The 121,064-nt window shown below is 41.8% G+C and overlaps 10 protein-coding genes across 17 annotated transcripts; 7 read left to right on the top strand and 3 right to left on the bottom strand.

Moving 5' to 3' along the window:
- Positions 1 to 6,018: 6,018 nt before the first annotated feature.
- syn1 (synapsin I) lies at positions 6,019 to 15,520 on the bottom strand. Of its 2 annotated transcripts, none has more exons than XM_028415001.1 (14): positions 15,274 to 15,520; positions 14,597 to 14,922; positions 14,090 to 14,147; positions 13,416 to 13,507; positions 13,113 to 13,269; positions 12,928 to 13,017; positions 11,231 to 11,293; positions 10,987 to 11,129; positions 10,827 to 10,901; positions 10,643 to 10,745; positions 10,414 to 10,563; positions 10,077 to 10,146; positions 9,487 to 9,988; positions 6,019 to 8,744 (listed from the first exon to the last, which is right to left on the bottom strand). In XM_028415001.1, the coding sequence occupies exons 2-14, from the start codon at positions 14,908 to 14,910 to the stop codon at positions 8,609 to 8,611; spliced, it is 1,953 nt and encodes a 650-aa protein (XP_028270802.1). In that variant the 5' UTR covers positions 14,911 to 14,922; positions 15,274 to 15,520; the 3' UTR covers positions 6,019 to 8,608. The 2 variants fall into 2 exon arrangements, with proteins under 2 accessions (XP_028270802.1, XP_028270803.1); XM_028415002.1 differs by having other exon boundaries at positions 6,019 to 8,706.
- Positions 15,521 to 18,906: 3,386 nt separating this feature from the next.
- Positions 18,907 to 22,644, top strand: vgll4l (vestigial like 4 like). 2 transcript variants are annotated; one of them, XM_028415376.1, is made up of 5 exons: positions 18,907 to 19,094; positions 20,519 to 20,642; positions 20,917 to 21,172; positions 21,691 to 21,772; positions 21,884 to 22,644. In XM_028415376.1, exons 1-5 carry the CDS (start codon positions 19,028 to 19,030, stop codon positions 22,183 to 22,185), a joined length of 831 nt encoding a protein of 276 aa, XP_028271177.1. In that variant the 5' UTR covers positions 18,907 to 19,027; the 3' UTR covers positions 22,186 to 22,644. The 2 variants fall into 2 exon arrangements, with proteins under 2 accessions (XP_028271177.1, XP_028271178.1); XM_028415377.1 differs by lacking the exon at positions 18,907 to 19,094 and adding an exon at positions 20,022 to 20,442.
- A 2,811-nt stretch (positions 22,645 to 25,455) lies between these two features.
- On the top strand, positions 25,456 to 30,663 carry slc20a1a (solute carrier family 20 member 1a). The gene is made up of 11 exons (XM_028413737.1): positions 25,456 to 25,580; positions 26,349 to 26,951; positions 27,067 to 27,207; positions 27,309 to 27,394; positions 27,871 to 27,967; positions 28,749 to 28,868; positions 29,134 to 29,343; positions 29,428 to 29,902; positions 29,989 to 30,174; positions 30,259 to 30,343; positions 30,423 to 30,663. The coding sequence occupies exons 2-11, from the start codon at positions 26,600 to 26,602 to the stop codon at positions 30,576 to 30,578; spliced, it is 1,908 nt and encodes a 635-aa protein (XP_028269538.1). The 5' UTR covers positions 25,456 to 25,580; positions 26,349 to 26,599; the 3' UTR covers positions 30,579 to 30,663.
- A 1,500-nt stretch (positions 30,664 to 32,163) lies between these two features.
- dtx1 (deltex 1, E3 ubiquitin ligase) lies at positions 32,164 to 70,431 on the top strand. Of its 6 annotated transcripts, none has more exons than XM_028413733.1 (11): positions 32,164 to 32,237; positions 32,539 to 32,815; positions 33,300 to 33,908; positions 58,235 to 58,982; positions 63,380 to 63,441; positions 63,607 to 63,768; positions 64,871 to 64,932; positions 65,079 to 65,237; positions 65,779 to 65,940; positions 66,590 to 66,679; positions 66,786 to 70,431. In XM_028413733.1, exons 3-11 carry the CDS (start codon positions 33,650 to 33,652, stop codon positions 67,008 to 67,010), a joined length of 1,929 nt encoding a protein of 642 aa, XP_028269534.1. In that variant the 5' UTR covers positions 32,164 to 32,237; positions 32,539 to 32,815; positions 33,300 to 33,649; the 3' UTR covers positions 67,011 to 70,431. The 6 variants fall into 6 exon arrangements, 5 of the variants coding, with proteins under 5 accessions (XP_028269534.1, XP_028269535.1, XP_028269536.1 ...); XM_028413734.1 differs by having other exon boundaries at positions 32,212 to 32,237; positions 32,621 to 32,815; XR_003671237.1 differs by lacking the exon at positions 32,164 to 32,237 and having other exon boundaries at positions 32,514 to 32,815; positions 66,786 to 67,272; positions 68,468 to 70,431.
- Positions 70,432 to 72,142: 1,711 nt separating this feature from the next.
- On the bottom strand, positions 72,143 to 85,358 carry rasal1 (RAS protein activator like 1). Its single transcript, XM_028414387.1, has 21 exons — positions 85,257 to 85,358; positions 84,963 to 85,019; positions 83,741 to 83,854; positions 83,372 to 83,433; positions 82,767 to 82,896; positions 82,205 to 82,286; positions 81,940 to 82,080; positions 80,763 to 80,854; positions 79,972 to 80,089; positions 79,642 to 79,795; positions 77,585 to 77,649; positions 77,366 to 77,478; positions 76,840 to 77,032; positions 76,607 to 76,744; positions 75,550 to 75,694; positions 74,759 to 74,931; positions 73,812 to 73,949; positions 73,453 to 73,588; positions 73,021 to 73,141; positions 72,760 to 72,839; positions 72,143 to 72,620 (listed from the first exon to the last, which is right to left on the bottom strand). Exons 1-21 carry the CDS (start codon positions 85,319 to 85,321, stop codon positions 72,472 to 72,474), a joined length of 2,466 nt encoding a protein of 821 aa, XP_028270188.1. The 5' UTR covers positions 85,322 to 85,358; the 3' UTR covers positions 72,143 to 72,471.
- A 492-nt stretch (positions 85,359 to 85,850) lies between these two features.
- Positions 85,851 to 88,276, top strand: dgcr6 (DiGeorge syndrome critical region gene 6). Its single transcript, XM_028414539.1, has 5 exons — positions 85,851 to 86,213; positions 86,327 to 86,487; positions 87,278 to 87,378; positions 87,465 to 87,605; positions 87,732 to 88,276. Exons 1-5 carry the CDS (start codon positions 86,110 to 86,112, stop codon positions 87,798 to 87,800), a joined length of 576 nt encoding a protein of 191 aa, XP_028270340.1. The 5' UTR covers positions 85,851 to 86,109; the 3' UTR covers positions 87,801 to 88,276.
- Positions 88,277 to 88,676: 400 nt separating this feature from the next.
- Positions 88,677 to 95,529, top strand: slc7a4 (solute carrier family 7 member 4). Its single transcript, XM_028414072.1, has 5 exons — positions 88,677 to 88,764; positions 90,842 to 91,905; positions 92,032 to 92,738; positions 92,892 to 93,000; positions 93,546 to 95,529. The coding sequence occupies exons 2-5, from the start codon at positions 90,924 to 90,926 to the stop codon at positions 93,752 to 93,754; spliced, it is 2,007 nt and encodes a 668-aa protein (XP_028269873.1). The 5' UTR covers positions 88,677 to 88,764; positions 90,842 to 90,923; the 3' UTR covers positions 93,755 to 95,529.
- Positions 95,530 to 99,013: 3,484 nt separating this feature from the next.
- Positions 99,014 to 99,312, bottom strand: ccdc157 (coiled-coil domain containing 157). Its single transcript, XM_028414073.1, has one exon. It carries the CDS (start codon positions 99,263 to 99,265, stop codon positions 99,014 to 99,016), a length of 252 nt encoding a protein of 83 aa, XP_028269874.1. The 5' UTR covers positions 99,266 to 99,312.
- A 73-nt stretch (positions 99,313 to 99,385) lies between these two features.
- Positions 99,386 to 108,410, top strand: sf3a1 (splicing factor 3a, subunit 1). Its single transcript, XM_028415144.1, has 16 exons — positions 99,386 to 99,438; positions 99,553 to 99,637; positions 99,972 to 100,081; positions 100,173 to 100,377; positions 100,452 to 100,709; positions 100,798 to 100,872; positions 100,958 to 101,108; positions 101,185 to 101,378; positions 101,525 to 101,642; positions 101,729 to 102,036; positions 102,146 to 102,394; positions 102,468 to 102,675; positions 102,785 to 102,939; positions 107,696 to 107,797; positions 107,883 to 107,954; positions 108,053 to 108,410. The coding sequence occupies exons 2-16, from the start codon at positions 99,593 to 99,595 to the stop codon at positions 108,152 to 108,154; spliced, it is 2,352 nt and encodes a 783-aa protein (XP_028270945.1). The 5' UTR covers positions 99,386 to 99,438; positions 99,553 to 99,592; the 3' UTR covers positions 108,155 to 108,410.
- Positions 108,411 to 109,098: 688 nt separating this feature from the next.
- Positions 109,099 to 117,802, top strand: LOC114441351 (TBC1 domain family member 10A-like). Its single transcript, XM_028414239.1, has 9 exons — positions 109,099 to 109,280; positions 110,524 to 110,623; positions 112,825 to 112,932; positions 113,205 to 113,311; positions 113,595 to 113,709; positions 114,151 to 114,216; positions 114,969 to 115,158; positions 115,262 to 115,416; positions 116,604 to 117,802. The coding sequence occupies exons 1-9, from the start codon at positions 109,099 to 109,101 to the stop codon at positions 117,102 to 117,104; spliced, it is 1,524 nt and encodes a 507-aa protein (XP_028270040.1). The 3' UTR covers positions 117,105 to 117,802.
- The last annotated feature ends 3,262 nt before the right edge of the window (positions 117,803 to 121,064 follow it).

Here is a 121,064-nt window from a genome sequence, read left to right as displayed (position 1 = left end):
CATGTCACATGTGTGCACCCCCTATTTAAATGCTGATAAGTCTGCACAGAGTAGAGAAATCAAAATGAAATGGATACAACATTTGTGCCCAAGACTTTGTTCTTTCATGTAATAAGTGGGGCCTTCTAATGCGGAGGGTCCACCTCTTCCCAACTGGTCTTCTGCCCGGACCCTTGTGGGTCCACCTCCTTATCCCAGCTGACCTTCAGGGTTTGGGCTGTAGGCATTATCTGACACACAACACATTGCTAAATGAACCTTTGTACATGTTTATATATAATGATTGGACTGTGTGTTGGTTGGTGTGATAATGAATTGAATGTTCTAAGTGATGATGTGTGATGGTGTGAGCACTTATCTTTTGTTGTGGCCTGGGGTAACAGTCAAGAGAGTCCCTCTGGAAACAAGCGGGTATTTATAGTTCTGGGCCAGTCCATTCAGGAAATAGGTGCAGGGGAAGTGTATTGTTTGATTGAGGGGATAATTATAGTTATGAGTTTGAAACTAGTTTTTTAACTAATAAAGCATCTTCCAGTTATTTATTGTACATATGTATTTGGTTTAAAGTGTATGGTCTCCAATCACCTATTTGGTGATTGGAGAGGACTCCAGGTGTGGCAGCAGCTGTTTAAGGTGGCAATCTTATATTCATGGGGGTTCTTTTTTGTTGTGCTGTCAGGACCACATGCTGCCTGTGGTACGCAGCATGTGGGTAAATTTATTAATGTTTGTGCTGTGCGTACTGTAATGAATATCTATATGGACTGCACCTCCATCTCTGTCTCAAGCCGAAAGTCGAGCCGCTACAACCATCCTATCTAATCTGGTTCTGACATATGTGACAGAGTTCTTCATGAGCTTTCAAGAACACTTGGACCAATGTTAGAGGGCATCAAAGTTTATTTTGACCTTTTGACCTGAAATTTAAATGGCCATAACTCTGCAATACAATTGGCAAGCAACTTGGCTCCAAGTGTTCTTGAAAACTCTTAAAGAACCCTGTTAGAACCAGATTTGCAGCTCCCTGTTTTGGGGGATAAGGTAAGGCAGGTGTCCATGCTGACCGACTGGACCATGGAGCAACAGAAATAATGGCCTGGTCTGATGTGTTTTTTTGACATTCCCACTTACCTGTAGAACAGGGCCCCAAGCTTTACTATGGGAAGCAGGCTCCAACTTAATAAGCAACAGCTACTACAGATCACACATGACAGTTGTTGAACTGCCCCTATGCCTTGATACCAGACCACAATCAGTGTCAGTAAAACATAAACTCTGATGTAAAAAAGGGTTACATGGCATTAGTAAGGAAAGCATGTCATTGTGACCATTTGTATAATGTTGTTGATTTACTTATATAAGTCACTTCTAAAAAGGCCCATAGCAGCCAGTAGTTCCTCAAAAGAAACTGATTAGTCTAAACTGCTGCTAGCACAGTAGCTGGTACAGTAGCAGAGGCCTAACCTGGCTTAGATAAAAACAATAACCACATGACAATGGTTGCATTTCTTTGTGTAACTGTTGTATTTTATTACATCATCTGAAGTACCGTGTCAGTGCCATGTCCCATTAGGCAAGGAAATGGCATTTGTAGTCATTACATCATTGCTCAGTCTCTTTTATTTCCCCTGATAATCATGTTTAGTTCAGATTGTAAACTGCAAGAAAACTGATGATAACCATGATCATTTCCATTGCCCAAGGTGACATCTTCTGCCCCAACATCTCACCCCACCACATCCTTCTGCATTGTCTGAACTGATGATGGGGACAGCTGGCTGTGAGCCCTGCAGCCCTGAGCATGTGACTGCTGCAGAAGAACTGCTTACTGAAGCAGTCTCACAGCAGATAGAAATCACTACAAACTGTGCTGATCAGGCTGAAGATGGCAATGATACTTAGCTATGAGCTCATTTGTTACACAGCTTTCTACTGCAGGAGCACAGTATGGTGATTTTGTTCTTCTTTTTATGATAACCTCGACTTTTCCTGCCTGCACACTGGTTATAAAACACCACTGCGAGCTGAAACTCCATCTGTGACACCCCACGTGTTTGAGATATGATTCAGAATACAGAGGATCTCACTGTGTGGCATCCAGCATCCCTGAGAGTGGGATCTATCTGGGCATGTGTGACTCACTCTTTCCAGCACAGTGCACTGGCATCAGTTTGTGTCAGCTGTTGGTTAGCAGGCAAGTGTCTGTCAGCTGGCTGCTAGCAGGTGTCTTAGGCATCTTGTGACTCTGTGGAAAGGAAATCAATGGCTCTCTGTTGATTAGAGACCAAACTGACAGGAATCAATCAGGCTTATACCACTACAAAGTAACAGCATTACAGTAGAACACTGCCTCGAAGGCTCAAACTAGCTTTTATGCAACTTAGTAAACAACCTTCAGCTCTCCAGCTGTCTCCAATTAACTCCATGTAAGCTTACTCTGCAAGCTTTCCTCCTGATTTCAGTGTTACCATTTGTTGGAATTACATAACAGATATGAGCATGCACACTCAGCCAGGTTCCACTGCTTATAGTCCAGACCAAAATAGCCATCATTGCAGCTAATACAGAACATCTCTGAGCTTTTTCTGTTGGACAGTGATGATATGTCAGAGGAAACATGTTAGACAAAGATTAAATTAATTCAGCTTGACTATCACATGAAATCCCCAGAGAACCTCCTGCAGTGCTGAATAATTTACACAACCAGAATTAGACCTCTTGGATAGACATATGACTGAATGTACTTCCACCCACATTCATATGTAAACACTTTGATTCAGTGGACTCGGGAGCGGTGAATGTGCAGATTTAGTGGGTGATGCACCCAGTCTTCCCTTAAATCCAAATCAACCCTGATTAATTCTCCAACAAATTAAACCACTCAATCCTCTCTGTTCAATGTCCTTGCTCCAGACATGATTTACAGTCCATATAGGATGAGGCTACCAAGACCACGTGTTTTCATGAGGATTTGGAAGCAGCCACGTGAAGTACTTGGAAGCTTTTTTGGCTCAGTGTTGTCCCCTTGGCTCCATATTGGTATAGTTTTGATTACTAGTGGATCAGATTATATGCAAAAGGACTGTCAGGGCTTTTCAGAATAAAGTAAAATTGCCGAAGGCTGTCTTGGTGGCATGCTCATGTAGCTGCATGTAGGAAAAAGGATTTCAGGATCTCTTCCTGAGGAAGCCATCAGCATAAAATAGTACTGGGTTAGCCATTACATGTAATTTTCATGTAGTTAATTGAGGAACTGTGTTTATGTTGGCTACACAAAAAAGAACATTTCTATCCACTCCAAGTAACACTTATAAACAAATTCATGTACCAGCCAATCCATTTGGGAGCAGTATCCATGGCAACCCATAGTGAGTAGGAGCAAAAAAGACTCAATTGATTTCAAAGGGAATGATGTAAAGTGCTGATGGAATCCTACCACGGAGACCATAAAAAATCAGTGTCACAAAGAGAGGACGGAGGGAGGTGAAAATTGCTTGTAAATCTTCAGCAATCTGCAAATGCACCACAGGGAGGATTCAGCAGTTCAGCCTCATAACGTCTGTGCAATTAGTACAGGCATTCAGCGTAGATGTGTCCTCTGTTCCAGATTATCTCCAGCTGAGACTGACAGTTTAAAGTTAACATAAGGTTTAGCATAAGGAGATGCCCCTCTAGCAGCTTCAGAGTGAAAATAAAGATAAGACCTCATGCAGGCCTATTCCTGCATCCTCCTTTCAGTATGTATGTAGGTCAAAGCAGGAAAAGTGTATTATCCACAGCTGCACTAAGCAAACACAAACCCCTCTGTCCAGGTCTCCTGAGTCACAGCAAGACATCCTGTGGTGAGACTTAATTAAATCTTTATTACACACTCCTCTCTCATCCTTCATCATCTGCTATTTTGGCTAAGGAATCACTCAGTCATGTGTGGAGATTTATTAAAGAGGAAACACATTTGGAATGCAGAGATGGACCTCTTAGTGGGTGCCTCTTCAATCCTCGAGCTCCTGATGATGTGAACTATTTGTTGTCACTGAAATATTATTATGTAATAACACAGAAAAGGAATGCAGTTGTACATCGAGAGAAAGAGAGAAAGCACCTCTTTCTTTTAATTTTTTTGCATTTTTTAAATACACTGATTAAGGTCAACAAGAGGTTGGGAGGGATGTCATTAATGTCCCGCTATTCAACACTGGACAGACAACAGATCTTTTGTGCTTCAGTTGGAAAGAATCAATGAGGGCTCTCTAAATATGGATATCATTCACCCTCCAACACACAGCAGTACAATGCAAAGCTGTACTGGGTTGCACTAATGGTGCAAGGCCATGTACATAGCAGTAACAGTCACTGTTTCCCATCTCAGCATTGAATAAAACATCAGAATTGTAAACTGACTTTAGACTTTTGTTCATAAAAGAACCACTGAGAACCCTTGTTATGTGTATTGTGGAATTGTATTCGACCTGAATGAAACAAAATGATTTGACCCAATGCCTGGCATGTTTCCCATTCAAATCCTGCTTCAGCAATCCATCAAATTACATGTGCAAAACCATTTTGACACTTGCCTTAATTTGTGAATAAATAGCCTATTAATGTATGTAATTACACATTCTGGTTGGAACCATCCAGATGCACCTGTGCTTGCAGCGTCTCCAGGCAGTTTAAATGGGTCATCTCTAGAAATATCCTGGCTCAGACAAGAAGTAGTGAGGGCCCCTCCCCTTTTGTCTTCTCTCTTGTTCTGTATTAAAGCAAGAACATTGCGAGCAATACTGTTGAATCTCCTGTGACTAGCAACATCATGAAAGTTGTATCAGGATGATTACTCAAGAAGTGGAAAGTAATCACAATTTGTTCTGTGGAAAGGATTAACCTGGCGACCTTACAGCCAAAAGTCTTTAATAGTGATTTTAGTAGCATTCATTATGATATCCTAACTTCTTTACCTGCTTACTAACTGTGGAAGTGTTAAAAGACAACAGCATGGCCTGGTGGCCAGCCAGATAAGAAAACAAAACAATTAGACAGAACTTTAAAAAACTCGACAAAGCAGCTAAAACATCCATCCTGCATTTTATCCACACGGAAAACTCTCAAGGAACAAAAAAAATTGGTGATTTAAATTTAGCCCCTTCATTCACACATCCTTAAATGTACCTGCCAAAACATTCATGTTTTTTTCCAGCTGCAGATGGAATAATTGATTTGTACAAGACAAAGCAATGAAATGCATCCTCTTGACTTGAAGCCAGTGCATAATAACTATCAGCCTCTCAGCTGCAGCTGCTGCATTCAGCCCTGAGGCCATAATGAAAGTCCAGAACACACTGTGGGTACATAATACATGCATTTCTTAAACACCAAGAATCAGACCACTGTTCTACAAAGGCAGGATGGGATGCCTAGGAAGATTGTGGACACATGTGTTTTCTGTCTAATTGACACAAATTTGTTAAATTAAATAAAAATATGACAATTGCTTAAGAGTTAAAATTGTATGCACTTAAAAATGCAATGTACTAATAACATATGATGCGCCTGCTTCAAAGCAGTTCCAAACTGACATATACAGTACAAATGGTGTCGAAGTCTGTAAACTACTGTAGTCTTGCTGTACGCCACACCACCTTGTGGTCACAATAGCAAGGCTGTGATTATAAGCACTGTTTACCTCAACAAAGTGTGCCTAGTTTGAAACATGCAGTTAATCTGTTTTATAGCTCGTTGATTTAAAAACTGAGAAGGTGTAGCTGAAATCTTGCAACACTTACTGCTTGAAGAGTGGAAAACACTGAAGGAGCAGTAACCAAGGAGGAATCCCTCCGACATAATGGAGTCATGATTAAGGTCAACATGAGCCTTAAAGACAGGTAATCAAACAAAAACAAATGGAATCGTTGGTCATAGACTTTATTACACATGTGCATGTTTTTATATTTTCACATACTATAGCTACATTGCATATAACATCAATTTTTTGACATTTAATTCAATAATCCACCATGATTTGCATTATGCAGTATCTTATTTTTATTTAAGACCTCAGCTTTCTGATTTTTGCACATTTATGATATTTAAATCTGGCAGGCATTGACTGACAATCGGTTTCACTCATCTTGACAATGAACAACAGTGCATTTAGACAATAAATGCACAAAAAAAGAAGACAATGTACATTCACAGTCCAATATATCTAAATAATGTAAACTTTAAAAAAAATCTGTGACTATCAAAAACATAAATATAAAATTACTTGTTTGCAGTGGTATCAGTGGAAGGAGATGCTATGGCAAATAGTATGTCCTAATATGGCCAAGAACTATCATCTAACCAACTGTGCTAACTGTGACAGCTCATTTTAATAAATCCTACACCCATTCAATTACAGCTTTTATCTTGACAGTAGGCTGTGCCATGATAAATCTAACAATTGTGTAATGACAATGAATTACTGTTTAACATAAAAATGAAGCTCTGAATCACTAATGTGTTAGTTTGTTAACTCTACAAGACCCAGTTGGTAATAACTTGTAGAAAACAAATGATGCACATACAAAGCAATTGCAAAAAAAAAAGATTTTCAAAATAAGATCAGAGGCACACATAATATCAACGCGCACAAATAGCAGCAGAGGAGAAAGGTGAGAAGCTGCATCACTGCTCTGTACAACACATCTATTTGGTTTGACCAGTTACAGAACAATATTCACACACTTATGCACCACTGAGCACAAGGAGTCACTGTGGCTACAAAACAGACAGAGAAACACAGGCAGCATGGAGAATCTGCAGGGGAACCAGCACTGTATATGTTTTGGCTATTGGGTCTTCTCTAAAAATCATGATATTGCCGTACTACATCAACATCTTAAAGCACTCCTTCTGGAAGACATTTTTGGTGCCTGTAAACAGAACAGCTAGGATTTTCAGAGTAAAAAAAAACTTTGTCAAAGTCTAAATCTACTGCAGAGGAACATCTGCGGTTTGCAGAGTTTTCCCTGTCTTTATTGTATAGATGGACTAAATAAATATAACATTCCTTGGCTGAGTATGCTTTAAAGAATGGCCTCTTCTTACAGACTGTACACCTGTTAAAAATCCGACAAGAGTATATGGAAGCAGAAACTCTGCTACACTCAACAATACAGAGTCTAGAAACCTGGCACAATTTACTGTACAACCATTACATTCAAGAGCTGGTTTACCTTCTCATTACATTGCTTTAAAGTTAAGGGACCATGAAATAAAACTAAATCTATTTTTCACTAACTGTACCTGAACAGTTCACCCTGTCTACGCTGTATCCCACTGCACCACAACCTGTCACAGACACAGCAGCACCCCAGAGTAGGAAAAGTGATTGCTTTGTCAAGTGACAGATGAATAAACCTGATAATGCAGACATTATACATCAGCCCATATCACTGTATTCAAGTATCATTTTGCAGAGTGTGCAAACGTATGTAAAATAAAAATATGCTATGTCAATAAAATGCATGCTTTCCCTCACTATTTAAAACAACCACGGTAAGACTGTACTGGAAGACCCTCACCCACACACAAGTGTCACGATCAATTGGACATCCCTGAGACAGCTCCATTTGATTTGACTTTCTTGTCTGTGTAAGGCATGCTTTTAATGTAAAGAGCTCTTTTGGGCTCGTTTTTAATGCGACAAAAAGAAATTGGAAGAAAAAGTGGAAGCAACAATAAACTCACAACACCTAGGCTACTTCGCTAACTAATTTAACTACATGTGACACAGTTACAAGCGCCAAAGTCTGGGGTTGGAAAATGCAGCAATTGCCTCCTGTAGACATGCATCTAATACATCACCATGAGCACTCAGGAGCTCAAACAGATCTAACACTGGCTAACACTGAACATCCTGTGTGCAGCTGAGATGAAAGAGGCACTGTACAAAAACTATTAGGAAGGTGCAGGTCATTAAGAGAGAGACTTTTTTGAAAAAGGTTCTTCCAACCTATACTTGATACAGAAACGCTGTATTTGTGACATTTTTAGAACATCTCCCTAGATTTATTTCTTGTTCCATTTTGTTTGGATAATGAAAGCAGCTTAGAGTGTAACTGCATTTTCTTTATTGTTCATGCCATAATTCTACATTTCTGAAATGTCTTCAAACTATATCTGTGACGTGACCCTCTCTACTAACTTCTGTACAGTCCCCTTATTTTTTAACATGAAGACCACAATGACTTTACAGCACCAACAAACGAGTGTGAGCAGTGTTGTGTTGTTTCTCTTTTTTTGTTTACGTGTTCATGCAAATATAGGCTTTTGTGCAGTGCACACACTGTTTGAGTAGATGACTTACTTAAGCTTGAGGCAAGACAAGGAATGTTTTAGACATCAGTGCCTAACTGTGTTCTACCGTTGTGTTCATTTTAAACATTTTTAACTGTTTAGGCAGTGGGTGTTTTGTGTCTACATTTTTTTTTTATCAGGCTCAATTAATGATGGCATCGTGTTGGTCCTTGTTCATGGGGGAAGAAGGGATCTGTCCTTCAGTTAGGCTGTCCATTTTTCTGTCAGCAGGAGGGAGAGAGGAGGAGAGAGGGGAAGAACTGATGCTGTCTCAGTCAGAGAAGAGACTGGCAAAAGATTTGCGTAGATTGCGTATGGTTTCAGCTTTCACCTCGTCCTGGCTAAGGCTGGCTCGTGGAGTTGGGGTTTCTGGAATGTTGAAGGTATTGGTAAGAGACTGGGACTTGCTATAAAGAGAGGAAAATGGCAATAGAGGAGAAGGAAAGGCTATTAAAGTCATGCAGCAAACCCGGTGGAATGAAAAGACTGGAGCAAGGCAAGACAGAGGAAGAGAGGGTGACAGGTGGGAAACAGCTCAGTAAAAGATGATAAAAAGCACCATCCTCCTCCGGGGTCATTCAGTATCACCTTATCATCTCAAGGTGACATTGATATGACATGAATGACTTTTCTGGATGCAAAATGATGCATGTTTTCTTTCTGAGATGGATGAGTGCTGTGTTTCCTTAATGTGTGTCCTTCTTTATGTAGTAAAACGTAATGTATTGACCACTGACATACACGTTTTTGCAGTAAAAATTTCAAAATCATAACATGTTTTTCATTTGCCAGCAATTGTCACTACATATGACAATGATGCCATAAGTATAGCACAGTGCCAGTGAATACATTTGAGAGTAATCCCGTATTTCTTTTATACAATTTGGAAACCTATGTTTCAGAACACTGTCAGTATGCTTCTGCTTGTTGTCTGTATCTCAGTCTCTCTGAAATGTTATGTGTGAACCTGCTGCTGAAAGACTAAAAAATGCAAGATTCAATAAACATAAGCATTCAGGGGGATTATTTGTTGATGAAGAGGTCTTCCATGTGGCATGCATATCTTGGTGCAAGCAAAAAGTAAGACAGGCTCTTGTGTTCCCATCAGCCCACACATGAGATGATGCAAAACTGTTTGCAGTTACTTACTTTAGTTGTGGAGAGCCGCTAACAGCCGGGCTGTCCTGACTGGGCTTCTGTGGGGGCTGAGGTTTTTGTTGCAGAGGAGGTCGTCCTCCTGGGCCACCCTGGCCTTGAGCAGCAGGTCGCGGCTGCTGGGTGGTGGGTCCTCCAGGACGACCTTGCTGGCTGGGGGGCCTCTGTTGCTGTGACCCGCCTTGTGACTGCTGTCTTGGGGGGGGCGGCCTCTGCTGCGGTGGTTGTACACCAGGAGTCTTCTGGCCTGAGCTGCTTGCAGAGGCTTTTTGCTGCTGTGTTACAGACTGCTGCCTCTGAGCTTGAGGGGATCCCCCCTGGCTTCGTTGAGGAGAGCCCTGACCTGGTGGCCTTGGTTGGGCTGCAGGTCCTTGGTTAGCCTTAGCCTGGGTGCTAGGGTCACCAGAAGCAGGGTTGCCCACAGATTGCTGGGGCTGTGCAGGAGGTTGGCCTTGAGGTTGTGGGCGCTGAGATGGAGGGCTTTGCTGAGGACCGCCTATATGAAATAAATAAAGCAAATAAATAAATTGTGTAGAAAGCCTAACAAATAGCTTGTTTAACTTATATATAACATATATTCTTACCTTGAGGGGAGGGGCGCTGTTGAGCCTGTGGTACTCGGGGCTGTGAGACAGGCTGAGGAGACACTGCTTTCTACGAAACATTTAGTTAGAATGGCAAAAATCATCCTTTAAGTATATCTAATGTTAAAAAACATTATCAAAAAAGAACACATTACAATAGTAATTGCCTTTGTTCAGTGAAATCTTTATAACACCATCCAGTTCAGGTTTTATTAAAACTTATGGAAGGTAAGTTGGATAGAAATGTGTTCAGTGAGCTCACAGAGACCATTATGCATTTATCCTTGAACACTGTGTAAAGAAAGCCTGTAGTTTAGTCTGTCTGTGATGTGGGCACCTGTGCTGGCTGTCCTGCTGTGGCACGGACATGGGAAGAACTTGAAGTTTGTGGGACAGTCTGGTTTATCTTGTAAACCACCAGATCAGCAATCTGAACACGATCCTCATCCTGCTGGTCCCCGATCAATGGCATTGAGCAGTCATCCACCTATCACAACAACAGGACAGAATTAGTGGGTTCTACTTCACAAACATTAATGTCATTATACTGTCTGTTGTCTTATTACCTCTATAATGTAGTCCTTCCCATCTTTACCATGTAGAGCCTCCACAGCACAGATATCCAGCCCTCCAAAGATTTCAGCACAAGAATCCACCCACAGTCTGTACCTGCAATGACACATTAAATGGAGATATTACAGCACAATGAGGCATTTGCAATTTGAATTACATTGAAGGATATGCTCTTACTTGTCTGACATGGCCACCTGCTCAAGCATAGATGAGCCAGTGTTAGTTTTCCAGTTGCCAGAAATTGATGTTCTCCTGTAGATTAGTATAGAAAAATGTACTGTACACATTTCACATGATGTGGTGGAATGGAATGCTTAGGACAGCTAGTTTCACTCACATGTAAGCCTTGTAGTTGTCACCAATCTTCTGGATGCGGACGTCATACTTAGCATCAATGAAGGGCTCAGATGTGGCATAAGTTTTGGTCAGTGCCACAACACTAGCAATATCTTGAAAATCATACTGATTGTCCACTTTCACCTGGAGGAGGGAGAGTCCAAATATGAATGTGATTTTTAGGGTCATACTGTAATTTAGAAAAAAACAATAAATATAGAAATAAGTAAATATCTGAGCAGTACCTTTCCCATTCCTGAGTGAGCATGGCCCATCTTTACCACTACAGGAAACCGTGGGGAGGTAATCTGTAACAAGGACATTGTCATATACACAGATGTCTACTATTGTTGCAGTTTTAGGCAGTTTCAATAAAAAGGGCCAGATTTATTTATTTCTCCAGAAACTGGAGAATATATACTTGTATATTGCTGAAAGCTAGCTAAGTACTGTAAGTCTGTGCCAGCAGGAAGATAACTGCTCTGCTGCAACATCCATCCATCACCTGAACCTGCTTTGTCCTGCAGTGTGGGGTCACAGGGGGCTGGAATTCCAGCTATCTACAGGTGGTGGACAGGTCACCAGTCCATCACATGGCAACATACACTTACATACAAACAACCATTCACACACTCACACCTACAGGCAAGTTAGAGTCACCACTTGACCTAACAAGCACGTCCTTAGAACGTGAGGAAGCCGGAGTACCTGGAGAAAACCCACGCAGAAAGGCCCCAGTCAGAATCGAACCTGTGAGGCAACAGTGCTAACCACTGCACCACCATCCACCCTTCTGCACAGTGCTAACCACTGCACCACCATCCACCCTTCTGCACAGTGCTAACCACTGCACCGCCATCCACCCTTCTGCACAGTGCTAACCACTGCACCGCCATCCACCACCATCCACCCTTCTGCACAGTGCTAACCACTGCACCACCATCCACCCTTCTGCACAGTGCTAACCACTGCACCGCCATCCACCACCATCCACCCTTCTGCACAGTGCTAACCACTGCACCACCATCCACCCTTCTGCACAGTGCTAACCACTGCACCGCCATCCACCCTTCTGCACAGTGCTAACCACTGCACCGCCATCCACCACCATCCACCCTTCTGCACAGTGCTAACCACTGCACCACCATCCACCCTTCTGCACAGTGCTAACCACTGCACCGCCATCCACCCTTCTGCACAGTGCTAACCACTGCACCACCATCCACCCTTCTGCAACGTGGTAACCACTGCACCACCATCCACCCTTCTGCACAGTGCTAACCACTGCACCGCCATCCACCCTTCTGCAACGTGGTAACCACTGCACCACCATCCACCCTTCTGCACAGTGCTAACCACTGCACCGCCATCCACCCTTCTGCACAGTGCTAACCACTGCACCGCCATCCACCCTTCTGCACAGTGCTAACCACTGCACCACCATCCACCCTTCTGCAACGTGGTAACCACTGCACCACCATCCACCCTTCTGCACAGTGCTAACCACTGCACCGCCATCCACCCTTCTGCACAGTGCTAACCACTGCACCGCCATCCACCCTTCTGCACAGTGCTAACCACTGCACCACCATCCACCCTTCTGCAACGTGGTAACCACTGCACCACCATCCACCCTTCTGCACAGTGCTAACCACTGCACCGCCATCCACCCTTCTGCACAGTGCTAACCACTGCACCACCTTCTGCTGTGACAGTCTCAGTCCTGGCACTGGTATGCACCTAATTAGAAACACACCAGTATAACACATAAGACGAGACAGATTAGTATGGCCTCAGCTGCTACATAAGATGGAATATTGACATGGAAGTAAATTACACTGCAAACATTGCTTGTGATGAGGGTTGACCTGTGAGTGGGGTTGTTGAGCACATTCATCAGCACAAATGAAACTAGGGTGGGAGGGAAAGGAAGGGAGCTCACCATTTCTTTGTGGTTTGGATAGTAAACTTGCTCGATCAGTGGGAACTCCTCTGGGCCAAGCTGCTTGTGGAGTCTGGACATCTGAGCAAACTGAGGCCAGACATAGTTTGCTCATAGTTTTAGTATGTTTAAGAAACAGCTCTGCTTTCTGGTTTTATATGACGTCATTGATATAGGATTCTTACCACCCATGGCTTGTCACAGAAATTGTACACAGAGTGCAAGGAGTTCACACTCGGCAGTCCTGCGTACTGCAGTCCAATCACTATGTTCCGGTGGTCTCCATTCTTGTCCATGCTGAAAGCATGCTGTCTGATCAGCACAAAGTCTGGTCTAACAGATCTAGTGCAGAGGAAAGATGCAAAATAATAAACTGCATTGTAAAACAAGCGAAACCAGTTCTGATTCATGCCCAATCAGGCCAGTGAAATTTCAGCAGAATCTCAAATGTGGAGCAGCATTATGAAAAATCTTAGCTATTTACTTACTTAACAACCTTATGCCCATTTCTGATTGCATCGATGTCCACGCTGTATGTGCCTGTGGCGTTGGCAACCAGGTTGATTTCAGAGAACTCTGCCTGAAAGGACAGTACCAAGGTCAAACACCCAAAGCACCACAGTGATCACAATCAGGGCAGGAATGCATGAATGACTATTTCTAGCAGCCAGGCACAACAAAATGTCAGATTTGTCTGAACCATCATAAGCAATAGTTTTATCTGTATGATCCCTACAAGTTTGCGTCACACAGTATGACTTTGTGCAAACTAAAATATCCATCTATCCATCTTCTGAACCCGCTTTGTCCTGCAGTGCGTGGTCACAGGGGGCTGGAGCCTATCCCAGCTATCCAAGGGTACACCCTGGACAGGTCCAAACTAAAATATATTTTCTGTTAATCAGGTGGCGAAAGAAGGCTCACTCCAGTGCAGCAGTCCCAGTTCCTATCCATTCTCATTCAGTATTGAACTGGGCATTCATCATTTCAAGGGCACCAGCAATTAATACAATTACCTTATTCAACTACAAATGCGATGCTTTAATCAATAGAGAAAAACATTATTAAATCACAGGCTGTGAAAAACCTTTATCTCCCTTTGCACCTGTGGTAAAAAGGAACAAACTGAAATAAAGCAAGCAGTCCCAAATGTTACACCCACCTGTTCTACCTTGATGTCAAATTCACCATGGACCTTCCTTCCTCTGAAGACCTTCCCCCTGAATGTAAGACAAGCAGCTGAATTGTGACTGTATTGAGGCACAAACATGTTTTCTTTCACTGCAACTGGGAGGTGCTACCAAGTTAAATCCAAAAACCTAATCTAATAATGATGCATAGTGTGGGCCGGTAATAAAGCTTGGATCAGAAAGTACCTGCATCATCATACCCAGTGTACAGATTTGCAAACATTTTAATGTCAGGCTGCAACAGACTACATGATCGTCAAATGAAAATGGCTTCTCTGCGCTGGTGTCATGGCACTCTCGGCGTACAAACACAGCTGCAAGGTGTCTCTGATCTGAGCAAGAAGCCCACGGCAGTGACACCTGACAGTCTGCCTCTCGGCACCGGCGGAATCATATGACCTTCCAGTCGTTACAGGCCTGTGGCGCCCACGGATCGGCACACATTTCTGTCTAGACAGGGCAATGCGCACTGCTCTTACCAGTCGGTCTGCTGGTCGTCAATAACCAGGAGGAGCTTAGCACTGCTGGAGACTCCTGCCCGGTCCGCTGCCTCCGATAAGGTCGCAGCCGCAGCAGCTGTCGTCTGTTTGACAGCGTTGGACAGTGACGAGAAGAACCCGGAGCTTCCGCCTGCAGCCTGGGGCTGGCTGGTGGACTGGCGCCTTTCTGTCGGCCCGGGCGACACTGCGGGGCTCTGCTGCGGCGGGTCTGGGCGTTGGAGGTCGGTCATGTAGCCATTCGGGAGGTTGGACATGAAGTTGCTGTCCGAGAGTCGTCGACGCAGGTAGTTCATGATGGAGATTTACTGAAAAGGCGGAAAGAAGGTCCAAATATCGTCCAACTGACTGCGGGTGTTGATGTTCACTAATAGATGAATGACAAGACGAAACATGGAGCAACGTTCCCTACAGAGAAACAAGCCCTGTGTTGGTACAGCTTTTAACACTAGATTACAGTCGTAAGGAATCGTGACTGTAGCTTAAAGAAAAGGAAAGCCCCACAACCTGCTGACAAAAGCTGAAATAATTATTTATAATAATAAACCGACTGGCAGAAATGACATTTTGGACATTTCACGACGCGGGTTCAGTTAGTAAAGGCACATTTCACTGTAGAATGTGCAGAATGTGCCATAACAGAGCATGATGGAGCCTACCTGAGGGTGTCCAACTGCTCCGCCCAGCGATGCGCTGATGGTGTCAGATCTCAGAGTAAAGGCTGTCTGCAGGGGACTGTCATGTCCTGCAGACCGGCGCGTCGTGCATCGGGTTCCAATCGGTAAAATAAGGAAAACTACTGCTGTCCTTCCTGCATCACCGCCGTTCTTCCCCTCCTCAAGCCACGGGTTTCTCAGTCTGCCCTGCGTCACTCCCAGTCACTCCCAGTCGTCCTGACAGCCAGCCTGCGAGTCCCTGCGGTCAATCTGCTGAGCAAAGCAACATTTCCGGGGGCTGCTTTTCAAAAGAAGAGCCTGTTGCAGGATGCAGCGTGCAACAAATCACAAGGAACAACGTTATTAAATTGGTTTTCTTTGCTAATGTTATATGACACAGGGTTTTGGTGATTAGTCTTTCAGTTTAACCCATGGGCTACTTGGTATTAGTAGTTCCAACTGCGTGGAGCAGCTTCATGTGCAAAGTACTAAAGTACTTTATTTGCAGTGCAGTAACAGCAGTTTTCTCTTGTCTCATCTGGACCATGGTTATAAAGGTAGAACTTGATTAACCACTTACACAGACTGTGTATAATATGTATAATAATTTGTCTTGTAAACACTTTTCTTATTCAACATGACATCTAAGAACACTCTGCATCTGAGATAACCAAAAGAATGCATGGGATATAATTAGTCTAATGGCTTATTCTCCTTTTTTATTTTTCTTAATATATTGTCTGTTCAGTGGCTACATTGCTTGCAGGTCTTCTCAGTGCTTCTTAAAGGGGATACTACCTGACTTCCTGTGTGCTCTGCCTGGATTTGTCTGACTTGATGCAGCTCTGGGATGGACTTTGAGGGTGGTGCTGATGAGAGCAGAGTGACAGGGGCAGTGCTCTCTGTCAGACATGAGCCAGCTGTTGACTCAATGGAATACACATGGGTGTTGTATATGGGATCCTGCTGGCTCAAATAAAGAAGCAAGGTCACACATACTGCATCATGGGATTTAAGCTGCTCACACAGTAATAAAGTTACTGCTGATTTGATGTTGATGAAGATTCTCAGTCATCCAGGTCATCATACGTAGAGAAGATTGAAGCAAGGCGTCTGGACTTGTAGAGTTTTCTAGAAGACGTTTCGCTGCTCATCCAAGCAGCTTCATCAGTTCTAACTGTTTGGTGGGAAACATGGTTTATATGTGGTTACAGACCTATGTGGGTGGGTCTGGGTAAAACTTAAAAAAAAAAACTTAAAAACAATAGCACTAAATGTTTACATACTTACCTGTGATGTTCTGGCTGACTGGGCCAGGTGTGTCTAACAACTGGCTAACGACTATGAAACTGCATGTTTGTATGTGCAAACTTCCTGGAATGGATGGAATCACTGCATTGTATGTGGTAGAAAGATGATGTCTGAGGCCACCACCTCTGTTAAGGGAAGGTTTTTCCAGCTTAACATAGATGGCTTCCTTGACTCCTCTTTCATACCACCTTTCCTCCCTGTCTAAAATGTGAACATTGTTGTCCTCAAAGGAGTGTCCTTTGTCTTTGAGGTGGAGGTGAACAGCTGAGTCTTGTCCTGAGGAGGTGGCTCTCCTGTGCTGAGCCATTCTTCTGTGGAGTGGTTGTTTAGTTTCTCCAATGTACAGATCAGAGCATTCCTCACTGCACTGGACTGCATATATCACATTGCTGTGTTTCTCCCTGGGAATCTTATCCTTCGGGTGAACCAGTCTCTGTCTCAGTGTTGTCATAGGTTTGAAATGGACCGGGATGTCATGGCAACACAGTTAGATTATATACAGACTGTATATATACTATATATACAGCTGGGTGAAATCATTCATGCTTAATAACCTATCACTTTGGAAAATGCTGCTGTTCAGATTAGATTCGTTCAGTTTGCCGAATTGTTTTAAGGTGATTTATTGATTGATGGTCATGTTTATTTCTTCCTGAATACACATCACTTGTGACTATGGTGCAGGTGGAAATCGTTATGATTCTGTCCTTGATTTGTTTTCTGTTTAGTTTTCATTCCTGCCCTGCCCTCCTGTGATCTGTGTTGGTAATTGTCTCATGTTTCCTGTTTTATTTAAAAAAACCTGTGTTCCCTTGTATTTCCCTGTGAGTTTACTTCCTCTTGTTTCCCTCCCTAGTGATTACATGCCCCACCCTAATGTGTCTCACCTGTGTCTTGTTACCCTGCTGTATTTAAATCCTGTCCTCCCCTTTGTTCTTGTTGGATTGTTTGTCCACCCTGTGTCGTCTCTGGCATGTTCCTCCTAGTCCCTGAGTCCACCTGTGTATTCCTGCCCTGCTGTCCTCCCTTTGGCTTTCCCTGTTTGAGTTTGGTTGGTTTTTGCTTCTTTTCCCTTTGTCCTAATTTTTGTACTTTGTGGATTTGGTTTGTATTTTGGCTTTTTCATTATTAAAAGTAAACTTTTAGTTGAACCTCAGACTGTTCTTGTGTCTACATTTGGGTCCTGTTAAAAACTACCTCACACCTGACAGAAATAACTCAAAATATATTGATTATGGATATTATAAATAACACATTGGGTTGCTTTTTGTTGAAAATCTTGTATTTTTTCAGCTTAAGAGCAATGTAAATTCTGTAAGTACAGTAAAATGGAAAAGTGATTTCTTGGATCTCACAAGCATGTGTGTCACTTATATTATATATTTATACTACCATGGAGTCCTTGCAATTTTATTTTTTTCTTTGCACATTGACTTCCATCCTTGCCATCCCAGTGTATAACTGAAGGGGGCAATGTTGAGCCTAAATAAATTTCAACATAATACTTTCATGCATGTAAAAAATGAAATACCTTCATATGATTGGCTGGCTGTTATTTCACTTCAAACATTATTACTAGTGCAGTATTGGGGACATTAAACAGTCGATATATCAACAAAACCTGGATTACTTAAAGGATGTTTGTCATTCTCATTCCGTTATTGTGCAAATACATTATAAAACATATTAATTGCAGCTTAGTTGATTTTTTTTCCCAGCTGGACCAGCATCATAGTATCTGAATGAGTGGCCTTCACAGATGTGGCAAAACTCCTCAGTATGCCAAGATGAGATTGTTCTCATGGCAGCAGCATTTTCAGGACTTAGGAGTCTTTGTCTGGCCATCAACAAAAGCCTTTGGATTACTAGTGAAGCAGGCTCAGAGTACAGCTGCATGCGTGTATGGGCAGGTCAGTGGAATGACTGGAGCCTCGGTGGGCTAAGTACTCAGAAAAATGCAGTTTGGTGAGATTGCAGATTAGGCGGGGGGGGGTCAGGTGCTGACACTTTACAGGGTAACAAAAGACACACTTCACTTAGGGCACTCTTTGGAAGACGTCTAATAAAATGTGAACATGTGAACAGCCAAAAATGATTTTCTGGTCAATTGTGAATAATGTGGCATGATGACATTTAGCAGCTTCCCTTTCTGCTTTTAGAACAGGCCTACCTGTGAGCACATTCCTCCTACAACAATAACAATGCTCAGATAATGGTGGCTTCCTATTGGCTTATGTGGCAGCCAATCTGAATGCGGGAATGAGTCACACGGAGGCCACTGTGCCTATCTACACTCACCTGATACTTTACCTGGCTGAGCTCAGACCCAGCATTGCATTGCCTTTCCAATACAATCTATAACTGAGTCTCATTGTGTGCTGTAAACTCTGGCAGTCACGGTGCTCCTCTGTGTTTGACTTCTCTCAGAGACAATCAAGTCAGAGTCATGGCTGTGGCTAATTTCCAATACATTACTCGGATGAGCAGTGGCTTCAAGGTTTACATTTTAGAAGGTAAGCTGGTTTCATGCTTTTACTTTTATTTCCTGTTGCTTGATGACAGGGAATGCTTGTGTTACCCTGTTTGATATCAGCTATAGCTACCATTTGCTATCTGTAACATATTTTCTAATATAGATGTACGTTTGTGATCCTGACCTGATACATGATCTATGTTTTTGTATTTATTGAGTCCATCATATTTATGCAAATACAGCCTCAAAGGGCAGATCCAGATAATGACCAAATTAAAGATAAATAGCAACAGGCAGAAACATATACTCTGGTTTTTACTAATCTATTTAGGAAATCTGCTTAAATGAAGAACAAAGAACATCTTAATAATGCTTATGGCCTTCCAACGTCCTAAAGCCTGAGCTGGGATTGTGTAGACTGTGTCCCTTTTGGATCTCACAATTGTTTTATTAAATATAGCGACCCAAAAGGTCAGGCAGCATATTCTCTTTGCTAATAAGGAAGAAATATCCATGCCCGAGGCATTAGAAAATCAGCATAGGTGTGGTTATACCTGCCCCCTCCACAATAGCACTAGAGTGTTTAGGCAGTAGGAAATGCAAAACTGGAGTGAGCAGAGTGTGAAAGCACATACGTTATTTGTTTTTGTCTCAATGCAAAAGACACAATTACCCATTGTTGATACAGTAACACAACACACCTTGTTGTTTCCTTTAAGGCACAAAATGGTTGATTTGAATACAGTCTAAAAGTCCTGTCGTCCAAATGCAACTAAGCATCGAGTGAGACAATGGCGTGCTTACATTTTCACACAATGCTGTTGTTTTGACTGTATGTGTGACACAACTGCCAGATTCAGATAAATATATGTTTAAATTAAGTTAAGTTAATGAAAAAGCAGTTTTTATAAAAAACACTAGGATGCCCAAATTATCTTATTTTAACACTGCAATGACATCATCAGCTTCTTCTTGATGTGTTTTAACTTGTGTAATTGCAAAAATCCAGTATGCATATGTGTGAGTGTGTAGTCACCTTGATGGCCTTTTCCCACATGGGTGCCACACAAAGCTGGGTCCTCAAAATCTTTATAGATTGGATGTTTGTCACCCTTGTTCCCTTCTAAGCGTGATAGGGCTGAATGCCAACATTATGCAGAAAAACAACATTTACCGTTAACATTGAATCAGCTGTGTCATGTTCTAACCCTCACTCATCAGGTAAATCAAGTTCTGCAGCTTAACGGAGTTTACGATTAACGGTGACAAAAAACATTTTCCCACGAATAGTAGTCATGCAAGTTGATGACATGGATCAAAACAAGCTCTTACTCATCACCAGTGCTACAACAACGTCAATCGTGTAAAATCATCATTGAGAGAATAGGGTAATTGACCTTCTAGATGGGTTTGTTTTAGCAAATGAAGTTTGTTTGGGCCTTAATATTTATTTTTCTTTCATAGGTCAACCCCACCAAAGAAGTGAGGACAGATACAGGCATATGACAAATGACCGCGCTCGAGCCCCAGCCGTCTATCCAATCAAACGCAAGCACAGCCACGAGAAGGGTCTAACTTTGGAAGAAAGGTTAGTGACACAAGTTATTCATATTCACAATGTTTGCAATCAAAGTTCACATTTTACATGAATCTAACATAGTCTAATCTCATCTAATCATTATCTATGTCAACTGCACTATTAACATCTCACTGCACTGTGCCTTGTATTTTGTGTGTGCCTCATTGTTGGTACATTTTTTACACCTTATATTTATTCTTTATGTTTAAGTTCTTAGTTGTTCTCTGTATGTCCAGCACATATAGCAGTTTTGACAATAAATCTGACTAAATTCATGCTGCAGGCGGGAACGGGCCATAAGCAGGAGCAATGTTAAACTGGCCCAGAGAACAGCACCAGCTCCAGCCCCAGCGGTGTTCACCAGCATAAAGACTTCCACAGCTTCCCAGAGTCCAACACCTAGCCCCACCAGCCCTCTGTCTACTCATGTGTACTACACACCAGTCATGGATGAACCCCTTGCCCTTATCAAGAAGCCCAGAAAAGACCCTGAAAGTACTTTGGAAAACAACAAAAGCACTGCTACCAGTCAAATCCAGGTAATTCAGCAACAACCATCCTCCACACAAGCTGATTTAATGAAAAAGCGCACATAACCATAACTTGCCATAACTACGCCATAACTTGAGAAACATTGTAGGACAGTACAGTATGTCCCTTTGTAGTCTAAGAGTAGCTCCAGGCTAGCCACAGCTGTAGACTGCCTCTCATCTGTAGCCAGCGAATCTGACTGCAAAGGCGTTCTAACTTCCAAGTGTGTGTGCAGGCCTAAGCTTGTCTGAGCTATGCAATCCAGCCGGATTCAGGAAGAAAATGTGAGCAATGGAGTGAGGAATGCCATCAACAAGACCAAACAGACTGCTTTCTCACTGGGAGTGATATGGCTCTCCTAGGCAAACCTAACCAGTTTAATCAGTTTTCAAATCATTTTCAAATTAAACTGTTACTCTTCTAGCTAAGTAGTAGTTATTAGCAAACAACAAACAGTAGCAGTAATACACACATCAACTCCTCTGTGCATGTAATCTAACAACCCATGAATTTATTTTTCATTCAGATGCGTCCCTCTGTGATCACTTGTGTCTCTTCATTAAGAGACCCCTCTTGCAGATCTGACGTCCACAAAAGCCACTCATCAGGTCAGTCTCACATGAATCAACTCACACACCAGACGGTCATCACCTACACACATCAGCTCCTGACTCACCAAGGAGTGTATTTGATATGTTCATTCATGCTTTCTTTCACAGTGATTTCAAAATGTGACTACAACCATGTCCTGGAAGAGCATTTCCAGAGAAGCCTTGGCGTGAACTACCAGAAGGCTCGCTCCCAGCAGCTCTCCATCAGTTTGTCTGTTGACGATCACTTTGCCAAGGCTTTGGGGGACAAGTGGCTGCAGATTAAATCCAAGTCTTCCTCCTGTTCTTCCACACCACCCAGCAGTCCAAGCATTACTCACTCCCCCACCTACAGCCACAGCCCAAATTTGCGCCACAAAGAGTCCACAAGCAGCTCATCGCCCACTTCAAGCCACTGGTCTGTTAACTGAAGCACACCAACCTGATCCTGGTGGAAAACTGGACTTTGTGACTTTTAACATTTCACTTCAACCAGCTCTGCTTGTCTATGTGTGGAAATGGCAGCGCTAGTGTTGAGAGAGCAAGCTAATCAATCCAGGAATGCTGTCACTTTGGATTTCTGTGTGTATATATATTCAAACACGATACATACACAACGATGCAGACAAATGTAGCAGGAATGGGGACATTTTGTGTTATGGTACATTTCTATACACTGCTTGTTGATAGCATTTAAAAAACTGAGATACTGTCAGCCAAGTAATCCTTTACATTTCTCTGATTTGTGTCATACAATTATCACAAATTTATTGTATTTATATGTTGACTTGGGTTCCTTGTAGTGTAAATGACTAATCTGCTGTATAATATTTCACCTCTGAGCTGTAAACTAAACAGACTTTTTTAAAAAATAAAATTCTTTAAAATGGTTTTTGGGTGTGTGTTTGTTTATTATCATTTGAAAACAACTGACCAAAAAATATATTTAAAAAGAAGCAAAGCACATCGTAAAACTGAAGGTAGACAGTGCAGGGTGGTGTACCAGACAGTTTAAGTAGTGAGTGAGTCAGAGTGAAATGGACGTGTGAGCTCATTCTGGACCTTTTTCCCTGTGAGTCTGAGAGAATGTAGGGAGCATGTCCCAGCAGGCACTCAGCCTTGTGTTCTGACATTCCTCTCTCCTGAGAAAATGACTCTGTAAGATCCTACAGATCCTGTTTGGCAAGGAATAGGAGGGAGGGAAGAGGGGAAGCAAGGGTTGGGCTTACACAGGCCTGAGTACGAGCCATGCTCTTCAGTTACTTATTTGCATGTTCTGTCTTGTCTAATTTTAAATGTGAAAGGCCACATTAAAAAGAATCCCTACAAAGCTCTTTGAAATTACAGAGCTGGGTAATTTAAAGAAGTGAGAATTCACTTTCTGAGAAGAACATTTTGTAAGAAAAGACACAAAATGTTCTGTTCAGTGATAAAAAAATGAGTTCTTACGTCATTAGGGGTTCAACAGTAACAAAATGTTTAAACACATCGTGCAGCAGAAGCAAACAGTGACCAAGCTCCTGATTATTACTTTTCCTCATTAACTCACAAACTGGTATTTCAACATTGAGCACTGTCGTCAGCCAGTGTAACCTGAACAGGGGCATTGATGCCACCTAGAGGCCCTTAGCTTAGTGACAATGTTAACTCTTTGAAGAGTTAACATTGTCACTGACAAATGGTCTCATGTTGCAGGATGAACAGCACAAACAGCTCAGCTCTTGTCCTTGAACGAGAGCTTTTGATCGACAAAGACACTTTTAGAGAGCCAAGGAGGACAGGAATATACCCATCTAACGACTAGGAGGCAACTGCACATCACTCTTCGTGGATCCACCACACATCTGTGAGCTGACAAATGTTTTCAAGGGTGATACCAATGTAATCCATTATAAAGTTTATGTGTGTGACAATGCTTGTTAAAATGATGCATCAGATACTAAAGACATTTATTTGTTTATTGAACATGTCAAAGTTTGTTTGGGAAAAAATAAATCTATGAAGCTGCGGAGTACTGTTCTGTTCCCTGTAAGGAAGATGAGGCATGAATCACACAGATCAGCCTGCCATGAGAATATCTACAGAAGAACTTCTCATGTAGCTGCAAAACAAATGCACACTGTTGGGCAAAGCAACGATGTCAGATAATTACAATCCTGAATACCTCAAGCCTCTCAGAAAACATCATTTAACTCAGGACAATAGTAATTAGGTACAGCCTTACAACACCAAAGATTGGACAAACCTGGGAAAATTCTTTAACTATGCCTGTTTTGTCAAATGTCAGATGACTATCAACAAGGTGAGGATCTCTGTGTAGACGATCAAAAACACAGCGTTAATCACATGAGAAGATGATTACATAAAATGGCTGTGATGTTATGTCTTGGTTTGCGCTCTTTGTTCACATTCTTCAACTGATAGCACAAATGATTCCATAGCAAGTGAATATGAAACAAACCCTCTTGGAGTGGTATATCAATCAATCAATCAATCAATCAATCAATCTTTATAAAGTGCCTTGAGCCTGACCAAAGCGCTTTACACATATATTACAGGAAACATTATTTTTATCAGTAAATGCATATATCAGCACACTAAATAGTTTTTTTCAGGAGATGAGGAACTGGGAAAAAATGTTATAACATGGACATTGAGACAGTAAACATCAGTATGTAATGCAGCCGATAAAATAAGTGTGTGAACAACATTCTGGGTGCACAGTTGGCTAAGTGTGGGGTGTTTGTGACACTAATGCTTAGATACTCGTGCATGTGCTCACTGCTTCTGCTACCTTCTGGTCACTAGAGGTCTTTTCAGTTCATTTGCCACATGCTTTAGAGGGCAAAAGATTCCACACAGCTGGCACTTGTCTGCACCGGACACACATTCAAACTCCTTTATCCTACAAGGGTTAAATTAATAAGTAATAAAGAGGAACTTATCAGCAGATCTGGAGGCACTGTAGCATTTCAGAAAAAAAGGCTGTTCTGCTGACACTTGAAGTGCTGTTTCTAAGAAAAGTGACTATTAGTGGTGAATATTAGTGGTAGATCAGTAACACAGGTTCACATTCCCACATTTCCTCAATGAACTGCACACTGGAGGTGATTCTTCATTATTTCAATTTTCTGTGATAAAGACAACAGATTGTAGTGACGCCAATAATATTCTAGTCATCGTGCACATTACTCTCTAATACAAACAGACAGAACATGCTACATTTGACCAGCAGATGGCATCAGAGTGATGGCCATGTTGATGAAATAGAGGCATCTTGTGCAGTCATTTTAGATTTTATGTCAGCTCCATTTTTACATGTAGTTCACAAACTGTTACTGTCATAGGTAGACTGCTGCATTTATTAAGTCAAACTACTGGCCTGGTATAATAAGTTAAGTGAGTGCTGTACAGATTAAAAAAACTCCACCATAAGCGCAATGTGATCTTATGTTTGTTTTTTTCTTTAGGAACTAGAAAAAGATATATTTAGGCAAAACAATAGACATTTCTGCTCCGCGGTGAAAGATAATTTGGGGATAAGGTAAAGCAACATAATCAGCACACAACTGTAATTATTCTTTCCCCTCGCAAAGCTAAACATTAGCTCCTGTGCGGTTGCTGTCTCGTGACCGGAGTGGAAAGGCGTGTTCTCACTAGCTCAATATATAAACCAACCTCGATCCAGGAGCACCCAAACGCAGCAGGCCGCTCAACTGCGCCCCTCCGTCAGCCTGTCACCTGTCACTGAGGCTGCTCGCACCTGGCAGCAGAGCGCAGGGAGCGCGCAGGACTCTCCAAACACGCACAAACTTTGGCCTCTTAGGTAAGTGCCACTTTATTTCTAGCTGTCAAATCACGGTCTCACTGTGTTTTTCATTGTGCTGTTTCTCTGTTTGAATTATGCAAGAGCAACTAAGGAGATTAACTTACCGCTTTTTTCCATACTGCTGTTCAGACTGAGTGAATAGGCCGCTTATTCGCAGCGTCAAGGTCTCGTTTTGAAGTTCTAAGTGGATTTATCTGTGGTGTTTACGATGCAGAGTCTGGAATTTTAGAGGCTACTTTAATTATGCGAAAGTAAATTGTGCACCTCTGGATTGATTACAATGCTAGATTTCATTAGATGGATGGATTTATCCTAAATCTTAATAAAACACCACAGGAGACTAAACACACGTAAAAGAGCAGCAAACTGGAGTGACGACTGCAGAAAGAACATTCTACCGTGACATAGAGAGACTGGCCATAAAAAACTAGTTTTAAACTTAGTAGTATAATCAGAAGTATCCTGAAGATTTTTCTGTCTTTGTCATTCAATTACATTTTGATTATTACAGCTCACACATTTACTCTAACATCCGTGATATGTTGCTAAACTGTAAACTTTCTCACACTGCTAGGCTGTAAAGAGGCAATAAACAAATATACAAATAAAACGCTTCCCTTCATCATTCCCCAGTAAATACCTGTGTAAATCATGCATGGCCACCAAATGCTAGCTGTTAATATGTTAATATGTAACTCAGCTTAGATTCTGTTCCTGTGAATAATAAGCAACAGGCTAACTCATGCACTTCTGTGTTTTTTGCAGCACACTTCATCACAGGGCTCACCTCCAAAATGGATGTCTCTCTCCCCTCCATAGTCTGTCATTTTATTTTGATACCTAGGAACAAATCCTCTATAATCAGCTAGCACTAAATTTCACCTTTTCTTTTCAATAGCACTTTGTTAGCACAGAACCACCTTTTTTCATAGAGATTAATTTATAAACAAACATTACCTCATAAAGCTTTGTTAAACACACACATTTTTTGTGTAAATAACATTTTATTGCAAATAATGATGGATTCACCTACACTCACAACCCTGGCGGCTGCCACCACCGTGGTTTTGGCCTCACAGTCTGACATGTCAGGCTACTTGTGGCTGTTAGTGCTTGGCTTTGTAATTGCCTTCATCCTGGCTTTCTCTGTGGGGGCCAATGATGTGGCCAACTCCTTTGGTACAGCAGTGGGATCTGGGGTGGTCACTTTGCGGCAGGCCTGCATCCTGGCTACAGTCTTTGAAACAGTGGGCTCAGTGCTGCTGGGGGCCAAAGTCAGTGAGACCATCCGACAGGGTATTATTGATGTCCAGATGTACAATGGCTCAGAGCACCTCCTGATGGCAGGGTCAATAAGCTCCATGTTTGGTAAGCACTCACAGAAATGACACTGTAATGTCCCAAGATGCATGCATATAACGCATGCTGTTTGGGTGGTTTTCAGAATGTGAGGACAAGCCTTGTGTATGTTTTTGTACCACAGGCTCTGCCGTATGGCAGCTGGCTGCATCATTCCTGAAGCTCCCCATTTCTGGAACCCACTGCATTGTTGGAGCCACAATTGGATTCTCCATGGTAGCCAGAGGTCACCAAGGGGTTAAATGGATGGAACTGCTACGCATAGGTGAATATATGATTTTTCCCCTACTATTTGTATACATGTAAAGTGTAAAATACAAGCCCAGATAAAAGGTGATGAATTAATTTCTATCTGTCTGTCTATAGTGGCATCCTGGTTCCTGTCACCTGTGCTGTCTGGCATAATGTCAGGAATTCTCTTCTACTTTGTCCGCAAATTCATTCTGAACAAGGTAAGTAATGAAGTAATAAACTGAGGTCAGTTTATTGTTGTTAAGATTCATAAAAAATCATCAGTGGTGGAAGAAGATATCTGATCCACTATTACAGTAAAAAGTTAATTAGTTAAATTAGTCCTGTGCAACCTGCATATTTAAAGTTTTAAAGTTTTTAAAAACTTTAAATAGGTTAAAGTTGACAAAGGGAATTAGTTTCATTAATTCTATTACTCAATGGGGTAGCTTCCATGTGACTTTAACATTGGCTAACTTAGTATGTCATACGAACTGGAAACCACAAGCTTCAGGCTCCCCAGCAGCTTGTTGTGGTTCTGCTTTGGATCTGATTCGTTGAAGGTTCATCCAATCACCTGCCAAAGATTCTTACAGGTCCATTACTTTTTTAACAGTTTCCAGGGGAATTTCCCAGACCTGGCAACTGGGGTTCATAAGTAGTTGTACATATGACCCAGACACATTTTATTCTACAGACTAACCCTGTACCCAATGGCCTGAGAGCCCTGCCTATCTTCTACGCCATCACTATGGGCATCAACCTCTTCTCCATCATGTTTACAGGAGCACCACGTGAGTGTCATATTTACACAGTATTCCAGCAGCTGCTGAAATAAGATTAAGTGAACAAATGTCACAGGATGCATGGAAAGCTAATAAGCTACAAATGTAGGCGACAGCATGAGACATACAGATCATACTCAGCAAGAAGCAAAGGTTTGTCCCTAGAATATTCGTTTTTACAGAAGGGCTCAAAACTAAAACAGAAATAAAGCAAGCACACACATTAAGTTCACTGAGTGTGGGCCAAGGAGTAACACACCATAACTCCTGCTTTCCAAAAACGACACATTACTTTACACAGCCTACACTATGTGACCTTTTATTTGTCCTTAAGCTGCTGTAGCCTCAAGGATAAACAGGTAAGTTGGGTTTATTAGGGGCAATTCTATAGTGTCATACAAACCTAATTAAACTAAACTTAATTTCAGCACTAAAAGATAAACAGTGACAACATTTGAAGAAAAGTGAATTTATTAGAAGTGTCCTGAGTTGGGTGAGTAGTATTTTATCACTGTGCTGCAAGGCTTGTCCCTTTCTCACTATCTGATTGAAGGAGTTTGTACTCTCACTGATACTCTTGTCTGTAATAACATACTGAACGTTTGGAGATGGCTGTTGGAACATGTTGTATCATTTTTAACATATCCAAAGCAGACAGGACATTATGTTGTTACTTAGAAAAATCATCACGTTTCTGTCATGGATTGCAAGAAAGAATAACAGTTCTGCTTCTGATACGCAGGCCTCAGTGCACAGTAATACAGAAGTTGTTCCTGTCTTGTGTGCACAGTGCTTGGGCTCAACAAAGTGCCATGGTGGGGTACACTGTGCATTTCTCTGGGTTCTGCCTTTGTCACAGCTTTGGTTGTCTGGTTTATTGTGTGTCCACATCTAAAGAAGAAAATCAAACGTGAGTAAATCTGCCATTACCAACTTCATGCTTAGTATTTAAAATGTATTTTTTGTTGTTGTAAATGTATAGATTGCCAAAATGACATTTCACACAAATGGTCTGGTATGCTAGCAACAGTCTCTTTAGAGAAAACAGACCACATATTGCTGCAGTCAGATTTATGTGTTATTATCATGTGTAATAATAAACAATGGTGCATCATTAACTTGTAACACAAAATATTGACATTGCTCGCTTCTCTTATTGACTATAATGTATTTAGGAGAAACAGCTGCTGCTCCATGTGAAACTCCACTGATGGATATAAACTCAGGCAAACTTGCCCTCAAGGAGCCACACTCTTTACATCACAACCCTCCACCCCAGGCCACTCCAGCAGAAGGTCAGAAGGTGGCTTTTAAACTAGGAGGCTCAGAGGAAGCTGACTTAGACAAGAACGACATAGAAACCAAGGATCTAGAAATGAGCAATGGTGAGAAATGACCTGATGTGCTATGAGAAGAACACACAATTAACTATGGTCACCAGTCAAATTGTAGTAAATGATTTCTTATAGGTCTGAATGGTACTGTTGGCCCCATGATGATCACTGATCCCCACAGTGGACGGTCTCACACAGTCCACAAAGACTCTGGCCTTTACAAAGACCTCCTACACAAACTCCACATGGCTAAGGTTGGTGAGTGCATTGGTGATAGTGACAATGAAGAACGGCCCATCCGGAGGAACAACAGCTACACCTCCTACACCATGGCTATATATGGAATTCAAGGAGATCCTAAATATAAAGATGTGGACACTGGGCTGCAGAGACGGTCAAGGGTGGACAGTTACAGCAGCTACAACTCAACAGTGAGCAGTGGGAGTACAATCCAGGATGGAAGTGTGACTAAAGAAGAAGCTGGCTCTGTCGCCGCTCTGGCAGAGGATGAGCTGGAGGTCGACCATCCAGCCGTCTCATTGCTGTTCCAGTTTCTGCAGATCCTCACAGCCTGTTTTGGATCGTTTGCTCATGGAGGGAATGATGTCAGGTAGGGAAGGATGGTTTTCCTCTGTGGAACTGATGCTGTATGTGTGATTATTCTAATGATTTATTTTTAACATTTTTTGTTACTAGCAATGCTATTGGCCCACTGGTGGCCCTCTGGCTTGTGTATGAGAGTGGCTCTGTGGTGTCCACTGCACCCACACCTATGTGGTTGCTTCTGTATGGTGGAGTGGGAATCTGCGCAGGACTCTGGGTATGGGGTCGGAGGGTGATCCAGACCATGGGTAAAGACCTTACACCAATAACACCCTCCAGGTAAGCCACATATATTTATATACATTATATAAAGCTCAGGAATTCAGAGAGTTCAGAGTCTGTCAACCTTTTCTCCCACTATAGTGGATTCAGCATTGAGCTGGCTTCAGCAATCACAGTTGTGGTTGCATCCAATATCGGCCTTCCTGTCAGCACAACCCATTGCAAGGTGATACAACTAAGACGCAGTACAATTCTTGAACCCAGTGGCCCATCAGATGATAAACTATACCTTTTTGTTACCACAGGTGGGGTCAGTAGTGGCCGTGGGATGGCTGCGCTCCAGGAAATCAGTGGACTGGCGTTTATTCAGGAACATTTTTATTGCCTGGTTTGTTACAGTTCCAATCTCTGGGCTCATCAGTGCTGCCATCATGGCTCTTTTCATATATGCCATTCTCTGAAGTCCCCACTGTACAGCTTTAATGTAACTTCACTGATAACTGATGTTTTTGTTCGACTGTTAATAAATATGTTCTGTGTGTTCTATGTCAATGATTTATATTATATCATGAAGCATAATTTCCAAAGCAAGCCAATTACATGTCATAAAATATGTAGGCTCGCTGTTCAAATACCCTGATCATTGTGATTCCCTTGTATATTTGTATAAAATATTTTGGATTACAATCAAATAATCATGTTTTGACAAAAATGGGTAACAGTTATACTATGGTTGCTTGTTTGGTTAATAAAACATAGAATTGCCTGTCGTGAGATTTTACTTCGCTCACTGATAGATATTTTCTGTGCAGTGATGGGTTAGTAAAAATAACAAAAGTAAAACACCGTTCTAATATGTCTTGAAATATAATTTTCAATAAACCTATATTACTCTGCTGCCACCCACTAGGTGGTGCTATTGCTGTAGAAGTCTCCTGAAGCTGATGACTTTAGCACAGACCACTTGCTCCTCCATCAGTGCAGAAAGGAGCTCTAAATTTCCCCTTTGGTCTAAAGTCTGCTCATCATCATATCCAATGTAGTTTGCAGTTAATCATCTATAAACTAGTGTATTTAAATAATCATCTTGTCGATTTAAGACAAGGCCTTTCACAACATCTTCAGTACAATAGCCAGGCTTTACATAGTTTGGCATGTAACATTAATCCTAATATTACATGTATTTATACAACTGCTTAAGGTATAAAATACCTGGCAGGTTTGGATGTCCTACGCTGAGTAGTTGTTTCTATTAGGAGCTCTGGTTTCCACACATTAAGGTCATGTATTGACTGAAGGAGCATGAATTATGATATGGCTAGTGCAGTATAGACTGAAAACACAACCTGCCCTGAACTGAACAAAATTGTACCCACTGTAACTGTTCAGTTAAGTATATCACCCATATAAACCCCAGAGGATACGGCTTTGCGCTTGCCCTGGAAAACTGGATTTCACTGTGGCTGGAATGCAAGGTTATGCAACATCAACGGGCCATGTGGCGGCGTGGTTCTCCAAATAACTCGAACCATTGAAGGGCACAAATCTCACTCACTGTAGTCTTGCCCGTATTCATCACTCACCAACAGTTTTTTTATTGATTCAGCATTTGTCATGCAGATTCAGGTATGAAGCTATGTAAATCAGACAAATTTAAAAAGCACTGACTGGATTTAAAATTAGAAAGTAGGCCTATTCCCTTTCTATTTAAGCATCATCCTTTACTCCTTCACGCATGGCATTACAGTCAACAATAAAATCCGCTGGTTGGCAGACTTTCCTAAACCAAGATCCATGCCTTAAATTACAGCAAAACTTCAGCAACAGCAAAAAAAGGGTGAAAACCGTCTACTATTCTAGAGGAGGCAGTTCAGTTCAGATTATTTTATAGGATAGGCTATTTTATTAGATTATTTCACTAAAATAATGTCGTTACTCTTTGACAATGGCTGGATGGTGCAATAAAAAACACAAACCATTAAGTGCTTCAGGCTATGGTTCAGCCTCCTTGAGCTTCAAGCATAGAAACTGCTGATGACTCAAAGGCCTGTAACAGAATATTATCCTCCTGCACAGGACCCGAGCTGCCTGCCTGGATTGAGCAGTGTTTTTATCTGATGGTAGGCTGCTTTCTTCTCTGTCTGTTTTTTAATATTGTGCTGCTAGCGGATCAGGATCAGTAGATTAAATTAAACCACTGACACTACATAAAACGGGCGAAATCATGCATACCTGTACATACTATAGTAATTAATAATATATGTTTTTGGATGTTTATTTCCGTGTTTTCTCTGTGACACCTGCTCCGGGGTCATATCTAGCGGGGCTTTATTTTGAAAGAGGATACCGGAAGTCATACATTTTATGTTATTTATTTTTCTTAATTGACACTTAAGATGATTGTAGTGGCCATCCGTACAGGTGTGAGAGGACATTCAGCAGCTGGCAGAGAGGACTGCGCGTGTGTACCATGTCCACGCATGACGTGTTTTTCCGTCTCCAGCAGAGCGGCATCAGCTCTGCACCTCACGCGCTCAGGCGCCTGCAACTGGGGCATGCGTTCACTGAACACGGACCAACACGCTGCTGTAGTCTGAGCGGCTTCAAGCGAGGAAAACGACGTGTCGTGTTTGTGTAATAACGCTGGATTCTTGGAGCTGCAGGAGGTGGATCTGAAGGCAGATTTCCGTTTTAAAAGGTAAGGGTGCCACAGATGTGATAGGTGCGTTTCGACATTTGCACCTCGTTTTTTCTCTGGCAGTCTGATTTTCGTCCGGGGAGCCTGTTAGATGCAGCTTCTACCTGACAGATGTGTACCACAGCTGCAGCCTACAGGTCTGTATGACCAACATCCATTTAGCGCGCTGTGCATGCCACGAAAAGGGTTCCATTTAGTGAGAAATAATCAAGAGCGTCCTAACAGCTCCCTACGTACAAATGTCGGTGATAATCTGGCTGCTATCATAATCGTAGCATCTGGCTGTTGATGCACACTGCTCTGTCCTCTCTGCACGCATCTCATGACAGCGTTCACACTGTTTTTCTCACCACATTTCTAATGAACAAGCTGGAATACTGAGCTACAGCACACAGTTTGTGTTTGTGTCATCTCTAAGCATGCATGTCTCATGGGATAAACCACAGCCTTTCTTTTATCACTTTATCTTTTGCCTTTTGTTTAGAGGTGTCTCCCGTCTACCTGCTGCAGATCTGCCTGGGTTGTTTGTGGAGGACTGAGACTCTTACAGCTGCAGATCTCAACCTCGTCAACATCTGCCACTTCAAACACAACAAGGCACAAGAGGACAGGGGCTGCCTTTTGCCTGATCAAAGCAGCAGCAGCAACGGAGTACCTGTAGAAAATGACACTGGTGGAGCTGTTTGCCTAAAGGCAGCATGAGATAACTGAGGATTTCCATTTTTTTTGTTTGCTGCTAATTAAAATGTTCCAGTGTGTCAGTTGACTGACAGGGCCACAGTGGTGTTCTAACACAGGACAGAGCCAGCGGCTGAAGACACCACAAATCAGGAGATGGCTCGTCCAGGATCAGGGTTGCTGGTGCCCATAAATGGGCTGGGGTACCCCCCTCAGAACCTTGCCAGGGTCGTGGTCTGGGAATGGCTAAATGAACATGGGCGCTGGAGGCCCTACAGTGCAGCAGTTTGCCACCATATTGAGAATATCCTGAAGGAGGATGCTAGGGGAAGTGTAGTCCTAGGACAGGTGGACGGCCAGCTCTCTCCTTACGTCATTGACCTGCAGTCCATGCACCAGTTTCGACAAGACACAGGTAAGAGATGTGTCAGATTCCTGTTTGTGTGCAGAAATGTAAATGAAACTATAGATAACATGTCAACACAACAGTACAAATGATGTCATATCATTGGGACCATTTATAACAGTCAGTGCTGATATTACAATACAAATCCTATGTAACTTGAGTTCTGAATGCCCCCTTTGCTTTAGGTCTCATGTAAATGAGCCATGAGTAGAGCTGGGAGGTGCTCGAACAGATGGACAAAAAATGTCACAGTGTAAAAAGCAATTATTTATTCACCTAGAAATGTCTTTATGCCACCACCCGAATGCTGTGACCTTGTCTAAGGGCACCATGTTGGAGGGGCTGTGCATGCATGAGAGCTGTAGATCCATGCAACACGTCTCACCCACTTCACAATGCATTGTATTGATCTATTATGTTGCGGTTCATTTGTAGGAATTAAGTTCTTACTATAAGTAATTGAATTTCATGTAAGACATTGAATCTCTGTCTAAACTGTGTGGTCAGTCATAACATTATCTTCAGTTTCATGTGAGATATTGAGGGATCTATCACCCCTGACTATCGTGGCTAACAGTAAATGCTAATCGTAAGTCCCTCCCCCACTACATATGTTGCATTGTGAGTACAGTCTTTGTTTGATCCACTTCAGTCCTTCTGATGACTGCTGCATTTTTAAATATGGCCAGTTGTTTCTGTTACACTTGCGTTTGTCTGTGCGTGGATTCACCTTCCTGCTATCCCTGTGGTTGAAGCAGAAATGTGGGAGGATGTAGACATCTGTTAAGCAGCCTTGGAAAAACCTCAGCTTAGAGTGGTAGTCTAGTGAATCATAAATCTGTGTTATTTATTGTGAAATCTTTGTCAGATGTTCTGGGACATGGACTGGTCATGTTTGCAATGAAACAATGTCACATCACTTTTTAAGTCAGAGTCTAGTCTCCTAATATATTTGAAGGCATTATGTAACATCACACAGTGCAGAGACATACACTTGGGATACACAGAAGGTGACCTGGCTGTTCATGGACCTGCACTAAAATGCATTAATATTTGTGAATTTAGTGTCAGTGTTTGGAATAAAGAAAAAATAACTAACACATTCAGAAATGTAAATACATACAGTCAGGGAACAAATATTTGAACCCCTGCTAATTTTGTAAGTTTGCCCACTAACAAAAAAAATCATTTGTTCATTTGAACAGTGAGAGACAGAACAATAACAAACAAATGCAGAGAATGCATTTCAAAAAGGTTCTACATTCATTAGTATTTTCATAAAAGATAAATGTGCGTTTGATCCCTTCACATGTGTACTTGGTGGCAAAACCTTTGTTGGTCACAGAGGTCAGACTTGTAGTTGGCCACAAGGTTTGCACACACTCCTCTTTGCAGATCCTTTTCATTTGTGAATAATGGCACCAACTGTTGTCACCTTCTCAGCCAGCTGCTTGGTGATGGTCTTGTAGTCCATTCCAGTCTTGTGTAAGTCTGCGGCCTTGTCCCTGACATCCTTGGAAAGCTCTTTAGTCTTGGCCATGTTGAAGAGTTTGGAATCTGGATTGATTGATAGCTTCTGTGGACAGGTGCCTTTTATACGGCTAACAAGCTGAGAGGGCTCCCAGTGTCAGCTCCTTGCCTGTATAAAACAGTCTACAGTGTGATTTTTGTGTAACTTGTGTAATTAGCCTTTGGATAGGCTGCTCTATTTTAACATTTCAATTGTGTTTAGGCTATTGGGTAGGCTGAGTAAACATGATACATGACAAATGCATCAGTTTTTTACAGGTTATAAAACATTATTTATTTATCTTTATGAAGTGTTGTTTTCTGACCTGTCCAGGGTACCCTGCCACCTGTAGATAGGTTCCAGCTCCCCTTGACCCTGTGCTACAGGACCAAGTGGGTTAAGATTATGGATGGATAGAAGTGTGAGATCTTGAATGTAAATAAAACTCTGTCGGGGTGGTTCTATCAGAACTCGGCTGCCTTGATGTCTTCTCATCTGACAGAACATAACGCAGAGCAACACGTGTCTGCGGTTGACTGGCCACTGAGCTGTTTGTCAGCCATTACCACAGCACAGGAGCTAGGCCTGACGTTTATCGTTCCTTGTTGAGCCGCTGGGTGTGCTCCCTTCCCCCTCGGCTGGGATAAACCTGTCACAGCAGGGCCTGATGGACAGCAGCCTCTTTGCCCATCCTCTGCACTCTCTGTTCCCATCTATATAACACAGCCATACCATCACCATCCATCCAAACTCTCATTTACACCTTGTCCAGACTGTTGAGATGTTGCACCGCTGCTTCCACAATGGACCTTAGTGAGTTTGTTTTGATGTGTATTGTGATGCATATGTTTTACACTGGATGTTTGCTATTTGTAGCTGTACAGGTTGCACACAGCCACGTTGTGTGCTGGCGCATGGTGTGTCCCTGTAGGGACACTCCATTTTGTTGCAGAGCCAGTAATCTTGTCCTCTGTGGCTGGTGGAAGCTGAGGGTTGAATGTTCTTGAGGTCCACTCGCACTGTGTGTATGTACAGTAAGTGACCTTGCTGATGTGTGTAAATATGACAGGGCCCTCTCCCAGCTGTGGTATGTGTTTTCAGTCCCTGCAGGCTGTGAAGGGGTGCCTGGCTGTCCTGTGGGTTTGGGAGGAACTCCTGTGGGCAGTAACCAGGCAGAATTACTCCAACTAATGAAGCAGCAGCTATAGTTTGTCTTTATGGCTCCCTCTAATCAAAGCATAATGACGACAACACACACACCACAAATGATGCAACAGGCCCCTCTAAAGGGAGTAGCCTACACATCTGTATTTATCGACATTCAATAACACAGGGCATGCACTGCCACTCAATACGGTTGCTCAGTTACACTATGAGTACAGACATAGTGAAATCATTCAGTGAAAACAGACAGGTGAAATCCTGAACCTCAGTGCTTTATTTGAGAGAAGAAGGCTTATACATGTTTAGTGTGGATGAATATCTGGGAAAAAGCAGGGAGAGGATTGGCTGCCGACCAAGAAGGATCGATCCGTTTTTCTCCCCAGAGAGGCATTTGAACCTCTAAACACTGCTACGGACTGATCCCCTTTCACTACACCCACTCTCAGAGCACAACACTTGGGCTTATCTGCCATTCCTATCATAAACCTGCACTTGTGGCCTGTCTGGTGGATTTTACATTGCAGGTGTTCTCTCTGTCTGGCGTTAAAGCACTTATTTCTTCTTATATGATGGTCACAGGGCACCAACCCGAGAGTATCAGCCACCTGAGTTGCTATGGCATTACTGACTGAAGGGTGTTGGTGATTAGGCTGATATCATATCTGTGAGCAGCAGGTGCTAAAATCACTTAAATCAACTCTCTAGGAAAAACATTTCAGCTGACTAGCATGTAAACAATGTTTTCTCACACATGCAGTAAAAATAATTACAATTCTACATCGTGTGAAATCAAAGAGTGTTGTGTTCAGTTATTTATTTATTATTTTTGCATCTGTGCCATGTGTTTGTCAGGTTCTATTAGCAATAACAGTTGCCGTGTGTTCACTGCTGTGAGATGGCCCATGTGTGACTGCAGAGATAACCCCTATTAGCAGTTGTTGGCTGCTGGGTTGCTGGAGTGGGAATTTCTTTGTTTTGGTTCCACAGGCGTGTGAACCTCCTCCTCTCTTGCACATTTCCCTGGGCTCTGTGACTGATTACAGTAAAAAATACCAGAAGACAAAGATTTAATCTCGTGTTGTGTTTTAAACTGCAGTGCAGTGTAGTGGTTTGAATGCAATTTGCCAACTTGGTGAGCATAATGTGGTGCTACAGATTGTCAAAGAGGGTGGTGCCTGTGATTTTTCTTCCTTTTCTTTAATGCTGTTTAGAATGTAGTTAAGTGTGTGTGGGAACTTTTGTGGTGGTCTGTGGGAGGAAGCTGTAAAAAGGATTCCTGCTATGTACGTGCTAAAGGTCAGGTGCTGTATGCATCAGCTCTGACTGTGAAAGTCAGTTGCGTCAGAAGAAAGCAGTAGGAGCAAAGAATGGAGCCCAAACACTCTCCACTTAATATAGAGAGACATAGAAAGGAGACAAAACCAAGCACAGTAGGTGTAAGTGTATGCTTGCTTCTACGTTTGTATGATGAAGTGGACGATATAAGACTATTTGTTGTTAATCCTTATTTTGACCATTTAGATCAGCTGCAATTACTTTGAAGCTTGGCACATATTGTGAATGGCTACATCCTGCCCATGTCCTTGGTCTTAAGTCTGATTTTTGCCATTGTGATATAATGGTGAAAATAATTTTAGCTTATTGTAGTTAGTGCATTTAATCAGAGGTTGTCTGTGGCCAAAACAAAATGGTGGTGCTAAGGCGTCACTGCCACTGAAGCCCCAACTGGCTGGCTGAATTTAACTTAGTTGTCAGAAGGAAAAGCAATTGATGTGATGCTGTAGAGAGGCCGAAGAAAAGAGGAACAGAGGGAGAAGTGGAACGCTTTCCTGATGGAAAGTGCCCAGGAGGAGGGATAAATAATAACACTGGAAAGACCCACAACTGTACACATTTGTCTCCTGCTTCACTCTAATGCTTCAGTTTCATTGCTGCTACTCTCCCATCCAGGGAGTGTCTGTATAGTGTGCATGCATTTACAGAGATAAATACATTCCACAAGGTACCAGATTTAAAAAGGAGTTAAAGCTCAACAATACAAAACTAGCAGCATAATGTCACTCTTCAGAGGTAGACACAGCAGATAATCCTGTTTTGTGCAATTGGTTCTCTGTCAACTGTGGTAGACTGGCAACCTGTCCAGGGTCTACCGCTCTCACATGTAAATAGCTGGGATAGGCTCCAGCCCCTGTGACCCTGTACAGGACAAGAAGATGGATGAATGGATAGTCTCTGTTTAAAAGTTGTTAGGACCCAAATGCAGATGCAAAGGCAGGCTGGTAAACTGATTGTGAGATTTAAAATAACCAAAATCCAAAGCACAAAAATGCCAAAAACACAAATTACAAACCAAAAGAGTAAAAGGAACTAACAAATCAAACAAAGGCAAAGAAGTAGAAACAAACCAAACCACAAAGGAGATCCAAAAGGGAGAACGGAACACACAGGAGGACACACAGGAGGACACACAGGAGGACACAGAGAAACGCACAGGAGGCAACACCATGGATAAACTGACAGACTGACAAAGCCAAAGGGAAACACAGGATTTAAATACAAGGGATAACAAGACACAGGTGAGACACATTAGGGTGGGGCAAGCAGTCCTAAAGGAGGGAAAACACAAGGAGGAAAAACACACAGGTACACAAGGGGAAACATGGATTTTCAAAATAAAAAAGGAAACACAAGACAACTACAAACACACAGAATCACAAGAGGTGAGGGCAGGAATGAAAACAAATCAAAGAAGCAGAATCATAACAGTCCTCTGTCATTTAATGTTTTGAATCCGAACCTGTGTAACAGACTGCTACTGGGGTAGGCTCCACCCCCAGCCACCACCCCCCATTCTATGGGGATTGGTTGGGTGGATGGGATCAAAACCTACTTTTAAAATGTTTGCTTGATCAGTCATCCACTGTGACTCCTTGGGTCCAGTGTCCTAGTGTTTTTGTCCTCTCCATATCCTTATTGCATTACAGACTCGGCCCTGCAGCTTCTGCAGCCTCTGGCGGAAACAGAATTGTCTCTCCACGTCTCCTTTTAACTTGTAATGCAGCAAGTCACCACTTTAAACTTCTTAAATGGTTATCTTACTTTTCATCAAGGAAACAGCTTTAAAGCTGATTCTTGCACAGCTTGCTTGTTGGATCAGTCTGGGAGGTCACTTAGACCAGAGGCGGTGTCTGCCTTAGCCAATCAGCCTGCTGATGCTGCTGCTAGAATACTACACAGCAATAACAGCAAAAGGAGCAACACATTTGTAAGGCAGCAAATAAAACAAGAGAATGACATCTGTGACATAAACAGAGGCTAGGCCAGCAGAATTGAAAATCTCTAGTCTAAAAGTGAAACATCCTTTTCTTCCTCCATAATTTATTTTTTACAGGTAACTCATCTTTAAAAAAAAAGGATGACTGCTCCTTGGTGGCTTTTACAAAGTGTGTTCAGCTGGAAGAGACTGATGCTGGGTTGGTAGTGGGCTTATCAAAAACAAGTTGAGGCAACCCTCCAGGAGGCAAGACGGAGAGAAGGATAAAATCTATGCTTCTGCTCAACTAACCATCAAACCTAAATATATCAATATCAACTAGCTTGCTGTTTGGAGAGTCATCCTAATTTTAGCAATAAAATATACAATGAGATTTACACAGATTAACTCACATAATTACCTTCCTGTCACCTGAACATAGTTGCAAGTGGTATCCACCTTCTGATTCTACTTTTGTGTTTAGGCGTAAGCTAGCAACATTAATTGTTGACATATGTTTCTAAGCAACACTCCTAGCTACGGATACTGAGAAGGCTCAAATAAGATTGACAATAAAAATAAACTTGCATTTCCTGAAGAAAATGCAAGTTTGGTTGCCACAGCAAGTTTGTTTTTACCAAAAAACAAACTCTGTCATGCATCCACAACATTCAAGTTGCCATGCATCCATGGCGACCTGCTGAGCAGTCTACTCAGAGGAGATTTTGGATGCATGGCAACATCAAAGTCCCCGGCCATTTGAATTGCAATTATTATTGACATGTCCTGAATGAGCTGAATCTTTTGATGTTTGAATGGTTTGAATCGGCCCATGCATTCTGAAGATATGCTGAGCCAAAAACGTACAGAAAAATAATAATAATAATAATAATAATAATAATAAAGAAAAGAAGAACAAGAGCAAACTAATAATAAAAAAAAAAATACAAATATGACTTAGTAAATAAATTAGTTGTGATATAGAAAAGCTCAGCTGCTGCTTTATGAACAGTTCAGAGACAAATTAAAAAGACTTTACCTAAACAAAGAAAACAATAGTCTAAACAGGTAGACAAAAATAATCATCTTTATCTCAATCTTCAGGAATGAGGCATCATCAAAGGATTATTCAGGAAAATCATACTGATCTGTTATCCTAGTATAATGAACTGGTGTCTCCAAGTAACCTATACTTACATGGCGGTTCTTTTGTTTGCAAGAAACAGTTTTTTTTATTCATAGAAATATTGCTCACATTACAAAATGATGTGATAAAGAAATGATTCCTCTTAAAAACAACAACAAGATTTTACACAGCTCATAGGCTCTTCAAAAGGGACAGAGTGTCCACACTGTAACCAGTGGGCTGTGTTCTTAACTGTGTGAGTGTAACATTTGCTGAAAACATCTGAGCACTGATGCAACAGCAGTTGCACTGAGCCAAGCTCAAAACTCCCTTGATCAGCATTGGTTAAGGCAAAGCACAGCACGGGACTTTTGTTTGGGTCTCAGCACTTTCACTTATTTTCACCAAAACTTTTAACCCACTACTAGGTTAAAATTACTAAAGCTGAAATAGGATGGTTTTCCCAAAAGCATCCTAGTGGTGAGACAGTTGCTGTTCCAGTGTAAACTCCACACAGGCAGGAGTTCTTAGTGCTGCTTTAAGACTACTCAAATGTACTTTCAGACACATCTTCCTGAAGCTACACTACTCTACTACACTACGCTTCCTGAAGCTTCACATCATCAGTGATGCTACCATTGGTGTTGCAGTTCTTTGAGCATCATACCCAGGCAACTCAGCCAAGGCTGTTTAGACACTGGCCTGTGGCCAAGCAGCAAGCTTTATTTAGAGTTATCTTGAAGCTTTGTGGTGGTGGTCTAAAATGGCTCTCCTTCATCTCTCCCCTATAATGCAGAGCTCAGTATATGCACACCTGACCTCCATGGGCAAAACATTGCTCTTTAACTTGTCATACTTTTTCTACTTGAAGCAAAAGAACAGACTATGATAAGTCAGACTTTCTAGGCTGTCAGCTGTCTTTGCAGTTATCATCAAGCTTTCCTGGTTGACACCCAGCCTCTTTCTGGTAGTCACTGGTAATCCAGAAGATCTTGTGTTTCAATGGAGACTGCTTCAGGGCTACTGTGGTCCTTCTGGCAGCATAGTATGGTCTCACTGGTGATCAGGGAAAACACACACACACATCTAGAAAGAGACAGAAAAAGGCAGCTCAGGGTGACAACATGAGTGTAGCATATAGCATTCCTTCCTCAGAACTATGTATTCCACACAGGCCAATTTAAAAGGCGTGACCATGCTTGAGTTGAGCTAATCCAAAAATAGGAAAGATGTCACCCACCTGTCAGCCTAATTGGACACACACTTATTGTGCATAACTTTTTGTAATTGACTCAAATTTTGATCCAGGTTAACAGGAACTAGATAATAATTGCCTATAAAACATGCTGGTTATACTAGTATCTGGGAAATATACAATAATAGTTCTTATGCCTTCTTGGTGAAATCACAGGTTGATTGGACTGATAAAAACAAGATGAGAAATTACTGCAGCCAGACATGGGGCAAATGCATGCATGCTACAAAAAAAGCATCTCTTATTTTGATTGTTTTCTGGTCATACTCTGTAAAGAATGCACGGCACTCTCCATTCATTCGTTCTCTCTGTCTCCTATAAGCAGTGTTGGGGAGTAACGGATTACATGTACCGACAATACGTATTTAGAATACAAAATATGTACTGTATTCCATTACAGTTACACTCTAAAGAGGTAATTAGAATAAATTGTTGAAATCAGTGGATTACACGATGGTACCGTACATGTTTATTCACTCTGCTGGAATCTTTGTCTTATTACAACAAAGATCTTGTTCACAGCAGACTCTCCTCATCGCTTGTCTCATTGTGTGGTCATATATGTGTGTATGGCGATAAATAGTTATTGGAGTGAGAGCTCTTACAGTCAATACAACATCTTTGAGCAAAGCTAAAATTTTTGGTTCATGTCAGCAAACTGGACAGAAAGCTGCGTCCTGTGTGCTGCGGGTGAGAGGACAGAGCAGCCGGACTGATGGGGGTCAGAGTCTGAGAATGAGGATGAGGATGAAGCGCTGCGTGCTTAATGCTTCTCAGTCATGATGACGGTACACGAGCGTCACTTGAATAAATAAACTCTAGTTAGCTGTTAGCTGCTAGCTAACTCCGTCTAAAATGGAGGTTGATTAACAGTTAAGTAGGAACGTGTTGCTTGCAGTCAGCTAGTTACATGGGCCTGTTTGATGTACGTATTCAAACACTGTTGCTGTGTGTAAAATGACTTTTGGTTGCATTGTTTAAAAAATATACTACTTCTGTCATCATCATCATTTTTTCTGTTTCTCTAAATAGAATAACGTAGATGTGATGCAGTCAGCGGTAACAGGCTGGACACTTTTTATTGAATGTTTTATAGCGTTCTTTGTAGTAAACGGGCTGATCGCTGCATTCAATCACTTAAAATGCAATTCAATGTGTGAGTAATCCAAGTATTCAGAACATGTTACTCTGACTCTGACTGAGTAATGTAACAGAATATGTTACAAATTACCTTTTAGGGCATGTAATCTGTAATCTGTAACTGAATACTTTTTTAAGTATTCTTCCCAACACTGCCTATAAGTAGTCCTAAATCAAGGCTTTTGGTGAGAGTCCAAGTCCTGTGTCTGGTCAGCATGCAGAGCATCCTGCAATAGCCTATGAGGTGACAAATATGTGTCAGGTGCTCCTGGCAGCCCCCTACACTCCACCTGATGAGCTGCTCACATGCTACATGCTGATATATATATTTTTTGTTTGTTTTTGAAATTTTAAAGGTTTTCACCTGCTCTGTTTTGTTGCTGTCATTTAAAAGACAGAGCAGAGACCTGGTGCAGCATGTGGACAGTCAGATTAGACACAGGCTGCAGTCCCACAATGTATTGAAACTCTCTTTTCAGCTTTACAAAAGGTGGGGAATTGGAGGTGTAAGTCTAGCACCCAGTGTGTGAAAATTCTGAGCTCTGGACATGACACTTGGTTTTGTCCCCTGACATTTTTCAGCACTTCAGATTTGAGATGTGTTTTATTTCCCAGATAATCTAATTGAGGAATGTTAAAATTACACATACTATATGAGTCATTAAACTCACATTTTGCAGTGAGAAAAGAAAAAATCAGCCCTTTAGTGTCAAACAGCCAAGCCAAGCAACATGCATGCTAGGCATATATTTAAAGTGAAGGCTGATAAACAGCAAACACATTGACATAATGCCAGTTGCAGTTTATCTATTTTTAAGCTATCCAGGTAAGGCTAATATGATCCCACTACCCAGTGCATCTCTACATTTGATGCCGATGATGAAGTCTAATTCCACCCATCCAGTTTCCTGTGAGTCTCATCTGGTCATCCTTCACATAAATTAGTCTAATCTTACAGTTCTATATAAATTACATATAATTTATATAGTCATAAAATTCTTCCAGCTGTTAGAACTTAAAACATCAACTGCTGAATTGAAAACAACCGGATACTACACTGTCACCTCTGCAAAGTGAGATGATACCTGTGGCCCTGTGGCCAGGCTTTAAGCTCAATAAAAGCTATTAGCAATCCAACAACCACTTTAAAATGAGAACAGGGCCATGGTTTTATGTAACCTCATCCTTTAGCTTCAACAAGCATGACATGTTTCCATTTCCACTTAATAGTTATGTATACACCTCATAAACACATCAGTTGAACTAAGTGAGCTTTTGAGTTGAGCAATTAATACTGAAAAAAATATTTCTGCTTCTACTTCACTGAATTTGAGGTAAGAGCAGAGCAGAAATGTGATTACACTAGTGATTCACCAGGGAAACGCTCTGAGCCTAATAATAAAAACTGCTTGGGAAAATGGAACATACTTGAGGTAGTATTGTACAGTGGATAAAGTGTTGTTAGGCTTTGTGACCTTCCTCACACCATGTCCACTTCACTGCTGAACAAAACTGTAAGTAAAAATGTGCTTTAATGTAGCCAGACTTCCTCTGATAAGACCTGACTGACAGCTATGAAGTGAGCTAAAACTTGCCTCAGCACGCTCCTTTGCTGTTCATCTGAATGATCCAGACTCCTTTTATTTGTCAAATATAATATTCTGAGCAGATTTCCCTCTAGTGTCCCCACACATCATCAAATATCTCTGTGGATGCTCCCATTCATCAAGGTCATGTTATGTCCAAGAGATTAAATCGAGACAGCTGTCTCAGCCAACCTTTACATGGAAGCAGTGGAGGCAAAGGCCCTAGCGTTCTTCCCAGGAACTGCTCCATCCCACTGCTTCAGATATGTAGATGACACAGGGGTTAATATCAGAACAAGTGCCTCACCAAACACATAAATGCAGGGGACAAGAACATCCAGATCACACAGGAGGAAGTCAGACAACTGTCTGGCATTTCTAGACTGTCTTGTGCCACTGAACCAGACAGCAAACAAGTATTTAGGTGTTCAAAAAACCAACACATACAGACCAGTATCTACTGTTTGATTCACACAACCCCCTGGAGCATAAGCTGGATGTCATCAGGACCCTACAACACCAGGCAAACAATACCCACAAACAAAGGAGGAAAAACCAAGGAAAAAATAAACACAGCTCTCAGAACATGTGGCTACCCAAACTGGTTAAGGCTCTGGTTAATGCAGGCAAAAGGAAAGAAATGAGGACTGTCCAGCCGGAATAGGACCGTCAGACCATCAGATTCCAGTACACTTTAAACCCAGCTCCACAATGAGACAAAAACTGGTCCATCCCAAGGACAAAACTCCCAGGAACAGGCCCTGCTGCAGTTTTGGGTATTTAGCCAACTATTAACCAACAAAAGGGACTTTTTCTACTGCAGAAGTTTAGATTATGATCAGTCACTGGTCACATGATGCACTTGCAACTCACAGAATTTCATAAATTCTTAATCTGACCTGCTCACCTGTAGCACAGGTGCCCCTCAGGGGACTGTCCTGGCACCCTTCCTCTTCACCCTCTACACGGCAGACACAACACTGACGGCTGTGTGCTGCAGAAGTTCTTTGACGACGACACAGAGTACAGAGGACAGACGCAGAACTTTGTGGACTGGTGTCAGCGAAACCACCTCCTGATCAATGCAGGGAAAACCAAGGAGATGGTGGTGGACATTCGCAGATGACCCCCACCCCCTGCAGGACACCCTGTCAGCACTGCAGAGCAGATTCAGCGACAGACTGCTCCATCCTCGATGTGTGAAGGAGAGATTTAGAGGTTCTTTCCTTCCTTCTGCTGTCAGACTGTATAATCACTCCTGATAGGTGCAATATTCTTACACCACACTATACAATAAATTATTTATTTTGTTTATTTTGATGCACTCTGTACAGTTTACAAACCACTTCTACCTCCACTCATCTGTGCAATAACTGTTAATATGTAAACTTATCTGACTCTTATTTTATTGGTACTTTATTTTATAATGTATATAGGTTTTTATCTTATCTTGTGTTATTCTTTGCTTTCTGTATCTGTGCTGCTGCAATAACACAATTTCCCCATTGTGGGACAAATAAAAGTTTTCTTAATCTTAATCTTAATCTAGTGAAGTAGCAGTTAGTGTTCCATGTACAGTGTAGCAGAGGTCATCTGATGCTATTCCTCAAAGTGTCCTCTCGTGTGGAACAGCCATCAGTCAGATTTCTGCTGAGCAAGCAAAATGGTTCGCTGATGTATAGTCTGTCAAAGCTGTGTGATGCTGGACATTGAATATAGTGTGGTCACATGCTACACCATGGGCTGTGGAAATTGTGTGTGTGTGTGTGTATGTGTTTGTGTGTGAGAGAGAGAGAGAAAGACTCTCTTACTGGTCATTTTTGACAGGCATCAAGGAATTTATTTAATTAAGGTGTTTTAGCAGTGAAGTGTTGTGTTAGATATCTTTATATCCAGAGGTAGTGTGGCTTCAGCTAGGAGTGGATATATACATACATACATACATATGTACACATACATATACACTTAAGCTACTGTGAGCAGGCCTGATTGTACAGTCTGACGGCAGCAGGTAGGAAGGGCCTGCGATAGCGCTCCTTCTCACAGCGTGGCTGGAGCAGCCTGTCACTGAAGGAGCTGCTCAGTGATGCAGTGCTGTGCATGGGGTGGGTGGTGTTCTCCATCAGGGAGGATAGCTTAGCCAGCATCCTCCGATCTCCCACCTCCTCCCACAGGATCAAGTGGGCTCCCCAGCACCGAGCTGGTCGTCTGTTGAGTCTCTTCCTGTCTGCTGCTGCTCCAGCAGACCACTGCATAAAAGATGCCAGATGCCACCACAGTGTCATAAAAAGTCCTCAGGAGTGGTCCCTGTACTCCAAAGGACCTGAGTCTCCTCAGGAGGTGGAGTCTGCTCTGGCCCTTTTTGTAGAGTGCAGCTGTGTTGTCAGACCAGTCCAGTTTCTTGTTCAGATGAACACCCAGGTACTTATAAGAATCCACTCTCTCAATGTCCAGTCCCTGAATGATCACTGGTGTAGGGCAGGAGTAGTTGTGCCTACGGAAATCCACCACCAGCTCCTTGGTTTTACCCACGTTGATCTAGAGACGGTTTCTGTGGCACCAGTCTGCAAAGTCCTGGATGAGTCCTCTGTACTTCCTGTCATCCTCATCTGTGATGAGGCCGACCACTGCAGAGTCATCAGAGAACTTCTGTAGATGACAGCTGGGTGAGAGGTGACAGAAATCTGCAGTGCAGAGTGTAAAAAGAAAGGCAACAAGAACAGTTCCTTGTGGGGCTCCCGTGCTGCATATGACCACGTCAGACACACAGCCCTGTGCCCTCACAAACTGTGGTCTATTTGTTAAGTAGTCCAAGATCCATGATGTGAGGTGGTGGTCCACTCCTGACTGCACCTGTTTGTCACCCGGAAGAGCGGGCTGGATGGTGTTGGACGCACTGGAGAAATCAAAGAACACGATCCTCACAGTGCTCCCAGCTTTCTCCAGGTGAGAAAGAGACCTTTGCAGGAGGTAAATGACAGCATCATCCACTCCAATGCCAGGCTGATAGGCAAACTGCAGGACGTCCATCGATGAGCTCACCAGGGGACGCAGGTGGGAAAGAACCAGCATCTCCAGGGTCTTCATCAGATGGGACGTCAGTGCCACTGGTCTGTAGCTGTTGAGGTCCTTAGGGTGAGAGATCTTTGGCACCAGCACCACACATGATGTTTTCCACAGTAGTGGTACCTTTTGCCAACCTCAGGCGTAGGTTGAACATATGTTCAAAGATCCCACACAGCTGTTCAGCACAGGGCTTCAGGAGCCTTCAGTAGCTTTCCTCGCCTTGATCTTAGCCAGCTCTCTCTTCACCTGGTACCTTGGGATGGTCAGAGTGGTGCAGGGGGAGCTGTGTGGGGGTTGGGCTCTGGACAGAAGGTGCAGTGACTGTGTTACTCAGTTGAGTGGTGTGAGACGTAGGGAGAGGGGGCAGTGGGGGTGGGGGTGCAGTCCACAGTAGGTGCAGGCAGTAGTGAGTGCTGCTGGGGAGACATGATTGAGGGAGGGCTGAATGGCTGATCAAATCTGTAGAGGTTCAGGTCATTGACCCACTTCTGGTCCCCCGTCGGCTGGAGGTTGTTCCCCTTGTAGCCAGAGATGTTCTTCAGGCCCTTCCAGACACCACTGATGATGGACTGATTGTCCTGCAGCTGAGCCTCCAGTTTCCTCCTGTAGATGTTCTTACCCTTTCTGATCCTCCGCCTCTGTTCCTTTTGCACAGTCCTCAGCTCCTCCCTGTTTCCTGACTTGAAGGCTCTCTTCTTCTCTTTAAGGAGAGCCTTGATGTCAGGGGTAATCCAGGGCTTGCTGTTGGAGAAGCAGTGTGCCTTCCTGGTAGGTACAGAGCTCTCCATGCAGAAGTTGATGTAGTCTGTTACACACTGAGTGAGACCATCTATGTCCTTCCCATGGTCCTCTGAAAAAAACTTCCCACACAGTGGACTCGAAGCAGTCTTGCAAAGCCTCCTTGGCTTCGTCGATCCATCTCCTCACTGTGCGAGTGACTGGTGGTTGCCTGCTCACAAGGGGTTTGCACACTGGCTGGATGTGCACCAGGTTATGGTCAGATCTTCCCAGAGGGGGGAGAGGTGATGTCACAAAGGCCTCTTTGATGTTGGCAAAGAATAAATCCAGTGTTTTATTGTCTCTGGTTGGGCAGGTGACATACTGTGTGAATGTGGGCAGTGTGGATGATGGAGAGGCATGATTGAAGTCACCAGAGATGAGGAGGAGAGCCTGTGGATCTGGCTTGTTACTGAGTGTAGAAGATCGCAGGCCATGTCAGCATTAGCAGAAGGAGGAATGTATGCTGCTATCGCGAATAACATGTGAGAGTTCCCTCGGCAGGTGAAATGGCCCCATGCTAATGGCTAGCAGCTCAATGTCTTTACTGCAGATCTGTTCTTTGATAGTGATGTGCCCAGGATTACACCATCTATTATTAACAAACAATGCCAGCCCTCCTCCTTTCTTCTCACCGCTCTCCGCTGTGCTCACCAACTGAAATCCATTGAGTGCAACGTTAGAGTCCAGTGTTAGCGTAGTTAGCCATGTTTCAGTAAACAACAGCATGCTACACTGATGATATTCCATCTGGTGCCGGGTCAGTGCCGTCACGTGGTCCATCTTATTAGGGAGAGATCTAACATTCCCAGTGATGACCGAGGGGAGTACAGGTTTGTAACATCTCCTGAAATGATGCGCAGCTCCGGGTTCCCGTCGCCTTCTCCTCCTTACGTCCCAGGGCTGCAAGAGACACATTCCTATTTAAAATAAAATAAAAAATAAATAAATAAATAAATGTTAATCAGCCTCAGTTTTGGACGGAGTTAGCTAGCAGCTAACAGCTAACTAGATCACTCCTTCAAGTGACGCTAACATTGTACCGGCATCATAACTGAGGAGCATTAGGCACATGACACTTCATCCTCATCCTCAGACTCTGACCCCCATCAGTCCGGCTGCTCTGTCCTCTCTGTCGCCCACAGCTGCAGCTTTCTGTCCAGTTTGCTGACAGGAACCAAAAACTTTAGCTTTGCTCAAAGATGTTGTATTGACGGTAAGAGCTCTCACTCAAATGACTATTCACCGTCATACACATGTATATGACCACACAATGAGACAAGCGATAAGGAGAGTCAGACATCTGCCGTAAACAAGATCTTTGTTGTAAGAAGAAGTGATTTTTACGTTACTTGTTTCATCCAGCAGAGTGAAAAAACATGTGAAAGTACCGTCATGTAATCTGCTGATTTTAACAATGTAATTACATAATTAAATACATAATAATTACGTAACGTCGGTATGTAATCCGTTACTCCCCAGCACTGATTGCAGACAACTCAAGGATCATGCTAAAGGACAGTTCAAGGGACCAGGGATCAAACTACTGACCCTGCCATATGCAAGAGAAGCTCCACAGTCATTTTTACTGCCCTTGGTGTGTTTTGCTTGTGACTGCTGATGATGCACCATTTTTTCCTGTAGTATATAGTAGGGATGGGCAAGTATTGTGCCGATACCGGCCTTATACCAACCACTGATACTCAAGGCAAAAAAAAAACTTGCGTCGAGTAACACTGCTCGCCAGAGAACTGCCGTGGTGTGACACAGTGCAGTGAGTGAACGGCTCTTTAGTTTAGTAGCTCACATTCTTGATGGCCAATCAAGGCCAATTTATCATATTATAATTTAGCCTAAATAGTTATATTATACTGTTTAGGCTATATTAACTGTATTTTATGTCGTTTTACAATACAAGAACAGGTTAACATATTGGCTGAGGCCTTGGGTTTATATTGTGAAATTAAAACCTTTAGCTTAAGCCGTTTTTACTTATCTATGCCTTGAATGACATACAATCTAAAGACTGGAACTAAAATAGGCACACATTCAAGTAAAAACTCAACTTTAATTTTAATTTGCTGAGTAATTCATGAAACATCACATTTAAAGGACAAGTCTTCCAAAATGATACTGGCCTGCCCTGTAATGTAGTTGACAGTGGGTTCTAGTAAAAATGTATTTATTTGTCTTATCATTCAGAACTAACGTATTTAATTAAGATTGGACTGAATAAATTCTAAATGCTTCTTGCAGCTTTAAAAATGGATATCACTGAAATATACATATATACATCAAAAGTACTAGTGGTATTGGTACTCTGTATCGATGAGTACTCGTACTCGGTCTTAAAAAAAGAGGTGTTGAACATGCCTGGTATGTAGTACAGTATGTACTAAATTGTTTCAGAATAACTCGTGTGGTACACTCATAGAAACAGTTATGGTCAAAGGTCCTGTCTATACAGTGTTGTCTACAGAAAACATTGTTTAGACATGATTGAACAGCTTCAATTCTATGATGTGTAATCCAATGTGTTGTCATATATGCTAAGTAGTAACTGAGATGAAGTCTTTGATGCAGTGCATATGTCAATTAAGTATATTATATGTTGTGCAGTGAAGATGGACTGATGTCAGGATATTAAAGCCTTGTAGGATCAGACAACAAGAGCTGTCAGCTGACAAGTAATCAGGGTTGAGAAGAAATGTAATGAAATAATAGGCCTGCACATGCAGTGTAAGCACACAAAAATCATACATCACAGTCAGTCTCATATATGCAAAGAAAAAGAAAATGCTGCTGTTTCTGCTTACTGTAAGCCTGATTTTACCGGGAAAGTGGGCAGTATTTAGTTTTCTATGTGTGAAAGTGACTTCTCTCTGCTAACAAGAAACCCACTGTAACTCTGACTCTGCTCTTTTGTAGCAGTGAACTCTGTGTTGTGAAGCCTGGTTAGTGTGTATGTAGTAGAATCTAAAGCTGTCCTTCCAGCTCTCTTGTTACTGACGTGACACTAACGAGGTTACAGCTGGAGGTGATCAAGGTAAAGTGGTGTGAAGTGGAAGTGATTGTGCACCAAGACACCATTCAGCACACTTACCTAACATTGTATCACTTCTTCTTGCTCTCACTCACATGTATGAAGTACACACACAAATTGAGTCAGGGTCAAGGCTCCTCAGTAGAAGACATGACATCACGACATCTAAAGTGTCAGAAGGTTGTTTCAAGGTCTGCTGCTGCAGTACAGGAGCTGGCAGGTGGACAGGGCTGTAACTTAATTTTCTCAAGACTTTTCTGTCCACTCTGTCTTTTTGTGTTACTTCAGTCAGTGCAAATGCTGCCCAAGTGCCAGGGTACTGGCCAGCTCCCAGGCCAGGGTGTGGAAGGGTATAAAGAGGAAGAGGATGGTTGTTGTGGGAGTGAAGCCACTTTTCTAAAGCACTTTGTCTTGCAGCAAAATTGTATTAGCTTCACCAGTATTACTGCAGTGTTCATGTTCTAAGCTCGGGCAGAAGTGAGACATTCTCCTTTTTTTATTGTTCTCCAGCAGAAACCCTCGAGTCATCACATGCCTGCCACCCACTCCCCCCTCTATGTACCCACATAGCATTTCTCTTTTGGGTTTCACTCTCCTCCTTGCCTGGCCCTTTACCTGTCCTCCTGTCTTTGCCCTTCATCTTCATTCTCTTCAGTCTCCTCCCACCATTCGTCACTCCCTGCCTTCCTCCCTTGCTTCCTCCTCTCCCCCATGCCTCCCAACCATCACTGCTCCTTTTGTTCATCATTTGCTGACAAAGAGACAACAATGCTAGGGGGAATCCCAGTCACTGTTCTCTATAGCTCATTATAAAGAACAGCATTCTGGGAAAATGAAAGGGTCATCTCCGCAGAGAAGATGAGCTTTAATGTATGATTTTGTGAGGGGGGGGGGGCAGGAAGACCATGGTATTATAACATATAATGCTGTTAAAGCAGCTTAATGGCAGACTGTCATGCTCATTATTATGGTCTCTGATCTGCTGGTATCCGTTAATGAGCAGATAATGCTCTTACAGATATTTGAGACTTTGATGTACAGGTATGACAGCGGCTTTGAAACTGTAAACTCTAAAGCCTCAGTGTTACTTGCACATAAATGGAAACTTCACTTCTTATCACATCCAGTGGGATCAGATCTTTTTCGGACAGATGTTTCCCCTCTGTCTGTGATGCATTTTTAACCACTCTGAAATATTCACTCTTTTTATCATCCCTAATAGCCAGCATGGGTTTATTGTTTGTGAAGGCCCTTTTTGGCAGATGAAAGTGCTTTTTCCAAGCTGTGCTCTGGGGTTTATGTGAAAACATCAAACACGCCTCAATTATTTTATTTCCCCCCATACTGTCGAACTTATTAGCATATTCATCATGTGTTCAGTATTCATATGTAGGATATTATGAAGGCTGCATGATGATAATTCATTGTCTGTCCCTTCACTGATGCTGTGTTGCTTGCAGCACTCCATGGAACAAAATGATCAGGAAAAAAAGACTTGTGCTAACACCGTCATGTATGAACAGAAGGGGAGTTTCTACCAAAACAAACAACTTTAAAGCTGCTGTAGAAAAAGCTCAACATAATTGTCAGTTACTGTTTAACTGACAAACTGATATTTGATGAACAGACTACTTTTCTTTGTCCTCTTCCATTTAGCATCTTCCTCCGTTTTCCAGGATGACTTTAAACAGCCCTTTTAAGACTTTTGGACCTCCTGCTTTACTCTATTCAATTCAATTTTATTTGCATAGTGTCTTTTACAACTGTCTTTTACAATCTCTAGGCGCTTTACAGAGACCCACTGACCCCCCGAGCAAGCACTTTAGGCAAAGAGCAGGAAAAACCTCCCTTTAACGGGACAAATCCGTGTGCAGGACCCAGCTTATAAAGGGGGATTTGGGTAAATTTCATTGAGAGAGAGGTCTGCTATTTTTAACAACTACACCAGGTTTCACTGGCAAAATTAAAAGAGAGCAGGGAAAAACAATGATGTGGTGTACTTAACCTGATGTTCAAGTAACACAAATCCTCTTAAAAGGGTGATGAGTGTGCCCTCTATGGCTAAAACTTCCTTTGTCTGTTATCGGATAGATCTCATTTTGTGTCTATTGAAGCCAGTATAAATAAAACTGTCCACTTATACTTTGTTCATTTCAGATGACATGTAAACATACCTCACGTCCTCAAAAATAAAGGTTAAGATGTAGTCTTGATATTGAATCTTTTAAAGCAATAAACCCAGTATACTATATGATGAATCATTCTTCAAACCTCATAATGCTCCTATTCAATCCAATCTGATGATTGATCTTGCAAACAAACAGCATCTGAAGATGACATCGTTGGCTCAGTGTGCATGTATAGTTTGGCATAAATGTAAAGTCACATAAAGGGGCCTGTCTTCAGGTTGTGTGACTGTTTCACTCTCATCAACATAAGATCTACCCTTTGTGGATAAAAAAATCATCCAACATCTACCTGGAATCAAGGATGATCTGATTACAGTTGTTACGTGTGTCTGGACAGACACATATTGCATCATGTAATCCTATTATTCTGTGCACGAGCTTTCTCTTTTTTGGCAAGGACTGCCTGTTTCAAAGCAGACACCATAGATTAGCTAATTCTAAATACCTCTCAGACAGCATGCTAGACCTATCGCTGGCCTCTTGTGTAGTTACATGTAAAAATGTGGCACTATGTTTTAATAGGCTCAGCACAGTCCCATGGAGACTGGGCTGGTCAATTATAAGGATATATTATAGAGCGTGATACAGGCTCATCTGCCTCTCCTCTCCAGCCTGAGGAAGATTATTAACTATTAGGTGTTGTGGGTCCTAATTCAGTGATTTCTAGTCTCTTTCCCAGCATTGTGAGAGCAGGATAGGGTCCAGTGAGTGACAGAGTGGAAAATGTGAAGAATGGCTCTGCACGACAGTGCTGGGAAGGATCCAGGGGGCTGGCGTCAGCAGCAGATGAGATGAGTTGACTCTGCAGAAGCTGTTCTCAGGGAAAGGAGTTGTTGGAAAAACCACAAACAGGGAACTGCTGCTTCTTCTCTCACCACTGTGACACAACATCATAACCTTTCTGTGACAACAGAATGCATCTGTGCTGCTGTCAGATCATACTTCACTGACAATTTCAAAGATGTTTTCATTACACTTTCTTGAATACCACAGTAAAGAAGAGAACATGGGCCCTATGGTCAGAGCCACAGAGTTATTTATTTAGCCTCAATGACTATAATGTGAAGTTTGGCATCTTTGAAATTCTCTCCTTGTATCAACACTCTGAAGGCAGTAAAGATTATGGCAATTCAGTGATGCATGCCTCTGCATTTAAGAGTGATCCAGGCAAGCCTTACTCCACTTCTAGAGAAAACAAAGCTATTAGGGATGGAGACTGGCAAAACTGCAGGAAGTTCACCCGAGCTCAGATGTGAGGTGTGCAGGATCACCCTGAACCCACTGCGTGACAGTGGGGTTAGAATTTCACAGTGAGGCCGGATGTGGCAATACATCACACAGCTAAAGCTCACCTAAGGGGAACCATGCTGGTGTCAGGAGAGGACAGCTGGAGGACATCGTGGGAGGGTGATAAGGGATGAGGAGGGACGCAGGAAAGATGGCTGCCAGAGGCACACAGACAGGAAGTGGCCATTTTAGCTTAGTTTCCTGTTAGGAAACACATGAAGGGTCACAGAAAGAACATCAACTCAGGCAGCCACATTTAGCAGTGAATTACAGCAACATAACAATCAGGCTGTGTCTTGATAAATCACCTCTGAACAGCAATCTGCAGTTTCTACAAAATAATATATTTAAAAAATATATTTTCTGCATTTGGCTCTTATATTTTGTAATATACATGATTAAAAACAGTATGTTTGGGTACTCGATGGTCAGACAATCATTCAACCAACCATATTTTGAAGACAAGTGTACTAATAACTGAAGGAAGAACACCTTCACAGTCACAGTTTCCAGTCTGACTTGGTAGAGTGGTGAAAACATGGCTGCTGCTTTTTTATTTAATGAAGCAAGTTGAAAGTTGGAGCTAAGAATGATGTTCAATTAACCGTGTTAACCAAGTCTGAATACCAACATGTTGCTAGCTATTGACAAAGTGCATTAAACGCTACACAGCATGCGTATATAGATTTTATTCTCCTGCTGTTGGATATGCATGTATTTAATTCATATTTTAAATCTTTTGAGGTGCAAGACTTTCAGGCTGCTGTGGGCAGGGTGTGCTCTTCTTACAAACAACAAAAACCACAACAATTAATTAAACCTAAGAATCGGTATGGGCAGCAGTGGCTCAGTGTTATAGCAGGGTTGTCCAATACAACTGGTGTATGAATGCGTATGAATGAATCGGCGGTGGTCAGAGAGGCCGTAGGCGCACCTTGGCAGCCAGTCTCCGTCAGTCTCCCCTTGTCTCCCACGTTCACACTGCCATTGTGTGAATGTGGTGTGAAAGAATAATGCATCTCAATGTAAGTGCTTTGAGTGCCTGCCCAACAGAGCAGAAAGCGCAATATAAGATGATTATATATTATATTATATTATATATATATATATATATATATATATATATATATATATATATATATATATATATATATATATATATATATATATATATATTGGTAAATTGTGTAGCCCTGCATCTTAAATGTAAAATTAATACATGTGAGTCACATACCTTAGTTGTAAATGATGAGTAATGCTTGGTACCAACCTCACTTTAATTATACTTGAGAAATCTGAGTGCCAAACACCCATCCCTCGGTACCCACTGAACTGTTTATAAGAGATCTTTCATTTGAGCCTATTTCATGCATCAGACACCATCAGAGTTCTCAGGAACAAGTAATGCTGCTGGGCTTTCCAACAGAGATACTCTTCATCTCTCTTAACCAAAGTTGAGATACTTAAATTGATGCCAGGGAATAAACCATGGTCATGTTCAAATATTTATAAAGCTGCTGTTAAACTTACTGTTGAGCAAGATTGTGTGGGTACAGTGCTGCTTTGGATCATGCAGAAACAGCTGTCTTCAGATGTGTTACTCATCCTTTCAAGAATCTGTATATGTAGAGTGTGTGTTAATATAGAGTGTTTTTGTATTTAGAAATGATTGTTTTTATGCTTGTTTTAATATATCTTTGGAGAAAAGAGAAGAAACCAAGCTGGCAATGTGTGAGCAGGCATGAATGCAGCTGGCTGAGGAAGTTGCACAGGGTTGACTGACTGTAGACGTGAGAGACACAGGCAGCTGGCTGACTGAACTGTTGTCTGTGAGTGTGTGAGCGTGCGTGCATGCAGCTTCAAGGAAATTAACCACCAAGCAGCAGTATGCAGCAGTGACTCAAGGTCAGACTTGCTGATTCTGCTGATTCAGTTTATTCTCTGGGGCCAGCACGAGGGGCTAACACCCCCCCCCCCATTCATTCCCACTCATCCTCTGTCCACACTCCCTTCCGCCATCATCCCCCTTTTTCTTCCCTAGCATGGAAGTGTTCTTTATGTGGGGGAGGGGGTGATGCTGCCTGGATACCTTGCTGATGTATGGTGTGGAGATGGGCAGGCTAAGGTGTCCTGATTTGCCATGTGACTACAATAATTGTGTTATAATGGAGGTGGCCATCAGCAGAGACAGAGGTATAAAGATATCGCAGGGCATTGTGGGTATGGTGTCTGTTTCTGGAAGGCCACGTTTAACACACAGTGGGTGCTACTTGAGGTGAGGGATTTTAATAATGTGTGCACTCCAACTTGTTTTTCCATTTGTCATATAGTGACAGCTCACCTCCATCACGTAGTCACTTGTTAGCTTACTGTGTGAAAATAAAGTAGTATAGTAACTAAAGCACTCTTCAGGCCCATGTCGCCAGTGATTTTTTTTTATTCTAATAGCTTATTTATATATATTTTATCCATTAACTTACAATTAATGAAACATACCTAATATTGTGTTGACATGAAGGCATTTATAAAGTTTCTGAAACAAATCATTTAAAGGGACACCACCAGTTTTACGCATGTAGGTTACTCACTGTACTCCCTCTGAGTCTCATGTTGAATAACCCTATGACATCATTAGAATACCCCCCCCCCCCAACAACTGCAGTCATAAAGGTTTATTAATAAATCAACCCTGATGATGTCATCATTGTTTCTCATCTGAGACTTCCTGCTTCACAAAGTGTGAGCATGGAGTTTGACAGATTCAGACACTGACAGTTGGATGCTGGAGAAAGTATGATGCTACTCAACAGCATTATGGGATATATAATAATTAAATAGTTTTATGTTGGATACAAAGTCAGTTTCTTTTCCTAATGTGTCTTTGTTTGGCAAAAATGCTTTTGAGAGCTTCATGTTCCCTCCCTGTTTATTACTTTTAGGAACCATGAGGCCGGTGCAGAGGAACTTCTACGACCCGTCCTCCGCCCCAGGGAAGGGGGTGGTGTGGGAGTGGGAGAACGACAATGGTTCATGGACGCCGTATGACATGGAGATCTGTGTGACCATCCAGAATGCCTATGAGAAGCAGCACCCCTGGTTAGACCTGACCTCTCTGGGCTTCTGCTACCTCATCGACTTCAACAGCATGTCTCAGACTAACAAGCAGAGCCAGCGCAAGCGGCGCCTGCGGAGACGCATGGACCTGGCCTATCCACTCATCATGGGCTCCATCCCAAAGTCCCAGTCTTGGCCTGTGGGTGCCAGCTCCGGCCAACCTTGCTCATGCCAGCAGTGCATCCTCGTCAATAGTACAAGAGCTGCCTCTAATGCTATTTTGGCCTCTCAGCGGCGGAAGCTCTATGGAGGGACAGCCGGTAATGTGGGCGCTACAGGAACCCTCAATGTAGTACGGCAGAGTAACACATTTGCTGGGACCACCCTCTGGTCACCAACATCCGGCTCCTCAGGCACCAGCAACAATAACATAAGGGTGGGAGGTGGGCAGACTAAAGCTGAACAGGTGCAGTTGCCACTGTCCACTTCCAACTTCCCCTCTTCCCCTGTGATGCCATGTCTTTCTTCTGCCCAAGGCCACCATGCTCTCACCATAAATGGACAAAACAACCTGAACCGGCCGGGCACTCAGCGTATTTCCATGGGGGCTGCCAGAGGAGCCATCCCACCAGGGTAATGATCATGCCTCACACTATTATTTTTCTGCTGTGCTTAGATTCAGTGGTATTTACATTTTCTCTGAGACACTGAGTGGATATAAAACACATGTCTGCTTTCAAAGCTTCACTCTGACATGTCTGATATGCTGTCATTTTCTGTCTTTCTCTACTTCCCCCTTTGCTGATGTATATCCAGCTGATCACCCACTATACTGAGGAGGTGCCCTTTTCTTCCTCATGGTTGTCTGCCATGGTTACTATTCCATAATGAGCTTATGTTGGCCCCGGTAGGCATGAAATACTGCAGCTCTTCAGGATGATTCTCATGCGTCTGCTCTAAAGTAATTTGTTGCTACCACACTACGCTGTTGTTGTGTCTGAATGCGCATGTGTTTTTCTCAGTCTTGGTTCCATGGCTGGTGTATGTATATGCACAGTCAGACATGTGAAGCAGGCTTAAACCTATTTGCCATGGAGGCTGAGCTCCACAGGGGAACAATGAATAATGGATCAAGGAAAAACAGGAGCTTCAGCAGAGTGTTCTGACCTCAGAGCAATCCAGGGAAAAAAAACAAGGAAAAGATGTGTGTTAGCGTTGTAACCGATACTTCAGTCCCCTATCCTGATTTCTTTTACTAAAATAAACCCTTTCCTGATCTAATTTGATTCCACTTTGTTCTCGTCGCTCATGGGGAGAGACACACTTACTGTATGTTTGAATAATACCGTCCTTCACCCAGGCACAAATGCTTTTACTTTCTGTGGCCTAATTCAGTGTCACTAAAATGTGCAGGGGGTTTTTGCTCACCACCACAGGTCATGACTTAGTTTCACACATCGAGTGGGTGGGAAATGATTTATCTCTGCATAGAGGTATGTGTGCCAGCATACGGTGACCTCAGGGACATTTCTTCAGTATTTTAGGAATTCACTGAAAGCTCAGGGGCCCAGAGTTGTAGATGAAATGTGACTTTTTCACCTGACAGTGCATAGGGTTCTGTGGCCATGGTGAGATTCACACAGTGAGAGAGAGGAAGAGACGGGGTGAGGCGGAGCACCTCGGTTCCCAGGCGAGTGGCTCGACATACAGGATGAGTGTGGTTAACATACACGCAGCAGGACATGAGAGCTCACAAACACACAAAAACTGAAATGTGAACTCCCTCGCACATTCCCACAAGTGTGCTAAAGACAGATAACAGAGGAACCCACACAAAATGTAAAACATCAGATCTGTTTTCACACACCCACGCCCTAATATAACTGTCATTGGGTACCAGCAAGGTATTTGGCACACAGTGTCTTCTTGACACAAATTCTTTTGGCTGCTTTACAGTGTTGCATCTGATAACACCTCTATACTGTAACTACCAGAGTGATGTAAACATACTCTGATTTCATCTTCACCACTGCTCCGAGCAGGGGGGCGTTGGAGGGGGAGTGGGGGCTTGTATGCATGCTTCTAGTTCACATGCACACATATAAATGAGAGGTACAGCTGCTGGTTTACATCAGCATTTCAGTTTTCATCGTATATCCGAGCACCTGAACAGTGAACTTATGTATTATTCATACTGTTTCAGGTGTTGGAAAGTTTAAACAGTGCCCTATTCTGCTACAGTTTAAGGCAATACTCACCAAGCATGGTTGTTTGGTATCTTTTAGATATTAGGATTTTTTTTTTGAGATTGTTAACCTGTGATAATGAGAGGCCTTGATTACCCCTCACACACAGTGTTGTTCTGCTTTAGGCTGATTGAAGCATAGATGCTTTGATGAAAGAAAAAAAAGCTATATTTTATACATCCTTTTAATAATTGAATAACATATTATTCATGTGTATTACACATGTGTATCCTTCAAGTTGTAGTTGTACATAGATATATGTGTTTAATAATGAGAAATATATTACAGCAATCAGTCTAGTCCAGTGCACAGTAAGTAATGATGCTAAGTTATCTGCCTGTTTAAAAGATAAAGAGACGTATTATGTGGCGGAGTGAAAAGAAAAAAAAATTACAAGAACTCTGGGTATTTTTTAGGTCTCATTTGTCAGTCAAACCACTTCCTCTTGCTGCACTCTATCTATGCACATCAGTGTTACCTCCAACCTGCACTACATTTCTTCTTCTGTATTGTTGAAAAAATGTCCGATCCTTGTCTTCTGCATGGGAAATGCACTCTACTGTGACCTGTATTTGAAAGCTCCTTGTGTTAAGGGCAGTGTGTCCGTCCAGAGATCATTATCCCTCAATGGGTTGCTTTAATATTGAATAAATGAATACATCATGAGAGCTCCTTTGGACTCAAACTGATGCAATTAGGAAATTGTTGGTGTCATTGCTCAGTTTCAGCGCAGTTAAGGTGCACTGCCATTCCCACCCCCATCCGTACTGTACCAGGGGTAGGCTCGCCTCTGCCTCTTGCTGCCTCATCAATATGCAATTAAGCATTCGTGGATTTCTCTCCCTGTGAACCCCTTTTAATGAATTTACAGAATTTACATTATAAACAGATAAGAACAGATATTATTCCTCCATCAGCACTTTCTCAGCTAGGCTTAATGTAGAGTCTCCATTTGGCAAATCAGGTCTGATTAAGTCTTCAAGGCAGGATGGAAGGATGTACTTGGGCAGGAGACAGACGAGGGACAGTGACCCTCATGACTTCACCTATCAGGGGTTTTAATGAATGTGGTGTGGATGGAGTGAGGGGGTGGCGCTCAAGGACAGACAGGGTCACTGCCACCAGAGGTGTACGTTTCTAAAAAGAAAACAAGTACAGATTGAGATGGAAGGTAGCAGCTGCACACTGGCTAAAGGTTGACAGCAGCCTTGTATGAGAACATTTTCATCTATGCATTCACAGACATGTTGAGATGGGGAGTATTGACAGTTACTTTATGTAACAAGCTCAGTCTACAGGAGGTAAGATCACTCAGTCCTGAACTGCGGTTAAAAGTGTGAAATCAGTCAACGTGAAAAAAAAAACCTACTTAAAAAATCAACCCTATCGTGGTTTCAGCCTCCAGTGTGTGATATTCTGACATCAGAGCACTTTTATTTTGACACACACAGTCCTACGTACAGCAGCAGTCAGCTGATCTTGGTTTTTGGTTCACGGGTGTGAGGCAATGTATGTGTCACTACCAAGAGATGCAATATGGCACATCAGCTTCAGCTAGACCTCACATCCCTTTTTTGTTATTGCAGTCAGCTTATTGAAGGGCCTCCCCTGGCACAGGAACAGAGGCTCTCACTGATATCAAAGCAGTGTGTTGATGTGGATTTGCACAGTGCCTGGTAGCTGCGAGGCCAAAGACCTCAGTCGCTTCATGGTCAAAGGGATTCAAAAGCAGTGGTGTGTTTGTGTCTGTGCTTGATCAACTGTGAGACCTATTGATTTAGTGAAAGTGGCAGAACATGTAAGCCATAGTGTAAATTAGTGTCTAATGTAAGTTGAAGTGAACTCCATACATACTACACTGGCTGCCAGCTTAGGTTTGCATAGCTAATCCCAATGTTCAGTCTGCATCCGGCTTATTGCCTCCTCCTTTTGGTAGTGAGAGTAATTACAAAATGCACCAGTCTACTGCAGGACTGTTGCCATAGACAACAGATTTACCACTGGTGGCACTATATTTTGTTCAAGAAAGTTCAGGTTTCAAAAATTCAAATGCTTGCTTTATCTTTTTTTTAGCAGCCGTGAGCCTGTAAAGGACAAATGGGTTGAGAAAATGGATGGATAGATGTTGGCCTGTTTTCTAGCAGACACAGAGCTTGTGCTTTGTGTGTTATATGTGTTTTAGCTGAGTTCTGGTTAGTGAACTTTTTCCCTTTTAACAGAGCCAGATGCCTGAGCGCAGCACACAGATGGGGCCCTTTTCATTATAGCTGAGATTTATTTTTTAGTTTTGCTGGTGTTGTCCTGCTGCTCCACATTCAGAATGATTTGTGTGTCCTTTTTAGAAAACTTGTTTTGAGGAAGCTGAGATGTTGGTTGAGTTTTGTACTTTATGGCCCAGGCGCTTCCATCCGCTCTGCTCCACAGATCTTGAAGAGTGCGCAAGTCAACTGCCTTTGTCGTGTTTGCCACATGACTCCAGCCTCCAAATGTCACCTATAATAAGGCTCTGCAGCAGTACTTTGTACATGACTCAAGCTGTCTCAGCCCATTGCAGATGTCGCTGTCTTTGCAGTAAAGCACATATGACATTTGAACTTGAGTGTTTTTCATGGCATGAAGAGAAAGCAGAATTCTCTGCTGCTCTTAGGTTTTTCCACTGTGGTGTTACTGTTCATGTCAGAGATCATGGAATCATTTAAAGAAGGACCCCCAAAAAGTAATGATAAGTAATTTATTTTTTTATGTTTCTGCTTTGTTTCATACTTTATTTCTCTTCTCTTAAAGCATTCCCGCTCTTCCAGTGAAGAACCTGACTGGCTCTGGACCAGTGCACCCAGCACTAGCAGGTTAGACCATATCTCCTGCAGTATGTTTGCTAATCAAATAAGGTTGATATGAGTGAGTTCTATGGTTAGAATTATCTATTTTTTTCTTCAGAAAATTCACAATCAACGTTTTTCCCCACTCTTTTGTGTGTGTGTGTATGTGCGTATGCTCCACCTATGCATCAGGTATGACAGGTATCCTGATGTGCGCTGCAGGTCTGCCAGTTTGCCTGACTCGAGCCCCAAAGCCCATACTGCACCCACCACCCATCAACAAGAGTGACATGAAGCCTGTGCCAGGGATCAACGGCATGCGTCGCAAAACCAAGAAAAAGCACTTAAGGAGAGGTAAGATGGAAAGAACAAGGAGAAGGACAAGAGGAAAATACATGAAAACAAATAATCTGAAAGGCACCACTGCTTTTTTTATAATACATGGATAAATAGGAAATACGCACCAAGAAGAGAAATAGACCAACCACTGCCAGTCAGCAGACTTTCTGTACCCGGCCAAGTTTTGCAAGATATTTCCATATCAGCTGTTTGTAAGTCTGTTGTTTACTGTTCAAATAAATCCACAAAATAAACTGTTAAAGGAGCCGCAGTTGTTCTTTAAATGCTTGAGGGTTTCTAACCTTGTTCGTCAGAAAAGTATTTCTGTTATAGATTTATAAATAAATACAAAGAAAACAAAGTGACAATACAGATGCAACAAAAACTAAGTAATTAACACAGTTTTTGAGGGTATCTCATTGCATGCTTGAATAAGTGCTGGTCAGCTGTGGTCTTTGTCTGAGCGGATCTGTTACATATTTTCTGCATTCTGTATTTAAGATACTTCTTGAGCAAAAATTAGGGATCATTAAATATTTCCACCCCAATAAACAGCCCTCTGTTCCCCTTTGGTTTCAGTGTTACATAATTTGTTCTTCCTTGAAATTATTTTGGAGTTGTGGACCTGGAATGAGGAGGACCTGTGTGCTGTCTGCAGATATGGCTTGAGGTCATACTGTAGGGCTTCGAAAAGGATGGAAAAGTGTGTTGTGTTTTTTGCACGGGTTAGCTGTTTCTGCTTGGCTGTCCCTCAAATGAACAAACAAAGGCTCCAGGGAAAAAGAGGTTGCCTGTAAGCGTATTAGCTTAGTGGGTGTGTTCTCAGCCATGCTAGCCTGGTTGCACACAGGGATTATCAAAGAGGGAAGGCCAGTTTGAAGGTGACCTCCTCAACATCACAAATATGTACGTCATATTTACATGGATGCTATTTTATCTGACAAAAATGGCACATGGGCCAGAGTGGTCAACAAACTAAGGAAAGTTTGTCATCAATCAAAGTTTTGCTGTGTTCTAATGACAAATGCCATGCAGAGGTCTCACATCACTGTTCATTACTGTGGGGTTGTAGGTGCAAGTACAGTAATCTCATTTTTTCTGTTTTCTTTTATGACAGGTAAAAACCCAGAGGATGTGGTACGGAGATACACAGACAAGATTAAATTTGTTCCAGATGAAGTAAGAGACCAAACACAACTTAACTTTTATGCCCACCAAGACATGCAATCAGTCACTGTTCAGTGTCCTAACCAAGAAATTCTTGGTCACAGTCATGTACTATACATGTAGGATGGCAGCTGAGGTATTTTGGTTGGCTCTTCCAGGACTGTACCATCTGCATGGAGAGGCTGGTCATGGCATCAGGCTATGAAGGCGTCCTGCAGCACAAAGGCATCAAGCCAGAGCTGGTGGGCAAACTTGGCAAGTGTGGGCACATGTACCATCTGCTGTGCCTGGTGGCCATGTACAACAATGGCAATAAGGTGGGTAAACGTGTGTGAGCCAGACGTTGTTATGATGTCATCTGGGCTCAAATAATAAACTCACATTGTCTTACAGCTTGACTGGGCTGCATGGCTCTGGCAGATGATCAGACCTCAATATTGTTGCACACAGATGGGGGAATCGTCTCATCAGATCAGTCATATTAACACTATAATATTACTCATAACTGCAGATGCAGCAAGTCAGATTCAGTCTGTCAGTCAGCATCATCACAGGACATCCAGTAAACCAAGACATTGGTTAATACATAATAATTGCTTAAATAATGTGTTGTAATACACGTCATGAGCCATTTGTGCCAAAAATAATTATGCTCTGCACTAATTGTTATTGAAAAAATGTATACATTTCATATATGTATACATTTAGTTTTCATTCCTTGTAATTAAAGCAAGGATCTTAAAGATTAATAAGAAGTGAGTCATGAGAAGAAGCCCCTATTATCCATAAAACTAGCAAAACAATAATCGTCCTCTTATTGTTCCTTGACTAATATGGAGTGACTTTTTATTTTTACAGGATGGCAGTCTTCAGTGCCCAACATGTAAAACCATTTATGGGGAGAAAACAGGCACCCAGCCCCCTGGGAAGATGGAATACCATGTCATCCCCCACTCTCTGCCTGGGTACCCTGACTCCAAGACCATCCGCATTGTTTATGACATTCCGGCCGGGATCCAGGTGAGAACTGTCTAAGTTCTGTCTGTGGGCCCTGATCCACTGTCTCTCCCTTCTAAGTCTGGGAATTTTCTACAACTGAGGACTGAGAGGAAACAGGACTTTGAGAGATCACACTGTGGCTTTGTGCATATACACACAATTAAGAATATAAAGAAATGTGAAATATAATAATTGTCAATTAAAAACATTTCTCATGTAGGAGAGTTATCCTTCAATGCATGAATTGCATATTATCCTGCTGTGATGAGCTTAAATGAAGTCAATAAAGTAACCTGGCTGTCTCTGGCAGGCTGTCTCCCCACGGTCAGAGAATACACAGCCTCTGACCACTCAGGTCAGCACAAAAGCACAATATACTACTACCAGGAGAGCATTGCTATGAACCTCTTTGTCTCGGCTTGTCCTTTTACCCTTCTCTATCTGCATTCTAAACATCCTAATAGTGTCAGGCGTGTGAGATGTATGTTTTTGAATAAGATAATAAGAGAGATAATTGGATATTCACAGCTGTATATCCCTGTAATGATCTTTACAAAGGTCATTCATGAGGAACACATTGTCCTCTGGGTGCTACTGACATTTTCACAATTAAGTCGCAATTGGAAGAAACAGTTGTAACGTTTGTTTTTGTTCTTGACATTTTCACAAGACCAATGAGCACCCCAACCCTGGGAAGAAGTTCAGTGCAAGAGGATTCCCTCGACACTGCTACCTCCCAGACAATGACAAAGGCAGGAAGGTAAGCCCTGGCAGCAGCCCCAGAAAAACTTTCTTGCTGGTGGTCCGCCCTTTCCATCTTACCAGAGGGATGATCAAACATTGTCCTCTCTCTTGTGTGTCTCTAGATCCTGAAGCTGCTGATCATGGCCTGGGACAGACGTCTCATCTTCACCATTGGCACATCCAGTACCACAGGAGAGTCAGACACAGTGGTTTGGAATGAGATTCACCACAAGACAGAATTTGGCTCTAACTTGACTGGCCATGGCTACCCAGACCCCAACTACCTGGACAACGTCCTGACAGAACTGTCCGCCCAGGGGGTCGGCGAGGACAACTTAAAGGACTAATGACCTGCTGGCGAGTACACAGGAAAACAATCACCATTACGCCACCATCTCCCAGTGAACAGGGATACTGCATGACGCGCCAACACAACCGACAACTCTTAACTTCCACCACCTAAAGTATCTGGCAGATGTGGTGGCACAAGAGCAATGAAAGGAAAATTAAATTGTTAGAATCAATGCTTTGGTTTAACCAAGGATTTCTCCTTTGCTGGCAACGTCTCTCACAGAGTATTCAAGGTGACAGATTTTTGTCCTGATGTCGGTGCACTTGGGGTTTAATGTGAAATTACACATTTATATATTTGTAAGCAGTGAACTCCAGAGAGCATGGCCCTGACTGAGGCTGCAAAATAAATGTTTCACCAATATCTGTAGGGTGAGGTGTCAGTGGATCAATTGTTGCTAGAGAATGTAATGAATCCAATGATTGATTATTTGCCTACCCTGTGTCCTTTTTTAATTGTCGACCTGTAACAAATGGTGAGAAGAGGATGCTGTCTCTAGTAATTACTCATAGTTACACTGGGCATTTTCCACTTCTGATATAACAGGTCAGTTATTCTATAAAATGGAAGTGTGTTCTGTAGTGCATGACATAGAGTCCAGAGAGCTTAAAACTAAGAAATATTGGTGTTTGGTGATAGATGTATGTTGTAGGGTTAACCTTGTGGTCTGTCTATGAGAGGAGATGGAAAAAAAGATGAAACAAGCATCTGACCAGTCATTTTGACTGCTTGCTACGAGACATAGTATAAAAGGCTGAGGTTGTAAAATGGGATTTGTTCTCCAAGGTTAAACTCATTTGTTTTGTTGACATACTGATGGCAATGACCTCTGTGAATATAAAGCCTGCATTGTTATTCTCCCTGTTGGAGCAAACCCAGGCAATGGCACGATCCATCATGCTGACCATACATGAGCATGTGGTTGCGTGCTCTGAGGCAATAATATGCTGGCTCTTAGGTCCTTGTAGAGAAAAGCTGAACAGATAGACTCTTTCAAACACCAACAGTTCTCTGTTGGAGCTTCACCTTAGGCTGATTTGCGATCCACAAGTTTCCTGTGAGTGAGTTTGCCACTAGGGAAAGCACTGGAATGATCTGCTTGTATTGCAAGCAGTGAAACATCTCAGTCACCCCATTCTCCTCCTCTTTATTCCTCCCAGGATGTTATTGGATGGAAACTACAGTATTTTTTCTATGCTCTCCTCTTCCCCTCAGATTTCATGCCTGTCAGCTAAAGACTTGTTGAAGGTCCTTGGTAGAGATCCTGTGATGTTTCTTTACTCTGAGATTAAAGATAACCCAGTACTGCATAATTTTCCATAAGTATAACTGATCAATTTTAATGAGCAAGGGTGTAGGTTTATCGTATGGGCAATCAGCTAGAGGCTGAATTTTGAGGTGAATCATAGTCTTCCACAGCACTATGAGGCAATATTTTTGTTTAAGCAGAAGATGTTTTAAATTGCAAGTAAATCTGTCTTTTTTCAGTTAATGTTTGTAAACTGGCTTGCAATGGTTTAATGTGACATATCTATTTCAATTGTGTAAGTGTCATTTATTTTTATATATAGAAAATATAAAGGTTTATCCAACAGCTATACACAGACACATATTAACATGAATACAACAAATCTGGCAGGATGTCATGGACTGAAACATATCTCATATATGTTACTCTGCACTAAGACTACAAGCAGTCTTTGGGATGCTGTTACCTTAATGTAGGCTCTGTGTAGTTGCCCCCCCTGTAATAAATACAGTAAATGTGTCTTTATTATTGGTGGGGGAGGGTTATCATTCCCCAAATGGGCAATATCTCTTTTGCTACTTGGACTGAAGCTGGAAATGGATGCAGTCTGGAGATGCCTGGGTTGAATGTCATATATCTAACTTTGGAGATTGTTTTAGCTTACAGCAGCAACAGATAGCTGGAACTCAATGCAATTTGTTGTCAATCAAAAAGACACTTTAATTAAAAGCTCTAAAAATATTTCTCAATTCTCCAAAAATGTTATTGCTAAGTGGCTGGCTCACCACACCAAGTGAAACAGTGATGACATGTTAGTGATCATCACTCTGTACTGATCATTGTGGCCTATTCAGCCTGTTCACCTTCAGCTAACAGTTTAAACCTTGTTTGTTTTCTGAGACTACTGTTAGTGTCCTTCCTACATCATGTTGCCTACTGAAGCCAAAACAAACAAAGTATCATTTTACCAGGGTGGGTCATCACATTTTGGCCTGTTCCATCTCACACCTTTTTGACACCCTTTATAAAACAGGACAGCAAGAGAGAATGCTTCCAAACTATCAGGGATTTTTTTCCATGTTGAGTGACTAGAAAATACAAATGTTTGCTTGTTTTCTTTATCTTTTCCTTTTCATGTGTCGGTCTGGTTGTGTAAAAGATACAGGCCCTTTAGACTTTTTCAGGTGTGTACAGATGATTAATGATGAATTAAACATGGTTTGGCATTTGTCTGATTAAAGAAAAGATTGGTTTTTATGCAATTTACTATTTTTAAGATTCAATACATGATTTATGTGTAGCAAAGAAGCAGAGTTTTGGTTTAGTGGATGTTTTCTTTATGGGGTGCCTACCTCCGTGTTTCTAAGCAAAGGGTTTTGGATCTGAAGATGTCTACCTGCTACGTTTTAGAAAAACATATTTTTGATGTCTTTTTTTGAAATATTGTCTCTAAAAAAGAACTATTATATAACATTGCTGTATTACTTCTATTAAGCTTTATTCCATATTTTTCAATGTGATTACAGGCGGGATAAGGGAAATCACTTTGTCCTTACATATGAAGTATTTACAGTTGTACTCTCTCGTAGTGTCCACTGAAAGTCGTACTTCTGCTTAACATTTTGTGTGGCTATTCTGTGTGTTTGTAGCTGTTTGTGTGAATGTGTACCCAGCGGGTGCCTAGTACACAAAGCTTAGGGACATGTCCTTTAAAGATACAGTAATGTTCTCCTAGAGGTGCATGTTAACCAAACTGTGAGCAAGTTTATTGACAATGCATTTTTTTGCATATGAAAACATCATAGCTTCTTTAGAAATATCACCATGGTTTTCTGGTGATTTAGCACTGTGGTTTTTGCGACTTACTCCAGTTAGTGTGAACAGATAGACATTTAGAAACATTTTTCTTCTGTTGGCTTTTCTTTTACACACATGAGGATGGCTTTCATTTTACACACATTTCATTATGTAAAACATCTGAAGCTCCTGTTTTAATTGACCCACTCAGATCATGAGTTTGTGGTCTCATTTATCTAAGGAGTGTCTACATATTCAAATTTAAAATGGTTCAAATTAAGAATCTAAAGAGATACTAAAAGCAAGAAATAGAGAGACTTTGATTAAACTATAAAGGGCTTCTTAATCTATCGGTCTTTGTTGAATTGTGATGACCTTGCATGTTTGTGTGTTTCTTGTTGCAAAATAAATGTGCCCTGGACAGGGTGGATTCTTTGACCTTTTCTCACCTTGGGTCTACCCTTTTTTGTTTCCCAGTCTATCTCATCCTCCTTCATTTAGCTTCACAATTTCCAGCTCTGTGCTCTGCACCTTGTTATATGGACATAAATGAGCCTTACAGGAGCTGTGGAGTGCAGCAGAAACAGGTCTGCATAGCAGTAAATTTGCTTTATGATCATTTTCTACAGTACTGTAGTTGTTGCACACTAATGCAGGCATTAGGACCTTATTCTCCTTTAAGTCTCCCTTTTCCTTCAAGCACTTCCCCACATGTCCAGCAGTCAGTTCCACCTTGTTCTGGTACCTAACCCCCCTGCCCTCCCTCCTCTCATCACTCACCTCTCATGCCTAACGAGAGCTCTAGCAGGGAGACTGCTGCATCATTGCAGGTAGGTCTGCTCTCATTAGCATTTAAATAATGCTGGGTGGTGGAACTGTTCAGCACATTGTTTGTGTGGCATAATTTAACATTAGATTGTGACTCATGTTGGATTGTGAAGTCTGTAGTTAGGGTGGTTTGATTCAATTATTCCTCTAAACAAAGGGATAATGCAGTGTTCATGGTGTAGACTGCTCTGAGACCTGTGAAACACAATGTGATGTTTCCTGTAATACCATGAATTAATAATTGTCAGAAAATGAAATCGTATGTCTGCAATTAATTTAAATTAGCCGAATAAGAATCTTGGGACCAGACTTAGCTCAATAAGGAGTTTATTGAATCATACATTGTGTTAAGAGGAACAAACCATTACAGTGAATTTGCAAAAAAGGGTACAAGCAGCGTGCTTTGCTTTGCTTTGCTGAGCCCACATTAAGTGACATAGATTCCACAAACCAAAACATAATCCTGGAAATAATTCAAATAACTGTATCAATGTAGCAGTATTATTGTCAGGCCTGGCATTTGTACTATAGTGTTTACCATTAGACAGGCAGAATGTTTATATGGCTCCAGTTGACCTGCTGAGCTGATCTTCACTACAGTCACTGACCTTCCCTGACACTGACTTGGTCCATAGGGTACGTTTGCGTCTGTAGAATACATAAAAGAAAACTGAACAAGGTTATAAATTGGCATCTGAAACATATTCTGACACCTGTGAGCCAACTGTAGTGGCACCAAAATGTAAACATAACAAATGGGAGTATCTCACAATTATTATATATATTATATAAAATGTATACTATCTCAGTTATATAAACTTATTCTTTTGATGCATGGGTTATTATATTACTTACAGGTAAATATTACCAATAGGATTTTAGGAATGGCTACATCAAAATAAATTAAAAAAATGTATAATTACATCTAAACTAAACATTTAGGTTTACTGGCCATAGCACCAAATAAAAGCACACCATTTGTATAAAGGGACCAAAGCAACATTTAAAACAATATCAATTTTTGCTTACTGTGTAGGCAGTGTTACACTATGTGCACCACCATTTCATAATCTCATGGTGCAATCATTTACAATGTTTATGTCACTGCTACATTGCGGCCATGGCGTTATCGTCTCAATAAAAATACAAAACGTAGATGATAGCAATATCAAAACAGCTTACATTCAGGTACTGTAGATTACATTATAACAAGTGTTTTTGTTGCATAAAAATACGTGACTTGAGGTCCTGTACAGTATTTCAAAATAGAAAAGCTTCTTTGCATGCATGCCATGCAACAGATTGCTTGTAATCTACATAAACTAACCCCCCTTATCGTCAAGTATCGTAATCTCTCCCTATCGCTGTTGTCAGTGGCACTCGGAGAATACAAAAAGATTAAAAGTGGCAGAATTCCCTCTGCTCTTTACAGCCAGCGGGAAATTGAATAAAAGGCTGGAAGAGGTTACATCACGTGGCCACTTCTTCTCCCTGATATTCAAGAGAGTGAATAACTGATGCTCACACATGTTGATACCCCCACCTACCACTACCCCTGTAGGCATTAATGATCCCAGTGCATCTAGGGTTTGAGAATGACACTGCTGCCATCTTCTTGTTCTCTGCGCTGGAAGGTAGTGTGAGCCTGCTCCAGATCCTCTATCACTGCCAGCAGCCGAGCAGCAACACTCTGACCTGGCTTCATTACCTGAACATTGCATTCAGCGCCATCTATAAGACACAATTGTGTGGATTTATTACCAGTTTATCTCTCAGTTTCACTCTCTTTGTTAATCCTGCACCAGCAATCACATGCAACCACATTCAACTTAAATACATCAAGTATTTAAATAATCAAGTTTAGTCCTACCTGGGTTACTGTCAGAGTTGATCTTGTTTTCTTTATTGTTGGATGTCTGATCAGTGTCTGGCGTCTCCAGATATTTTTTCCTGCAGTATTAGTCAGAATTGTACACAATATGATCTGTGTCTCTTCTCTGGAAGCTGCTTTGTTTTTTTATGCAGTGACAGTAAATGTTTGATTCATTGTAACTTTAAGCAGAAGTTCCTGTGTTGCAACAGAGACCTCTAGTGTCAGGTAAAAGAACTGCACCCAAGCAGAAGACATTACCTGAGCTTGTCTCTGCCCTGGAGAAGCTGCTTGTAGATCGTCTGTGTCTCTACATCAGGATCCAGTGGATCACTCCAGTCACCCAGAGTCACAGCTGAGTGGGTTCTACTGCACCCTGAAACTAGAGACTCAGTCTTTAACAGTGGTGCTCTAAATATGATCTAACTTTTTAAATGTTATTTATAAGAGTCAACATTACAAACCAAACCCAAACTTACTACAGAGGAGATTGAATGGAATTGATTCCCTTCTTAAAGCCAGCAACAAGTTAGCCAAGTAACATTTTTTTAAAAAGTGCCATACTGACGGACAATCCTTCATACCATCTTGAATGTATGTGAAAATCTGAGTGTAAGGTTTCATGTATTCTCATACACATGAGTTTGCACAGCATTAGAAAATAGCATTAGAAATAATAAAGTGGAGGATTACCAACACGGTCCACCTGCAGGCAGCAGGTCCATTTGCCACTGCGATGAGCTCCTGGGTGGAAAGAGGGCAGCATGCGCTCATTGTAGATGCTGACTTTCCTGATTGCAGACAGCCACTGGTTCAGCTCATTCACATTCTGTGTAAACAAAGGCACCATAAACAGTGAGCTTAGTAAACTCAATTGTAAACTATTGATGGGCCAAAGGGAAAATTAAATCATTAATTTTCTAAAAACAATTTGATTGTCATGATTATGGTCTAAACTAACTTTCATTTAAGAAGATATCAAACTTCAAGCAACAAAACCGTAAAATGTCATGTACTTGGTTGGCGACTTGCTCATGCCATTATCAACGCACCTTGCACTGGATGTACATGGTATGCAGCTGTCTGTCATTGTCTTGGGTAATGATCTGCATAACATTCTGCTGCTGAAAGGCATTTTCATCCACCCGCTCCACAGCACACACACACTGAATAGGGATTGAAGAGCGCACCTGCAACAATTCAGTCAAAAACCACAACATCAATTAACACCAGTGCTGCTAATCATGTTTAACTTCAGGTGGTTTGCAGTAAAACTTTGAATAAAAAGGTGAAATTTCATTAATGAAAGATTTTGGACATGTTAATCTAGGAGAAACCCCCTGAGACAAGGAAGTGAAGATGGAAATCACTGTTGCAGCAAAGGCCACTTTAATGTGTAAATCAGCCTCTTCATATGGGAGCTTGCCACACTGAGAGTAGTGTGCTCCAATATGGAGGAAAGGGGTCAGGACATTGTCTACAATCTGATTTGCAATGTTAGCATGAATATCCACAGCCTTCAATTAACCCTCGTCTTTATTCTGGTCACACAAAGCACAGACTGGCTCAAAGAGACACCTTTTAGTGGACTGGATGGGGTTGCTCCCCTCTCCATCTTTTTGACAGTCTCTGGTTAGCAAATGAGAGGAGATCATTATCATAAGGTTAGGCCCCACATGGTAATAACCCTAATGATGGTCTCACAAGAAAAACAACACAAATACATTAAAGCAAGCTGGAGATGACTAAAATGTTTCCTCATGTATGAGCCAAGTTGATGAACATCCTTCAAAGGGCACAGTGACTAATTCACCATAACAAAGTCTTTCAGCTTCTAATAATAGACATGGGTTACTACAAAGTATCAAAGAGAACTGATATACATTTTCTGAAAGATTCTTAGACATGATAATATCATAAAAACTTGTTTGTTGCCATAGGTAAACATGTCATCATGCTGTTGAATTCTAAAACTTTAGCTTACTGGTCTGATACCCACCTGCCAGTCAGGACTCTTGGCATAGGACAATGTCTCGCTAGTCAACCAGAAGTAGCGTTTCTTAAAGGCAAAGCGGGATAGAAGTTGGGGTCCCTCTGTCTTGTATTTGTAAAGGTACCCCTCTTTAAATATGACTGAAGGCATGAAAACAGCCCGCTGAGGCACGTCGGACACTGCAGGGAGATGTGGAAACAAAAAGAAAAATGTATTCTGTAAGTAAATGGAATATTCATACAGATTGACACAAGGTGGTGCTGTGTCAATAAACAAATAGCCAATGGTCATTTGTTTAACTGCAGTCTTTATTGTGATCACTCTTTGTTAGTGACCACTCTCCTTACATCTCCACATGAAAGACAGCTTTAAAGAGGAATAACAAGCATTCTCTTCTGTCCAACAAATCTGAAAGGCACTAAATGTCAAACTGGCCTTTAAGAGAAAAGAGTGGGTGTGATGTGAATAAGGAGGATGAAACATGATATGTCAGAGGGGAGAGAGGTTTCACAACAACAGTCTCACTGACACATGACAATAAGAAAGCAGCCAAGACATGCTGGGTTACCAATGTGTGTGTGTGTACATGCATCTGTGGCTTCTCACTCCAGATCCCCACCAGCTTATTGACTATATCATCTCTTTTCGACAATTCTGGTGAGTTATGAATATGTCACTACAGCATTGTTTCACTTAATCCTGACATCAGCTGCTATGCCAGCAGTTGGCCTGTGGCTGATCAGCTCTACAGCATGACTTTCGATTACAGGTTTAGTGTTCAGTATAATCGGCCTCACCAATGTCATGATCAATGTCGATCAGCTTGTCCAGGAAGTCCTTGACAGAGGCCACACTGCGAAGGATGATGGGATGAAGTGGCGCCATCCACTGTTCCTTCCCGTGGCCCAGTTGAAGGCCCAGGTTCCCGACACTCTGTAGTGCCTGCCGACCATATAGATACATTATCCAATGATCAGCTCTACAGTAATAGAACTCAGGGAGTGACTGCATAGCTCAAAGTCAAGGATCAAAAGGGTCCCTGAGGCCAAACATGCTGTGAGGGCCTTTGTCCAGCCTACACCTGGGCTAGGCAGAGGAGGAGGTCCCTCTATATGCCCCTCTCTGATGCTTGGCTTTGAACCACAGCTCTCAGCACATACACAGGTAAAAATAGCCTGTTTCCTGTTCGTGCAGAGGACCCATGGCAACAGCACTTCAGTACCATGGACAGCAACCACAGAACACACATATAGGACAGCATTGAGGTTTTACTTTTTTCCCCAACATGAGACCATGACACCGTTTTTATAGACGTCTTCTTCAGTTCAAAAACAGTGTTTGTACTCATGAACCTGCTAGGATGTGTTTTGTTGCCAGTGGTTTTTCAGTGCAGCGTTCTGTTGTAATTTGATCTATTTCAAATACGAACAATATGTGAGGATGCATTGTTTAAAGTTTAACTGCAATGACACAGAAAGAAATCTCTGTAGAGCTGATAAAACAATACACTCTGAGATGTGTTGCATATGATTGTGAAGTTTTATTAGCAGGGATAAAGAAGAAGGAGTTTACAGCATTACATACTATACCTATTGCATACTGTAGCTAAGATGAAAAAGGGAGTAGCTCACTGCTGTGTCTACTGTTACTGGAACCTGTACATCATATAAACATTGTGTCTTCCATTTCTGTTGCACATTAATCTGTTTTACACCTTGAAATGTGTTGCCTCAGGCACACTACATGTCGCCTCACATTGCAGACATCATACTGTTTGTTTATTTTTTTTACACTTAAGTGTGATGTCTGAACCTGATAAATTATTCATAGCAGTGTCTGTGTTTTGAATCATACCTTGGCCAGTAGTAACAGTGTTCTGCTTGTACGTGTGTCTGCATGCTGGTCTCTCAGCTGGAACAGTTTAGGCGTGAGGATGGCAGGAGCAAAAAAACGCAGGAAGAAGAAACCACTGATAGCCAGATACTTAACATCCTGTAAACATGAACAGAATAGCCGATGAATGTAGAATGAGGACAGGCTTTAAAAAGGTGTTTCCAGAATTTGTGTGTGTCTTCCTTGAGACTGACCTCGTTCTCTGGCTCAGTAAATTGCTCTTCTACTCTTTTGTGCAGCTGTTTGAAGGCCACTCTCATGACAGTAGGACACTGATCAACTGAGCCAACGATTGATTCAATGATGCTGGCTAAGTAGCTCTGCAGCATCTCCACGCTGCTGTCCCGGACCTCTGCCTCTGACACTGCACCCTTGAATGAAATCCGTCTTCAGAGACAAAGAAACACAACTGTAATCTACTATGACAAATAGCCTCCCTGATCCTCATTATGTCATGACATAACGTGAGAGCATGCTGTCTCAAAGACTAAGTGTCCCTAGAGACCAATAGACAAAAGCTAGGGACAACAAATAAGATGAGGATGGCAGACAGATCTACAGCAGACACAGAGAATGTTAGATCCTGTATCTCCCTCCATGTCAGAGACAGCCATCTCAAGGGGCTCATGGCAGTTGCCAAGCAACAGCCGGCCCCCTTTTCACATTACATTTTTTCATTTTCACAAACACATACACACACACACCACTTGTCATTTGTACCTTGTGCGGTTCAGGTCAATCTTACATGGGTCCAACTCAATGTACTTCTTCTCATCAAAGATGCGGTTGATGATGGGCTTCAGTACCTCATGCAGATACAGCATGCCAACAGCCTGATAGCAAAACAGTACCAGATTAGTAGATTGATTTAAAATTATATAACATGCTGCAGGGTTGCTTTTATAAACATAGTAAAAAATAAAATAAGCATCTGCACACCTTCATAAACTGTTCCATGGCCTTGGAGGCAAGTGAGTTGGAGCGAAATAAGGTGTTTGGATCAGCTATGAGGGCAAAACAGAAACAAATACATTTACATAACATACAAGATACCATATAATACAATGTTGTTACTGGCCCAAACACTAAAACAGTTTAAATAACAAAGATGCCAGTGGAAAGAGGACAGGTCCCATCTTCTTGCCAAGAATCTGGGGACAACATCCATGTTTGAAGACTTCTTAAACCTGGACACAGGAACTGGACAAATAAAAGGAATCCTGGCAACAGGAAAAGGCCCAGCACTTCCAGCCCATGTCCTCCAGGAGAAGTCTGCAGATCAGCTGAGCCCTTAACCCCTTTTTCTCCTTACCTCATTTCTACCCCCACCCTTCAAAGGAAACTCATTTTGTTGCTTGTATTTGCGATCTCATTCTTTTGGTCATTATCCAAAGCTCATGACCATAGGTGAGGATGGGAACATAGATTGACCGGTAAATCGACAGACCGGTACAGCAGCCGCATTACTGCGGAAGCTGCAGCGATCCGCCTGTCAATCTCCCACTCCATTTTTTCCCTCACTCGTGAACAAGGCCCCAAGATACACAAACTCCTCCACTTAGGGCAGGAGCTCTCCTCCCACCCAGAGAGGAAAAGCCACCTTTTTCCGGCCGAGGACCATGGCCTCAGACTTGGAGGTGCTGATTCGCATCCCAGCCGCTTCACACTTGGCTGCAAACCGTCCCAGTGCGCACTGTAGGTCCTGGTTCGATGAAGCCAACAGGACAACATCATCCGCAAAAAGCAGAGATGAGATCCTGTGGTTCCCAAACCAGACCCCCTGCGCCTAGAAATTGTGTCCATAAAGATTATGAACAGAACCGGTGACAAAGGGCAGCCCTGCCGCGAGGGTACACGGTCGAACGCCTTCTCCAAATCCACAAAACACATGTGGACTGGTTGGGCGAACTCCCATGAACCCTCCAGCACCCTGTGGAGGGTATAGAGCTGGTCCAGCATTCCGTGGCCAGGACGGAAACCACATTGTTCCTCCTGAATCCAAGGTTCGACTATAGGCCAAATTCTATTCCTTCCACCGTCCAACAACATCCCCAGTCGAGGTCAACAGATCCCCACCTCCACCGTATACAGTGTTGGTGGAGTACCGTTTCCCCCTTCTGAGGCGCTGGACAATTTGCCAGAATCTCTTTGAGGCCGACCGATAGTCCTCCTCCATGGCCCCCCCGAACTCCTCCCAGGCCCAAGTTTTTGCCTCTACAGCTGCCCTAGCTGCAGCATGCTTGGCCTGCCGATACCTATCAGCTGCTTCAGTAACAATGCTTTGTTACAATGTCATCTACAGTAAATCCTTCATAGTGTTAGGAAAGAATATGTAGCTTGGTGGGGTGAAATATTTGGGAACATTTTTAGGGCTGGGTTTTCACTTCAGCCCAGTCAGTATAAATTGCAGTATATTTTCCTAGCCTTGCCCCCATGCCTAAATTAAAATATCTTGACTGCTCACAGCATCTATTCCTGATCATGCAGTAACTGTTTGGATCATGTGGAGTTGCTACGGAAACTTGGGCACTATGCTTATTATCTCAAACTACACCAACAGAGCCCAAACTTCAGAGCACAGCAAAGTGTGAATTATTATGGATATGGTGCGGAGGCAAAAAAAAAAACATGACTAATCCCGACCACAGAGAAGCCATGCAAAGACTGTTGGGTGAGTAAATAATTGGCATCAGGGTAGTAAATTTAGCGCTGGTAGGCTTTTACTGCCCACTTATCTAACTCTAGGGGTTATATAATTGTTCTACCTGTCACTGTACTTTCAAAGACAAGTTATTATTTATAGTAAATGAATAATCCTTTTTGGACCAATAAAGTAAAATTTGGCATAACTGATAATCTCTCTCTCTTAACGGTATACTAATGTGCCATGGCACACATGGCTGGGAAACACTGTGCTAAGCTACCTAACCTACAAGCTTTGGTACATGCAATTTAATATGTCTGCATATTTTATAGTGTTTTTATATTAATCTTACTGGTGTGATTGACCTCCCGGGTGTTAAGGTAATCCAGGAAGGGAACCACCAGACCTTGTCCCAGATATATCTTCACCAGAGTCATTGCCACATCCTGCCTGCTTTCAACTGTGGTCACCTCTTCCAACATGGTCAGAGAACTTCTGTCTTCCACCTGTTGAGAGGAGGACAAAGATGGCTAAGAGTTTAGTATGTGGATAGAGTAAAGTGTACCCAGTGCGAGGTGCATGAAGCAAGTGAAGTAAAAATTAAGTGCACTCCAGAGAGGAAGATGCATGCAACAGTCTCTTAACATGGATATTAGCACTAAGAAGGAGCTGTGATGCCGACCTCTGTGAGGGAGATTACCGACTCAACCAGAAGGTCAATGAGCGGTTGATAGTACATGGATGGCAAGATCCGATCCTCTACCAAACGCACTTTCAGACGCAGCGCTCCCAATCTGCCACTGAAAGGAAGACATAACATGTAATAAAACGTAATCAGGGCAAATGGTTCCTCCATGTTCCATCTCCTTTTCTCTATGGTGAATGTGGGTTAATCTCTTTGCTTTTCCATGCTGTCAAAAATCTGTTCTCAGTTAAATATAGTTCTGTCATTCTACACTGTCTATTATACATATCATCTGTGTATCCTCTCTCTCACCACCACTTCTATGCTGTGTCTGAACTGAAATCTGCATTAGCCTAACTCTCCAGTGTCCAGACTCACATCTCCTAACATCATGTCATCATGTGAAAAGGCCAAGAATTATATTATTGAATGAGTAGGGAGAAGCTCTGATCAAAGCTAAATGAAAAATCTGTAAACAGTTTATTCTACCAGTAATTCTTCAGGTTTATGAAAGTAGGCCACAGAAGTCAACTCCAAATAAGTGTGAGCCATTTCCTAATAAGCCTCTAAAATTCACTTAAAGACACTATCATTTTGCAGTTGCACTCAGCTTTCTTGTTCTTAAATGATCTCATAGAACAGATACCGTAAATGTTCTTTTTAATGCATGAAATAGAGCTTTTGTACACTTTCCTTGGGTGCATTTTGGCACGTTTTGAAGTTTTCAAAAAACATTGTGGCACACAAATGTGCCACAATGTACAAACAAGCGCACCCATAATCCTCACCCGGCATCAACCTCATTGTTTCCCAAGGGTAACAAACGAAACCAGCCCTCTAACAGAGATGTCTTGTGCAAACAAGCAAAAGGGATCTCCACCTGTATGGAAGAACAAACAAGTAGTGGGGTTCAGTGTATTGGCAGTTTGTCATTTTCATTTCAAATGCAAAAGTTCTGTTTACACTTCTGAGTTGTTTGTAAGGGTGTATAGAACAATTCTGGTCCAAGGGCCAGACAGGCTGGTCAGAAAATTGCTCTCTAGGGGGTGTTGATGGCTTCCAACCTACCACCATTTAAAATGATAAAACCTATTTAAATGCGGTAGCTACTATAACTCTTGATCAGATTATCTGATCTGAACATAATGTGTGTATTGATTCAGGATCAGGAGAAGCAACTGATATTTTTTTGTAAAAACCATAGGCCTGGTGTTTGTTTTTTTACACACAGAGCCCTGGAAATTACTCTGTTCCAGCTATTTCACACACTTACACTTGCACAGACGTTTACTTTTAGGGCCGGTTCAGAAGTGACAGTAAAAGAAGGAATACTTACCCTTTATGTTAATTGCAACTAATGCAGTCACTTCAAATTAACAGTACCATAAGAACGTATCCATTAAAGAGTGTGGTTTAGTGAATTGTGATCACTGAGGGGCATCAATAAAAATCCATGATGGAATTACTGTATTCAGGAATTTATTCACTCTTGCATGAACCGAAGGAATTTTGCAAATAAAGCACACATACAAATGATCTTAATCTAAGCAGTAGAAGAGACAAAATAAAGAAATGAGGAATAGAAGATAATAACTAGGGCGTGAAATATAAGATATTCTTGACATACATTAAGCCGTTACCAAATTACACTATGTGAAATAGAATAAATAATAAACACTTTCCCTTATTCACAATACTGAGGACATTCTCCAAAGTTACTATATGTTATAAAATGGGCCAAAAAACTATTTTCTGTCACTCTGGTTTCTTGGCCCTCGGATCAAAATGGTTCTATAGATGCTTTAATTTAGAAGAGAAAACAAAAGTTTTGCATCAATTCGAAATGACTGAGTGCCTAGGCACCCCACTAAAGGACTATTATTATTAAATAAGAACAAAAATATGTTTTTGTCACAAGCAACCACAACATGAGATCTAATATTTTTGTAATTATGACATTCTCACCTTTCCAAGAAAATCATTCTTGCCCACCATGTCCCAGTCCCAGACCTCCACTGTAACAGTGCCCTCGTCACTCAGCTCCTCTGGACCCAATTCCAGCTCTAAAGTCTCTCCCCAGTGAGGGAAACGGGTCTTCTTGATAATCTAAATACCAGCATTAAGAAATGTCAAGAGTGTAAATCCAAATCTCCCTCTACTGATAGACAAATACAAAACTTAAATAATAAAAAACTTAAATATGCTGTACATGCATGCACATAGAGTTTACCGAGGTCTCTGCGCTGTGGTTGTTAAAAATAATTCTTGAAAAGGGATCAGAGGTTCCAGAAATATCTCTAGGAGCCAAATCTCTGTAAGTATCACCACACCAAAAAACAAGAAAGCTGATCATTACATGAACATGCTCCTAAATGATTTTGTTATTGTGGTACAGCAATGAAATAAACAACTATTTACCACTCCAAAGTATTAAAGTTAATTTACAAGTATGTATATCAGACTATGTGTGAATGTCAGGCCCTGACACACTCATTAGTACAATGCCTGAGCAGAACAGATTGTAGCCTGGGACAGATGGGCAGTGGATGGTGTGACAGTGGCAGTATGACTCTGTAGGGAGTGTGGAGGCCTGCAGTAATTGTGGTGGTTCTCCCCGATCTCTGCTCTGCTACAGTAGCTGCACTATATACAAGATGATGATGATGATGATGATAACTCCACCTGCACTGACATTTCAATTGTCTGTCTACACACTACTACTCCTACATTTGACCCATCATTGCCCATTGCTGCTTCTATATTCATTTTCATTTTTTCACATTTCATTGTACCTGGCTTCAATGACTTGACAACGCAGGCAGATCCTCTCAATCTCTTTCAGCAGTTCCAGACTCAGATGGATCTCCCCCTGAACTTCTTCATCAGGGTTGACCCTCGTCAAGTTCATCCAGCTATCTAGCCCTGAGCATACCACACATGAATGCTATTTGTCAGAGTATTCAACCGTGAAAATAACATGGCAAGATGTAAAATACATATATTTCTATTGTTTCTGTCAAGTGATTGATTCGGCTATAGAATAATTGTTTTAGGTTATTAATGTAAAAACGGCTCATCTTTCCTAGTACATGCTTCTCAGCTGTGAGGATTTACATATAGTAAAAAAATTTGCTCAATGGCAAATCCCAGGGTTTTTTCAGACAAGCACCAGGAGGGCCATCATAATAACGCAATCAATTAACTTTTAAAAACACAGAAAAAATGATGAAAAATGAGCAAATCAAATTGGATGTGTGAGAGAACACTCAATAACATTCCCAGACTAAAAGAGGCATACCTCCTCAATCACTCAGACATGGAAAATGGTGTGTTTGTTCAACCTTTGAGCTCTGGTCATGAATTCATCCAGTAACAACCTGATGCTGTTCAGTCATACCTTTAGCTTGGGATGCAATGGCTTCTTTACTCAGCGAAACCTTCCCAATAACATCATCATGCCTGTATAAAAAGAATTTGAAAAGCCAGCGATTACCAGATATACAAAACAATTCACATTGTTAGGTGAAGTGATTAGAGTATTGGTAGTCATGAGGAGAAGAAAACAACCTTTAATCAGCCAATCTGGGTGGCCATCTGCATCATGACGTTTATTTAAAGCACTGAAATGGTGCATTAGGGTTTTAACCCAAATATATCAATTTGTGAGCCAAGATAAACAAACACTCAGTTTAGTATAAATCAGTTTTGTCAGTTGGAAGTAGTGGTTGAACATGGAATAATTCTGAGCTTTGCATGTCAGTGTTACCCAATCGTGTCCTCATCCATGACATGAAATGAGAGAGAATGGAACCCCATTGGGAGGTGCAACGTGTACTCTTCACCCCAGAAAGGATTAAGGTTCTTCCACACCGTAGCAGTCCTGAAAAGAGACATTTATTATGCTGGTTAAGCGGGCCTTAAATAGTAACACACTGTATCTCATGAATGGATGCAACAATAAAAGCCAAAGAGTAATGGCAGAACTCAGAAATCACTGGCAGCTGTAAAAGCTTAAACTTACCACTTTGTAAGTGTAAACGATGGCAGACAATTCTCACAGTCAAGTAATATACAAAACAGATTGGGTGCTATTGAGGCATCACAACATGAATCAGAATAGGAAAGACATGACCAACAAAAATACACAATTACAGGAATAAAGATCCCTCTCTGAGTTATTATCGTTCATAAAGAGAAAAACTTAAAATTAAAAAAAATTATAGCTGGCTTCTGATTGGATTCAGTATCTGAATGTATCATTTTATAAAGGCCCTCAGGGGCTCTATTAAAGTAAGAGTCTATGGAAACATACTGTCAACAAAGTCAAGACATTTCAGAGAACACCTGTGACCCTACAACAAACCTTTCTGAGTGTACCCATTATTCCACCACAATCTACCCTCCTCATCGTCCATCAGCATCACACTCGAGGAGTCAGTTGTCCATTGTCACAACAAGTACAAGATAATTAGTGAGTGAATCATTGCACTGTTTTTCCTCACTATGCCAGATGGAACAATGGCCAGAGAATTTAACCCATGCTCTTGCAAGTCCAACACATCTACCCGAAGACCTTTAGATTCCTGTCTAAACATATTATTACAAATACAGGTGTATTTTATTTGATGAATTCACCTGTATTGTTGCACTCTAACTGTAACCACCTCTGAACTGGTGTATTCTGCTCCCAGCATTCTCCTTGCTTACACCGGGTGCTCCCTGTAATAATTGATGCTCCCTCTCCATGGTTACCTGGAAGGTGTTTTAGAGGCTAGACCAGTATCAGGTTCTCTGTGATGGAGGGGCCACAATATGGGCACACCACAACACACATACATCCCACCCTGGTTTACATGTCGGACGGTCACAGCCAGAAAAAACATGCAAATATTCTACATAAGGAGATCATCATTATCATCAGATCATAGCACAGGACTGTCATTTGACATAGTCCTCTGTTTCTGCACTGTGGATCAGAAAGAACTCACCTGGCCACAACTTCGTTGTCAACTTTCACTATGCAATATGGATCACTGGTTCCAGATCTGTTAATGACAGAATAAAAAATGACAGAATGACACATAACACAGCCAGCAAATCTGAAACATTACATTTTCCTGTCTTCACACACTAGTCAATTTGAAAGTGACCCAGTCATGTCGCCTTTAATTTCAGGTAACAGCGCAGGCTAATAAATGTATTTCAGTTCATCTAACTGTATATATGAAACGATGCTGAAGCTGTATGTGTTGGACACAGCGCCGCATACAAATTCTACTTACACGTCTTTGGCCGGGAGGTTCCTGCCCTCGACAATTCTAAAATAAAGAGATGTGTTTTTCGCCATATTTAGTCGACTAAGCTGAATCCAGTCTCTCCTATATTCCCATTTGCTCTCTTATAAATAATGGTCTTCCCCTCCGCGAGTGAGTTTTCTTCGTTTCATGACACCTTCAGCTCGTGACAGTGCACAACCCACCAGTAGCGCGCGACACGCGCGCACCAGTACAGTCAGTGGAGCAGGTTAATCACTGCGAGCGCGGCGTGGGCAGCTGAAGGCGCTGCTTCTCCTTTTGAACCAGTTCAATGTGGAAAACATAAGAGATCTCTACCTGAAACACATTAGAATTGAAAATGCATTCATAGGAACCACTGGTTATATCCATGTCTCACACAGGGCACACATGATTGTACATTTAATTATTATAATTATTATTGTATCATTAAATACGGCATCGCGCGAACTTGAAATAGCCGTAAATGTGTGATCGTGGTAAGTGTCGCCACTCAGGAGCGCCTCTTCGTTGATACAATGCGCCATCTGGCGAAAACATTGCGCTACTTCACTTTACAATTACAGACAGGCATTTCGACAGGCAACAAACCGGGGTCCTACCTAGGATCAATTGACTAACAAGGCTAAAAATGCAAGCTTAAAACAGACTGTTTTTACTGTTCTGGTTTAAAAACTATATTTTGTTAATGTTTAAGGATAAAGCCATGCCGTCTTTTCTCGAATAAATAATCTCATCGTGTTTGTAATCCCTTTTATAAGGAAGCTGGATTAACCGAACCTTGTAGCGCTAGTTAGCCGAATGTCTTGACCTGCTTCCTGCTGCTCCCACAGTTGAAGAGATGGATGGTTATTCCGGAGTCGTTGGTGGTGACTCTACAAAACACCAAGAAAGACATTACTACCTGTTATCTGAACTGCAAACCTTAGTCAAAGATTTGCCCAGGTATCGTTCCCCTCAGTACACACTTCCTCAGCAGAATACAGAGAACAGGCTGGTGTCTGTGTGATCGCATGCTCAGGATTCTTGTGTGTTTGGGCTGTTTCCTCCATGGTTAGCTCCTTCCAGCAGCGCCTCTCCTACAACACTCTGAGTGACCTGGCTCTCGCACTCATAGATGGGACGGTGTTTGAGATTGTGCACGGCCTCCTGGATATTCAGCATTTGACAGAGAAAAACCTGTACAACCAAAGGCAGAAGCTGCACTGTGAACACCAAGGTTGGTGCTTGGGCTGTAGGCTACATAGAATAGGACATAATAGACTTTGCTTTAAGAAGCATTGTCAGGTGGTTACATAGAATCCACAGTCTGAAATCCAAAATATAAACCCATCCTTGTATATAAGTGATTTTAGCATCTTAAGGAAAAATCCAAAAACTTTGGTGTGCAGGCTGACCATGGAGGTAGCTACATAATGCATGATTCAAACATTTTATTTTATTTTAATGCAATAAAAAAGTTTGGCAGCAATTTGCAATACTATATAAAATACCTAATTATAATAATCAATGTGTATGTCATTGTAAGTTTTTCTTTATATTATAACATGTTAAATTATATGGCTATGCTATGTTTTGTGTTAAGATACTTAGTGCTGTTAATTTTTTCATTTTTCACAAAACTCCTTGGCCTTAGATTCAAGTATTTTTTCTGTATGTAATATATAGCATCTCTAATTGGAGTAGTATTGCAGTAGTAGTGGTGTGTGTTTGTGTGGGAGTGGTGTGTGAGCACTAGTATCGTATGTATGTGTTTCTGCATGTGCATGTATGTATTTGAGGGTGATTGAAATACAAACAAACAGAACGTCTCATTCACTGTAAACGTCATAGAAATGAAAGGATTGATTTAGCTACATTTATCAACAGTTATTATAATGTATTGCAGAATGCTGTTTATGATGACTTTTATGGACATATTGAATCAGTTTTAATGGGTTAAGCCTGCTTCTTGGAACAAGCCCTTTGTAATTTGTAAATGTTGGTTGACTCATCCTTTTTGTGTGCAGCACTCAAACAAGACCTTGTACGGAAACACAAAGATGCTCTGCAATCATGCAAGTCTCACAATCTTGCACTTCTCAAATCAAACCAGCAAGCTGAGCTTGAGGTAAGTATTGAATTTCCCTACATTTGAATATAAAAAGGGTTTATGGCTATTTGGATAGTGTTTTACTAATAGACCTGTATTGGCAGGCTCTGGAAAGTCGTGTGCGAGTCGAACAAAGAATGATGGATAAGAAGATTGTAGCTGAAATGGATCAAAAAGTAATGGACCAGCAGAACACCCTGGAGAAGGCAGGGGTCCCCGGGTTTTATATCACTACTAATCCACAGGTCTGCACCTGTCTGTTCACTGTTGTTAAAATGTGGCACTACAACAAAGAAAATATGCGCATTGTGAGGGAGACAAACAGCAGATGGCACTGTATTTCCTTACTAACTGCTCTCTCTCTGTTTCAGGAGCTGACAATGCAGATGAACCTACTTGAATTGATTCTGAAACTTCAGCAGAAAGAGTCACAATGTTGAATATCATGAGGCAGTCACAGTGTGCTGTAGACAAACAGTGGATGCTCATATTTAAATGATTGTGAGATTAACCCTGTGTATCTGTAAGAGATACTGCACAAAACAACTCAGAACGTATTGAACGTGTTTATCCCTGTTGTCCTCTGAAGTGTTCAAATAAGGTGTAAAGCCTAAAGGGGAGCGGCAGGGTGTGAACATTTAAATTATACATCACATTTTATGAAAATGGTACGTTGCTAATGTTTAAAAACACAAGATGAACAAAAGTGGGTACCTGGTGTTATAATGGAATTCCCAGCAGTGAGGTACCCTCGAAGACATCTCAGTTTAAAGTAATGCCTTTAGAGCAGCATTATTTGTGTGCACACAAGAAATACATTTCTGTAAGTTTGCTGTGCAATCATCTGCTGTTTGTTTGGTGCCTCATTAAGTCTGTTTCATATTTGTACAACAAATAAAGGAGTAAATATTAGTGATAGATTGCCTGCATTACCTCATGTAACTGTTATGCTGACTTTACATCTTTCTTGTCCTTGGAAGCTCATGTCTAACACAGACAGAAATAATAGGCATGCAAAGTGGAAAATTCAACAGACAGGAAGCTTCTAATCATGAAAAAACGTCTTAATACAGTATAAATATATAAATACAGTATAATACAAAGCCTTGCCTTGATTTTAAACTCTATGACATATATAACAGCCTGGATGAATGAGACATCACAGACATTCTAACAGAACAAAAACCAACACATCGGAACCTAATGTCATCATCAAAGCCCAAAGCCCCTGCACACAGGCACCGAGGGCGCAGCGGAGGCGGCTGTGCCTTTAAGGACCGGGACGGGCAGTGCGCGTTGCTGTTATTCCTCGGTGCACCTTCTCTTCCATCTCCAGACGATGCAGCCCGGTAACTTCTAACAGCGCCGAACCCGCACCCTGATGAGACACCCTGAACACCAACGGTAAAAGCGACTGTGTTTGTAGCGCTGGTACTAACGTTTCTACAGCTGAGAACACAGAGAAGAGGAACATCACCTAACTCAGAGATGAAAAGTGCGATGTAGCGCGGCGTGTCCAGTGGACAGAGGGACAGATGCACTGACGATCCTCTCTTTCCATTTTGTTATAAATTATTCATTTTGCATTTTAGGCTTATTCTATTCATCGTTTGCTCTCGTTGTTCTTGTTTGGTGGTTTAGTATGTTTGCTTAGACATACTATTGAAACGATAGTTTACTACGGCGGTCTTTATTTCTAGAGGGGAATAAAGCGTTACGTAATTATAATGGAGGCATCCTGTTGTCGCCATATGCCTATCGAGGCCAGGCATCGGATGTTGCACAGCTAAAATGAACGCAGTGTTACTGATAAAATATATTATTAAATAAATGGGAAAATTCGGCGTCCGCTGTAAACCTTATTAATGGCTGCATATGGACGATGCCTTATAGGTGACGTGGACTCAGGAAGTGCCATTCACTCTGGTCTTGGTTTGAACTCAAATACAAATGAACAGACAGAAGTAAAAGCCACACAACAAGCTGAAAAATAACATATGTATGCGAGCAATATTAGACAGATGAAGTTGCTGGGGAGCCTTGTCCATAGGCTGCTAGTTCAGAATCAGAATCATGTTTATTGCCATGTAAGTGAAGGGGGTTCACATTACTAGGAATTTGCCTTAGTGATTGGTGCATACAAAGAACATATAACAATTAACATGCAATAAGATAAAAACTAAGATAAAATTAAGTAAATAAACTAAAGTAAGGCTAAATTTACATGACAGACATGGCGTAACAGACATACAATGAACAGAACATAAAATACTGTGCAGATGAAATGTAAACATAGACCCTTATATGATCGAATGGAACAGTGTAATAATGTAATAATGTAACAGGTACCACATGGATCGGTGAGGTGGTACTCGTGTGCAAGTAGTGCAAGATGGAGTGAACAGTGCAAATAGTCGTCATTGTGCAGTGACTATACTAAAGTGACCTTCTGAAGACAGTGCAGAGCAGTGCGTTCTTAAGACGAGGTGTCTTTCAACGTTCCTTCTCAGACAAGGTGAAAATGTTTGTTTTGGATATGTGATACGTTTGCCTTAAATATGAGATTTTATTAATTGGGCCTCACTGTTAGGCCACTGCTGTTGCATGAACAATATTCTCCCTATTTCGAATCTTATCAGTAGGCTATATATGATATGACGAAACTTATTATGTATCAGTATGTGTCTGACTATCTCCACACACTGTAGCTGTGCCCTGAATTTCAGGGACTATAATTCTTAATATACAGTGGTATGCAAAGACTATCATTGCATATTATGATAAAATAAAATGTAAAAAAAATGTAATGTGCAAAAGTTTTACACATTTAACTTTTAATCACATTCAGTTCAGCAGTGGCTGGTGTAGCAGGGTTCAATAATAAAGGTTGGTGGTTCGATCCCAACTCCTCCCTAGTCATTGTTGTGTGTCCTTGGGCAAGACACTTTACCCGCACCGCCTCCAGTGCACTCACTGGTGTGGCGCGCCTTGCTGGTCAGTGTATGACACTGCCTTAAAAACCAATTTCCCTCTGGGATTATTAAAGTATCTAAAATAAAAAAATAAAATAAAAGCACAAAACTGCTTTTCAATTACAGTCAGATGGAATCAGTCATGAAAAAAGGCTGTTTACATAGGTAACTGCTGGCTGTTCTTGTCCTGGGTTCTTTCTTAGAGAGTGGAGGCTGTGGGGCTCTAAACAACTCCTACAAACCAAGATAAGCTCATTTGAAGGGTGATGAGTGTTCATCACAATAAGAGTCACATGAGGTATGCAAAAGCCCCTCTGGAGAGGAAAGAAGCATTTTAGAAAAACACTGTGGTCAGATGAGACTAAGCTAGAGTTATTTGGTCACAACCAGAGGAGGTATGCATGGTGACAAACACACTTAACTCCATGAGAACTTATTGCCACACCCTGGAAGGAGCAGGAGCATTTGTTTTCCAGTCTCATGTGTAAATATTGTCCTCTGTCTTGCAGGTCATCTTCATAGGCAGGTAATGGATCCAGTGTGACTATTTCAACACCAACCAACCCAGCTGGCCTGACTCACTTTGTAGCTATGGCAACCTGTGCAAAAGGCTGTGCGCCAGCAGTGCGCTTTTGTCAAAGAGTAAACCGACTTAAGACACTAGATGATGACATGATGGCAACATCACTGAAACGCTGCCTCTCCACTCTGGACCTGACTCTGTTGGGTGTTGGTGGCATGGTGGGCTCTGGCCTTTATGTCCTGACAGGAACGGTGGCCAAAGACACAGCTGGGCCAGCTGTCATTTTATCCTTCCTCTTCGCAGGTATTGCCTCTCTATTGGCTGCTTTTTGTTATGCAGAGTTTGGAGCACGCATACCTAAAACAGGATCTGCCTACATGTTTACCTACGTCTCTGTAGGAGAGGTCTGGGCCTTTCTCATCGGCTGGAATGTGATTCTAGAGAACATGATTGGCGGTGCTGCTGTAGCACGTGCGTGGAGTGGCTATCTAGATTCCATTTTTAATCACGCCATTCAGAACTTCACAGAGACTCACATAATGCAGTGGAACGTGCCCTTCCTGGCCCATTACCCAGACCTACTTGCAGCAGGAATTCTAGTAGTTGCCTCGTTTTTCATTTCCTTCGGAGTTCAAGTGTCCTCTTACCTCAACCATATCTTCTCCACCATCAGTATGGGTGTAATTGTGTTCATCCTGGTCTTTGGCTTTGTGTTGGCTGAACCAGCCAACTGGAGCCAGGAGCAAGGAGGCTTTGCACCTTATGGGATGTCTGGAATACTAGCAGGTTCAGCCACATGTTTTTATGCATTTGTGGGCTTTGATGTGATTGCTTCCTCAAGTGAGGAGGCAAAAAACCCACAGAAGGCCATTCCTATTGCCACAGCTATATCCCTGGGTCTGGCAGCAACAGCCTACATCCTGGTCTCCACTGTACTCACACTAATGGTACCCTGGCATACACTGGACCCCAACTCAGCTCTAGCAGATGCTTTCTTCCGTCGTGGGTACAGTTGGGCTGGAGTTGTTGTGGCAGTTGGTTCCATCTGTGGTGAGTGCAGAATAAATGGTCATTAGTATATTCACTGTGCCTCATCTTGAGGTGTTTTACACTGACTATTAAGTTTATAGATTGCATTGACTGTGTTATTACTTATGCCTCTTTTGTCATTTCTAGCCATGAACACAGTGCTGCTCTGTAATCTCTTCTCCCTCCCTCGGATTGTGTACGCCATGGCAGAGGATGGATTGTTCTTCTCCTTTTTTGCACGGGTCAATCCCATCACCAAAGTTCCAGTCAATGCTATTCTAGTATTTGGAATCCTGATGGCGACCATGGCACTGATCTTTGACCTGGAGGCCTTGGTTCAGTTCTTATCCATTGGCACTCTCCTGGCATACACGTTTGTGGCAGCAAGTGTTATTGTGCTACGTTTTCAACCTGACAAAGGCAGCTCAAAGGGAACCGCTTCCACATCTCCCAACCCCAATGCTGATCCATCCCCTGCCCCCCTTGAGTCTCAGACCATAACTGAAGAAAATGAGGAGCTGAAGCAGTATGAGTCTTTCTCTGACAAACTCCAGTTGGTTGAGAGGCAGAAATCAAGAGAGAAACGTGGGGTGGGCCAGCTGAGGGCCTGCTGGGAGCCATACCTGGACAGGGTACTGGGAGACTTTGAGCCGGGCGAGGTGGTAGCCTTCAGTGTGATGACTCTGATAGTGAGCTCGGTATCCCTCTGTGCTGTGCTGGAATTTGGAAACAATCAACTGCAGCTGCCCACCTGGAGCTTCACAATGCTACTAGTGATTTTCAGCTCAGCGTTTATTCTCAGCCTGGTGCTCATATGGGTTCATGAGCCCCAAAGAAACACCAAAACATTTCAGGTGACATTTATGCCCATTATTTAAGTCTGCATATTATTATTGCAGTATTATATGACATAAGGCACACATCTTTAATGTGTATCTTATGGCATTGTGTTATTTTTATGAAAACTACATGAGGCAAGAAAATGATTGAAGTGTTGTTGTTACCAGGTACCTCTTGTACCATTGACTCCAGGAGCCAGTATCCTCTTCAATGTATTTCTTATGATGAAGCTCAGCCTTCTAACCTGGATTCGATTCACCGTCTGGATTGCCATAGGTAAGGATTTGGTAGTCTGACTGGTGGGTATACCACTTCCCACACAAATACTGGCCCGCAGACTACAGTTGACACATGCTGTAAAGTAAACGTAAAGTGCATATTAACATTTTTTTTCTTTCCCATTGGTCAGCAATCCTTTCAGAATGGTGGTCAATAAGTGAAAAAGCTCTTTCAGTGAGGAAGGGAGTCACTGCAGAATCATGATAATCTGCATTAGCTTAAGGCGTTTCTTGATCAGTAAACCATTTAAACACCACTGTCAGACCAATGCAAGTTAACAAGATACACACTTGTGGAATATCAACTGACAGGCCTCTGGCTTAGCTTGTCCCCCCTCAGAAACAAACACTTACCTTCCATAATGACCTTCGAAGAGAAAAGCCTGACATTAAAATACCAATCAAGAAAAAAATTCAGATCATTTTAAAGATCATTCAAAAACCCATGTTTTAAATTAAAGCAAATTCATTGTTCCTTCCTACTTACTTGTGTACAGTGTGGCTATAATTTGCAGTGTCAGAGTTTTTTTTTCCCTTTCCCAGGTCTCATTGTCTACTTTGGCTATGGAATTTGGCACAGTAAGGAGGGAATCCGAGAGCTGCAGCCCAAAGACATGGCTGCCCGGTATGTGGTGCTACCCAGCGGCAGCCTGGTAGAGACAGTGCAGTCTGTCCAGCCTGATGGTCAAGTGGATGCATCTGTACACCACATCAATGCCTCAGCTGCTGAAGAAAGCACTGGGAGAAGATGATGTGTGTGACTGATAATTATCACAACTGCCTGATATTTGTCCCCCACTCTACTATTACTTGTGTACTATCTGTATCTCACTCCAGTTAACGTCTGTACCATTGCTCTGGCAAATGTATGCACACCACAGAGTCTCTCTCTCTCTCTCCCTCACCCACCCAGTACTCTCTCTGTCTGTCGTGCTGTGAGGCATATTTGTATATCTTGTAATACTCAAATGTACAGTAGAGAGCTTTATAACTGTCCAAGCATCCAAGTGGTGTTATCTTCTCACACCAGCTCTTTTCTTGCAACCTTTTTTGTCTGATTACACAGTGTTGTAGATCATATATGGTGCTTTCTCTGTTACAGACAGTGGAGGTTTTTTTAATTGTTAACACAGCTCAACCTTCAATCAACATTTACTTTTTTCGTAACAAAGGCTATTTAAAAAAAACATACATTTTTGAGTTTGAACTCAAGGAGCATTATTTTGTGGCATGTTATTTTAAGTAAAGCAGAGAATCCACTGAGTTTACACATTTTCTTTTTCTCCGTAAAGCCACAGATTAAAGGCTTCAATAATTTGCTAGTCCATCATCTTCTTTAACTAACTGTATTCATCACTATGTGTTTTAAAATGCACTATTTATTTATTTTTTTATTACTACTCATCCATCCATCTTCTATTAATCCGCTTCGTCCTGCAGTGCAGGGTCACAGGGGGCTGGAGCCTATCCCAGCTCTCTATGGGTGAGAGATGGAGTACACCCTGGACAGGAAATATTACTACTCATATTTAGATTTTTTAATTTGTCTCCCTACCTTATATTTTATGTTTGTTTCACTTTGTTAGATGTTTGCATGTATCCCTGTTTTTCTATGATAGTAATTTATGTTCATCTTTTGCATTAATCTTGTGATCTCCTGAAGCTCATCCCATGACCCCGTTATTTTTCATGTGACCAGTCGTGCGTTTGATGAGTCTTTTTCTCACAACAGCAACCTTAACCCTCTCTGTGTGTTGGCATGAGATTATATATATCAAAGCACATTGATCATTTAGATCATGGATTTGAAACAATCTGGGAAAAGGATATCTAGGCAAGCACATATTTATTGAATTATAATTTTAATACAAAACATTTGTAGGTAGACAGACATTGGTTGTTAAACTGGGCTCTGCTTCATTTCTCTGAGGCCTCTGTAATCCCATCAGATTTTCAGCAAACCCTGTAACCAGTCTGCAGCCTGGCCTAGATTAGAAACAGCCACACATATGAGAACATTCTCTTTTTACACAGACAACATTCCTACATTCTGCACTTGTGTCAATTATGTAACAGAAAGTAGGTTTTATTTTGACATTTGTAAAAGGCTTTAACAATATTTTCCTTTTTTTATGTTTTAGTTTGTATATGCATGTGTCACATAAAAAAACCAATGGCCTTAAACATGTTGCAGACAAAGCTGATTGACCTCCAAAGTAAAAGTGCTCAGGCTGAATGCTTTAGATGTGTCCTCTAGTTGTCTGTCATAAAAACTCCCACACAGTGAGAGTGTGCTTTTATTATACCAAATCACAATTATGGAAGAGAATGTACAGTAGGAGGTATTTTGTCATAGTTTTAAAAAAGGAGGCAGGTTGAAGAAACCTTTGTACAACTTTGCTTTGGTAATTTTGTGTCAGTTATGCGCTTGATGTGGGTGTCAGTGACATCTATTAATACTGTGGTACTTTTTAAATGTTCTCTCACTCTTTTCTCTGTTATTTGTGCCAGAAAGCACAGTTATACATGATCCAACTCTTTTCTGACTCTTGAATAGTGTTGTAGTCTGTACTTGCACATCAATTTCAGTAGATCTGTGTAAAATACAAAAAATAAATGTTTTGAAGCAGCATTTACCAAAATGTGAATTGTGGAGTATATTGGTACTACAGGTCACCTTGTGACACTACTCTTGAGAAACACCAGATTTTGTTGTTTTATGTCAGTTACAGAGCTAATACAATCTTCAACTATATCATTATTATTAATAATAACATACTCTAATCACATGCTTGATGGCATAACTACACTATTTAATACATGGAAGGGATTACCCTCAGGTCACAGGATTCAGCTGAGCATGACTCTGTGAGCGCTTGCGTTTCCATGGGATCTTCCCCTCCCCACACTTGTTGGGTGACACACAAAGAATGACACAGACATCTGTCACTGTGTTGCCGTGAACCATTTTTTACTACACAGGTTATTCATCTGCTGGGTGCTCATCAAGATACAGCCAGGTCGGTCTGTAAAACACATGTATCCTTAAACCTGATATGCAACAATGTCTCAAGTTAATTGTTAAAACAAAACAGTTTGTATGCAGTAAATGTATTATTGAGATATTCAGCTTAACGTGACAATATACAGAGAGAGCTAACAAAGCAGTATTTATATATTAAACATATTATGGGCCTAGTGCTGTTATTGCAAAGAATCCTTACACGATGCCATAGACTCAATTTACATCTAATCACACCTCTATGGTTTTTTCCTCTGAGCCAAGCCTCTGGTGTGAGAGAGCAAAGGAGCGCTGTGTAAGCTTCTATGTCTTCTCTGAACAGTGGAGTCTGAGTTGAGGTAGAGGGTTTGAAGGTTGCATTGTAGGGATGCTGGTGTGGCAGCCACACGACCCTCTGACCTGGCAGACCCCAAACCCCTTACACTTTGATCTCTTGCCTGTCCTCTGTTACTGTATCCCCACTGTGGTGCACTGCTGCTCTGCCTGCGGAACAACAAGTAGAACGCACCAGTGGTGCCAGTGTTACGATTACTGTCATAAATGCTGCTTGTAAACTAGCTGAGAGATAGAACACCACTAATATAAAAAGTGTAACTCTTACTTCTCTACTATTGTCAAATGATTTGGGTCTTCTGGTGTGTCACTCCATGTCTGCTCAGGTGAACCTTCCTATTTAGAAAATTGCACATACTTTTTATTAATCATAATAACATCCACAAGCAACATATGACTAAAGGCACAACTGTAAATTTGTGCATAAACTTTTTATAGTCACATTTTTCAATCAAAATGTAATTACCTTGATTGCATGTTTTTCTATTCTTTCCCCCAGTTTCTCTATACTCCTATGGAGCATAGCATTTTCCTGCTCCAGGATATTTATACGAATGTTATTTGCTTGCAAGTGTTGCTCCATGTCCAAAAGCACATTTCCTGTACCTTGTATAAGGAATAATGTATAATTGAGCATTCAAAAATACTATAGTACTCAAACTAGGGGTGGGTGACAAATAAACATTAGATTGGTTTTATGTACATATATTCAGGTATGTCAGTATGCTTACTCTGAGGTTGAGCCTGAGTGTGGAAGGTCAGCTCTGGGAACGCCACCAACAGCCTCTCCCTCTCCTTTAAAGCGTGCACATATTCCTCCAGCTCAGCCACACGGCTTTTGAACTCATCTATGCCTGTTGCCAATGCCTGTTTCTCCTTTTGAAGCTCTAAACACGATTCCTGAGAATGGAAAAATAGGATCAACTAGCATCAAAAGCTTCATAGGGATATGAATGGGTAAAGGCTCTGATATACCTGCTGTTGACTGAGCTGAGCCCGAAGTTGTTCTTTTTCTTCTGACATCTGTTGCAGCTGATTGTGCAAGCTGACCTGTGCCTCCGCTCTCTCTGCCAACTGTCTCTGTAGCTCATCACACTCTTCATCGAGAGCATCAACTCTCATTAACAAAGATTTCTGCTTTGCCTGCATTGACTGTATGTACAATAAAAAAAATGTTGTGTGACAGATTTCTACATGAAATGATAAAAGTTTCCAGCTGAACACAACAAATATTGAACTCTTTGCTGTGACACTGACCTCCTGCTGACGGCAAGCACTCTGGTACTTGGCGTTCTCCTTGTCAAGAAGGAGTTGAGTGTCAGAAACGTTATTCTCCAACTGGTGGATCCTGTGTTGTAGTTTACAACAAGTCTCGACTTCTATTTGCAAATTCTTTACTTTCTCTTCTAGCACATTCTTCTCGCGCTCTAACAAACACAACAAAGTATTATTTCACGTGTACTCAAATATTAGAACTGACAGGGTAATAGTGAATGAAATCTTACCAAGAGTTTGTAAAGTGTCTTGTTGCAATGCCAGTGTCTCCTTCAATTTGAAATTGTTCTTTTCCATTGACAATGTTTCTGTTACAAAATATTAACTGTAAATATGATCTTAATGAATTCACACACTGTTAATTAAAAGTTTACTGCACCTCTTTTCAGTTGCTGTTGCTCTTCTTGCAGACGTTGTTCTGTTTCTTTGATGGATCTCTCTGCTTTCCGCAGTGAAAATTCCAGCTGAACGATGTTTGCTTGGTGTTTTTCAATCTCTTGCTTAAACTCTTTTTTCGTTTTGTCCAGCTGGGTCCTGAATTTCTGTCGTTCTGTTTCTGCTGTTGCCAGTCGCTCTTTCAGAGGCTGAAGTGTACCCTGCACATCTTGAAGATGTTTCTGCAAATGATGCATGTCCCTGACCTGCTGGTTGGCCCACTGGGCAACATCACCTGCTGTCATATGTCCCAGTTCCTGGGTGTCCTCCATAGCTGCTAAGAGAGGCTGCAGAGATGAAGGGAGCCCCTCACTCTGAAACAGATCTACTAAAGCATCTCCTGTCTTTTTCAAACTGGATTGCACTTTATGACACGCATCGCAGGGAATGAGAGACGACTGTACTGTCTGGCAGCTCACATTATGTCTGTCAGCTATAAAAGGGGAAGTGGTGCTGTGGGTGGGACTGGGGGGTACATGGTTCTGTGGTAAGAATCTAAGCGTACTCGCTGAAGACCAAGCAGATGAACTGCGAAAGTCACTCCTTGAGTTTGTCTGGGAGGTGACAGGTGTTTCTGTCCTTTCGCATTCAAATGTCTTTGTTTGTTGATTTATGTCTCTGCAGATATCCTAAAAAAAGAAAAGACATAGAATAAAGAGATGCAGGCTATAAGCTAGCTTTTACTTTTTTGGCAATATGTATATTCTTTTGCCTTAATGATACCTTAATGATGGCAAGTTGAACTAAATTACTCCAATAGTTTCTGGCTACTAGACCAACTGACAGACATCCTTTCTTCTTTCTCTCTCTCCTGTCGTTGCCCGTCAGATGCTCAATATAAGCGTTGAAGCTTTGTAGAAGCAGCAGTAGTCTTGTTCAGGCAGAAGAGCAGAAAATACACGTGTTCAAAAAGGCTTGACGTATTTTAGGCAGTGTAAAGTGTGTATTACCTGTCAATCACCAGCTCCAGTAACACAATGTGGGAATGCTGATTGAATGAGACCTCCCCTTCTACAAAGTCGTACTGGTCCAGCAAAGCTACCATATCGAGATTGCAGGAGAGTTTGTCGGGGAACTTCCAGGAGGAAAAGCTGACCGGTCCAATTCTGGAAAACACGTCCACAATCGCACCCTGAAGGTCGACCAGGTCTTTCCGCAGGTTTTCGATACAGTCATGTCGACCCAGTAACTGGCTCATGTTTTAGAGTCCAACTTATATATTTCTGCCTGAGATGGAGAGAAAATGACGTGTGGCCAGGTGTGGATTGTTGGTACTGAATCTCCATGACAACTAACTCTAAGTCCCATAATGCTTTGCGGCGTGTTTCCGGAAGTAATTTCCCTCCATTGGGTCAACGACAACGCGACGCAGTAAGTATTCATCCACGGCAAATGTTGGCCTGTATGATGTTATAGATTGATGTTCTCACAAAGTTAATAGTCGGAAACGGTTTTATAAAGTACATACTCTTCTTCCTTGGTTAGGCATTTCAGGTCACTTCGGCTCGTATAAAACGTCGCAGCCATGCCGCCCGGGCCTGTTCAGATCATTCAGCCGGAATCCAACAAGGTAACCGCTCTAAGCTAGCAGCTGTTAGCAGTGTGGTACGATCCGTGTACAATCAGCGAGTTTTGAGGACCGTGTAACACAAATCACATTTGATGCAAGAAAGTCAAAAGTTAAAGGTCTTCTCCATAATCACTGAAAGTGGCATCTTTAAAACTGATATCTTAATCTTAAGTGTTTTTCACCCTCGTGATTATTTAAAAAAAACACAGCGGGTAAGGTATTAAAATATCCACAGTGATGGTCACTGTAGTATTGTTATTGCAGTGGATGCTTTAGTTTTGGATGGTTTCACATACTTATTTTAATTACAGCCTAACAAATGCACTTTTTACAGAATGATGCCCCCGCAGAAGAAACCCCTGCCACTAAGCCGATTGTTGGTATCATATATCCACCTCCTGAAGTCCGAAATATTGTTGACAAGACGGCGAGCTTTGTTGCCAGGTTTGTGTCTTCATATGTGTCAGATCTGTATAGCTAAGACTCAGCTTAACAGTTGTGGCTGTGGTAAACCTAATGTCTTGTCGTTTTTCAGGAATGGGCCCGAGTTTGAAGCAAGAATCCGTCAGAATGAGATCAATAATCCAAAGTTTAATTTCCTCAACCCTAATGACCCTTACCATGCCTACTACCGTCACAAGGTCAATGAATTTAAGGAGGGCAAAGCACAAGAGCCATCTGCAGCTGTACCTAAAGTCATGCAGCAGACCATGCAGCAGTCCCAGCAGCTTCCTCAGAAAGTAAGGACATGTTTTTCAGTCTACTTTATTTCTTTATATATTGGTTGTAACTACTATGTTGTTTTTATTAATAGGTGCAGTCACAGGTGATTCAGGAGACAGTGGTCCCTAAAGAACCACCCCCTGAATATGAGTTCATTGCAGATCCTCCGTCAATCTCAGCTTTTGATCTTGATGTTGTTAAGCTCACTGCCCAGTTTGTCGCTCGCAATGGCCGCCAGTTTCTTACTCAGCTCATGCAGAAAGAACAAAGGAACTACCAGTTTGATTTTCTGCGACCACAGCACAGCCTCTTCAACTACTTCACTAAACTGGTTGAGCAGTACACTAAGGTGAGCTGACAAAATCTGCTGGTGTTTGTGTGTGATTATTGGTACTCTTTATTTGGTTGGTGATCCAAATCTTGATCTGGTCTCACAGATTCTGATACCTCCTAAAGGCCTACTGGCCAAACTCAAGAGAGAAGCTGAGAATCCAAAAGAGGTTATGGATCAGGTAATTTCCTTAAACAATGTGTCAGTATACACACTCAATAGTTTGTTTCTCGTGTTAAATGTGTGTCTGTTTGCACACCCATCAGGTGAGATACCGTGTTGAGTGGGCAAAGTTCCAGGAGCGTGAGAGGAAGAAAGAGGAAGAGGAAAGAGAGAAAGAACGAGTGGCATATGCCCAAATTGACTGGCATGACTTTGTAGTTGTAGAGACAGTTGATTTCCAACCTAATGAACAAGGTAATATCAAACAACTTTTATAAGTCCCTAAATGGGCTAGAATCAGTAATCTTTAAGAACATCTCTTTTTCTCAAGGCCACTTCCCCCCACCAACCACACCAGAGGAGCTTGGCGCTCGCATTCTTATCCAGGAGCGTTATGAGAAGTATGGAGAGAGTGAGGAGGTGGAGATGGAGGTTGAGAGTGAAGATGAAGAGGACCGTGAGGATCGGGGTGAAGGCCATCCTTCACAACCTGATCAAGACACCCAATTGCAAGACATGGATGAGGTTAGGAATGATGGAAGTCAATAATTGCTGTCTTATTATAAACTTTTTTGTCCTGTTTTAGAATCCATTGCAATGTAACCCTTTATTTGAAAAAGTAAAATCGGTGCTTGGAATATCATTCATTCCTTCCATGCTGCTTTCATTAGGGATCTGATGATGACGATGATGGCATGAAGGCTCCTCTGCCTCCAGACAACCCAATGCCACCTCCACTGCCCCCAACTCCAGACCAGGTTATTATTCGCAAAGATTATGACCCCAAAGGTAACTTGTTTTCTTTGAGGCGAGAATATCAAGTGGATAACAAAATATTATTACACGGTTTTACCATATCCTTTATTTCTTTACAGCTTCAAAGCCTCAGCCATCAGTTTCAGCTCCAGATGAGTACCTTATATCACCAATCACTGGTGAGAAGATACCTGCCAGTAAGATGCAAGAGCACATGCGTATTGGTCTGCTGGATCCACGCTGGTTGGAACAAAGAGACCGCAGCATCAGAGAGAGACAGACGGAGGATGAAGTTTATGCTCCTGGTCTGGATATTGAGAGCAGCTTGAAACAACTGGCTGAAAGGCGTACTGATATCTTTGGTGTGGAAGAGACAGCCATCGGTAAGAAGATTGGTGAAGAAGAAATCCAGAAGCCAGAAGAGAAGGTGAGAACATTATGGGTGTATATTACAGGTGAAATTTAAACCCCAGGAATAAATGAAACTTGATTTGTTGATGTTAATTTTGAGCTTTTCCACCTCTCCTCCTCTTCAGGTTACATGGGATGGCCACTCTGGAAGTATGGCTCGTACACAGCAGGCAGCACAGGCCAACATCACCCTGCAGGAGCAGATTGAAGCCATTCACAAAGCCAAGGGACTGGTGGGAGAGGATGACACTAAGGAGAAAATTGGCCCAAGCAAGCCAACTGAAATTCATCACCAGCCTCCCATTCCCTCCTCTGCGGCTGTTTTGCCTAAACCTAGTCCTCCTGTGACAGCAGTACCTCGTCCCCCCTCCTCTGTAAGTTACTATCATACAGAAAAGTGTATATCCTGTATAGATTTCAGAATGCACTAATGAAGCTGTTGAACAGGTTGCACCTCCAGTGCGCACCACTCTTTTGTCTGCTGTGCCTGTAATTCCAAGACCGCCTGTGGCTCCTGTGGTGCGCCTCGCACCAGGGCAAGTTATAGCACCTATGCCACCCATGATTCCTGCTCCCCGCATCAATGTGGTTCCCATGCCACCATCAGGACCACAAATCATGGCCCCCAGACCACCGCCCATGGTTGTTCCAGCGGGTAAGTTACATTTTCCCAAACACCTGTCCTGTCCTGAAAGTAAAGAGAAACTTAAGTATTCATTCGTGTTTTCTTGTCTAAAATTTAACCAATGTTTTTCTTCATCCAGCCTTTGTCCCTGCACCTCCTGTACCACAACCACCAAGCTCTGCTCCAGCACCACCTTCCCACCCGCCTCCACCCCATGAGGATGAGCCAGTGAGCAAGAAGATGAAGACAGAGGACAACCTTATTCCAGAGGATGAGTTCCTTCGTAGAAACAAGGTTTGTTGGCACTGTTATGGTTTCATTATGTTTGTTTGTTTTTTGTACTGCAATCAATGACCTGGGTCTGTTTCATTAAGGAGCTTCAGCAAAGTTTTAATGTTAACTCTGAGTGGAATAATCCTGAGTTACTGGTTTCAGTACAGCTGATTTGCATTAGTTCAGTCAACTCTGAGTTAAGAGGTTTAGTATTTAATAACTCATAAAAGTATCAGAGGTGAAAACAGGTAAAATATTAAACCTAAAATTAAATTCATGTTGATGTAGCTCCTGTGGCCGACAGCTGCTAAACCTCCCTACATAAACGTATGTAACTTCCTGTAAACTAATTCAGCCTCCATGATTTATGTTGAAATGTACGGTAAAGCATGAGGAATCCCCATGGAAGATGTTACCGCAGTCATCTGCTCTTAAAAAGCACATTGTAAGAGCAGATAAAATGCAACATGCATTTTAACATTACCGTTTAATTAGGGCCCGAGCACCGAATGGTGCAAGAGCCCTATTGAAACCCTTAGGATTATTATTAGGGCCCGAGCACCGAATGGTGCAAGAGCCCTATTGAAACCCTTAGGATTATTAGGGCCCGAGCACCGAATGGTGCAAGAGCCCTATTGAAACCCTTAGGATTATTATTTTTCATTTTTTTTTTTCCTTCCCCCCCTAAGATCGCATTTTTGGGGGCCTTAACATGCCCAAAAACTCACCAAACTTGGTAGAAAAATTCATTCGCCCGAAAAATTTTGAAATTTGCTGACTTTTGAAATGCACATATAAAAATGGCTCTATAGCGCCCCCAACGCGTAGCCCCTCTGGCCGGTTTGACACAGGATTATGAAAATTGGCACACATATGTATCACCTCAAGACGCACAAAAAAGTCTCTTGGACCCCCCCTCCAAACCCAACAGGAAGTCCGCCATTTGAAGGTTTGTGGCCATTTTTGGCGATGTGTGACCCTGCTGCCAAACTTTTCACGCTTCGCATACGTCATCGGATTGAGCTGAAATTCGCCGTGTCCACTCAGGACACCATAGGGAATAGACGCATTCCAAAACTCTTACAAAAGTCTGACGGTGTGGCCGGGGCGTGGCCTCAAAGTTTGACCATTTCTGAGGACACAGAAAGTCTCTATAACTTCTTCGTTTTCTGTCCGATCTGTACGAAATGTCACATGTATGATCAGAGTCTGACCCTAAACACATCTATACAACAATATTGAGGCTTTGACAGAGCGCCACCTACTGGCTACACAAAATGTTGTGTTTTCATAGGTTTTTCTGCCTGCCCCTGTGGCCTGTTTTGAGTAGGGTCACGAAAATTGGCACACATGTTTATCACCCCAAGACGCACAAAAAAGTCTCTTGGACCCCCCCTCCAAACCCAACAGGAAGTCCGCCATTTTGAAATTTCTGTTAATTTTTGGCGATTTGTGACCCTGCTACAAAACTTTTCACGCCTCGCATACTTCATCCAATCAAGCTGAAAATCACTGTGTCCACTCAGGACACGATACAGAATAGACGCATTCAAAAACTCTTACAAAAGTCTGACGGTGTGGCGGGGGCGTGGCCTCAAAGTTGACCATTCGCCATTACAAAGGAACTCCCTGTATTTTTTACCCTAACACGTAGCCCCGCTGGCCAGTTTGACACAGGAGCATGAAAATTTGCACACATGTGTATCACCCCAAGACGCACAAAAAACTCTCTTGGACCCCCCCTCCAAACCCAACAGGAAGTCCACCATTTTGACTTTTGTGGCCATTTTTTGCCTATTTGTGACCCTGCTTCAAAACTTTTCACGCCTCACATACTTCATGCAATTGAGCTGAAATTCACTGTGTCCACTCAGGACACCACAGGGAATAGACGCATTCCAAAACTCTTACAAAAGTCTTACGGTGTGGTGGGGGCGTGGCCTCAAAGTTGACCATTCGCCATTACAAAGGAACTCCCTGTATTTTTTGCCCTAATGTGTAGCCCCGCTGGCCAGTTTGACACAGGTTCATGAAAATTAGCACACATGTGTATCACCCCAAGACGCACAAAAAAGTCTCTTGGACCCCGCCTCCAAACCCAACAGGAAGTCCGCCATTTTGACTTTTGTGGCAATTGTTTGCCTATTTTTGACCCTGCTTCAAAACTTTTCACGCCTCACATACTTCATGCAATTGAGCTGAAATTCACTGTGTCTACTCAGGACACCATAGGGAATAGATGCATTCCAAAACTCTTTCAAAAGTATTACCGTGTGGCGGGGGAGTGGCCTCAAAGTTGACCGTTCGCCATTACAAAGGAACTCGCTCTATTCTATGTAGTACTACCCATATACTTCATGCAATGTGGACAAAATCTTACAGTACTGCTATGGACCCGAGTCTGAACAAATATATATGCTAATGGGATGATACGGTCATAGCGCCACCTACTGGTAGCAGGAAAGTTTGGTTGTAAACATGTGTTTGTTGTATATCCGTGGAAATGAGAGGAGGAGAGCATAGGACAGGAGAGTATAAGAGACGAGAGCATAGGAGAGAAGACTGCGATGACCCCGCGGATCGCAAGGTGCGCGAGGGCCCGCAATGCTGCTTGCAGCTTTAATTTTTTTTTTTTTTCCCCCTCCGAGATCGCATTTTTGGAGGCCTTAACATGCCCAAAAACTCACCAAACTTGGTAGAAAAATTCATTCGCCCGAAAAATTTTGAAATTTGCTGACTTTTGAAATGCACATATAAAAATGGCTCTATAGCGCCCCCAACGCGTAGCCCCTCTGGCCGGTTTGACACAGGATTATGAAAATTGGCACACATATGTATCACCTCAAGACGCACAAAAAAGTCTCTTGGACCCCCCCTCCAAACCCAACAGGAAGTCCGCCATTTGAAGGTTTGTGGCCATTTTTGGCGATGTGTGACCCTGCTGCCAAACTTTTCACGCCTCGCATACTTCAACGGATTGAGCTGAAATTCGCCGTGTCCACTCAGGACACCATAGGGAATAGACGCATTCCAAAACTCTTACAAAAGTCTTACGGTGTGGCCGGGGCGTGGCCTCAAAGTTTGACCATTTCTGAGGACACAGAAAGTCTCTATAACTTCTTCGTTTTCTGTCCGATCTGTACCAAATGTCACATGTATGATCAGAGTCTGACCCTAAACACATCTATACAACAATATTGAGGCTTTGACAGAGCGCCACCTACTGGCTACACAAAATGTTGTGTTTTCATAGGTTTTTCTGCCTGCCCCCCTGGCCTGTTTTGAGTAGGGTCATGAAAATTGGCACACATGTGTATCACCCCAAGATGCACAAAAAAGTCTCTTGGACCCCCCCTCCAAACCCAACAGGAAGTCCGCAATTTTGAAATTTCTGTTAATTTTTGGCGATTTGTGACCCTCCTACAAAACTTTTCACGCCTCGCATACTTCCTCCAAATGAGCTAAAACTCACTGTGTCCACTCAGGACACCATAGGGAATAGACGCATTCAAAAACTCTTACAAAAGTCTGACGGTGTGGCGGGGGCGTGGCCTCAAACTTGACCATTCGCCATTACAAAGGAACTCACTGTATTTATTGCCCTAATGCGTAGCCCCGCTGGCCAGTTTGACACAGGATCATGAGAACTAGCACACATGTGTATCACCCCAAGACGCACAAAAAAGTCTCTTGAACCCCCCCTCCAAACCCAACAGGAAGTCCACCATTTTGACTTTTGTGGCCATTTTTTGCCTATTTGTGACCCTGCTTCAAAACTTTTCACGCCTCACATACTTCATGCAATTGAGCTGAAATTCACTGTGTCCACTCAGGACACCATAGGGAATAGACGCATTCCAAAACTCTTTCAAAAGTATTACCGTGTGGCGGGGGAGTGGCCTCAAAGTTGACCATTCGCCATTACAAAGGAACTCGCTGTGTTTTATGCAGTACTACCCATATACTTTATGCAATGTGGACAAAATCTTACAGTACTGCCATGGAGCCGAGTCTAAACAGATATATATGCTAATAGGATGATACGGTCATAGCGCCACCTACTGGTAGCAGGAAAGTTTGGTTGTAAACATGTGTTTGTTGTATATCTGTGGAAATGAGAGGAGGAGAGCATAGCACAGGAGAGTATAGGAGACGCGAGCATAGGAGAGAAGACTGCGATGACCCCACGGATCGCAAGGTGCGCGAGGGCCCGCAATGCTGCTTGCAGCTTTAATTCTAATGGTTTTCTTCAGTAAAAATATCTTCACATCACCTGTGCTGCTCTGCACTGTGTGTGGGAGTGTGTTTCAACATAGAACCGAACACACTCAAAGAAGACATGGGTAGGGAGAGGACAGAGAAGTAACCAGTAAATGAAAGCAAATGACTCGTACAATGATGAACGATAACAAGTATATAAAGGTAGATACTGTGCCAGTGGTCTCTAATTTACATTATTCTTTATTAAAAAGTGGCCCTTTGCTTTTCTTGTGGAAGTCTGTGGCCCTCGCAATAAAATAATTGCCCACCCCTGATCTAGGGATTAACTTGCCTCCATTATTGAAACAGTTTACTCGAGGTTTCCCTCATTTCAGAACTGCTGAACATACTAAGAGACACTTGTCCTGCTTTATGAAACAGGCCCGAGCCGACACACAATGCATACAAACAAAGACAAGACAACAGATGGCTTGTGCAGCTAACTTATTAGCTGTAATATTAATATTGCCAGATCAATGTTATATTTTACCTCTGATATGCGTTTTTCTATCTCCAGGGTCCCGTGGCTGTCAAAGTACAGGTGCCCAACATGCAGGACAAGACTGAATGGAAGCTAAGTGGTCAAATACTAAATTTCACCGTCCCACTCACAGACCAGGTATGCAGACGTGGGATTTTTTTCTTTTTATTGAGGAAAGTATGCCTACTGATACTCATTGACGTGTAAATGTATGTCTCTACAGGTGTCTGTTATTAAAGTGAAAATCCATGAGGCTACGGGCATGCCAGCAGGCAAACAGAAGTTACAGTATGAGGTAGACTCTTACATTGACTCTGATCAAACATACCTTTTCATTTGCATTATTCTAAATGCCTATGTTGAAAATATTGTTTTTGGTGGATTTTATTTTAGGGCATTTTCATCAAAGATTCCAACTCCCTGGCTTATTACAACATGAGCAACGGTTCAGTCATTCATTTGGCTCTGAAGGAGAGAGGTGGACGGAAGAAGTGAGCCATACTCCGAGATGGAAACATGATGTTTCGTCATTATGTCATTGAATGTTAGTTTGGTAATATTTGAATTTATTTTGCATTGTTCATGGTTTGGTGTAAAAAACCTGTGAAATGAATTGCAGTTTCTGGTCAACATGGTTTCATACTTTCAGTTGAACTCTACAGTTATTCATGAGTAACACTGATGGGTAACATAGAAACATGTAGTCTTTCACACACACGTCCATTCACTTAAATAAAGGAATACAAATCTATATTATTTCGTTGGAAACTTATTAAGTGGAATGTTATTAGCCATATGTATGCATGTCACATGATCGTGAGCAGGCTTTCAAGCGCATGACAGCATTTAGTTTTAGAGGGCCAAGTTGAGAAAACAATGAACTTCCTACTTCCAAAGCAGCCACCAGGGGGCAGCAAAAGTCCTACGACGGCAGAAGCCACCCAGGACAGCGGACTGTGCTGCTAGCCGAGGCACATCTGTCCAACACACTCGGGATGACAGGACGGTGCCCCAGGCCACCGTTAGCCGAAGGTATCAGAGTAGTCGGGTAAATGACCTGTCGTAGCGGCATGAGACTCGTACTGTTAGATGGCTGAAGGTAGGTTTTATAAAGAAGTTCTTTCAGGCTGTTGGTACGAGCAGTAAAGTCAAACTTCACGTTAGCAAGCCACCCTTAGCCCAGCTAATGTTACATTTTGACCAAGCGTTAGTCAACCCTAGCTTGCTAACTTGTAAACTATTGGATGTGCTGTAATGTTTTACCGTAACGTTAGCAAATATAATTTGGAGGCAGTATTTCCAGAGTTTGTCCCTCGAGATATCATGGTGCCAGTGCAGTTTTATTTGACTACATATGCAGTGTAGCAGATTGGCTTGGTGCTGTCATCAAGCTTGCTGACGTTAGCTATCCTGGCTAGCCGGTTAGCTTCCTTGCTATAATGGCCAAAATTGAAAACGGTCGTCAATCAGTGGACACAAGGAGCATCAGGACAATCAGCAGCAGTCACATTGACGATGAAAGCTCTTTGGGATCCGACTCGGAGATCAACGGCTTCACCAGCGACAGGCAGACCGATAAATACGGATTTATTGGTGGTGCGCAGCAGTACACGGAGGAATCGTAAGTTTGTTTGAACTTTCACAGTGATTCGTTCTAGTTTACTTCAACTGTTTGTCACTAACTAAAGTGTGTGAGTTACATTTATCAGCAGGGTGTGTGTGGGTTGGAGTTAGCGATGACTGAAGTGTTGTGGTGTCTGAACAGTCCGAGCTAGCTGCGTGGCACAAATGCCACAGTTTGTTTCATGTGAACGCAAGAGGCTTGAATGACTTGGATTGGGAATAAGTTCCATGATTATTGTGTAATTACTGCTACTACCACCCCATCAGCTTCATGTTGTGGGAAGCTGCTTTCTGTTTGTCAGTTGACAATAAAACTGTTTCATGATCCTTTATGAAAGATGTTTCACGGTTAGAATGGTTATTGCAAGTTCACTGCGTGTTAAAGAGTACATGACAGTCCTGAAACAGTGGAAGAAGTAGTTTAAAGCCAAGCACAAGCAGTCTTGGAGTTTCCTGTTTCGTGAGGTTTTGGCAGACTTGGGGTCCACAGTTTCAGTGCCCCCTTTACTAGATGGCCTCTTTTGGCATAACGGTATTGTCACAAAACGAGGGTTTAAACTTACTCTTTGCTGTAGTGCTTGCTTATGAAGATGAAGTTAGGTGTAGGACATTTTGTTACACCTATCCACATGCCTACACTTCTGACAGAAAGACGCAGTCCTAAATAAAAACGAAAGCTCTTTGAAGACATTTAAAGCCTGTAATTTCAGGCTTGCACAGATGAGATAATTACATACCCTAGTAAAGCATCAGACCTCATACGTAATGTAGGATGTATACAAGACTTTCCTATATTAGTTTTTCTGTTGGAGAATATAATGTGCAGTCCTTCATCAGTCATTTCAGTTTAATCACTTCATAAAGAAGACAAATCCTGGCTGTAGCTCTTTGAGGTCTAACAGTCTTTGCCATAAAAACATTTACTACATCTGCGTTTGTATCTTTTATAGCCTCCTCAAAACAAGTAGTTGCTTTTTGTGACTCATTGCAGAGCTTACTGACTACCACATGCAGATATTATAGTACTCAAAGCTCCTATCTGAGGATGTCATTTTGTTCGTCACAAAAGAAGAGTCTGCCTCATAACTGTATTTTGTTGATATATTTCAAATTTGAACTTGCCCCATGCTCCGGTTTTCTAAATTCAAAAGGCTTCTGGTCTTGATCATTCTTTTGTCAATTTGTAAATGTAATGTGCAAAATATTGAATTGATCTTTTTTCATCTCCACTTTGCCCCCAGAGCTCAGGATGTGCCTCCAGAGGTTCTCAGACAAAGGGAGGTGAAGTGGCTAGACATGCTCAGCCACTGGGACAAGTGGATGATAAAAAGATTTAATAAGGTCAGCATCAAGTCTTAATAACAGAAAATGTCAGGTTTTGTGTTTGTTTTGATGGTGCTGTTATTAAAAATGTATCATGTTGTCTCCATAAAGCAGCTTTTACTTCTATGTGCACAATTAAACGTTATAGATGGCATTCCTCAGGTATTTGATTGCACAAGGGCAAGACTTTGTGGACACGTTGTTTTCAGCTCCACTTGCTTGGCTGGTTCAGTTTGACATGATTTCAGAGCTGCAGCTCACTCAGCAGCAAGCCAGGACACAACCCATCATTTCATTACCTCACATGCCCTGTGACATATCAAAGTCTTGGATACTGGGGAGGGCTGTGTTGACTTCCCATGAGACTCAAGTACAGTAATAAGTTTTTTGGCATTTGGCCTCTGGTTACCACCACAGTAACTCAGAAACCTAAGTGAAGTCAAGACTTTCTGCTTTAATTCAAGGGTTTGATAAAAGAGTGCTATTAACCATATAGGAACCAGCCATTTTCATGGACACACACTTTTACTGGCTCATATATAATGGAACAAACATAATTGCAAACATAAGGACAGCCTTTAATCCTCGGACACTCATCACTTGCAGTCGATGACTGCCTGAAGTCTTGAACCCATGGACATGAGAAAATCTTTTCCTACCTTGAGATGATTTGCCAGGTCTTCGCTGCAGCTGCCAGTCTTGTCCTTAATAAGCTAACAGCAGCTCTAATGGCACTCATCTGACTTTTCAGTTCTTTGCCTTGAAAGAAGTTCTCGGGTAGTTGTTGTGTTGTCTAGTGTTTTGGCTCATTACACTTCAGTTGTCTTGCTGTTCAGATGATAGCTTCCTTCACTTGCATAGACACCTCTTTTGACCTCATGTTCAAAGCATTCAATGTGGTGGTGCACAGAAGACAAACAACTCTATCATTGTTTAAATATTTATGAACCTGACTGTACACACCTTCAATTGTTTATCTTTACACGCTAAAGAAAAAACTATGTTGCAGGAATACCATTTCTATGCTTAGGGTATTGAGAATCATGTAATCCTACTGGTATTGGTACTGACTACTAAATTCTGCTATCATGACAATCCTTGTCTGAGTACAAAGCACCTCATGAGAGATTATTACAAATCGAGTGGCAAGCAGTACTTAAGAGCCTGTAGTGCTGGTCTGCATGTCAAGCCATGAAGGTCAGAGTTTCCGATCCTTTCATGTGATTGCAAATCATTGTGCAGGAAGAGGTGTACAGTGGGGTAGACATAGGAAAAACAGGTTTAAAAAATATGAACTAAAAAAATCAACTGTCCAGAAATGATGCAGTGCAGTTCATTCACAATATACCCTGTATCTGCAGAATCGTTTTCCAACACAACAGTCCATTGTCATTCACTGAAAGTAGACAAACCCAGTCAAACAATGACACTGAGATTTGCTTGGGTCCAACATTATACATCTGTGAGTGGCAAAAGTTGTGAACCTTTGCTTTCAGTTTCTGCTCGGGCCCCTTGTGTAACAACACCTAAATGTTTCCAGTAACTGCTGAGGAGGCGCCCAAAACAGCTTGGAGGAATTTTAGTCCATTCCTCACTACATAACAGATTTACACATGGACTGCTTTCTTCAGGTGCTTCCACAACATTTCATTTCAATTAAGGGCAGAAAGATTAACACGGCCATTACAAAACATTACCTTTGTTGTTTTGTAGAACCACTTCTATTCTTGTCAGCTGTTGGTCGTTCAGCTTGCAGAGAGGTGTCCTGATGTTTTCTGAAATTTACAGAATTATAGATTTATAGTTCATCTTCCATAGTTGATCAGCACTGAAAGAATTGCTTATGCTTACACATCCTGTCTACGTGCTGCACCACAAATCTGGAAAAAATCATGTCTCATTATGACCAGTTGGCAAAGATCAAATATTTATTCTATAATCCATGAACACTGGCTTGTTTTAGTTCAGTATGAAATTATTTATTTTTTATTTAATTACGAACATTTTGAAGTGCAAATATTGTGTTGCATTTAAATGTGAGCTGTTTGTGAGTGTAACTGCTTAACTGCATTTTATATGTCCACACTCATTCAAAAGGAGGAACCAATACCAAGAGGCAAGTACATGACTGTAAACCACTGACTGCCTTTTTTGGGTGTGTATCAAGCTATCACCTTAAACAGCTTTATTTGCTTAACCTTGGTTCCTCTACTGATCAGGTGAGGCTGAGATGCCAGAAAGGAATTCCTCCTGCCCTGCGAAGCCGTGCATGGCTCTACCTTTCAGGGGGGAAGGTCAAGAAAGAGCAGAACCAAGGAAAGTTTACGGTCAGACAGCTGCTTTTTTCACTTCCTCCTCACAGCACTTTTTGTGATTATTTTAAGCTCATTTCATTTTTTTAATTTAATTTGAAATTGTTATTAAAAACTGCTCTCCCATTGAGAACGCTGTTGGTTTTTGAGTAAGTCTGGAGACTTTACCTTGCATTTAGTCAGGCTTATAATACAGCTTTTTATTTTGAATAAGGTTTATAAATATCCTCATTTGTGCTTTTCTGTGTAGTGCAGGGTGTTCACCTGTCCTTTATGTGGTTTGTCAGGAGCTGGATAAGCAGCCAGGAGACCCCAAATGGATAGATGTGATTGAGAAAGATCTTCATCGACAATTCCCATTTCATGAGATGTTTGTGTCTCGTGGAGGACACGGGTAAGCCTTTCTGATGTGTTCTGACGTTACAGTCTAATGCAGAGTCAAATAGCATGTCAGATAGCATGTTCTTAACCTGTTCATCCGAATGCTAAAATGTTTAAAAATTGCTAAAATTTTGTTTGCTGTGTAAATTACATACCAGCATACACATCACGCACATCAGGGACTGTTGGCCCTCGGACACTTTCGCCTTATCTAATTTGGCCCTCCCGCCAGGTCTAATGTATGGAACATTGATGAATGTTATGTTTGACACGTAGTTTGTCTACATGTTGTGCAGACAGCAGGACCTGTTCCGTGTTCTTAAGGCCTACACTCTATACAGACCAGAGGAGGGATACTGCCAGGCTCAAGCTCCCATTGCTGCTGTGTTGCTTATGCACATGCCTGCCGAGGTATGACCTGTTTTCCGTGCACCACACACACCATCTCATTTATTCTAGACAAGCTCCTCTGAAGAATTAGTACCCTATTATATCATTAAAACTTGATACCCTTCTATGAAAAGAAACCACCCACACTTTATAATACTTGTAGGGCCCTGTTGTGATTTGCAATCATGGATATATTTAAACTGCAGATGATGTCATATGCAGATAAATCCAAGAAGTATTCCAGAGACTGAATAATCATAGACTGTATATAGCTCTGGACTAAGCATGATGTGATATTGTAGCCTGTGGAGGCTACAACGTTACATTGACAGCGTAGTCCACTTAGATCCTTTGTTTTTTCCAAATATATAACGGAGGTGGAGCACAATTTGTTCTCAGATACAAGCAATGGTGACAAATACATGTTGAGTTTTCTTACACCCTCTGTATTTGTTTTCACAGGATGCATTCTGGGGGCTGGTCCAAATCTGTGAGAAGTATCTGCCTGGCTACTATAGTCCTGGCCTGGTGAGAATAAAACTCATGAGAGCATGCATGATGATATCAGCAGGTATAGGCAAATGCAGACAGATTAAACTTAGTTTGACTTCAAAAGGAATGACTATTTATTACAATAACACAGGAATCATTTTTTGTTTTGTCTCACACTGTGATTGTATTGTCTAAGCTTTCATGGTTGAATAAAATAATAAAATATGCTAAATGATATATTAATAAATTATATATAAACTATTCTGTTTTTATAAATGCTTCAAAAACATTCAATATATTATCGGTGTGTCCACCACTAAACTGGAAGTGCCCTATTTTCATTTTGACTTCTGGTAATTTTACAGCAAGAAACCAAAAGAAATATCAGCAAAAGAAATAAATACCGTAATTATAGCAATTTTGGAACCAGATAACCAGAACGAGATAAAATAAAACTTTCTGACAATAAATGTGCCGATCATCCTGCGTGCCAGTCCTCTTAGGCCGTCCTGTAGTAGTCCTGTAGCATAGGTTAAACATTTAAAATGGTCCTGCTTGTGTTGTGTGTAAACGGAAAAAAACTGAATCAGTTAGCTGTGTAAAGCTTGGGTACACAATTAGTGATTGGTGGAGATTAATATTTGACCATTAATATTTTACACAAATCGGTGAATGGTGATCGACCCTAAAAATCCTGATTAGACCACCTCTATAAAGGATGAACATCAAGCCCAGACAGCCCAGACCACAGGGCATACAGTGGCTTTTATTTTCTCTGTCTCTTTCAGGAAGCTATACAGTTAGATGGAGAGATCCTATTTGCTCTTCTGCGACGCGTCTCGCCGCTAGCCTTCAGGCATCTGCAGAAACATAACATTGACCCCATCCTCTACATGACTGAATGGTTTATGTGCGCCTTCTCCAGAACTCTGCCCTGGGCATCTGTGCTGCGTGTCTGGGACATGTTCCTCTGTGACGGTAACAGCCACTTTCATTATTGTGCCTGCAGTAACGACAACAAATACAGAAACAGTTCTACAGCATGTCTGCACATTTAAAACTGGTAATGTTCCTGTTTTAGGAGTGAAGATAATCTTTCGTGTGGGCTTAGTGTTGCTTAAGAGCATGTTGGGTACTCGTGAGAAGCTGAAGGCCTGCCAGGGTCAGTATGAAACCATGGAGATCCTCAGGGCCATAGAGCCTCGATACATGCAGGAGGGCTTCCTTGTTCGAGAGGTAAGTTCTATTGATCACCTCACAGTGTTCTGACTTGTAGTGGTTCCAGTTGCACCAGAAAAAGAGTAAGAAGTAAAGAAAAGTAGGAAGGCTGATATTTTAGTCCTTGAAAATGGAACACCTCTCGTACTCTTTTGTGAGGGCGTGTTGTCCAGTTCACTTATTGCTAGCAACTGCTGTCCATCCCTCTATCCATCTGTTCTTCATTTTCCACCTTAGGCTGCTCCAACTGAGAGCTGGAGACCTCGGCTTGATGAGGCCAGCACAACCTCATTGAGTCTGCAAAAAGCAGGGTGGCCCCCAAACTGGAACCTTCATTTGCCCCTGCCAAAATATTTTGTCCATAAAAATTATGAAGGAAATCGGTGATACCCCGAGCGATAGTCACTTAAATGTAAACTGTAATGTATGGGCCTTAGAAAGATGACCTGCGTTCACCAGGCACCCCTCCTCATCTAGCACCTTTGATAGTTAGAGTTAATAGTTTGCACAGTGTGCACAGGCACAAAATAAACCTTGGGATAGTTTGGGTTCAGTAGGTAGATCCTTAGGGAAAGAAACAGGATACATTAATCGGTTGCATTTGAAGGAGAAAATAGGATGCGATTGAAACTAAGCAATGATGAAACCTACGTGAAGGATGCTGACTCTAAGATGGGACACAGCTCTGGAAGTAGGAAAACTGAATCCAAAGCACTAGATAAGACCTGACAAAGACCTCTGATACGAATTCAGACTTCACTTTGTCTTTTTAGATTTTCTGTGTGTTATATTTAAATAATATCCTTCGTTGCTTCTTAACAGTTTTTCAACAGAATTAGAATTACATATGGCAGGATGAACCGGAGTGTACATAAGCTCATACAAAGTTTTCCTGAAGATACAGTCTTTTAACGGCAAGAAGTCGTATAACATTGGAGCATGTTGTAGACATTCAGAGAGCAATAAGCTTCATGAACATGAAGAGCATCAGTTGCAGTCGCACACATGAGTCCTGGCTGTCCAGTGTCTGCCAAGCTTTGAGTCTTTGTTCTAACACTCCCTCCCATAGCATGGATGTCTTGACTGTTGACAGTTCATCCACAGCAGTCCTAGGCTGATGGAAGGGACATACTATATTTTCTAACAATGACTGTTCTTGGTGCACGCACAGTATAACCTTATGATGGCTCTTTTCCATGTTGCAGATCCTTGAGGTACCAGTGACAGCACGAGATGTGGAAAGGGAGCATCACACCCAGCTCAAGCGCTGGAGAAAGAACCGTGGAGAATTAAATTTCAAACCTCCACCGAGGATGCACGGAGCACGGCTCATCATGTTGGCTGAGCCACCGAGGCGCCAGGACCTGCAGCAAAACCCCACTATTTTACTTGAGATGCCTCAGCCGAATCACCAGCGGAAGAAGGAGAAGGAGGAGAAAAAGAGCATGAAGAAGAAGAGCACTAAGAAATCGCAGCTCACAGAGGAGATTCCTAATCCTTACCCACTGCCCTCCAGTGACCCGCCACTCTCAGATCTACGTACTCCTCAAGAAAGCAGCTCAGTGCCAGAGACCACCCCACAAACTGAAACAAACTCACCTCACCAGCAGACAGCACCTCCAACAGACCTCCCCCCTGCCAAAGATTCTGCTCTTCAGCAATCCACACAAAGCCTTAACAGCACAGAGCAGGATACATACCTGTGATCTGTGTTTCTACAAAACACCAGCACCCTACAGCAAACAACCAGTTGGCCACAGGAGAAAATGGGCTGGTCATAATCACTATTATTGTACTCATGACTATTTTGTATTTGTTTTAAACACCCTTTTGCCTATGATATTATCAGCATACACTAAAGCAAAGTATGTAAAATATGTTAAACTAGGACTGTCATGGTTTATGCAAGTTGTCTGTGCTGTACAGTATGTTTGCACTCAAATTCACTCAACACTATTTAATAATACTGTGCAGTGGATGATGTAAATTACCAAACATACAAACATTTCAACTTCTTAAGCCTTTATAGTTCACTAGAGGGCAGCCTCGCAGAGCTAACAGCTATAATCCCTGTTACATTCCTGTTCCTAAAGGTGACCACAGAAAGTATGGGACTTATGTTTGTTAGGTGTAACTAAGACCGAGGTTACTTTTTCTTAATGGGTAACAGGTGAATAACATGTCTTATAATCTAAATCCTTTTACCTGATTGATGCAATTACGTTTCTGTGTATTGTTTTCAGATCTTTTTCTACAGGCTCTCTTTATTTGAAGAAAGATGTCTTCTTCTAATGCACATCTGGTCTCTTATGGTTATAGTCTGTTACAGAGGTATGTTTCATGTCCAGTACTCATTGTGCCAGGCCCTTGTAGTCATTTAAAAAAAAACCTTTTCCAAAGCAAATTTAGACTGTTGTGATGTTTTGTTTGCATCTTCATGACCGCCACATGTGACCTGGCTTATTGGGTGTATAGAGACATGAGGGACCATGGGATTTGGATGGGATTGAGACTTAATGTAATATTCTTAGGCATTTTTCTTAAAAGAACCTGCTTCATATATAGGAAATATGAGAAATATGAGTCTTTTTTTTAACAAGACAATCTTTTTGTTTGTGATGGCCTCAAGTCTTTTTTCATTACAATGGCAAAGGGAGTTTTGACAAATGGCACACAGGTGTCGTAAAATAAAAATAAATTCATAATAGGTCAGTTGTAGACAACAATGGGGCTTAAAAGGATGTCACTCGCCTGTGTGCAGTAGTTTTGTAGTTGCTTTCTCTTATAATAATTTAATGCTTTTTGTGTAGATATGGCTAAATAATTTGTTTTATAATGAAATGTATTTTTCTGTGTATATTGCTACTTTTTATTGAGCAGTGAGAACCCTCGAATGGTCTCTCCAAACCGCCTGCAGTTTTGGACAATATATTTTAGTAACACTAGAAAAAGTTCGCTAATGTGGATTTTGAGAGCAATTTTTACCATTGAAAATTATTTCTTACCATAAGAGACAAATAGGTATTATTTTTCCATTTACACTGTTATGTTTGGTAACCATGGTGCATGAGTCTTAAAAATAAAATTATGCTTGAAACCAATTTTGCATTGTATAATTTAAATTTGGTTGCCACTATGGTATTTTGCCACCCTGAGTATCCTACCCGTTTGCATACATTGTCTTATTTTCACCAGCAGATGGCGCACCAGAAAAGGCCATGCAGGCCCCAATATGTACATTTATATTACATATATGTGCGTTGATTTTTCAGACATTCAACAGCAGTGATGTGACAGATCTAGAGTAAAGATTTCCAAACAATAAATATATCTATATTTATCTGTAAATCCACTGACATTGTTTGTATCATAAATGTTCCTTCAATATCAGATACAAGAGTGTGAGCTGCAGCATCAGTACAATGAAAGAGCTGTTGTTTTACAGGTTTTTGAACACTGAGGAACAGAATTTAGACAACAATATTTTTATTTCTCAGTATTCTGAAATATGTCAAATGTTACTATTAAATAATGAATATTACTAATCTCTCCAACTAAAGCTATAAAATCTCATCAAATGGGAGTCTGTTGTGTTTGTGTATCAAAGAATGATTTTAAAGCGTGACGCTGGTATCTCAGAACACATTTGCCCTTTAGTCCATTGAAGGGTTTCTCTTCAGGTTAAATTACTTCCTCCTTCACCATAGAGGTTATTCCTGCTCCCTCTCTTTGTTTAGACTAATAACAGGTTGCTATTCTTTCTTAATTCACAGTTTGGACTGCTAAATGACTCTTTTCTACACCACGAGGTGTGTGGCACTTAAAGTTCTAGCCCCAGGCATAGTTCAGTGCAAATTCCTGCCTTGATGACCCCAGTAAGCCTGCTAACTCATTTTTAATCATCCAGCAAGGTGTGAGCTGCAGCTGTTGACCTGTGGTCATCAGAGGTTTAGTGTAGACACCAGAAGGCAGCAAGCTGTTACTGTTAGTTACTATTAGAGTCATTTTCCTTCCATGTGCTGTAGCTTTGTGTTCATAACTAATGTATTACTGGAAAGAGCATACATGTTGATATATACCAATCAATCTTACCTATTGTCATTCCACCAAGGCCATTATGGGAAAAGCTGATGTTAGCCTGCATGAGGCACAGCAACAGTTAATGGCCAAGGTCCCTGAGGAATGCATGCAACATCGCGCTTTCCCTCTTTGCATCAGACACCTGGTCCTCTTTCAGTGCCACCGTGCCATTTACATCTCAAAGGGGGATGACCAAGAAGGCTCTCTCTGTGCTCCCTTCCTTACTCCAGAAATGATCTGATTTATCTCTTCATCAACGGAAATATATGCCTTTAGATGGCCATTCCACCTCTCTCATCCACAGCTAACAGGAATGGGAGAGGGAGCAGTAAAAAGAAAGACTTGTGATCCTCTGTGTGATCCCAGACCCAACGGACCCCTGTCACAGTGCTTGATTCATGTGATGCAAGTGACTTTCTCTCTGCTCACAGGCCTTGTGTGTTAAGGAGGTAGAGGTGGTAGTGGGACATAATGCAAAGGCGCCTGTGTTTCAGAGGTATCCGATTCCCACATTTCATGGAGCATGACAGCTTGGCTTAGGTCAAATTAAAAATGCAGCATTACCAACATGAGGGCAGGTACTGTGATGGTCTGTGCAGGTGAACTCTCCATGGCAGTGGAAATAAAAACGTATCTATTTTTCCATGGGAAAACATTAGTGTTTGTTCAAGAGGCATTAGGTGGAGGAATCCCTATGGCCGATCCTGTGTGGATAGCAGACTCACCCTTGTGTTGTTCTTTCTGTGTGGACCCTTTTATGTTTATCTGTTATCATTCCTGTTCATTATGGATGATGTAATTTTCCACTTCCATAGAGCATTAGCGCTGCTACTTATTTCTGCAGCGTGTTATAGAAGCTAATTGTGTGCAGTCTATTCCCTGGCTATGTACCGGTAGGTCTTTTCTGTAACATGACAGACATAGCTTTGTAAATATTTTCCATCCTTTGGTTCTTGTGAACTATTTAGGACATTTCTAAACAGAGATGTCTGTTTAATAATGGTATAAATACCTTGTTGTTTTAGGACTGGAACTGTGTCTGCAGGATCAGCTTATGACATACAAGGCTCTGCCTACATTGGCCGTTTCGTGATATAAATAATACTGAGATAATAAATTTACCATAGAATTCCAAAAATACTCCTGGGTGCATTAAGCAAAGCACTTTAAATGTCATTACATGTACAAGTTCTCATTCCAATTAGTCCCAATGGACATGCTGCAAAATCTTGGATATTTACATTTGGTTTAGAAATTCCACTTGACTGTGACAAAAATATTAACCATGACTTTTGAGGACCATTTTATATTGTAGAGAACAAATTGCACTGCTATCTGTAGGATTCCTCTATTTCCTATTTTTCTAAGAAACCAGCATTTTTCAGATATGAGGCTGTATGGTATGGATATGTATAGGCTGTATGCTAGGGTGAGATTTTAGCCTAACATGAACTAAAAGCCTTCTCACTGCACGCATTGTTCATCCAGTGGATCATCATGTGAGTTGGTTGTTACATGATTTCTTTAAGTCCCATGTTTTATAGAGAAAAACTGAGAAACCGAAAAATTAAAAAAAAAAAAATCCT

The sequence above is a fragment of the Parambassis ranga genome, chromosome 9 (assembly GCF_900634625.1).
Source record: "Parambassis ranga chromosome 9, fParRan2.1, whole genome shotgun sequence".
Lineage (NCBI taxonomy): Eukaryota > Metazoa > Chordata > Actinopteri > Ambassidae > Parambassis > Parambassis ranga.
The sequence above is the reverse complement of the archived record's forward strand: the minus strand, read 5'-3'. Positions and strand labels throughout refer to the sequence as shown.

Bases quoted from the DNA above. Each gene is read 5' to 3' on its own strand.
- syn1 (XM_028415001.1), bottom strand. From the start codon at position 14,910: ATGAACTACCTGCGTCGACGACTCTCGGACAGCAACTTCATGTCCAAC. The intron at 10,902-10,986 runs GTGAGTGAAACT...ACTAATCTACAG, and splicing joins GACAACTACAAGGCTTACAT to GAGAACATCAATTTCTGGCA. The intron at 10,564-10,642 runs GTAATAAGACAA...TTGTTGTGATAG, and splicing joins GGAAGGACTACATTATAGAG to GTGGATGACTGCTCAATGCC.
- vgll4l (XM_028415376.1), top strand. From the start codon at position 19,028: ATGGCTGTGGCTAATTTCCAATACATTACTCGGATGAGCAGTGGCTTC. The intron at 20,643-20,916 runs GTTAGTGACACA...TTCATGCTGCAG, and splicing joins GGTCTAACTTTGGAAGAAAG to GCGGGAACGGGCCATAAGCA. The intron at 21,173-21,690 runs GTAATTCAGCAA...TTTTTCATTCAG, and splicing joins CTGCTACCAGTCAAATCCAG to ATGCGTCCCTCTGTGATCAC.
- slc20a1a (XM_028413737.1), top strand. From the start codon at position 26,600: ATGATGGATTCACCTACACTCACAACCCTGGCGGCTGCCACCACCGTG. The intron at 29,903-29,988 runs GTAGGGAAGGAT...TTTTGTTACTAG, and splicing joins CATGGAGGGAATGATGTCAG to CAATGCTATTGGCCCACTGG. The intron at 30,175-30,258 runs GTAAGCCACATA...CTCCCACTATAG, and splicing joins ACACCAATAACACCCTCCAG to TGGATTCAGCATTGAGCTGG.
- dtx1 (XM_028413733.1), top strand. From the start codon at position 33,650: ATGGCTCGTCCAGGATCAGGGTTGCTGGTGCCCATAAATGGGCTGGGG. The intron at 63,442-63,606 runs GTTAGACCATAT...CCTATGCATCAG, and splicing joins AGTGCACCCAGCACTAGCAG to GTATGACAGGTATCCTGATG. The intron at 65,941-66,589 runs GTGAGAACTGTC...CATTTTCACAAG, and splicing joins ACATTCCGGCCGGGATCCAG to ACCAATGAGCACCCCAACCC.
- rasal1 (XM_028414387.1), bottom strand. From the start codon at position 85,321: ATGGCGAAAAACACATCTCTTTATTTTAGAATTGTCGAGGGCAGGAAC. The intron at 82,287-82,766 runs GTACAATGAAAT...TGATACTTACAG, and splicing joins TGTCAAGTCATTGAAGCCAG to AGATTTGGCTCCTAGAGATA. The intron at 72,840-73,020 runs GTAATGTCTTCT...CTAATACTGCAG, and splicing joins CAGGGCAGAGACAAGCTCAG to GAAAAAATATCTGGAGACGC.
- dgcr6 (XM_028414539.1), top strand. From the start codon at position 86,110: ATGGATGGTTATTCCGGAGTCGTTGGTGGTGACTCTACAAAACACCAA. The intron at 86,214-86,326 runs GTATCGTTCCCC...CTCCATGGTTAG, and splicing joins TTAGTCAAAGATTTGCCCAG to CTCCTTCCAGCAGCGCCTCT. The intron at 86,488-87,277 runs GTTGGTGCTTGG...TTTTGTGTGCAG, and splicing joins GCTGCACTGTGAACACCAAG to CACTCAAACAAGACCTTGTA.
- slc7a4 (XM_028414072.1), top strand. From the start codon at position 90,924: ATGGCAACCTGTGCAAAAGGCTGTGCGCCAGCAGTGCGCTTTTGTCAA. The intron at 91,906-92,031 runs GTGAGTGCAGAA...TGTCATTTCTAG, and splicing joins GGCAGTTGGTTCCATCTGTG to CCATGAACACAGTGCTGCTC. The intron at 92,739-92,891 runs GTGACATTTATG...TGTTGTTACCAG, and splicing joins GAAACACCAAAACATTTCAG to GTACCTCTTGTACCATTGAC.
- ccdc157 (XM_028414073.1), bottom strand. From the start codon at position 99,265: ATGAGCCAGTTACTGGGTCGACATGACTGTATCGAAAACCTGCGGAAA.
- sf3a1 (XM_028415144.1), top strand. From the start codon at position 99,593: ATGCCGCCCGGGCCTGTTCAGATCATTCAGCCGGAATCCAACAAG. The intron at 101,109-101,184 runs GTAATATCAAAC...CTTTTTCTCAAG, and splicing joins TTTCCAACCTAATGAACAAG to GCCACTTCCCCCCACCAACC. The intron at 102,037-102,145 runs GTGAGAACATTA...CCTCCTCTTCAG, and splicing joins TCCAGAAGCCAGAAGAGAAG to GTTACATGGGATGGCCACTC.
- LOC114441351 (XM_028414239.1), top strand. From the start codon at position 109,099: ATGGCCAAAATTGAAAACGGTCGTCAATCAGTGGACACAAGGAGCATC. The intron at 110,624-112,824 runs GTCAGCATCAAG...TCTACTGATCAG, and splicing joins TGATAAAAAGATTTAATAAG to GTGAGGCTGAGATGCCAGAA. The intron at 114,217-114,968 runs GTGAGAATAAAA...TGTCTCTTTCAG, and splicing joins GCTACTATAGTCCTGGCCTG to GAAGCTATACAGTTAGATGG.